This window comes from Chionomys nivalis, chromosome 6 (genome assembly GCF_950005125.1).
Source record: "Chionomys nivalis chromosome 6, mChiNiv1.1, whole genome shotgun sequence".
In the NCBI taxonomy this organism is placed as follows: domain Eukaryota; kingdom Metazoa; phylum Chordata; class Mammalia; order Rodentia; family Cricetidae; genus Chionomys; species Chionomys nivalis.
This window is the reverse complement of record NC_080091.1, coordinates 78,159,348-78,303,526: the sequence shown is the minus strand read 5'-3', so window position 1 is coordinate 78,303,526 and position 144,179 is coordinate 78,159,348.

Genomic DNA, 144,179 nt, shown 5'->3' with positions numbered 1-144,179 from the left:
AAAGTTTAGAATCCCCTGCTCCGAAATCATGCTTTTAAAAATAGCAATAAGACAGCAAATAAAATATTTCTAATATCTGAAGCTGAGCCGGCTAATGTCCCTTTACTGTGTACACTTAGTAGCTAGATCTTTAATCAGAAACAGGCAAGTCCAGGTGTGTGTGTGTGTGTGTCTGTGTGTGTGTGGCTGTGTGTGTGTGGCTGTGTGTGTGTGTGTCTGTGTGTGTGTGTGGCTGTGTGTGTGTCCGTGTGTCTATATCTGTGTGTGTGTGTGGCTGTGTGTGTGTGTGGCTGTGTGTGTGGCTGTGTGTGGCTGTGTGTGGCTGTATGTGTGTCTGTGTGTATATGTGGCTGTGTGTGGCTGTGTGTGTGTCTGTGTGTGTATGTGGCTGTGTGTGTGTCTGTGTGTGTGTCCGTGTGTCTATATCTGTGTGTGTGTGGCTGTGTGTGTGTGTGTGTGGCTGTGTGTGGCTGTGTGTGTGTCTGTGTGTCTATATCTGTGTCTGTGTGTGGCTGTGTGTGTGTGGCTGTGTGTGTCTATGTGTGTCTGTGTGTGTTTGTGGCTGTGTGTGTGGCTATGTGTGGCTGTGTGTGTGTGTGTGTATCTGTGTCTGTGTGGCTGTGTCTGTGTGTGTGTGTGTGTGTGTGCAGGCTCTCAGTAAGATGAAAAGAAATGGGAAGAAAGGCAAACACCCACATGATTCAGAGTGGGTTTTTCCATTAAGGGCCTGGTGGCTGTGACTGCACGATAATACTTGTGAGTGTGATACTAATGATGTGGTTGCCTAATGGGCTCGACACAAATAATGCAGAAAATTACAAATAATGCAGACTCAATTACTAGTGGATGCAGGCAAAAGGCAATCAAAGATATAACAGATTTCTTTCTATATTATCCTCATCCCCCTATTTGGTTACGATAGGCCCAGGGCTAGGGAAATTCCCTTTTCCAATTATTTTCTGTGTCCTCTCAAAGGCATTTTCCTCCCCTCCCCCAGGTCTCTTATTCATTCTAATATTCAGGCCAGTGACTATTTATGATATCTATACAGCCCAATTCATATCATAAAAGAAGCCAAGGCAGCCAGACTGCTTTGAGGGAAGAAATTAACCTGCCCTGCATACTCACCTGAGGTGAGACTAGGCCATAACAGCTTTGAATGTGTTCAGCTATTCAGTGTGATTAAAGTGTTATTGTCTCCACTTACAGATAAGAAAGGTAGGAAAGTCAGAGTCCAATAAATTTTTCTTTATGATGATAAATGGTACTGTAGGTGTCAAACCAGTCATGTCTGATTTTGAAAAGCCATACTTTTTTTTTTTTTGAGTACCAGGAATTATGCTAGACCTAATGAAAAAGCAAGTGACTCTAGTTCCAAACAACTGAAACAAGATTTGGCCATCAGAGGACAAAATTAATTGACTAAAAGACTTCTGAGCCTTTTCCAGAATCATGGGGAAGGCAGAAGCAGCCACAGGCATTCCCTACATAGGAGGATGTCTCTCAGACACAAGAATCCATCCAGTGTGGGTGGAATGGGCTCAGGAGTTGAAGCAGAATTCTACAGCTCATGATTGTCTTCATTGCCACAAGGTCTGAGAGTTTCTCCCTAGGAGTGTTCCCTGCTACCTCTGTCCCGCTGCACAACTAAGCTCCCAATCCCTTCATTCTCGTTATACACATTGTTTCATGGATCTGTCTTGTGTGCACTATCTCGATTATTTCACAGGACGGCATTTAGAAGAATATACTACCATTATCACTCAATTTGTAGACAGAGAGCTGAGGTTCAGGAAGGTTAAACAATGGGCCCAGAATTACATAGCCTCTTAGGAAAGGGACTTGGCTCCTATTTATTATTGGAATGAATTAGCAAACTGAAGCTCAAGGTCTTGCCTCTCTGATGAAGCTGGTGGGCAATATATTCACCCTCATCTCATTGGGAAAGAAAACGCAATGGGCCAGTGCCTTGGGTTTAAAGGGTTGTGAAAGATCATGTCTGGCGCTTTTCAAATTTTTGGTAGGATACAACAAGTTTTACTTCTTAACTACATCATAGAAATCACAAACAAAAAATGAACAGACTAAAAAGAATGTGAACAACCGAAAACTGTGTCTACTATCATCTCCCTTTCACGCACAATTAACTAAGATAAAATCACAAAATGTGTCCACTGGCTGTTTCAACGAACATAGTCAGTCACTGCATCCAAACCAAATCCAGACTCTCTGAGACGTTCTCTTCTCATCCAGGTTATTTAGCCCAATTTTATTACTTTGTAACTTGCTGTTTGGTTGTACAGTTAACCCACTGCCAACACATGTTTTAAATAGTTTGGGGAGAGCTGGAAAATGGAAGTATGTACATGTTGCCTCAGCTATTCCAGAGGCTGAAACAGGAGAATCAACTGAATCCAGAATTTCTGTGCCATCTTGGGTGATATAATGATGCCCTGCTCATAAAATGTGAAGTTAATAGAATGCTTTGTTAAGACGTGCTGTATAAATCAGAACAGACTACATTTGCCACAGTTATACCACATTGACCAACAATGCCAAAACTCATGGACATCCAACATAGAAGGCCCATTCCTCTCGTGCATTGATCATTATTGTGGGGTAACTGAAATGCCTCAGACCACATTTGCTTTGAAACCCACATTGGTGAAGAAGCAGTCCTGCTTAGAATATTGCTGATCTCACAGCATAAGTGCAAAGGAAACAGAAAGCCACTTGGTGACTTAAATTTTTGCTAGTTGATTCTGCTATTTCTGTTCACTAGCTAGGTATTAAGACAGTTACATCTGAGGCTAATGAAGTAGAAAACCACATTTATCTCTATTCTAACAAATGGGTAAGAATAATAATACAGTATACTATAGATAAGGTTTAAAACTCTGAATATAGGAAGGAGAATGAGATGGACGCCTCTCTAGATATGTAAGGACATGGCTGGGTGTATTACTTTGTGTTTGTTTGCTTGTTTTATTTAAATTTATGCATTTTATTTTATGTGTATGTGCATGTATGTATGTGCACCATATGCATTCCTGGTGCTCACAGAGGTCAGAAGAGGAATTAAGATCCCCTGGTACTAGATTACTACAAATGATTGTGAGCAACTATATAGGTGTGTTAGGACCAAACACAGGTCCTCCACAAGAGCAGTAGTGTTCTAAGTCATTGGTCCATCTTTCCAGTTCCTGGTACATTAGTTTATAAACCCACCCCCTTGCCCCATTCCAGCACTGACTCAAATGATCAGGGTGCTATCAGTGACAGGCTTAACACGGCAATTATGAAAGATATCATGAAGGAAATTCTAGGTTCCTTCTTATCTTCAGCAATTCTGAGTTGCTGAAATAAAATACCTAAGAATGGTGATATTTTTAAAGCATAAATTTTCCTCTATTTCTGAAAGGTGAGAAATGCAAGCACAAGATGCTAGCATGTCCAGTGTCGTGATGGATGTGGTATGCTTCAGAAACCATTGGTTGAGTGCTATCATTTCAGAAAGGTGAAATCCTGTGTCTTCATATGACATGTGCAAAAGAAGAGAAAGTACCGAACTTCTTCAATTAATCTTTTAATAAAAGCAATAATTCATTTGTGAAGGACAAACTCTTATGACTTAAACACTTCCCACAAGGTTCCACTCCTTAATGCTACTGAATTAAACATCATGCCTCAGGCACATAAGTTTGGGAGGACACATGAGTCTGTAACCTCGACTCTTTCCTCCTTTACACCATAATGTAGCAACTACCATATTACAACTTAAATAATCAGGATCAATTACTATGTCTCTTTTTTATCTCTTAACAAGTGTTGCAAGGAACTCAGATAGTCTTGTCATTCAAATTTTTGGAACCATGGTAGTGAAACCATGTATTAAAATTACTTATTCGGGAGGAAAATTTTCCAACAAAATTTAGAGACATATAACATGCTGTTAATATAGAAGGGTCACCTGGAATGTGGTATCTTACCATGGCCTCCGAATTGGACTCTAACACGAGTAGTCAAATCAGATTTGTTGATGGTAAATAAATTTTAGTTCATGAACATTCACTATCATGATCATTCTTGGTTAAAGAGTCCTCTGAAGAAAATACATCAAAGTGGTTAGGAAAAAAGCTGCCCATGGGTGTAATGCAAAACATCTAGTCTATTTTAAAGAGTCCTTTCTGCAGAGAAAGTCAATAAATGTTCATATGGGAACTAGACTTAGATGAAGATATCAATACAGAGAGGTTAAAAACAAGTTCCCGGGGTCTATCTGCCTACTTCTTCCTCAGTCCTCCTTGTCACCAGTGATCTGGCATCATTCCTCAGAACTCTCTGAACATCTGGCCGCAGCAAACAGCATGCTTATGAAGAGATAAATACTCAATATCAGACCATGTTCCCTTTCAGATAAACTACAGAGCAGTTTGCACTATTCAAACTGTATTCCTTGAGAAACTTTCTTCCATTGTTGTCTGTTTTTGAGGTGAGGGTTGACAGATACATATAATAAAATTCTAGTCCTATCCACTCCATGATTGTGTCTTATCATCCCTCCTGAAGTATGACTAATAAAAACTCAGGGGTCAGAAATTGGGGTTCAACCTGAAGATCTGAAAAGCAAAACAGCCAGCCCCTGGCTCTTACCTCGACCTCAGTCTAAAATGGCGATGCTTTCCTCCTAGAATCTCAGAAGGAGACTGAGCTGAAAGCTGTCTTCCACATCTTATATTCCTCTCTAGGGCTAGGATTAAAGGTGTGCACCACTGTCATTAAAAGCATGCACTGCCCAGTTTCTATGGCAACTAGGGTGGCTACTGAGATTAAAGGTGTGTGTTAGCACAATCAGGTCCGTGAGGCTAACCAGTGGGACTGTTTTGCTCTCAAATCTTCAGGCAGTCTTTATTTATTAAAATATATTTGAAATGCCACTGCACTCTCCTCCCTCTGAAACCCATCTTCTTTCCAATAAGTCCTCCTCCATGTTAATCTTCAGTAGCATAACCACTCCTAAATTACCCATGATCCTACTCATACTCACTCAGGCCACCCTGAGGTGATCGTTGTCTTTAGAAATCATTAACTCCTGGGAAAATCACAGCAGTACACATAATTAGTGCTATGATATTATATACAGTCATCTATAATATAAGATCAGATGTTTTCTTCCTCAACCAATGATATTAAGGAGCTCAATATAATGTTATTACTATTGATTTAAAGAGGGCTGATGAGCTAAACAAGCACACTGGAACCATAATCCATATGGACCTACATCTTAGTTTGTCTTCACCCTCTCTCTTCTCAGGCCTAGTTTTAGATATCTCATTTAAGTTAGCGAAAGAATATTTCTGGATATTCCGAATTTACATCTTGAGGTTCAGGTAATTTATAATGCACATGGAGCAGCCTGGAGAGGGGGGAAAGACTGACCACCTCAAACCTTTTTCAGATTTACTCTCTATCAGAGTCTATTAACAAGGCAGGATCTAATTTTCAGAGAGAGAATAATTACTTACTGAAAAGTGCATGGTTTCTCTCCAAAACCCTAGATATTTCCACTCTGATTGTCCTATTTCCAGGGAACATCTCAATTTGTTCCAGACACTATGACCACAGCTTATTGGATCCACTACCTCATAGGAGCTGGAAGAATTCTTAATATTTATACAGTATCTTGAACCAAATGGGCAATCTTCTCTTGTTCTAGATACTACACAACATTTGAAAATGACCCATATATTCTAGACAATGGTTCCAAACTCCAAATAAGTCTAAGGAACATGACCCCTCACTAAACCTATGGAAAAAAATCCAATTCATCAATTCATTGTTTGTTACAATTGGAAAATATTCCAGATAATTCTGAGAACCAAAATATAAATTAATATATTTTGAAGAAATATGTAGCAATTCTTTGATCATTTCATAGTGGATTTTGATAATATTCACTCCAACTCCCAGCTATTCCCCTTAACTTCTACCAGATCCACTCCTACTTCCATATTCCCCAACTTGATATCCTCTCATTTCTACTTATCCCCTTTTTTTTTAATTTAATGACCCATCTACTCCAGTTCATGCTGTGTGTATGTGTGTGTGAGTATATATATATATATATATATATATATATATATATATATATATATTTGTTTGTTTGTTTGTTTGTTTGTTTATTTCTGGGTATGAGGCTCTCTACTGGAGCATGATCTACCCAGAAGGTTAAGATGCTAAAAAAAAAAAAAAATACACAATTCTCTCTAACTCAGAATCCATCAACCATCAATAGGAGGGAGGCACATTAAGTCCTTCCCACTCAACACCATAACGTTGACTGGCTTGCTCTCCTGCAGGTCTCATGCAGGCAAAGACAGCTGCTATGAGTTCGTGAGGGGCAGTGGACCTGTCATGTCTAGAAGACAGTTTCACTTCAGTCCTCCCTGACCTCTGGCTCTTATAGTCTTTCCTCCTCCTTTTCTATAATGCTCTCTGAGCCTTGGGGAAGACGTGTGATCATACATTTTAAAGGGGTATCCCCCACCCCAGCAGGCATGCATCTTCCAATGCATTGTCTACACATCCTCTCAGTGTCATGCCATCAGACTGATACACCAACATGGTTTTATGTGGACTGATAAAACAATAAGGGTACTTGGGAAATGAGTTACAGCACACAGCTAAAGAAAAAAAAAAAAACCAAAACCTCCAAAGTTGTGAGGAAGTCACATAATTATGCCCACTTATTCATGTAATAGCAACCCTTTTCTGGGTACTGGGTAGGCACTGAGATATAGGGTGGGGGTGGGGTGAAGGTACAGTTAAAAACTTCCAGCTCTCACCAACTTCTGAGGAATAACCCAAGATTTAAATAGGACACCTGAATCAGGGAAGGGAATAGATGCTCCCTCACTTAAAAAGCTCTAGAACATCTTTGAGAACAGAAGGATATATGATAGTGTAGGAGGAAGGCTGCTAGTTTGTTCCCAGCTGCTTAGCCCCGAAATAATCACACAGAAACCATATTATTTAAATCACTGTTTGGCCCATTAATTCTAATTTCTTATTGGCTAAGTCTTACATCTTAATTTAACCCATTTACACTAATCTGTGTATTGCCATGTAGCAGTGGCTTACCGAGTAAAGTTCCCAGAGTCTGTCTCTGGTGGCAGCTCCATGGCTTCTCCCTGACTCTGCCTCCTATCTGCCAGCATTCGGTTTAGTTTTCCCCACCTACCTCTATTCCCTGTGCAGGCCCAAGACATTCCTTTATTAGCCAATGGTATTCACAGCATACAGAGGGGAATCCCACATCATGATAGCTTCTAAAATTTCTCCTCCCTCTACTGCAAGATCTAACCTCTCACATGACTGAATACAGCACTCAACAGCCTTCAGTAGAAGTTTGCTTTTATTCTATTGCTACCAAGGTCTTCACGTGGTAGCATCCATGTCTTGGCTCAGTGTGGGTCACATATACACTTTTCAGTGGGAAAGACATAGCTACTACATGGCATAAGACACTTGTATAAAACACTAAGGTTCAGTTCAACTGCTTCTCTCAACTTCAGCACCCTCCAGTTGTGGAACATCTAGCCTTATCTTCTGTTAGATGTCCTACCACATTATTCAAATACTTTAGGCCCAGCTGTCTCCCATGTTATTGACATGGCACATGGAAAATTAGATTATCATCGCATCAACAAATTTGGAGACCAAGTTCTCCCCAGAGGATCTTTGAGAATACTGCTGAGTCCTTTTATGAAAGTGTCCTCCATCCCTGTGACCATTGTTCTTAAAGAGTCACCTCACTTAACTATGGTAGGGTTAAGTACCCCATCTTGCTCCCTCAGCACAAATATTGTTCCAAAACTAACTTGGAGGGTCTTTCTCCTCTCTTTATTTTTGATATAGGTTAAGGAAGGCACTATCTAAAAGTAATTGTAGTACTTCCAAACTCCTTTAGCTTCTGTAAACATATCTAGCCCAAATATTTTAACTTTTGTATTTATGACTTCTTTCACTACTGTGACCAAATATCTGACAAAAAGCGGCTTTAAGAAACAATTCGTGCTGACTCCCACTTTGGGGCTACAGTTCCTCCTGGTGGAGAAGCCATAGCATAGGGAGCAACTCTCAGCTCCTCCTGGTGGAGAAGCCACAGCATCGGGAGCAACTCTCAGCTACTCATGGTGGAGAGGCCACGGCATCAGGAACAACTCTCAACTCCCCATAGTAGAGCAGCCATAACATCAGGAGCAACTCTCAGCTCCTCATGGTGGAGAAGCCACAGCACCAGGAGCAACTTTCAGTTCCTCCTGGTGGAGAAGCCATAGCATCAGGAGCAACTCTCAGCTCCTCATGGTGGAGAAGCCACAACATCAGGAGCAACTCTCAGCCCTGCACAAGAACTGTGCAGCTAGCTACCAGCTCACTCATGGATAGATCATAGAGCAAGTAGGTTAAAAACTGCAAGGCTCATCTTCTAGTGACCCTCATCCTAGCCAAATCCTACCTCTTTTTTGTTTATTTGTTTTGTTTATTTGTTTTAGAGACAGGATTTCTCTGTGTAACAGCCTTCGCTGTCCTGGAACTCACTCTGTAGACCAGGCTGGCCTCAAACTCACAGAGATCTGCCTGCCTCTGCCTCCCACGTGCCTCTGCCTACCACTTAAAGCTTCCACACCTCTTCCCAAATAGCGTCACCACCTGAGAACCAAATTTCAAACACACAAACTTGCGGGGATTTTTTCACATTCAAACCATAATAATCTTTTAATACAGTGTATTTAATACTTTGTATATTTAATACTTTGTTTTCATTTTGAATCCTAATGAAAATTCTGGTCACTAGAAAACACCCTTCTTTAGAGAGAGAGGGAAAAGATAACATAAGAGATATTGAAAAATAATGGAAAACTGCATCAAAATATCTATGTCAAACCTTTAACCACTTGAAGTTTTGGTATAACATCTCTTCAGTGACCAGTATTTAATGTATCTTAGACTGCACACTAAACATTTGGGCATCATTTTACTGATTAATTAAAAGCAATTAATTTTATTGCCTTCATTTTACAGATGAAATGATTTTCCAAAGTCACTAAGATACTTCCAACAACATCACTATGTTGGCATTCATCTTTTTTTCTAACATTTCTTCTGTTTGATGTATAAAACTTCAATAGATTTTTGTTGTTGTTGTTTTTACTCTAAAATACAACAGGAAAGCTAGGGGCCAGACCAGAGATCCTACTGATGCCTAAATATTTTGTATATCACATTAATCTACAGTTCCCTATTCTTAAAAGAAAGCATGCATAAACAATGAGAACACTAAGAAAGACTTACATAGATCTAATCTACATGGGAAGCAGAAAAAGACAAGATCTCCTGAGTAAATTGGGAGCACGGGGACCTTGGGAGAGGGTTGAAGGGGAGGAGAGAGGCAAGTAGGGGAGCAGAGAAAAATGTAGAGCTCAATAAAAATCAATTATGAAATATGTGAAAGAACGTGTTACAGGGTTTGATTGGCATGCAGACTACAGACATAGCTGTTCCTCTTTAGCTTCAAGTTAGTAAGTCTCACCACACTGACTCAGTTGCCCCTCTCATCCAAATGGAGCGGAGCGAAAGAAGAGGAAGCAGCCAAGAGTGTCTATACCCAGAACTCCCGCTGTCTCCCTAGCCAGCAGCCTAAGACTGAACGCTGAATGAACTTGACTTGATTTCCCTGGGGCAGTCGCCTTCCCCCACAGCCTTCCAGGGTGAAGAAGATGACGGTAGAGACAGGCTCCCACATGACACTTGGCACACATGCCAGGACTCAGAGATTGCCCAGGGGCATACAGTATAGCCTTGAATAAATGCAGGCTGAGCTAAGGACTGTGCTTCCTGAGTGGCTTGCCAACAATCCACTGTCTTTTGAAAAGGACTAGTCTCTGCCATTAGAACTATCATTAGAAACTTCGCAAAAAACACCTTTAACTGGAAGGCTTGCTAGGGGTTTTATTTCTTCATATTCTGGTTGTTAATGTTGAAAAGAGGGAGAGGAAAAGGAAGACTAAGGACTGACGAAGGCTTTCTGATTGGGGAGAGGGGGATAGAGAGAGTCTCAAGTGATGGCATAATTCATACCCTTTTTGCAATGTTCATCTTTGGATGTAATTTTAATTAAACAGCCTTATTTATAATTATTTTAAGGGCTACAATGAGCATCATTCGCCCTCCCCCCAAATTCACACAGTGCAGGCAGCTGGCTATGACTTTTAAAATCATCAAAAAAAAATGTGTAGGAAAAAAATACTTTAAAACCATCTATTTTGTTGATTCAAGCTTATTCAACCTTTTGCTAGTGGGAGCTTTTACTGTACACTTGAGTTGCTTGCTTGATAGTATTTGCCTCCAGTGAAATCCTGTTTGGGAACTCATATTCTTTTATATGCTGAGATTCAAACTGTTTTGAACAGGGCTGGCTTCATTAAAATGATTTCCTACCGTCACACAGTGACCTAAATGACAATTGACTTTTGCCTTCCATTAGCTGAATGCATTCACATTGCATTTTCATGTATGAATGCAATTCATGCTTCACAACACGTTATTTTAAACAATGCCACGATGTGAGTGCATGAGTAGCGCTTGAAAAATCTATCCCAATGTTGGTGTCTCTTAAAGGATAAACTGTTAGAAGTGCTGCGCCCCCTCTGCCTTCTAACTCCCCAGGAATGCAGAGCAGCTTTTAAAGGTGATTAGCCTTGTAACTCTTGGGGAACCATAAGCATCTATTGCAATGTGTTTTATAATCAGAAACAAAGGCTTTCTCCCTCCCTCTTCCTGTCAGGCATCATACACCACAGAGAAGCAAATACTTGAACTGGCATAAAAATGTCTTTCAAACACTGATTAAATAGTAGTAAATCCTTACAATGCTTCCCCAGCATTGCCGCGCGTTTTGGCTTATCCTCTCTCCTATACTAATTAATAACAACAAACAGGATCAGCCAGATGGATGACTCAAAGATTAGTCTGTAGTTTTATCTCAAATTATAGAAATACAAGATGGGTTGGAGGGGAATAAATGAAAAAAAATATCTTTTATTTTTCTCTTACGGTCTCCATCTCACTTTTCGATTCAGATTTTATTTTCCCAGTTTTGGAACTGAACGGGTTACTGAGCCTGAACTCTTGATGAATATAAAAAGCCCCCAATGGGGATTTATTTGATCTAACACATGATTAATGTGACGAAATGCATGTAGTCCCAATCTTTTAAGTCTCTCTGAAGAATTACATTTCTGTCCACAGGCATGTCACTGTTAAAAAATGAGCCGCCTAATAAAGGAACACACAGTATATTAATATGTAATTTCTTCCCACTATGAATGCTAATTGCTGACAGAGAAGACCTTATGCTTGGTGCTTGATACAGATAGACTTTCCCAGCATTTTCTTGGGTATCTTCCTTTTCATAATCCAGTTCACCTGGATTCATTTTAAATGTCTCAGAGTGTTGGCAGGGGGCTACTGCATTCTTCTAGATCTAGCATAGGTCAGTCCTGTAAAGAGGGAATGTGGTCATATTGTAAGTTGCTTATAGAAACTGTGTTTGTGTGAAAAGAAACGCCATTTGCACTGTAGTCTACAGCAGCCGGTCTTCTACTTCCATTCATAGAGGTCACCTGAAAGACGCTTCCTTAAAACACAGGATCCCTAAACAATACATGTAGAGAAGCCTTCTTTACTGCAAATTCTGAAATGCTAAAACCATCAGGTGGTGTTTTCTATCAGCCGCCAGTGTTCTGCCTCCCTTTTTACATCCTGAACATCTTTTGATAAACATTGTCAACCGAAAGAATCTTATTCCTAAATATCAATACTTTATCAGGTAGCAAGCAGCGACTGTACATCCACTCGAGAGCACTGTCAAATTCCAACGACAGAATAAAATCCTCCTCCAAAAACATATGCTTGATGTAATACTCTAATAATTAATCCATAAACTCCCCCTGAACACGTTTCAAAAATCTTAAGCGCCCTGCTCCATGTTAAGCTAGCCTGACTTGGCACGCAACCGCTCCTGTTTCTTTGCTCCACACAATGAAGGAATGTGGTATGAAGCAGCATTTATTGATCTCTAACTCTGATGCCTGAAATAAAGAGAAAGTGGGAGTAACGGGGACAGCTCGGGGAAGGAACTGAAAGGAAAGAAGCATTTGAACCGGAGGTGGGTGACTTCTAACAACTGTTTTCATTTCGCCATTTTGTCGTTTTCTCTTCTCTCGGTCTCAGGCTTCCCACATTTTCTTATGCTTTTTACAAGGCACGCATGGTTGCCTCTACATTCATAAAGGAAACATTCTACCTGCGAGTGTGGCCAAGTCATCTCAAAGAACTAAAAACGTTTGTTTGGGTTGATTCTTCCAGCAGTAAAAGAGATAATAGAGAAATTCAATGGTCCATCGGTCTCTGAACACATCTGTGTTTTTTTCTCCTTTTGCGCCTGAAATATTTGCTTTCACAACTGCCTGAGCACAGAGTTACGGTTTGTGTCTCCTACTACAACATCCTAATTCCTTATTTTATTTACTCTTTGGTTGCTGAACGTGTAACTAACCAGCTGTGACCTGAAACTGCTTCCCACATTCCTTCGCTGTTTACATTGCTTAGTCTGCAACAATTTTTTTTTTTTTTTTTTTTTGGTTTTTCGAAACAGGGTTTCTCTGTGGCTTTGGAGCCTGTCCTGGAACTAGCTCTTGTAGACCAGGCTGGTCTCGAACTCACAGAGATTCACCTGCCTCTGCCTCCCAAGTACTGGGATTAAAGGCGTGCGCCACCACCGCCCGGCTGAAACTCAAACAATTTTTAAGGATTTTACAACTGCACGTTTTATGGGCCTATCAATGTCATATCAGGTCAACCAGTGAATCAGAGTTTGTGCCTGTTTCTGAGACCTTGGTGCCTAGTGTCCCTGAGTAGCTAGTCATCAAGTCTCAGCTGTCTGGAAAGAGCTTTGACCTGTCAGTTGGTGATGATGCTTCCCAGATAAAAATGGTCCTCCAACAAAGATGGAGATGAACTGACAAAATGTGACAGTCAGCAGCAGCAGCTCACAGCATCCCAGGAGGTGACTCAATGACAGAATCTACATTTCCCTTACTTTACGTTTCTAAGACTTATTTTATTTTATGTGTATGAGTCTTTTGCCTTCATGGATATTAAGTACAGCAGACACATGTTCTACCCCGAGAGGCCAGAAGAGAGCACTGGATCCCCTTGTACTGGAATTGCAGATGGCTATGAGTGGCCATGTGGGTGCTTGGGTCATCTGCTAGAGCAGCAAGTGCTCTTAACTGCTGACCCATCTTCTCAGCACCTACACTGCTAAATGTTCTGGACATACATAGCCAGGCTCTTGATGCAGAGGGCCCTCGGGCAGTCACATGATCAGCCACCCTCCCATCTCCAAACTCCACCTGGAGCAGTTGTTTCCTATCTTTTGCTCCTGCTAGTGACTGAATGGCCGCAGCACTGCCAGCGGTGACTCTTGTTCACATGGCCATCTTTGGGAGGTTGGAGAAGACTCAGACGATTAGATGCTGTTAGACTCTCCTAACTTTATCCCTTTTGCTCTCCGACTCATCTTAATTGTCTAAAAGTAAAATCACCAGACTATTTTTATGCCGTTTATTCTTTCTAAAAATACTGATGTCAAGTTCTGCTTTTAGTGACTTTCCTTCATTTTTCAGAGCCCAAACGTCCATATCCAGTTAAGAGCAATTCAACATTGCAAGGAGCGGAATCACTTTGGATCAGTTTGCCATTCGTCTGGTGTTTACAGTGTGAGCCACCCACTCTCAGTACTTTATGCACCTACATCCCGTCTCCTAGCACAGAAAGTCTGTGAACTGGGGCTGACCAGCACAGAGAGAAGTCATTTCCCTACTTCATCTCAAGACAGCGCTCCGTGCTTCTTTCCAGCAACTGCTTTGTTTCCTTCCTCTCCATAGACCAGACAATAATATCAAATGTCTCCTCTCTATGGCAACTGAAACCTTGGAGTCAAATTTGCAGACCACCTACAGGGAACGAGTCCTTGTTCAGAGCACTACTGTCTGCACTAACCTTTTCTGGAACTTTCCTTCATTTTCCTGCCATGGTGTTTCCTTCACTGTGATTTCATCTTTATTCATTCTTCAATGGGGGTTTTGTTGGCGATGGTGGTCACAGAGTGGGTTGGTTGTGCATATAGATTTGTAACATACACACATGTGTACACACCATGAGAAAAATGTGCACAGTGAGATAAAACTCTCCTGATATGGTCTATTCAAGGATGAGATGGTGTACTCACGTCCTCTGTGGTGTTATCACGTGACACATTTCTGCTCTCCCCCACAGCTGAGTCTGATCCACAAGGACAACTAACACTGCCTGTTAGCTAACCTCGGCTTGTTTGTCAGTACAACCCTAAGCGGTTACAGCTGCCCCCAAACAATCAGGACTTCTGGGATGGGGGAAAGGCTGAAAAAGACAGAGAGATGTGGAGAAAGGGGGGCTTTAAAACTAATAAAAACAAAGCAGCAGTTGCCCCCAAGTTGACTTCCCTTTGAGAAGCACAATGAGTGACTTTCACCTCTCTGATATTTGCACATTAGGGCCCCTGAAGGTGTATTCTGGCTAACCCCCTCTTTTTAAAAGACTAAAAGACCATTTTGTTCCTGTGGCTTTCAGCTTAATTTTTTTTTCTTCCTGTTGGTATAATATGGTGATGCTTTTGAATAGACTCCCCCTGCCCGCCCCACTGATAGTGACTAATTCACAGCGCTCTCAAACCATTACTACATCCCATCACCTACAGGTCCCAGTTCAGGAAACAAATCCTGGCCACCCTCTCAAGGGGTTAATTCAGCTGCAAATGGACCACTAAATGCAGGTGATTGTCTACAGGGCTTCCACAGAGTGGCCATCAGTAGCATTACTCTGACAGTAGTAATTTGACTTTTATTCTGCGTGTTAGCTATGGTGTCAGTGGCCACATGACAGTGAAATAATGACATGACAATTGTTCCTCTGCTCAAGCCATGGCTGAAACCTGGACTCTGGGAACCTGGCCAGTGACCTTCCCTGGACAGCTGTCTGCTTCACTCCAAGGAAGAATGTAAAGGACTTTCCATCTCCCTCCAAGATTCATAGTCTTGTCTTTGTATCCCAAGTTGGGAAAAAGGCCTTGCTGAGAATGATATCATTTGCTACAGACCTTGCCCAGGGACTAGGGGACACTTCAGAGAGTCCTTACGAACACTCCGTGTAGTAAAAGGAATAACATTTTATTTTATGTCTTTATTTTATATTAAATGTCTTAACACTGGTCTGTTCAATCTGCGTCCTGGAGGGAGGAAGATAAAAGACAGAAAATTACATTAAATCAGTAACTCAGGGAAGTCTCTATAGATGCAAAGGCTCATTCTCCCTAATTTTAACAAAATCTTGACATATAACCTTGTGCAAATACTGAGCAACATTTTCTTTCTTTCTACTCAAAATTATACCACTATCCCTATTTGTGTTGCTGTGTCCAAATACCTGGCCAGAAACAATGTAAGGGAGAAAGAGTTTGCCTGGACTCACAGTGTGAAGGCAGCCCACAAATCATGGGCTAGAAGGCTGGGCAGGAGAAGCCACTCCTAGCCCTGTGGTGTCAGCAGCTTAAGACTGGCTGCTCTCAAATCCTGGTGAATCGGAGAGCAGAGACAGCACAGAAAGAGGGACCGCTATATGAATTTCAAGGCCTACACTTACACACATTGGCCCACTTCCTTCAGCTATCCACCCACCCTGAGACTTTCTAAAGTTTTCATAAGCTTAATAAACTGTGCCACTCTTTGGAGACCAAGTGTTCAAATCCACAAGCCCATAGGACAATCCCTTTAGGTAAAGCATGTTGAGATTCAGAGCACAGCGTAATAGAAAAAGTAACTTTTCCAGGACATTGGTCACCCTTCCATGAAGGGAACAAAGGGAGAATAAGCATGCACAATAAAGAGCGAGCTGGAAAGGGGAAGAACAGAGCTATCTATGGATAACTATTAGCTTCCGACTCTAAGTACAGAAGAGCCTGTCTTCTTGGAGCACTGTAACTCCTTAACTATAATTTCTTAGTGATTATGACCAGCCTTGTACCTTACCTTACTTGGCTATTCTCTTTTGATGGTCTCTTCCTTAGATGCTCATAAATGCCAATACCCATGTCTTCTGTCTCAGTGGCAAACTGAAGTGGTGAGTTCACACACTTCTGGTCAACAAACCAAGCAAAACAGAAAACAAAAGAAGACCTTGCAATGTACGTAGCCAAGAGAAGAGAGGAGGCTTTCTTTCACTACAACAAAACATTGGAGACAATCAGCTTGAAGAGAAGAAAGAGCTGTTGTGGCGTACGTGATTTTAGGGGTCAGAATCCGGTAGCCTGTTGTTTGGCCTATTGTCAGGTTTAATGTCATGGTAGACAGTCCATGGGGAAGGAGCTGTCTCGCTCACAGAGCCACAAAGGGAAAGAAGGATGGAGAGGAACCAGGAAAACAAATCCCCTACAAGGAAAAGCACCAGGGTCCACAGTCCTTGCTACTGAACCTTTTAAGGATTCCACCACTTCCCAAGAGTCACATTGAAAGGAGCTTTAGCATGTAGGCAATTGGAATGATTTCCTTACTGTATGAAAAGGAGAGGAGTCTTTCATCAAGGAAGATGGGAGATGTTCATAGCCTGCTCCAGTCTCCCCAGTTTTCTTTTCTTCTTGAATCAAATGTAGTCTCAGTGAATGAAGCTGAAACCATGAAGCAGGAAACATGGGGCGGGGTATAGCAAGCACATTAAGGGTGTGTGCAAAGAAATGGGAAAAAGTGGATTTTCCATGCCATCACTGAACAGCTGAGCTAATGCCAGAAACTGTACGATTATAGACTTTTTTAATAGAATAAACACAAATTCCTGACTTGCTAAAAGATACTCTTCTTTGTAATTCCAAGCATTGCTGTGTACACCTTTAATGCCAGCATTCAGGGCACAGTGGCAGATGGATTTCTGTAAGTTGGAGGCTAACCTAGACTACATAATGAGACCTTGCCTTAAAAAAAAAGAAGAAAGGAAGGAATAAAGGAAGGAAGGAAGGAAGGAAGGAAGGAAGGAAGGAAGGAAGGAAGGAAAATAAAGAAAGGAAAGGAAAGGGAAGGGAAGGGAAGGGAAGGGAAGGGAAGGAAAGGAAAGGAAAGGAAAGGAAAGGAAAGGAAAGGAAAGGAAAGGAAAGGAAAGGAAAGGAAAGGAAAGGAAAGGACACTCTTACACTCTTATTTGGACATATTCTTGTTTGCACCCAAAACATATACTTGATTGACCCAAAGGTTTAGAGATTTGCAAAAACCAACTGTGGATGAAATAGAAGTAGATAATTATAAAATTCTAGAGTGTGGAAATGGAGGGATAAAGTAGCACCTGTTTTGTTCAGCTCTCACCAGTTGGGATACCTCAAGTCAGAAGGGAATGACAGGCTGTGAACAGTTAGCGTCTTCCTTCATTTACATGTTCTTGACAGATAAAGTCTCACTGCCAGTGGCAAATAGGGCAAAAAGCCAAAAAATTGCCAGAGAACAGCACTCTCACTCATAAGTTCTCTACTCCTGCATCTAGGAGAAGGCTGGAATATTTCTTGCTTAACCTTGAGGTTTAGTGATATACCTAATGTTGCTGATAGCATACACATAGACACAGAGAGACACACACAGATGCACAGATGCACACACACACACACAAGCACACATACATACAAACCTTCTTAAAGAGACTGCACATGGTGGGAGCTAGTACTGGGTCATTAGAGACAAGCTCTTTGCCATGAAACTATGTAAAACACCTTGATTGTCTACTTGATCAATGGAAAATAGTACAACAAAGGAGAGGGAACCTAGCACTTAGCAGAAAGATTCACTGCTGACATTTTCATTTGGTTGTTATGAGAAGAAAATTCACAGCCAGTGGCTGTCAAGTCCCAACACACAGGAGTTAACATGCTCCAGTGGTTGACAGATGCACTCATTTTTACCTTCATAAAAGAGAACAAAACAGGGGACAGGGCACAAGGAGTACAGAAATGACCACATCTAACTCTTTCTGACACTCACAGTTACAAAGTTTGGTGCAAATGCACACATTAACCCCTGAAGAAACACAGAGCTCAAGGAATGGAAGAACGCCAGAGTGCAGCCTTCTCTTCACTCCACTTCAGCTTCTGCCTTGCACTTTTGCCAAGTCTTATCAGATGAGTGCTATAAGCAACGTAATTTATGTAAATAGAATCCATTATGCAAATACTTCCAACTTGCTTGCTACTTAGAAATTTTGTTCTTTTATGTTTAAGAAACATAGCCTTTATCCCCTGGAATAGACAGATTGGTTGTGTTTATGTTCCTAAAGCCTTCTGCTACTGTTCTGGGCTTTGAGGAAAAGTCATCTTTTATTTTTAAAAATGCTTTGCCTTGCCTCTCATCCCATACTGTAAAAATAGCCTCTTTGTTTAGCTGGTTGGTTTGCACACTGGCTTAATGACTGCGGTGTTTTCTCAGAACCTTGGTGGGCAGGGTGGTACACAGAGATGAATGCATAGATTATAGCCTCTCCTCCACAGGGAATCTGTTGTTTTGTTGGGTTGGCATGAAACTGAATAATTCGATTAATTCAGAGATCTCTGTGAGCTTTATCCTCTGCTCTGTTTTAGTCCTATTTCCAAATATGAACTTGATAAAATGCTTGTCTGAAGCCATAAAGAAAGAAACAGGTATGTGTTCTTTGTGTTAATATTCTCTCCATATCTTAAAGTTGCAAGCCAAATTATAGTGAGATATAAGATAGCATTAACCTCAGCACACATGGACATATTAAAATGTTCTTTCTACTCACACAAGCTGCATCTCCTATGTTCTTATTGATCATGTTTGCACATCTATGCATATAGCAAGCTAAAAGGAGAGGGGAAGGCATCCTGTCACAACATGAGAAGGCTGGAAGACATGCCTGTGCTTTAATAAATGAACATTGCAACAAATAAATTATGAATTTCAAACTCGCCTCCCACCCTGCAGAAACACATTTTTCACACTGATGAGTCACTGTAACAGAACTGCAAGCTCCAAGTCATTTTAACATGGTGCTGTTTTCATAAAAGAAACAAAACATCCTAACACTTCCACTTTGACTGATCTTTGTTTTGCCACTTCATAAGCAACACAATCCAACAAACTGTGACTTAAGTACATTAAGTTTTGGTCAGTCCAGTATAAATCCCTCTTATTTCATGTCGGGTTAAGTATTTTTTCGAGCGTCTTACTTGAAGAACTGCCCTGTGCTTTGCCAGTTGCTTAGGGATGAACAACATTGGATGACTTTCTTGCAATGCTTTATTTGTGTTCAAATTAAGTGGGCCTATTTTCAGGTCAATTCTTAAATTTTTCAGAAAAAAAAAATATTTACTGAGCACCAAGTAAGTGGCAAGGCATTGTTTGGTCTCTGGGATCATAGCAATGACCAAGAAAGACAAGGTCCCTGCCCTTGTGATACTTATATTCTAGTGGAAGGGGACAAACAATACATGTGCACATAAACAAGAGGACAGCATGACTTCACACAGCAATTGCGCTATGAAAAATTGGATGGACAGTAGATAGATTGAGGAGTGGTTACAGAGTATATTAAGTAATAAGAAATCTTCTGGGCAGGGGCAGTGCCCTGAAACAGAAATACTTAGAAGGAGACCCTCACAAGAAGATATACAGGGTTCATACATAATCTCCGCAGAGCAGATGGCTGAGACTAAGGTCCAGAGTTAGGGGTAAACTTGTCCTGTTTCAGAATTGGTGGACAAATAATTGCATCTGGGACTGAAAGGATGAAGGGGATGAAGAAAATCAAGGTCTTCTGAGTTAAAAAAAAAAAAAAGGATTTGGCATTTTGTATTCCTTGAGTCAAGAAGGCTTTTTTTTTTAACTAAAAATAAAAGGCTTTGTTTCTTTTTATTTAACATGTATGCATGTTTTGTTTGCATGTATATAAGTGCACTATGACCATGCCTGGTGCCCTTGCAAGCCAGAAATAGGCACTGGATCATCTGTAACTGAAGTGACAGATGTTTGTGAGTCCTGTGTGAAACCTGGGTCTTCTGCAGGAGCCGCACTGCTGTTAACCATTGAGCCCTGCTGGGAAGGCCGTAAGAGAGAAGTGATCGGCTATGAATTACCTTCAAGATCCTTACTGTGTAAAGAGTGGATGGGCAGGAAATGGTGGGCAAATGTGGAAACAGAAAATAATTAGCAGATCTCTGTACTGTTCACGTGAGAAAGTTTGTTATCATGAAAGTGAGATGTGGATTTAGTGAGAGGGGAAAGACACCGGACAAGTTTTTTTGTTTTTGTTTTTGTTTTTTTTGTTGTTGTTGTTTTGGTTTGGTTTTTTTTTGTTTTTTTTTGTTTTGTTTTTTTGCAGAAACCAAGTAGTTGATGGTTAGCTGAATGTAGGTTGCAAAAGGAAGAAATAGAGAAGCATGCTCCATTGGACAGTTTTCTCCCCAGAGACATTTCCTGTGGGAGCCCTTGTGTGACTCAGTTTCCATCCGGAGTCATTTCTGACTTAAAGAAGTCATTTGAGTTCAAGCTTGCCTGCTCTGCCGATGTTGCTGATGAAAATCCAGAAAGGCCAGATTGAGGCCGATTGGGCCTATGTTCCTGATCCACCTATTTTACATCGTACTGTTTAGAAAGGAAAGGAGATCGTAGTCACAATCAACAATACACATCTTTTAAATCGACCTGCCACAAAAAAGTTTCCAATTGCTCGAAAATCTTCTTATCTTGAGTACGGTAAAGGAATTCCTGTATGTTTTGCAAAGAATATTGCATTGGAGGGGTGTCTTGGAGTGTTTCTGACATTAATTATAGGACATGATAAACACTGTACTTATTTTACAAAGTTATTGCTTCCTCAAAGTTATTGGGTAAATGATACTTCATCCCTTCCAAGATTTCCCCCATACACGAAGGAACCCAGAGAGTCTAATAGACGATGAACTGGGATTATTCCATTAAAGCACAATATCACAGCGACATCACAGTACATTCTTGACTGGTCTGGAAAATAAGAAGAATGTAGTGACTCTTATCCTTTGTCTACAGCAGAATCTTGGGACCAAGGACCGTCAGCTGGAATTTGGCACTCCAGTACAAAATCTTCACATTTGTATTTGGAAACTTGCTGCTGCCATGGGAAAAGTAGCAGGACAATCCAGTTCTTCAATACCTGTTTGCCCCTAAGAGGAACTGTTTTTTGGCTTCTGTCAAATGCTTTATGTTCTTTGGGTGGAAGAAACAAAAATCTCCATGAATGGTATTGTGTTTAATGTATCATGCCCTAATTGTATTTTGACTAATTGGGTTTCTCAGGTAGAAGATTATACCCATGTATTAGTGTAGAAACAACCGTCTTTTGTAATGTTGCTTGTGCATGTAAATGATCCATGGTTTGATGGCAAAGAGTTACAAATAATTGAAGTAATTAAGGACGTTGTAAGTGGACAGATCACGTTGCTGGGTTCGTTATAGCAAGGATTTCAACTCTTGCTGTTATGCTTATGAATACTGCAGTGGCTTCAGTGGCTTTGTCCCAGTCTATTGAAAATGCAGGATTTGCTAATCAAATACCTAAATGTTTCTCTGACATTGGAGACACAAGAAGATATAGACGTAAAAATGGGAGGTAAGCAAATGCTTTATATGATGTGGCACAATTTTTGGGAGATAGGCTCCAGTGCCTAAAAACAAGAGTACAGTTGAAATGTCAGGCTAATTATGAATGGACCTGTGTACATCTTCTGTGTACAATGAAAGTGCTACCGGAAGAAGAGTTAAATCACATCTTAGGAAATTTGGAGTGAATCCAATGAATCCTTAGATTTGACTAATTATATGAAGAAATATTGGATTTGAAAAGGGCTAAAATGTATTTCGATGCAGCCAAAGCAGTTAAAGATATTTTGGAACAATTTAAAAAGGCTGTTCCATCATGGTCAGCACTTACTTCACTTCTAAGTAGTACTGCAGTTGTTGGAGCTTGTGTTCTTCTGAAACCTCTAGATTTCAAGCTGATTATGAACTCACTGTGGAAAATGGGCTCGGAACTTCACAGAGCAAAACTCTACACACTTCCCTAAAAACTTGACACCAGAGACTGCCAGTCAGAGATGGGCGAGTTTTTTGGGGGTTTTGTTTGGTTTGGTTTGGTTTTTTGCCTCTTTTTGACCTAAGACAGTAGATGAGTCTCTAGGATCCATTTTCCAATGACAGGTAAGACTAGAGTGTGGTAGGGAACCCCCAAGGCAGATGCAGTCTTCTGAGGAGCTCTGAGAGGTCCTTAAAATATAATAAAAAGGGGGAAGTGCGGGAGCCCACGTGTGACTCAGTTTTCATCAGTAGTCACTTTTTACTTAAAGAAGTCATTTGAGCTCAAGTTTGCCTGCTCTGCTTTTTCCTATAACCTTGAGGGCTGTGAGAGACTTCTGATTTAGCCCATGAGGAAAGAACACTCTATCTAGTAAAAAGTATGCTGCTGGAGAAAAACTTCAGGAACATCAAGATAGAAAGTAAGGCTGCTTCTGAGCAGCAAGCACACGATGGAGAGGAGGCTGCTCACTCAAGGACAGGAATGGTCTTGTGGTTAGATACTGACTGACCATCTGTACAGTGCTTTGTTCTGCTTTGTATATATTCAAGCCATGCAAAAAACTCTGGGCTGTTTGGCTGCTCCAGCATGACCAGGCAGACCTCCCGATTCTATCCTGTCTTCTGTTTCTTTCATCTGACATTTCTTTGGCCTCGAGGATTCCCTATCCAGGAACCCTAGATGACTTTGTAAAAGCAGGTTCCTAAAATTTCCTCTCATGCAGCCATATTGGTTCTGACTAGCAGTCTGAGACAGATTCCAAGAAACCTAGCTGGCCCTTTGCACTTATTTTTCTACCACAAACCCATGTTTGCAAAACATTTATTATCATGACTTGGATTTCAAATTTCCTTAAGGGCATGCTAAAAGTTTGTTCATGAGCCTTTGACATATTTGGAAGTGATGGAACCTTTAAGAGGCAGAGTTCAGTGAAAACAAGTTTGATGATTAGGGGATGGAATACTGGAATTCTGGGCTGGCTCCTTCTCACTCTTTCTCCTTTCCAGCTCCCAGCAGCTGAGAAGTTCTGTTCCACAATGCCCTCCTCACCATGAACTCCTGTTTCTCCAGAGTCTAAACTAAATAACAAGGCTAAAATAACTACCACACACCAAAACCTCTGATTCCAGGAGCCAGAACAAAACAGCACTCATTTAAGTTGATTTATGACAAACTCAGGTTATCATGGAACCTGTGTTTCTTTATTTTTAAGTACAACTATATCAGTGGAGAAAAATTCAATACATTTATTTTTACAGACATGGTATTCATATATATGTGTGTATATACATACAAACATATGTATATATGGGTATTTGACCTATATATATGTGTGTATATGTGTGTATATGTATATATATATTTATTTATTAAATATTTATAAATAAGGAAATATATATATATTAACAGTGGTGAATTGGTGGGTAGTTTCATAGTCACAGGACAAACATTACCTCAAATTTCAAAGCTACTCCCACCTACCCTGTTTTTAACCCAACTGAGAAACCTCACCAGGAAGACAGGTCACAGTTCAAACAGTGGAGCAATTTAGATTAGACTTGGTGAGTGGATCAGTTCCTTTTCTACAGAAATATTTTACAAAAAGAGAAAGAAGGGAGAGAAGAATGGGAGCTGAGCTTCGGGCTGTAGGAAAGCCCTGCTCTGAGACTAAGGGCAAAACGGCAAAGCCTCCAATGCCAGGTGAGAAACTCCACCTCTCCACACAAGCAGGAGGAAGCAGGTGTAAGCAGAACTCAGCTTTCTTCTACCTCCTGGAGCCCAAAGATGAGAAGCTGAAGGAGCAACATTGCCCATCTGGTCCAGACTCTTGAGGAAGGAGCTGAAGCTCTGTAATGGCTAGATATGTGTCAACTTGACATAAGCTGGAGTCATCTGAGAGGAGGGAACCTCACCTGAGAAAATGCCTTCATAAGATTGGGCTATCAGCAAGCCTGTCGAGCATTTTCATAATTTAGTGATTGATGAGGGTGGGCTTGCCCATTGTGGGTGACGCCACCCCTAGGATGGGGTCTTGGGCTCTATAAGAAAGCCAGCTGTGAGAGTCATGAAGAACAAATCCATCAGCAGCAATCCCCTATGGCCTCTGCATCGCCACCTGCTTCCAGGTTCCTGCCCTGTTTGAGTTCCCACCTTGGTTTCCATCGTGGACTGTAACACAGGCTGCCCTCCCTCATGTTGCCTTTGTTCAGGGTATTTCATCACAGCAATAGGAACAGTAATAGTCACTGAAGCAGGCTCCTGTCACTACTGTGTACATTCAAAGTAAACTTCAGAGGCCAAACCTCAGACTGGGTCTCCAGCACCTAGTTAACTGCCTGCTCCCATCGCATCAGTGGTAGAGGAAAAACTGATCTCAAGCCCTCTGGTTGTGTGGAAACTCCAGGGCCTGCTGTAGACCTGAGCTCAAAGTAATCAGGAGAGAAGTCACTGCAACACTACAATCCTCCTCTTTAACTTCTTGTTGCTACATTGTTTCTTGCCCTAAGTCTACTTATTATACAGTTAAAAGTAATTGTTTCCACATTCCTCTTCAGAGAGCACTCTCCATTACTATTTGTGTGACATGCTTGTTTGTGCATTGGGTCATTCTCCAACTCTGTGTTCTGCTAATTTGGCGCTCCTCTCACCCTTCCTATTTTTCTCAGATAAAAGGTTATATTCGCCCCTTTTACGGTAATTTTCAACTGTAATATTGTTCTTCCTTTATGTTGAATTATTAAAACCCTGGCTAGAATTTTCATGCAGCGTGAGAAATACAAACTCCCAAACACAAATGCAGCTCACAAATCTGGAGCAGTTTTTCCAACACCAACCAGGAACCTGAAAAAAGGCTTTAGGGACTGATCCAGTCTGCAGCTATTATTTTTAAAGCAAACAACCACTGATTGTTTCATTTCTGAATCTTTGTATCTGAATTTTAAATATAAAAGGAGTCTAAGCATATGGAAATCATTTGGAGGAGGAAAAGGAGAGACTTGAGCTTAATTTCATAAACTAAAATAACTACTACTGGTTGTGAATATTTTACTCCTCTTCTTATTTAGGCTCATGTTCTTGTTATTTTGAAAATAACATGGGTAGAAACGCAGTTAGCCATCTGGATTTTTTTCAAACCAGTTTGTGTGTGACATCTAAGAAAATATGCCCTGTAATGGTGGTAAATTATTTAACTATTATTAGATGCCAAAGCATGGTAGAGATGACACAAAGAGCATTAAGGTAGATGGGATTATCTTTACCAGCTCATAATTTGGTTTAAATTAAGCCAACAAATCAGAAAGGGGAAATTATAAGGAAAGAAAGCTCTCCACTCAATGAATACAGAGAGTATGTCATAGTCAGCCATTTCAAGAGGGCCCAAAGCAATACAGAATGAATTTTCTAGTAAAGGATGGTTTGAAAATAAACACCACAGCAGACAGGAACAAGAAGACTTGACAAGCTCACCCAGGAGATGTGCGCATGGATATATTATTCATGCATAATCTAAATACATCATTTTTTCAATGCTCACACAGTTGTATGCTTGTCTTTGTTTCTAATGTAACTGTCGGTGTCACATGTCATCTATCCTAGCTGGTTAGTCCTTAAAGCAGTGATCCCCAACCTTCTGAGAGTTGAAAAAAATCCCCACTGTTTGTTCTGTGACAACTTCCCTACCCCAGCCTCTGCCCCCCTTCTCCAAAAATAGCAGAGGAGATCAGAGAGCTTGGAATTGTGTGAACTTTCATTTTACATAAATGGGAACTATTCTAGTTTAGAAGCATTCTGTAGCTCCAACTGGGAGAGCCAAGTATGTCCACAGCCTTCTTTCTACCCTGGTTTATAAAATTGAGTTTGCAAGCCATTGTCTTTAGGGAAAAGTTGTGCCTGACAAAACTTTTTTTCTTCTGAATTTTAAATGTGCAAAGAGTCTAACTATATTACAGCAAGGACGGAAAGAAAAGAATCGGAGGAAAATCATCCCAAATCATGTGACCTAAAAGAAGAATCATTTTTATTCATTTGCTCTTTAGCTTCTTTGGGCTTCAGTATTAGTTTTTCTATTATTTTAATATCATCCAAGAAATGCATTATTCAAACACTTGAAAACTCAGCCACACAGAAGCGCCTATAGAGTAACAACTGAAATTTTCCATTGTTCCCTGTTCTCATATGTGGCCCTTCCCAAAGGTCCAATCTGTTAAAATCTTGAATTTATTGTATGGTTTTGTTTATAGCTCCATGTTTGAGCTATATTCATACATGATTTAGGTCATATTCCACACCTACTTACTAACTTGGCTTTCTTTTAAGGATACGGCATCTCAGGCTGGAGGAATGGCACAGTCTATAAATTGTTTACCTTGCAAACATAAAGATCTGAATTTTATTCCCGGAACCTACCCGCTAATAAAGAAGATGGGCATGGTGGTAACCATAGCCCTGGAGGGAGGCAGCAGATAAGAGACACTGAGCAAGCAGCCTGGAGCTAGTTGGCCAGCCAACCTAACATAATGAGTCCTAGTCATTTAGAAACCCTGTCTCAAAAATACACACACACACACATACACAGTCCTTGAAGAAGACCAAGGTTGTCTCTGGTCTCAAGTCTGGTCTCTCTGTGTGTGTGTGTATGTATGTGTGTGTGTTTGCGTGTGTGTGTGTGTGTGTGTGAGAGAGAGAGAGAGAGAGAGACAGAGACAGAGACAGAGACAGAGACAGAGACAGAGACAGAGACAGAGAAACAAAATGGCATGTCTGACACATGCTGGCCTAAAACCCAGGTATCCCTGCTTCACCCTCTGACATGAACTTCATTCATACCTCATCATTGCATTGGTCTTGTTTGGGTTTTTGTTGTTGATGTTGTTGTTGTTATTTTGGTTTGGTTTGGTTTTCACCAAATAATATATCTTAGAAATTTCTACAAGCTACCAGATCAAAAATATCAGTTCAAATTTTTGTGACAGGATCTTGCTGTCTCACAGCAAGCATCCTGGTCATTCAGCTCATATGATCTTCCCAATTCCTCTTCCATTAAGTTCTCTAAGTCTTAGGTGTAGGGTTGCATCACAGATATCCCTACCATGGGGCTAGACATCTGCAGTTGCTTAACTCTCTGCATTTTGACAAGTTGTTGATCTCTTCAGTAGCCTCCAAATTTGTATTTCTCTCTACTTCTAAATAGTTTCTTTTTAACATTTTTCTTGCACTTATTTATTTAGTGTGTGTGTGCACGCACACACACACACGTGCGCATGTGTAATATGCACACGTACCACAGCATGGAGGGGTCAGTTAGAGGACAATCTGCAAGAATCTGTTTTCTTCTTCCACTGTGTGGGACCTAGAGACCAAATTCAGGTTGTCAGGCATTAGCAGTAAGCACCTTTGTCCCGTAAGTCATCTCTCCACCCTATGGTTAACTTTTTAAACCTTCAATGTTTATATTGATCTAAATCATCAAGCATGAACATGAATATTCCCCCAAAACTGTAATAATGCATTTTTTTAAATCCTCCAACAAAAGAAAAGTATACAATAATATAAGTGCAAAGATGAGATGAATGGAGAGAGAGAGAGAGAGAGAGAGAGAGAGAGAGAGAGAGAGAATCATAGATGTGTTCTTCATACGTCCAAAGAAAAGAAAAGAATACAAGAAACGTGCAAAATACATAAAAATTGGTCTACAGATCTGATAGAAATTGTTCTCTCAATTATTACACTCATACTTTGTAACATCAATGTTCTTCTAGTATTCCGGAAGATCAAAGAATGTGATATTTAAAAGAAATACAAACAGCGATGTACTTTTGCAAAGCATGAGGTTACATTTTTTTTTTAATGAACTAACTTTTTCCAAACAGTTGTGACCTATTGGGCTACATGACCTATGTTCCTGACTCTTTGAATCATGCACATTCTCTAAGCTCAGGACAGGGCTTGGAGGTCAGTATGCATAAAACAACATCTAATTAATGGCTTTAAAAATGGCTAGAATCCACACAGTAAGACTGCTGGATGTTATTTTATCATCTCCAAGCAGGAGCTGCCTATGCCTCCAAGGAACCTGCACCATGAGATACGGGTTGTGTTTCTCTAATAACTCATGCTTGCAAACACAACTCTGAAAAGACAAAACACAGAGTCCTGTAGAAGAGGAGTGGAAGAAGGAAGAATTTACTCAAAACTTGAATTTGAGCTAACAGGTGAAGAGGGGGAAGCCAATGTACACACAGAGAGCGAGCAGGTCCTGTGATTTTCCTTGTGACTAAAAGCTTATCATTCAGATGGCTATCACAACGCCTGTCAGAGAAAATCAGGAAATTGCAGTGGAGAAAGAGGGGCACCTGGAACACAAATAGTATCAAACTGCATACTGATAAAAATTACATGGCAAAGAAATTAGGATGAAGTCTAATTTATCGCCCACTTCCTAAGCAACTGACTTCAAGCCTTACTTGTGATCTTGCCTTCAAGAGAGGTATCCATACATGTCAGAGACCCCACAAGCCTCATGGCCCGTGGACAGACAATCAGCACAAGGTGAGGAATGAAGTCAGTGCCACCGATTTTTCTGGTGGTGGGTCAAAACTTCTAGAGTATAACCTCGGGGTTTATCTTTCTGACACATTTAAACACAGTAAAACATTGGGGAAACTTTCCATGAGTCAATTATCACAATGATGCTTTAGGCGTCACTACATAGACACTCCCTAGAAAAGTAGCAAAGCACCTGTGACTTTTACAATAAGCATGCATTCTATTGGCTGAGCCTAACAAGGAAGGATTTGTAATAAATGTAAGGATAGATTCTATTGGTTGAGGATGCAGAGGGTGCAGAGTACATGGGACCTCTTTCATAATGATGGGATCTATTCACTAAGAGACAAAGTTCAGGATTAGGCCCTAAACAATGCCCAGGATTTTAAGAGTTTCAGGATGGCGAACTCCATAAAATAGCAACAAAAAAAAAAAAGATAACCAGGTTATCAGACACTCCCTCCAGTCTTCCTGGCAACTAGGAAACCTTCATTTCCTTCCGTTGAAGAAAATAAACCTGTATGACTGACAAGCCTGGTTCCTCCAATGTTTTCTTTAAGATGGGTCTTTTACATATCCATTCTCTGTGGTACCTTGGACCACTCTGGAATTATGGGACACCTGTGTGACTTGCCACTAGTTACCATGTCTTATTCCCTCCAAGATATGCCTGTCGGAAACACAGGCATGTATAAGACAGCGTCCGAAGTTCAGCATAAATGAAGGCTCTCTGAGGCAGGTATATAAAGAGAAAACCCTTCACCATATTTTCTCAAGCCAAGCTCATCCTCTCGAGGTTGATGCCTGTCACCATGACAACACACGTTCAAAACAAATTGTAAAAGTGCGTTTGCTTTTTACACAGGACAGGGGAACAGAAAGGGTCTTAAAAAAATAAAAATCACCTCCACCCATAGGAAGGAATTTTGTCTCCAGAGGTGATGTGTGTTCTTGTCACTGTTTCATGGACTCTAGACTTGATATGACGTTTGCCCAGTAGCGTCACATACGTCTCAGGCAGATCAGAAACAGAGCTCCTAGAATACTCCAGCATATTTGCTAGTCTCCAGTGTGGAGCACAAATGCATGCATTTGGCCACAGGGTAGCTCTTTAGCGACCTAACCATGTTCCATGTGATAAAAGACAGAAGGAGAATGAAACAGAGCCCAGAGAGGGCTGGAGTTACATGTCCACTCCATTTTAGACCTACCTTCCTCAATAGTGCCGGAGTGAGGGGTGGTTGTCTCTTTGTCTTAAATGGCTTTGGTTTGTCAAAGTCCAAAGTGAAATAAGGTTTTAAAGCACTTTTTTTTTAATCTACATAACACACAGGGTCTGTCCCTTGTTGTGGTGATCAAGGCAGTTTCCTATGCCCTCTGTAAGGCAGCAGCGAAAGCCCCCCTTCTGTCTCAGGAGAAGATGGGTGAAAACTCCTCCTCCCTGACGCTTTGCCCCCCCCCCCAGTCAGGAAACAGGCTCTCATTGGAGTGGCAGCTTCAGTCCCCAGCGGGGTGTTCAGGGTCAGAGGCTCCCAGCTTGAGCAGCCTCCTACACATTTTCTTGACAGATGGGTATCTTTGGCATCTCAGCCAGTAAACAACATTGCCAATGACCATGATTACTTACCCATCTCTCCTACAGGGCTGTAAAAGACTTCTCTTGCCTTAAAAAAAATAAGTTAACGTTGTTCTCTTTGTAATCTTGTTGTTCTGAAACAAAGCCTTAGGAGCAAAGGCAAGTTTCATTCTTTAAGGCATGTGCTTTGGGAAGCTTTGTGAGGATGCATCCAGGAAAGTCTCTATTAAGAGTGCTTTTATTAAGGGTTATTTCAGGTTTCCAAGCCGTTCTGTTGCTCAGTAACAGAGGTGATGCCCTTCCCCTGCCCAAGCTGAGAAGGGCAGAGACTTGAGGAGGTCTCCTTTCCAGAGAACAGTCTGCTAGCATCACTGAGGGGGAGAGTTTCTCAGACCATTCTTAGGCTTCTGTAGATTGTCCAGTTGTCCTGCCCTTAACAGGGCAAGATCCAAGGAGGCAAAGATGCAATGCATTAGGATGGCTGATGAGCTGTAGTGAACAACCAATACCAATGTATTACCAGTGAGCCATTAGAGAAGGCCTATTCTTGCCTCAGTTCAGCATAAGGGTATTGTTACATAGCTATTATGAGATTTCGGTTAGAGATACAGACGGGGCTTTGTATGTGGTACGTCATGCACAAATGCCACATGTCTCTCCATCTATTCCAGGAAATAAGAAAGCTCTTGTGTCAGGAAAAAAAAAAGCTGTCTCCCTGTTTTTTGGTAGTACTCACAGTTATACTAGCTTATGAATTGAGTCACATTTGACACCACGAATATGCCCACTACATGTGTAAGTCAGATGTGTCTGATTTGTTTTTACAAAGACATGGGGGTGGTAGTGGTGATAAAGATAAGAGGGTGGATCTGGAGAAAAAAAGAACAGCAGGAAGACAAGGCGATTTAAACTCTCCCCAGCTGAGCTGAGGTGTGTGCTGCCTGGGTAGATGCAGCTACTTGACTCTTTGCATTTCCAGGTAAGGTAAGGACTGTGACCCAGTGTAGTGATGAAGATGCTGAGGCTCAGAGCTAGAACGCCAGCCTCGGTCTTCTCCACTGCAGGAGCATTGGTATTTTCATTACATGGATCCCTCCTCACTTAACTCTTGCTTGCTTGGCTAGCTAGCTGGCTGGCTGGTTAAATTGGTTGGTTGTTGAGGTTGGTCGGTGAGTCGATTGGTTGGTTTCCTCCCTGAAATTCAATTAGTATCAACAATCTAACTCCCAAATTAGTAGGAAAATATTTGCATTATAAAAGGAGAAAGCCATGTAAGCCAAAAGCAAGGCTTCGCCAGTGCTCAATAAAAAAATTAATATTGCAATTCTGTTATTACAAATACTGTCACTAACACAGGGTCCTGAGGGCACTGAAAATTAGAGAAAACAGATCGGTGGCATGCCTAAGTGCATTGCATCTTAGCAGTTGCTAGGGCAAATGGAAACTCATTCTGATAGAGTGCTTTTCCTTGAGCAGATTATTGATGTGATCCAAATATTGAAAATCAATATTACATGTGTCCATACTTTGAAAATACCTGAGCCACTGGTCCTTTAGCATGCTGGGAACAAGATGTTTGAAAGTATGATTGATCACTCTAAATTACAGCCTAAAAATATGAACTGACTGATAAATTTGCTTGTGGGGTTCTCTAAAAGAAGCATCCAAGAAACAAAACTCTAGTCTTTGATATGTAACCATCTTTTTGTTATATAATTCTAGCAACTTTATAAAACTTAAATAATTGTCTAGAATAAGTCTGTGGCATCAGAGAAAAGACAAACAAAAAGGGCATCAAAGACAAAGGATTTCATGAACAGGATCCAGAAGCCACCAAAGCAACCAGAAAATCCTGTGACATTTTGTCTTGCTCTCTTTACACAACTCTTTGTCGACATGTTATACGAAGCAGTTGTTACCTCTGAAAAGTACCCACCCTGTGCCTCTTAAGTATATTGAACAATCAGGGCAGAGCAAACTAAGGGGATACTAGGAAAATTCAAGCCCAGCGCCAAAAAGTTGTTGGCCTCCAACATTAGGCAGTTCCAAGAACTTGTCTTGTTGACAGGCAGTAATGCAAATTAGCTGTTCAATATTAGTCTCCTAATTAAGAAAGTGGGTTAGAAAGCTATATCAAGACTGTCAGGCGTGACCCCAGCTCCAGGAGAATCACATGTTCATTGTTAAATGAGTTAAATTCCTAGAGAAGGACATCTAAGCTGTGAGGACACAGGACATTGAACCTTGGGACTAGAACATTCCAAAACCAGATTCAGATAAAACTGTGATATGAAAATGGAATTGTCCAGTCTTTAATTTGTTTGTTTTTATTTTTGAGACTCATCTCACATTATTCCCGTCTCTGCCTCCCGAGTGCTGGGATTGTCGGCTTGAGACACCCTGCCCTGCCGCAGGTTTTTGTTTACTAAGAGAGATGTCAAGTGCACATCTGTACCAGTGAGGGTGTTGGACAAGGCCTTTATATTTTAAGTCAATGGGAAACTAAACTGTACACGTGGTGGGGGTTTTGCCACTGCTTCAAGTTCACTTCAATTACAGGTCTCCCCATGTCACGGCTGCTCAGACTTTTGCCACCGCCCTAATACACCTTTGTCAACTGATTTTCCTAGTCACTCACCCAAATGAAAGCTTGATACCTTATTAATACTATTCATTTGTTGCATGGACAGGAATTCTTTATTGTTATCAGTCTGTGTAATCTCGACCTCCCCTAGTGTTCACTCAGAATGCTTTCTATGGGCTTCCTGTGTGTAGACATCCCACCCAATCACATCGGTCTCCAGCTTAAAATGTCACTTTGCATATAAAGTCTCTCGTTACCATGTGACACAATGTCTTTCCCTTTTAATGACTCTTACAGGTTCCAGGTTACTACTGATTAATTCAACACACTTTTAATTCCAACTATCACATGTAGCCACTATGCTAAATGTGGGACAGAAGAAAACAAATTATGTCAGTCATAACATCAAAGTTTCCAGCTTTAAGAGGCTCAGGCAAGAGTCTTAATCCTTAATTATATTACAGTGAGCCAAATAATCTAAAGAACTATGGGTCTGAAGAACATGCCATAGACTTCACAGTGGGGCGTTAGCTTGGCCTCAGAGGCTCTAATTTATGGTTGTCTTGATTCTCATTCACTCAGAAACTTGTTTTCCATGTACACAGTAACCTAGTTTCTTATATGTGCTTTTATATCACCCAAAAAGACTGCAGGTGTATTGTGAACCAACACATGCCTTTAAGATCTATCTGTTCCTCTAAATACTTCAGACATACCCCAAATTACTGATGCTTCATTGAGAATTGTTTCGTGTGTTTCTGTTGATGAGAATTTCTGAAATAAAATTTTAGAACCAGAAGTCACAGTCAGGAGTCAGGTTGACTCTGCAAGAACTCTTTGCTTATTTATATATTTGCCTGAAACAAAATATCCTTTTTTTAAGCAACATCTGTTCTTTCAGATTTGAGATATGTAACATAAAAATCCAGATATCTGTCCTTTCTTGGAAAACTTAAACACCCCGGCAGGGTTCAAACCAGTTTTCTAATGGCCATGGCTGATTGGGTCTAGGAAGGAATTGGGAGACTTCCCTGTTTCACTCATTCATCTTCATTCTCCTCTCGGATTGGACCATGGGGTCAATTTACAGCCTGTTTTAAGCATGGAGATCTTAGCAGGTTTGTTACTGACAAGTGTCTATGTGGTAGAGATAACAGGCAACTATAGTCTGTATGACCTTCATCCTTTACCCAGCATTTGAAAACACCAATGGGTCTAACTATTTCTTTGAGGTGAATAGTGATGGCCAATAAAGACATAGGTTGTATATAGTGTCACCCATGGCTTAGAAATGACAAATTGCTGCTAATCGTATCCTCCAGTTGAGAATGATCTATGCTGTTTTCAGAGAAGAGAACAAAAGGAAAGGGAAAAGAGGACACAGTGTCTATGCTGGTTGTGCCTATCAAGGATGTTACCGCACTGGCTGCAGCTCAGAGCCCAGGCATTCTGTAGAATTTCTGAGGCTTTCTCGCAGGAGGAAGACAGAGTACACTCACTTGGCCCTTTGTTATTAACGACAGGGTATTAATGCACAAGTCTCATCCCTTAATCCTCCAAGAATCATGTCGCCCATTAAACTACAATAGCAGGCGGATGTTTTTCTAATAAAGTCGTGGGTATCTCATTCATCATCATCAAGTACCAAAATAATCCCCTTGTTGAGTAACTGAAAGGATAACAAACTAGCAGCTGGGGGGACTAGCAACGGACTCATTTCTCTGGGCTTCAAGTTCTTCATCCATCAAATAAGAGGACTGAGTGGGTTCCAAGTTCCCTCGCAGCTGTAAGACTCAATGATTTGTTCAAGGGACCGTCTGAGATGCTAAAGAGTTCAAGAAATGCAGCCATTTCCCTGTCCTCAATAAAGGAAGGAATGACCACAGGGGGAGCATTCCAAGCCAGTTACACACCATACCTGGACATGAAGGATAGAAGTATAAAAGACAAGCCAGGCCCTATAAGAGAAACAGATCATTTCTAAGAGTGGGGATGCTAGGAGACCCACAGAGGAGTTGAGAGTCAGGCTAGAAATTGGAAGATGTTTGGATGCTAACCTTCAAATGAAGTAGGCTCGCAGGCAGCCTTCCATCAGCAAGCGTTACATGTGTCTTGGTTCCTGAATGATGTTTAGGAAGGTCTTCCCTCCCTCCACCATTCCCTCGCACACATTTCCACACAGATGATCCTGCTAAAAGACAATAATGCCATCTACGGACACTGTTTAAAGCCTTCCTGACTTATTATACAGGATGTAGTCCAAATTCCCCCAAACCACAGGTACCGCCTCCAGCCCTGTAAACCCCCTGGCCTGTCCTCACGCTATAAGGACACAAATACGAGCGCCCCTGAAAGGATCACAAGTGTATTCGGCAAATGCACCCAAGGTGAGTTCAATTGGCGAAGCTTCTCCCATCCTTTCAAATGTTTCCTCTTACCCCATCACCATATGAATTTCCACCCCTCGGTGAATGCTCAGCTCACTCTCTCTGGCTTTGTGACCCTTCATTTGTTATATTATATAGATATAGAAATATGTATGTATATATATATATAAAACAATACATGCTATATATAATACTATGTATACTAATTACGCATGCAGTATAACTTTCCCCACAAGGTAGTAAGTACAGGGCTTAAATCCATCCTGTTTGCCCCTCTCTCTCAAGTACCTATTAAACTGTCTAGCTTACTGTCTCAAGTATTCACTGAATGAGTAAGTTATGGAAAAGAGCAAAAGGGAGAAAGGAATTGCAGTGAAGCACACGTGGTACCCAGCTCAGCACTCAGGATACACGTGAGCATCCAACACCGGCCTTACTTAACTCTCAAAAGCACACTGACATGAGGCAGCTATAAATATCTGCTCCACTGATAGTCCAAGACCCAGAAGTCAGGCAGGATCAAATGCTGCCCAGTGTCCCACAGCGTGTTCACTCTTCCATGGTATTAGAGCCGCAGTGTTGGAGCGTTTCAACATGAATGCCTTTAGGTTCAGGCTTCTCTCTGAAACTCAACCATGTTGCTATAGAAAAACAACATTCACTTTTTTGCTCCTACCATGTGAAATCTGAATCTCCTCTTACAATATTTTTTAGCTATAATGGAAACACAGGCTGAGGCAAATAACTCATAATTACGGCAGGGGCACTGAAGATGAGCTAAGAATTTGGTGTTTTGAATGCCAATGCATCTTGTTTCCTCCCGTAAATCACTGTCAGGCCTGCTTTTAAGGGAGAAAGAGAGCACGTTCCAGGTGAGGGCCACTTACGGGGAGAAGGCAGACGGCCGTGAGTGGTTTAGGCTGGCTGCCTTAAAACGCTTCTGACTTTTGTTTGCTCCCTACCTTGGTGAACTGGAACGCGGGCTTAAAACTTCTTTTAATGCCAAACAGCTGCTGCTTTGCTGTGTTTCAATTAGAACTGAATGTTGCTACCCCAGACGCCCTGCCCGCATGGAGTTGCAGAAGAGTCACTGAGCATCACCACCAGTCCTGGGACAAAGATGGCGTTACAGATGCACAGTAATGAGCCATGGAGCATCTGGGAGGTCAGAGCAATTCCAACATTTATTATATTATAGCACTATGGATAACTATCAGCATACTAAATTTGTATTCATGTGACTCAGAATCAGATATTTAGAATTAAGCTTCTTAGAAATCACTGGTCAGATCCCCCTTCATGGTTACAGAACTGAACCCAAAGGATTTTAATAATTTTCCAGCATAGATTGAATCATCTCCCTAGCCAACACACCCACACTAATTCCCATGAATGCGCTTTCTTAATACCTAGACTTGTATTTAGGTCCGCCTTAGTGGGCCACCAACAGCTAATGAACTCCCACCCGCACATTCGCTCCTGTTCTCCGAATCACTTTTCCACCTTAGCCTGAACTCCTGTTTTGATTTTGGTAACTTGTCTTTACACCATCCTGATAATCAGACAGAAGTAACCACAATGATAATTTTCCTCCAAATGATTCACTTGGTCATTTCCACACTGGCACGGAGGGGGAAATCTTGGTGAACTTGAAAGGAAGCTTTAGCATTATGGAGTATCCACTACGGTTACAGAATGCGTAAAATTCCTTACCGCAGCTTCCTGCCTTTCTTTGGTGTTTGGGTGCTTCATGGAAGCTAGCAGACATCATGTTACTGACCAACACATAAGATTTAGGGAATTTCCCTCACGCCCTGGCAATAGAGCATGCCTAGTAGGTTAAGCTAACTATAGCAATAAACCCCAACATAATGGTTTACTATGTCAAATGTTTGTTTCTTACTACCATAACAGTATTAGACAAGTAATGAATTGGCCCACTTTGAAATGATGCCTCAGAGACCAGGTTAATGATGAGACAGTCTTTCTGTCTTCCCCAGATAGTTTCCTCGATGTCCCTGGTCACATGCGTTCCTGCTGGCTGGGGAAACAGAAGGATCATCAGAAAGCAAATGAGAGGTTTGATGAACCAGGCAAGAAGTGGAATGCAGCACCGTGATTATCCACAATCTCCTAATGACAGCTCAATCCCATGGCGTCTCCCAGTTGCAAAGGACACTGGGAAGTAATATCCAGCTGGGTTTCCACAAGGAAGGGAACATAATACTCCAGTGATGTGGAATCTGCTTTAACCACTATGAACTGGGAAGTGTCTGCATTTCAGGCAATATCCTAGCGTTGTGTAAATGAGAGACATCTATTTATATGCCCAAATCCTTCCATAGTTGTGAGGCTAGAAAATGGGAGATATATTGCCTCTCTCGAGTGAACTAATGACCTCTAAGAGTAAAGGTTACTTGCTGTCCTAAGCTAATAAACGAGAATGTGGACAATAAGCCAAGTATTTATGGTGGATCTTACGTACAGCCTGTCATAGCAAATAATTGGTTTGACTGATTTTGTTTCGCTAAAACTTCATAACCCAACATCTATAATCAGGTTTTGAATTAAGTTTTTTCCTTAGTTCAATTTTAAAGAGAAACCTATTCGATTTGGTATGAAAACAGCATTTACTGGAATCTGCATTTCCTCAGGAGCTTCACTTTCTGAGCACTGCCTCTCATCCAACACCCACAGAGGGGAATAACATGCTGAATTCATGTCACCCATTTTACATATGGAAAAACAGAGGCTGGGAGATAAAACTTTCTGGAGGTGCAGAGATCCTATCTCCAGGCTCCTGACAAAGCCACATTCTGTGACCGTGTTTCCTGTCAACTTTTCACAGTGTGCAAGAACAGCATGTAGATTCTGCCTGGGTTATCTGGTCTATTCTAGAGAGTTTCAGAGACTTAGACTAGACTAGCATCATGCCTTCCCTGGGCACTTCACCCCCTTCCACAAACAACTATTCACCCACAAGAAGCACCAAGTACAGAAATAACTGTGAGGCTTTGCTCCTGAGTCCACCCTTTCATCCAGATGTATGCCTTCCCAGCCTCCACTTTGGGAAATGCAGCATGGGAAGGCAGGATCAAGACTACTCAGAAATACAAGCCGAGGTATTATCCTAGCAACTCCCCAAAGCAATTGTACAACATTGTTTGCCTAAGCCTTAAGTGCTCATGCCTGGCAGTGTACAAACCAAAGTTCAAAGGGCTCCTCATTACCATAATGGGATGTAAGCCTTTGCTGTTGGCTGTGGAATAATGAAGATAATGCTTGTGGGTTGTTCCTTCAATCTGTGTTTGTTTAGGTTAAAGAAGTCTGTGGCATAGCTGGGTATTTTTGCCTTTCTCTCTCTCTCTCTTTCTCTCTCTCTCTCTCTCTCCTGTTAAATTTTTTCTGGAAAAGCTCTCATTTCTACGGTCAGTTCAGAAACAGCATTCAAAAAGATCTTTTATAAGGGTCAGAAAATTGTAAATTGGGTTTTTATCTCATAAAACATCTTATCCTTTTATTTCCCATGGCCAATAAATAGCACATTAGATTAGTATTTCCGTATTTGCCAACAGAAAGAGACTCGTTAGCCTGACAAAGCCAGATTTAATTAAAACACCACACACCCCAAATATCTCACAATACAACAAAACATTGGCAGTAAACAGATGAGACCAGACTGAAAAATTCAAACATCTCTTTCCCCTTCATGGTAAGTTCATCTGAAGCAATGAGACAGCTCCTACAGAACAATACAAAATAAAAGTTTTCATCAGCATATTCTTAGGATTGATTAACTTTTGAAAATTAGTTTACTTCTCTTTGATGGGGCCCTTATGCTCTCAGAGTCAAAGTCAACAACCTACGAAGCATTTATTTTCAACTACATAAGCTTCATGTTTGTTCTATAGGTGGGCATTCCAAATGTGCTAAGGTCTCAACATGGCAACCCAAATCTAAGGGAGAAATAAGGAAATTTTTATCACTCTGAACCTCGTGTCGTGGAATGTGTATGGCACCCTCAGCTCACAGTTTCCTCCTGTGTAAACGGCAGAGCACTGTGCCAGGAACTGTATACAAACCACAAGTCCACAGTGGAATAAAGATCTAGAGTGTTTACTAGAAGGAACATCCAATATGGGTAGAGGAGGGGTGGAGGAAGAAGGGAAGAGAGTACGTCCAAATGGTCCTTCTGCTCAGTGCCTTCCTACTTACTCCATCATCCCTTGTGAGTATCTTCTGCCGTACCTGTGATGCAGAAACAGAGAACCCTTGCTTGGTAGGAAGGACAGCAGAAGAAGAACGGTCTTAGTTTTGACTGTCACCTGCTTCATTCTCCCTTTGCTTCTCTAGGAAGGGGGCTTATGGCAGTTAACTGCCCTCCAAGGACTGATTGCTTGTCCCAGGCTGCTTTTCTGTGGCTGTGACAAACTCTCTGACCAAAAGCAACTTGGGGAGCAAAGAGTTTCTTTCAGTTACTAGTCATTCCATTGTGGAGGGAAATCAGGGCAGAAACCTGGAGGCAGGGACTGAAACAGAGGCCTGCTATGGAATATTCCTTTACACTGTGTAAAGATGTGTCACTGAGATTGGTTTAATAAAAAGCTGTACAAACAGCCAATTGCTGGGCAGGATTTCCAGGCACAGAGGACACTGGGAAGAAGGAAGGGTGGAAATGCCAAGAGACAGAAGAAGCCAGACATGCAGGAGTAGAGGTAAAAGCCATGAACCATGAATCAGCATGCAGATGAACAGAAATAGGTTAATTTAAGATCTAAGAGCTCGTGGGTAAGCCTAAGCTATAGGATACATATGAAAGCTTTTACAATTAATAATAAGTCTCCATGTCATTATTTGGGAGCTGGCTGGTAGGACAGAGAAAGACTCTTTACAGTGGCAACAGAGAAGAGCTGCTTATGTGCTTGTCCCTCTGCCCCCTCCATTTGCTTTCTTTTACACTCCTGGATCACCTGCACCACCCACAAGGACAGCACCACCCACAAGGGACTGAGCCCTCCCACATCAATCACTAATCAGGAAAATGGTCCACAGGCCTGCATACAGATCCACCTTACAGAGGCATTTTCTCAGATGAGGTTTCCTCTTCCCAGATGGTTCTCTAGCTGTTGCCAAGTTGACAAAAGCTAGCCAGAACAGTGTTACAAGCTTGTCTCAAGCTTGTGGCAATATTGAGACATGCCAGAGCCTTTAGGAAGTTGGCTTTGGTGGAAGAAGCGTAGATAATTGGAGAACACCTTGAATAAGGGTTACTGGTCCACCCCCTTGCTTCCCTGATGTTGTGAGCTGATCAGAACTCCTTTGCCACATGTCCCCATCATGAGGAGCTGCCTTACCACAGATCCCACAGGACCAGGCCGCTGGGTGTCTGAAATCTATGAAACAATGAGTTACAAAGCATTCCTCCTTTTCAGCTGATTTTCTCAAGTATTTTTGTCACAGTAATGGGGATTTGACTAACACAGTTGCTGAACTGTGAGAAAAGACTCTACTTTAGGGACACCCACCATATTTCAGCCCATTCTTCCTCTCAAGTCATTTTTCCTTACAGGGAGAGAACCTGGCGATCTCCCTTGATTCTGAGGGCCAAATGATTTTGTCCCCAAAAACGTGGAATTTCAATCCTCAACACAACACTGTTAGGAAGCAGAGCCTTACTGGAAGTGACTCAGTTGTGAGAGCTCTCTAGGTTGTGCAGATGGATGTCTCCACAAAAAAGGCAAATGAGGATTGGGTTTTCTCGCTCTCTCCACTCTTCTGCTATGTGATGAACAGTATTCCCCAAAGAGAATACTGCATCCAAAGAGTCTTATTGGAAGCAATTTATCATATATCGTCTATATACACCATGTTCTTGGACTTCAAAATGATGAAAAATACACTTCTATGACTTGCAAATTACCCAGTCAGTAGCATGACTATAATAGTCAAAACAGAGCTGAGACACTGGGGAAACTGCACTGCTCTTGGATAGAGAAGGGTTCTTGATAGTTTCCCATGTGGTTTAAACAGTAGCTTTCTCAAGCTCTATGAAGGAGAGGGAACCTGAAATGACCCTATCCTATACTGATGAATATCTTGCATATCACCTTAGAACCTTCATCTGGCGATGGATCGAGGTAGAGACAGAGTCTCAATTTGGAGCAACGGTCTGAGCTCTTAAGGTCCAAATGAGGAGCAGGAGGGAGAACATGAGCAAAAATTCAGGACCACGAGGGATGCACCCACCCACTGTGACAGTGGAACTGATTTATTGGGAGCCCACCAAGGCCAGCTGGTCTGGGACTGAATAAGCATGGGTTGATTCCGGACTCTCTGAGCATGGCGGACAATGAAGGCAAATGAGAAGCCAAGGACAATCGCACTAGGTTTCGATCCTAATACATGAACCGGCTTTGTGGGAGCTTAGCCTGTTTAGACGCTCACCTTCCTGGAAGTAGATAGAAGACCTTCGTCTTCCCGCAGGGCAGAGAATTTGGACTGCTCTTCAGTATCAAGAGGGAGGGGGAATGGTGTGGGGGGAGGAGAAGAGGAGTGGGGATGGGGGAGGGAAGTGGGGGGAGGGGGCAATATTTGGGAGGAGGGGAGGGAAATGGGAAACGGGGAGCAGGTGGAAATTTTAATTAAAAAAGAATGAAAAAAAAAAGAACTTAAAAAAAAAAAAAAGAAAATGCTAATTGAGATTCCCAACTGTAGCCACAAGAAGGGAAGGGGGAAGAGAAACATGAAGTCTCATCCAGAAGTGAAAACAAGAACCATTGCTCCCATTCTGCTTCCTTTACCTCCTCAAGAATAATTACAAGTGACTTCCTCAAAGATATATAAAGAAATAAGTACATGCCAAAGCCAGCAAGTATTCCTTGGAGACAATGGAATCCTATCATTTATGAAAAAGACATTCTTTCCACCAATGGCTTAGGAACAAGACTCCTAGTATTCTGAACTAGACATTGCTGACTCTTTTCTGAGCCGTGTCCCTTTATAAGAGCCTTCAATAAATTAGAACAAACACTCTCTTTCTATGCAATAGGGATAATATCTGTTCTCCTTTTATTCTAAATCCCCAAATCAGTAACGTTAATGTGCAGGACAATGCTTATTCCTTCCACTCTTTCAAAAAGTCCTAGATGATGACACAGATGAATAACAAGAGAAGAAAGAGAGTCTACATACAAGCAAGTAACCAATTAATGGTCTGGCGGACTCATACTGGCTACCTATTGATGCATAATAGATTGTTCCAAAGCATAATGGTAGGAAAAATAGTGCTGTAACCATGATATCTATAGTATCACTATACCAAAGACAATAATGCACATTGAACGGAGACTTATTTGGTTCACAGTTCTATAAGTTAAGAAGTTCAAAATCTAACGACCATACCTCCTAAGGGCTTCCTGCTGCTCTCCCGGGAGGAAAGATCAATGACAGAGCAAAGAAAGAATGGGGCTGAACTTACTCACTTCCAAGATGACAAACCTACTCCCTAGATAACATCTAAACCCACTTATGAGAGCTGAGCCCCCCAGCACAATCACCTGTTGAGGGTTCCACCTCTAAACAGTGTTGCACAAAGGACTGCGTCTCTACTACAGGAACTCAGAGGATGTATACACTCAGCAGCTGCCAACCCTGTGGCCAGAACTGGGTTGAGGTTGGCCAGGTGTGGCTGGTCCAAGGGTTCTCATGAGCTGACAGTCAAGACTGCAGCTGTAAAAGCCCCAACAAAGCATCCACACCCAACTACACTCACTTGGCCTTGACCCCTTGCCATAGGTGTCCTGCATTGTGGTTTGCTTCCTCCAGATTCCAAAAGAGAAAGTTATTTAATCAGCTGATGTCGGCATTGACATCCCACCACTTGGGGGTAGTAGAGTTAATTTGTTCTTGTATTTCTACAGATAGAAAATTAGCCCCTTGAAACTAAATGTCCAAATGGTATGGATGAAAGATAGATGTGCCCACCGACATCTGAGTCCAAGTCCCAGTCCTCTCATTCGCAAAACCTCTTTAGGCACGTTATACCGAGTCTCAGATCTCCCTTGCCAAGGAATCTATGAGACTTCTACTTCTCAGGGTAACCGTGAGAATTAAATGTATAAAACATATCCAGTCTTTGACACATGATGAAAAGTACATTGTCTCATGACTCTAAAAGAATTTCCTATTATTCTTTGTTTCTATCATGCAATACAGTCTTATTAAATGATGATTAAATGATCCATGCAATATAGTTATTAATAACCATACCAATTTATCCAATTAAAAGTTTTAAGTCCTTTTTTATTGATAGCCAGAAAAGAGTAGGTTTGTGCCTCTGGAAATTGGCCTTGAAACATTTATTCCTGGCAGAGCACAGTAGTTGTTTTAAATATAACATGCTAATTAATTTACTTATATCTTTTCTAGTTATTTTGGTGATTATTTTGGTAATACATCTAGACCATGGCCAAGTTCATGGAAATCTCAAGACTACTGTGGGAAATGCCTAAGCAAACTGCCTAAGCAAATGCAAAATGGAGTCAGAACAAGCTGACATTGCCTTATATTTCACTGATAGATTAGGTGGATAGATAGACAGACAGACAGACAGACAGACAGACAGACAGACATAGTAGAGAGATAATGGATGATTGATAGATGATAGATAGAGTAGATAAATAATGGATGATAGATAGATAGATAGATAGATAGATAGATAGATAGATAGATAGATAGATGATAGATAGATACATAGATACATAGATAGATACATAGATAGATAGATACATAGATACATACATAGATACATAGATGACATATAGATGAGGAGGCTGGCATGGAGAGAGATAAAGTAAGCACATAATATATAGAAATAGATAGACAATAAGGGGATGAAAGCTATAAAAAGCACTTTAATCCAAAGGAAGACATTATCAGAGTCAGCAAAGTGAGCACACGGGCTTATGCACACTGCACGACTGAGCATGCAGAAAGCATGCAGAAGTAAACAGCTCTGTCTCTCGGCCAAATGGTGAGTTCCATCTTTAGCATACAGGTGCTTGAAAACACATTTCTTGCTCAAATAATGGTCCTCAGTTTGTCCACCTGGCCAAGAAAGAGTGGAGATTAACTAGGCACATGAATCTGATTCTAACACTGTACAGACTAGTATTATTTCTTCAGAGCTCCTGTGCTGAAAACGGGAAGTAGTAATGAACCGGGTTCCTAGGATAAGCGCAAGTATTTTATTTATACATTAAAGCCTCACTTCAGACTTCAGGTAGATTACAAAAATAAAAGCAATGCTATCGTGTCTACTTTCAAGATAAACAACTCAGGGTTAACCACAAAAGAATTCAATACCAGCAAAGAGATCCGGTAGTCAGAAATACAAATAAATAAAATCATGTGTGTATGCATGTATGTATGTATGAATGTGTGACCGTGTTGTGTGTGTGTGTGTGTGTGTGTGAAATGAACATAGATTCAAACTTCCCAGAAGAACTAAGAGGCATAGTGGGAAGGGGAGGTGAGAATAGAGAACAATGGGACACAACAGGAGGCATTGTTAAAGTGTATTAACTACTACATGGAAACATCTTTATCTGCTATGTGCAATGGATCACGCCCATAAAAGGGAGAGAGGAAGAGAGAGAGACGACAGGACACAGCATTGTCAGGAGCATCCTGTCGCAGGGACATGTCTTGGATGATCAACCTGCTTTACCATTCCTCTTCGTTTCTCATCCTTTGTTCTGCCATTTTCTCACTTCCTTTCCTCCTCTACTTCTGGTCTACCTATTATTTTCTTCTTCCTCAGAGCTCCTCCCAATTTTATCCCCTCCCTAGCAGGAGGTAAGAACAGCCATTCTCTCCTCAGACTGACGAAGACAGTCCAGATCAAGTGTCTATTGCACAGTCCTCCAAGACAGGGATGTTCCTGCCTGGAATCAATTCATTGTCTCCCAAGAAGACACAAAGTGTACCAAAGCCCAAGCTCTGGGCTCCTCCTAAAATACCCTCCAACTTTCTGGTTCCCAGCCCTATACATAAGAAAATGTGTGACTTTGTCTTGTCCCTGGGAAAAAATCCATTCTGTCCAAGTCGACAGGAATCCTGTAAAACTCATCAGAGACGGTGCCAGTTATTTGAAGCAGAAGACATCAATATCCATAGTTATCAACGTTTTTTTAAGCGGTCTTGAGTCTCAGGAAAGGGAGAGAATCAAATCGTCAATCCTGAGAAGTTCGCAGGCACCATTACTCATGCTAAAGAAAATGTATCCGGTTACAGCAGAGGAGAAGTGAGGACTCCAGCTGATCACCAACGCCTCTTCTACAAGAACATAGCCAGATGACATTTCTCAGCTTCCTCGGCAGATATTGCTTCTCCAAAAACAACTTGTAATTGCAGATTACTTATCTAGCACGCATGTGGCCCTGAATCCAATCCCCAACACCACAAAAGATAAAATAAAATCAGCTTTTTCTGAATACACAGAAACTTCTCATATTGAATGTATATAATTTCTCAGACTGAATGTGTATAATTTGATAAGCTAGGGAACATGCATACACCCACGATGCTACTACCACACTCAAAGTGATAGAGATTTCCATCATTCTGAAGAATATGGTCCTGTTTCCTTTGTGAGGTTTGGTTTCTCTCTGGTTTGGAGTTTAGGTTTAGGTTGGTTGATTTCTGTGTGTGTGTGTGTGTGTGTGTGTGTGTGTGTGTATGCGCGCGCACGCATATGCATGCGTGTGTGTGCATGTGTGTGCATGCAAGCATGCCTCTGTGTGTATGTGTGTGCATGTATGCATGCCTCTGTGTGTGTATGTGTGCGCATATATGCATGCCTCTGCGTGTGTGTGTGTGTGTGTGTGTGTGTGTGTGTGTCGTGTGATTTAATAGCAAGGCCATTTAACATGAGATATATCCTTGACAAACATCCATCAACAGATATTAGAAAAAGAAAATGGAGATAAATAGATACAAATATTGATAATACATGTGTGATTAACAGATTTCACAAAGAGAGATATGCATACAGTATAAATCAACCTTTGACAAGAAAGTCATCCTGCCATTTGTGACAATGGAGAATATTTATGCTAAGTGAAATATGTCGATCACGTGTGGACAAACTGTATAGGATTCCACTTACAAAAGGGACGCAGAGTAACCAGACATGTGGAAGGAGAGAATGTAATGGTGGCTATGGGACAGAGGAGATGGGCAGTTGTTTGGCTGGCATGATGGCATGACGTCATCACGCAGAACCAGGCAGCTGTAAAGAGCGGCTGTCCAGCATGTTGTGGAGAGTGAGCAATGCTGCAGCAGTTCACTGAAACATCCTTTCAATGAACCACAATCTGGCCAGTGCCGTGAGGAAGATAGAACCGGCTCTCGTAACTGCGGAAAGAGAGATGTCCCACAGGCTGCTGCCTGCAAGCTGAAGTGCCGGGGAAGCTGGCAATGTAGTTCGACATAAGCCTGAAGGTCTGAGAACTGGGGGAAATGGTAAGTCTATATACAGGTCCAGCTATGATGAATAGAGGAGAAGGGGGAATAGCTCCTCCCTCCTCCGCTTTCCCTATTACCCAATCACTTATTAGCTTAGACAATAACCACACGCGTGGGGAAGGCAACGACCTTTACTGAACCTGCTGTCAGTCTCATGCAGAAACAGTACTTAACCTCCAGTCCCCGTGGCCTCATCCGGGTGACGCTTGTCACTAACTCACCAGCAAGTCTTCCCTCGCGGAGCTCAGTCTGCTACCTGCAGACAATGACATATCTGTCCTCCTCCCAAGTTCCCTTTCTTTTTTCAATGTTTCAATTACTCGGTTCGTAACATGCTGAATGTTATTTCCTAAAGTTAAATCTGAATTAACCTGGGGAATTCTGTAGTCTCATTGATGATTTTTTCCTCTTTTTTTAAAATGTATTTCAAATTGAAATGGAGTTCCATAATCTCCTCTTTTCCTCTCTCCAGGCCCTCGCAGGTATCCTTCTTCCATCACGTCCCAGGCCCCTCTCTAGTTGACACCGTCTTTTTCTTAGATTATTATCATTGTTGCATATGAACATATATGTATGTATGTTTCTATGAAAATACATAAATAACTGCTGAACCCATTTTTTTTATTTATGTGTATATGGTTATATGATTTCAGGGCTGACCACTCTGCATTGGACAGCCAAGAAGGGGGCTCATTCCTAGGACAGGCTAATAAAAAAATTGCATCAAGATAACACACATTTTTTGTTGTTGTTTCCATAAGACGCAGCTTTTCCTTCCTGGTCCCCATTTCTTCTTTGCATCTAGTACACAAGTGATGGGGTTCATTCCCCTCACCCGTGCTTTCTTTCAGTTGGCCCTTCTCCCTCAGTCCCTTACCCCATTCCCGTGTCCCGTTCACTTTGATCTCTTAAAAACTACAGCGTTTAGCTGAAAATCCCCCCCCCCAAAACTTACTACCTTCCAAAATCACTACCAGGATACCTTGCTTGCATGAATCTGCTCTCACCGCCTTATCTTTCTATGGAATTGCTGTCCTGGAAACTGTTTACAATAGACCTTGTGAAGCTGGACCTCTGCTGCCCCCTGGTGGTGATGCTCAGCAGCTGTCCGAATCTGGCTAACCCTGAAACGCTGTAGCTTTCCAAAACAAAACTGGAGGGAACACCATTTTTATTTATCTATTCATTTACTTATTTTACATCCCGACGACAGTTTCCCCTCCCTCCTCTCCCCTGACTCCCTCCTTCAACCTCCCCTCCGCCATCCCATCATTCACTCCTACCTTTATTTAGGAAAGGGAAGGCCGTCCACGGATATCAACAAAGCATGGAATATCCAAGTTGCCGCAAGACTAAGCACCTCCCCTTGTATTATGACTGGGCAAGGCGATCCACCTTGAGAAACATGTTCCCAAGAAGCAGCCAAAGCATTAGGGCAGCCCCACAGGTAGGCGAAGTTACACAACTATCACACACATAGAGAGAGTGCCTGGGTCAGTCATGTGCAGGCTCCACGGCTGTTGGTTCAGATTCTGTGAGTTCCTATAAGCCAAGTTACTTGTTTCTGTGGGTTTGCTTGTGATGTCCTTGACCCCTTTGGCTCCTTACAATCCTCCCTCCCTCTCTTCAGCAGGATTCTCTGAGGTTGGCCCAGTGTTTGCATCTGTTTCCATCAGATGAAGCCTCTCTGATGACAATTGGGATAGTCACCAACCTGAAGACGAGATGGCCAGTTCAGGCTATGTATCCATTGATGTTAGGAGTCATAGCTGAGCTCATCCTTGTACATTCATAAGAGTTTCCCTTTTATCGGGTTTCTAATTGACCCCAATGTGCCCCCTTTCCAGTCATCTCTTTCAGTACTCTCCCTCTCCATCTCCCCCCAACCTGATCCCTCAATTTCCCATCCTCACCTGCCCCCAGTCCACCCAAGAGATCCCTTCTATGTCCTCTTCCCAGGGAGATCCGCGTGTCCTTGGGCCCTTCTTGTTACCTGGCCTCTCTGGGTCTGTGAATTGTAGGTAGCATGGCTGTTCAATGCTTTACAGCTAATATCCACTTATGAGTGAAAGAAAGAGAATTATATACCATTTTCCCTCATGAACATTAGTGCAACACACTCATGAAATCCTGACAAACTGGATTCAAGAACACATCAAAAAGATCATCCACCATGATCTTTCCAGGTTTCATTCCAGAGACGCAGGGATAGTTCAACATGCAAAAAATCTGTCAATGTAATCTACCATCTAAACAATCTGAAAGAAAAGATCACATGATCATCTCATTGGATGCTGAAAAAGCCTTTGACAAAATCCAAAACCCCTTTATGATAAAAGTCCTGGAGGGATCAGGGATATAAGAAACCTAAATATAATAAAAGCTGTCTACAGTCAAAATCAAATTAAATGGAGAGAAAATGAAATCAATTCCATTAAAATCAGGAACAAGACAAGGCTATCCACTCTCTCCATGTCTATTCAATATAGTGCTCGAAATCTTAGCCAAAGCAATAAGACAACAAATGGAGATCAAGGGGATACAAATTGGAAAGGAAGAAGTCAAACTTTCACTATTTGCAGATGATATGATAGTTTACATAAGTGACTTCAAAAATTCTACCAGGGAACTCCTACAGCCGATAAACACCTCCAGTAACATGGCAAGATACAAAATTAACTAAAAATAATTAGTAGCCTTTCTATATACAAATGATAAAAAAGGTCTGATAAAGAAAGCAAGAAAACAGCACTCTTTGCAATAGCCACAAATGCTATGAAATATCTTAGTATCACCATTTTAAAAAGAGAGTCAGACCAGACTCTGGCTCTCTAATTCTCCATAGCCTTTCCCACACAGTCCCTGTTGCCTCTTTCTTCTTCCGTCTTTAATTTCTTCAGCCTTTTAATTCCCTTGTTGAGGTTTTGTACTCACATACACACACACACACACACACACACACATGTATGCACGCATTCATGCACACACACACTGAAGTTTCTATCCTCACTGCTCAAAGCCATCAATTCAGTCTTGTTGCTAAACAGGGTGAGCCACTGCCCGAAGCCTGTGATTTTACAGTATTCAGGAAACGACATACCCGAATCCCATGCTGCTCTAGCCCCAAAGGACTCTTCCATGGTGCTTGGCATTACTTACTTTATTAAATAAAGATGAACTGAGCCTGTTTGGCGTAACAAACACAGTCCCAGGCACCAAGATGCATCAGTTAAACAAAACACAGGGCAAATATTTTTATTCCGCAATTAGGGCTTCCTTTACATGCACATGTGTGCACATTTACATAAACACTGAATTATTTGTGTGTGCTTTCAGACTCTCTGTGTAGGTCTGACATCGGCGGGCAAAAAGGAGGAACTACTTAAGAAGCGGGACTAGTCCCTTTCTGGCTCTCCTATGATCAAAACAGAAAAGCCCTCAAGATAGCATAATTTGAGAGAGAATGCACACGCTTTGAAGTCACATAGACATGGGTTTAAATGTTGGCTCTGTTACTCACAAGCTCTGTGACCTTGAGCCGGATCGTTAACCTCTCTGAATTTCTTTGCTTTTATCTGCAGAAACAGAGAAATCGATATCAATTTATCTGGACTGCAGAGCGAGATCACATGTGCCGAGTGTCTGGCACAGAAAGAGTCTTCGCCTCCTTGCCATGCCCCAAGTGTCCAGGTCTGTGGCCAGAGACCAACCAGGGAGCTAGCATGATGCTAATTACACAGGCACTGAATGGCTGGGGTTGTTGCAACAAGGGGATCGAGATTTTTGATTTCGCAATTAGAGTTGTTTCCATGATTAGCAAAATTGCCAGACCTCATTTGCCGGCTGATCATACCTACTCCTTTAGCGAGCACAGCCTGCTTTGGCTACTCAGGGTGCCAAGCACAGCAGCTCAATTCTCCCCGGGCCCTGGAACTTGCCAGGGCACTGAGTTTTCACACATGGGCTTGAACAAAGACCTGGCTATGGAGAGCTTATGGGCTGTCATACTCTGGGGAGTCAGAGGGAGAGAAAGCGGGCACAGAGAGGAAGAAAAAAAAAAAAACCACTACCTACCCTGTGTCATTTTCCACATCTGATGTCATTCTGTGTCATTTTATTTACTGCCTCTAGGAAATCAATTAAAACAGCGCTAATTTATGGACCTTAATGAACAAGGTATTATGCAAACTGTTTGTAAGCATGGCAGGCTTCTGGAACTGGAGAACACTCAAAAGCACAGTCATCTGATGTGACATTCATTCCCGGCTGCCTTCCCCCTCCACACTCCAAAATGGCATGAGGAATGAGCAGGGTATGCTCACACCAGTTCCACAGCATAGGATGGAGTCTGTGTAACCGCTGGGATTCCAAAGAGATGTGGGCAGACAGTGAAGAGGTACCATCTCCTAACCGGGACTAGTCTAAGACATGATGTAGGAAGTAAACGTTATTGTCGATTATAAAGATAGTCGTGTATTATTTTAGAGAGGAGGAGGATACTACATGCAGGGTGTGTCTCACACACAGAGAGAGATACACACATAACACACACAGATAGACAGACACACACAGAGACACCAACCAAATGTCTAACCAAAACTTCACTCAAGAGTTTTGGGTTGGCAGCTGAGACACAGACTGAAGGCACCACTTGCTTCTCTGTTGCTCCTGTAGATAATGATGTACCAGACGGCTTTGGTACCTTTCCTTAAAAATTGCCTTATCCCCAACTTGAAGCCTAAGGCTTGCTGGCTTGTAGGAGACACACCAGAAGCGCTTGTTTTTACAAATCATTTTAAAGGTGGGGACACTGTCTCAGTACTCCTTGGGCACAAATGAGAATACACGTTTTGGTTTCTAATCATAAATTATGACTGTGTGCGTGGTGTCCAATGGCATACAAAAGATGGCTAGAGAGAGTGGTCCTGCTGGAAGAGACGCCAGTGACTCTGGTGCTCCCTGCCGTCTGTAAGATTTAATCCATTTGTACTCCCAGGAGAAACTGGAACATCATGGAAAAAACTGAGGCAGTACTGCGATCCCGTACTTACTTTGGCTTTGGAGGCAGAGTCTCACTCTATAACCTAGGGTGGCCTAGAACTGCATGTAGCCCAGATGACCACAAACACGTGGCAATCCTCCTGCCTCTGCCTCAGCTTTCTGAGTGCCTCCAAACCAGCCAGGTACCTCCCATGATTTCTTAAGGGTAAACATCGTCTTTGCTCGTAGTGAGCCTTGTGCTCTAGAAATAACGGGATAGAATGCTGAGAGGCAAAGAAAGGAGCCACTGCCGGTTCCCTGCCCGGCTTAGCTGAGCCATCCATGGGAAACGGCGCCGAGCGCAATGATTAAGCCCCACGTCTCAGTTCCCCGACATGAAAAGTGAGGCATACGCTAAGACCTCCCTCGAAGGATGTAAACAGGGTAATATGTACGTCAGTGCTTTCCCTGTATTTTGGAACGGCATTATCCCAGCATTGGGATGACTTAAAGTACCGTGTGATGAGAAGACAAAATGCCAAGATGAAAAAGCAGCTCGTGAAGAATGTTCCCTATCTCTAGCCACCTCAGGCCAGGCCTGGCGGCCAGTGGTAATTACCGTAATTAAAAGCAAGTTTCAGTGTCTCTGCGAAGCAGGCAGGACAGAGCCACTGTCAGAATTTCAGTCTTGTGAGAAAGTGGTGCTGTAATAGGCCATAAAATTGTTCTAACCTTCCTTCCCTAAGCTGTCACATGTGGACAGATCGATGGCTCCCTGGCACCTGCCTTGGTAGTAATTCCGGTTTGCTTTCAGCAACCCTTCTGGGCCGCTGCACCTTGCCAAGAACAGCTCATGGGACTGATAAAGAGTTGTGTGCTAGGAGCACACAACTAAGGACGCAATGAGGGCAGGGGAAAGGGGGCGGGGCCGCGAGCTGGGGCAAGGGGAAGGAGGGAGGTGATAAAGAAAGCCAGGGTGGCCAGGATAGAGCTGCTCTGGCTTCACTGTTTCTCCGACCCGGGGAAGAAAAATAACAATAGAAAGCATGCTAATAGCAGCGAGACACAAAGGCAATCCTTTCTCTCCTCCACTTTGCACGGGGCCTGGGTGACACCGTAACCTGATTTGTGTTCTCTGTACTTCTTGGTATTTGGTGAACAGGTCTCTTCTTTTTTTTTTTTTTCTCCAACCTTTTAAAGCATAATAACCGCCTGCACCTTTCTGAAGCATGTGTTGAAGACAAAGAACACAGGAATATGTCATTTCCTATAAAGGCCAGAAAGGGTGTCGTGACCAGCGAAGTGCTAAAATGACATTTGCACTTAGGTGACAAACCAGCCCATTCTATTCCAGGTAAAGGCCAGGGCTTTTTCCAGTTCCTATAAAACGCCAGAAAGTCAAGGCTGCCCTCCTCAGGCCACTTTGGGGATGACAGCTGTTGCTTCAGATGGAGGCTGGGGAGGGGAAGCCTCGGATGCAGCCAGGTAGATGCCCAGGGTCTTGACCATGAATAAGACTCCCCAGGACAGCAGCACATTAAGAAACAACCAACCAAGAAAGAACCTGCTTTATTCTGATCAACCCAGCTGCCTTCCTACATAAAGCAAAGCCTTTGAAGCCTGGTTTCAAACAAACCAAATCTGAAGGACGGTATTTTTGACACTAAAAGAATTTACAATAGAGACATTGGACTGACACACAGTCTGTGACCAGGCACAATGCGCTGGGAGACTTGAGAGGCAGGGGGCCATTTTTCACCTGGCAAAAGAAGGAAAATATGAGCATAACAGTCGAGACGCCAAGGTCACTGCCAGTTTCATGACCAGATGAGCAACCTGGAAGAAGGCTAAGCACATCCCTGCCACTGGACTCTTTCTTCATGCATAAAATGAGGTTCATGGACTACAGGATGTCCAGATTCTTTCCATCCAAGAAGCGCTATGATCCACAACCTTTATTTTGTACTCTCACCTTTATTTTGTGATCACCCTGAAAGAAACAAATGAACGAACAAAGTAAAATAAGATGTCACACAGCCCCTGGTTCACTCTAACCGAGCATCCTCCAAGTTAGGGGGAAAGGGTCTCTCTCCACTCGTGCCAAGAAGCAATGACACACTGAAGGCATTTAAAGCACAGGTACAATTTTTAAAAGGCATTTACCAGCACACGAAAGTCTGATATATTTATGCATCTCTTGAATTAACAGATACCAGAAGTGTGAGTGTTAGCACATCAATGCAAACTTCAGGTATTTTAGAAAGAGGTTCTCAAGCAAAAGAGCTTAGAATCTACACTGTGTAGTTCAAGGGTGGATCCCCAAACTTCCTAACAACAATGCATCACATATACATGCACACACATCACACGTCACACACACTACACACGCCACACATACATACTACATACACACATGCCACACACACACTAATTCACTCTCACACACAATACACACACAACACATCCACACACTCATTCACACACACCACTGACATTACACTCACTTTCACACACAACACATCCACACCACACATCCACTACACACACACTCAATCACATACTCTCTCTCTCCCTCTCTCTCTCTCTCTCTCACACACACACACACACACACGCAGACAACTTCTCTCTGTAACTCACTACTGAAAGCAAACAAGAATTAAATATAGAACAAAAAGAAACTCTACTGCAGACTGCAGTAACAAGCTAGTGAATCCTGGGGACAAGTCTAATTTCTAAGGAGAAAACTCTGCAGCCACTCTCGGTGGACAAGCAAGTGGGCTGCTGGGCGAACTTTGAAGCCAGTGCTGGGGAGTCTGTGTCCTTATTTGAGCCCACACCATGATCTTCTCATGTGCTCACACACCTTTAACCTATGCCAAGTGGGTGATTTTTAAAGGTTCAGGACTCTCTATTTACCCAGCAAGCCCACACATATTACAGTCAACTCTGAGGCTCTTTTCTTGGCTCTTGTTCTGAGGCACGGTGAAAAGACAGCCCCAGCTAGTTCTGCATTAAAAGGTTGAGCCAAAGACCCTGATTCTGAGCGAATAATCTTAGGAATTCCTTTTGTCAAGTGTATGGAGCCACCGCTGTCTTGCAAAACCACCATAGAAAGGAGCACAGCAAACAGGTAGACTCCAGGACAGCTCGCCCAGCTCTCCTGCACCTTCCTTCTGTCTCCCTGTCCAGGTCTGTTACAGAAGAAGAAGGACTACTACTGATCTAGTCCAGCTCAGATTTACAAGGTGTGTCCAAAGGAGGAACACACTGCATTCTTGGGGGCACAGCCCCACTCAGCCAATCAGCGTTTACAATGAGAAACTCATCACCTGGGTCACTGCTGCCCTCCTCTCTCGGTGCTGGCCCAAGCAGCTCTGACTGCAAGACATACTGTATTCTGTCTTCAGATACCACCCTTGGACCACAAAGCACATCCCTCCTCCTTTCTCTGACCGCATCAATCTCTTTATCGCCTTTCCTGGTATCACTCTGTCTCTATCTTCTTCCCTGCTTCCTTCTCCCTACCTCCTTCCTCATTTTCTCTCTCCTAACAGAAACAGCACCCCATTTGGGTTCTTATGGCTTTCTGTCGTACCGCTAAATGGAATCTTCACATCCGCAAGTATTAGGCCCTTTGCCAACTCTTCCCCGTTCCATTCTCTGGGACACATGGGTGAGTGTGAAGCCTCCATAAGCACCCAAAACACCAGTTGTTAGAGTCCTGTCTAAACAAATTTGTTCTGCATCTACTCAGCCCTCAGGCATTTTAGGAGCACCTTATCTTGTCATACAGTGTGTTGCACTCAGCCCCCGCACCCCACAAAATAAAGCTTTCTCCTGTCTATACCAAAGCCTTTGCAATATAAGAGCCCTTTATTTGTATGACACATAGGCATTAGGAACAAAGCTGGTGGGAAAATATGGATATATTTTCCATATATATCCTTCTGCTAGAGGGAAAATATGGATGAATAAAAGATAAAACGAGAGAAGAGAGAGACCAATGTGTGCAAGGAAAGAGAAGTCCAGGAAAGGTAAATTCAGAGGCACAGAGACCGTGGGGATGTCTTATAACCCAGAGGGGCCACCAACACCCAAGCAGGTGGGCAGTGATAACTCAGGGGTCTTTACAGATCTTGGAGAACAATGTCATATTGTTACAAGTTGTATGCTGTTCAACATTATTAGCCACAACACTGAAGAACCCCCAGAGGAAACATGTGGTAAGTCCATGAGGCTGAGAGGTGGAGTTAGCTCAAATCTGTCACTCATTTTACCAGGCTATTCTCTTTTAAACTTAGTTGATGCCATGCTTCATATATTCTAGACATAAGTCTTTCAGCACGTAAGTACTTTGCAAATATCTATATATACATGTGGCCCATAATTTGTTTTTACATGATCTTCAAACACTATTAATAGTGTCTTTTTGGTCAAGGCTTAGGAGATGGCTCAGTCAGGAACGTTGCTGCTGTTCAAAGCATGAGGACTTGAGTTTGGATCCCCAGTATCAGAAAAAGCTAAGTGCAGAAATGCACACGTAATCCCAACACTGGGGAAATGGAGATAGGAAAATAACTGGGGCTTACTGCTGGTCAGTTGAGCCAAGTGAGTTCCAGGTGCAGGGAGAGATCCTGAAACAGAGGATGATAGATGACCTTATCTGGCCTCAATCTCTGGTCTCCACATGCACTAGACAATTGTGAAAATGTCCATGAAAGTGGACACAGCACACACACAAGGATAGATGGATGGGTAGGTAGATAGATGATAGATAGATAGATAGATGATAGATAGATAGATAGATAGATAGATAGATAGATAGATAGATAGATAGACAGACAGACAGATAGATAGATATAGATAGATGATATATTGATAGATGATAGATAGATAGATAGATAGATGATAGATAGATAGATAGATAGATAGATAGATAGATAGATAGATAGATAGATAGAGATAGATGATATATTGATAGATGATAGATAGATAGATAGATAGATAGATAGATAGATAGATAGATAGATAGATAGAGATAGACAGACAGAAAGGATTGTAATTAACCCAGTGTTGACACGTGGCCCCCACATGCACACAGGTGAACACATATGCATGTGTACACACACAAAAATAGTGCTTTTCAAAAAACAGACATTTCTAAGCTTTTACAAGTGCAGTTGAGCAATTTTTCCACAACGATCTGTGGTTTTTCTATTATATAAGAATATTTTGTTTAATTCTATACCACAAAGATCTGTGTGTTTGCTTCTTGGGTTTGTAGAGCTCTGGGTTACACATTTGGGCCACTCTGGGCTAATTATTTTTGTTATGTATGGATCTGACCTAGGGCTTGCTTTGTTTTTAGTACATCAATGTCCAAGCACTTCTGTCCAATTTGGGAAAAACTATCCCTTTGTCACCCAGTTACGACATTATTGTGGACAGTCATTTGCTCACATGTGTAGGGGCTGTTCCCAGATTCTCTCCTGTCCCCTTACTCTGCATGCCTACATCATAGACACTTCCCAAAGAAAAATGCAGGAAGCAAAGAAATGCACGAAAATAAGCATTTTAATCCATTTGCAAAACACACCTATGAAAGTAGATAGTGTGTTATATATTAATTCGAACTGCTAGTGAAAATTTGGATTCACTCTTGCCCATTGCTGGTAGATGGCAAAGAGCTTGGGAGTTTTTCCATATAGGCCACATACAGCCGACGGCTATGTGACCCAGGCATCCCGCTTACAGATTACCAAGCACAAGTATTTGTTGTAGGTGAACCTGGCCATCATTACCAAATGCTGGGAGCAACTCACATATGTTTATCAACTAGGGAGTGGATAAACCAATGCAAGCACGCCTACACAATGGAAGCTACAGCAATAAAATGAGAAGGCAATAACTTGGGTGAATCTGGAAAGTAGGCAAAACTGGGTGGAAGAGGCCATACTCAGCAGGCTACATGCTGTCTGACTTTCTTGGTGTGATATTTTTTAAATGGCCAACCATTGGTGACAAAAATCAGTGGTTGTTGGGAGCAGAAGGTGGGAAAGGACATAGACTACAAAAGAGTACAAGAGAACCTTCTAGATATCAGACACCTCTATGTGGATTGCTGATTATTATGCAACTGGATCCATTTATCCAAGATCACAGAACTGCGCGTCTTAAAGGGGGAATTTCACTTATGTGGAGAACACTGTAATCAATCTGGCTTGAAAGAACACAGAGGCTTGCTGGCAGGTACCAGAGCAGCAACGGGGTAGTGTTAGACAAGAGAGAGCTCGCCAGCCCAGGTGCCAGCAGCTGAATTAGTGTTGTTTTATGTTAATTAAATTTATTAATATAACTCTGCGATAAGAGTACCTGTTTTCTAGTTCTGATATTCCCAAGAGCAAAGGGATCAGGGGAAATATGCCAACGTGGCAAAATTCTATGAAACTAATTACCACAGGAATTTGTGTAAGAATGAACCAACACAGGTGTTACACTCACATAACAAATTAAAAATACCGGTCTACAGAGAGCTTTGCAATGTACCCAGGAGAGCTTGAACCTCCCAGACAAAGCAGGGATGGTGGTTATTTCGAGCTTTTGACACGGCTCACCTCCTCTCAGCTGCAGGCGGGCAGTAGAGGGCTTCATGGCACCTGTGCTTCATTTTCCGTGATTCTCCCTGTGCTTGCTTTGGGCCTCTGCTCAGCAACAGTTGTTCGTGATCTCTGTATGATGACTGGCAAAAGACAGGGCATGCACAAAGCCCTCCAAGCCACAGAGCCCTGGGGCTCTCAATTCCACATAGCAAGTCCCTAGGAAAACCTGGTAAGTATTCTACCATCATGTTTGACCTCAATCATAAAGAGGCCTGTATCTCCCAAGCTCCCAGTTAGACCAGGAGGTTTGTGCTGACCTTAAACCTCCCAAGACATAGATATTCTTCAATCACACGGCATCACAGTGTCCACTCTTTGACTCCAACCTTCATTGTTAACAGAGTTCCCTAGCCTTCCCATCTCAAACCAACTCCACTATCCTTATGCTCCCCAATACAACAGTATTACTGTTTGCCATGTACCTGCTGGTCTTTAGTGCCCATTCTGTGACCCTACCCATAATGGAGGCACCCTCAATATCTGCTCAATGGTACTATACTTAGATCTAGCCCAAGACATCCCTTGCCTAAACATTACCCTGAATCTTTCCAAATAAAACAATGTCTTAACTACAATTCCTTAGGAGACAATAAATGGCCTCTGAGAGAAAATTTTCACTCACATCAACACTGTAAATACAGACTCTAATATAAAGACCAAAGAAAATACAATCAATCCAAATATTACGGTTTATTGAGCAATAAAACAATTGCCTTGCTGAATGCAATTGCTTTTTTTCTTTATTGCATTGTGTGTGAGTGTGTGTGTGTGTGTGTGTGTGTGTGTGTTTGGTATTTCGAGACAGAGTTTCTCTGTAGCTTTGGAGCCTGTCCTGGAACTAGCTCTTGTAGACCAGGCTGGCCTCAAACTCACAGAGATCCACCTGCCTCCCCAGTGCTGGGATTAAAGGCGTGCGCCACCACCGCCCGGCTCCATTGTGTTTTTATTTATTTATTTATTAAAGATTTCTGCCTTCTCCCCGCCACCACCTCCCATTTCCCTCCCCCTTCCCCATCAAGTCCCCCTCCCTCATCATCCCTAAGAGTAATCCGGGTTCCCTGCCCTGTGGGAAGTCCAAGGACCACCCAGCTCCATCCAGGTCTAGTAAGGTGAGCATCCAAACTGCCTAGGCTCCCACAAAGCCAGTACGTGCAGTAGGATCAAAAACCCATTGCCATTGTTCTTGAGTTCTCAGTAGTCCTCATTGTCTATTATGTTCAGCAAGTCCGGTTTTATCCCATGCTTTTTCAGACCCAGGCCAGCTGGCCTTGGTGAGTTCCTGATAGAATATCTCCATTGTGTTTTTAAAGAAACTGCATTCGGTCATGTTGATCTGTGTATGTAGACTTAACACCAAAGTGTTCCAGCACAGGTTGCCCATCTTGAATCCATGACTGTGACTCAGAATCTATTCTTGGGGATCCTTTCTATATACCCTGGGAATACCAGCAGGGTGTGAACATGCCGAGAGACTTTTTATCCAAGAAAATGCAGTACCTTTATTTTGTCTATAATCTTGTGTTAGCCGAACTCCTACCTGTTGGTTAGAGAAAAATAAATTAACTAAACGTCTAACCTGCTTTAAATTTAGTTTGATCCAATAATTTAAACAGTCGCTTTAGGGAACACCCAGTCTCTCCTGAGTAAATCGTTCTGCCTTTCAAATAACGTTCCTCACTGTCTGCTTCACCGCCACGATGGATCTCAGTGCAGCATGGGATGGTCCCGGAGGGAGCAGACTACAGGATCTGCTGGCTTTAGACTCATTCCCCTTGTTAACAGAAACTCAAAGCCTGGACATCAGAGTCCTTCCAGAGAGCTGGCTAGACCGTCTCCTATCAACACAGCTGTTTCCCTTTGTAACTCTGTAGCCACCCATGCTGGTGAGGCCCGAGACCTCCCAGAGTCTCAAAGCAGAAACTGATGCTCCTTACCGGGTGTCTTATATGCATTAATATTCCCACAAAAAAAAATTGATTGATTGATTGATTGATTGATTGATTGATTGATTGATTGATTAAAATAAAAGAAGGGACACACACGATCAACAACTTCACTTCTATCTCTAATACCTTAGCCCTTCCTATGCTCTTGGAAACATAAAATCAGCCTGAACCACAGAATATATCCCTATCTGCTGCTCCGCCACCCCAGCCCACCTTCACTCCTCCTCCTACCCCTATGGAAACCGTACTGGAATCCTGTAAAAATATAGGCCTTCAAGAGCCTAGGGACCTGTGTCCATCCCAAGGTTGAATTCTATGATTAAAAGTAGCTCTTCCTTGAAATAAGCCATGCCTGCCTTGTTTTATTTGCCTTGGTGGAGGCAGATGGTGGGCAAACACCTCAGCCATGCCAGATGCATATGAATGTGTCCTGCCTCAACAGAACCGCAGTGACTACTGACAAGCTGTCAATTTTCCTGGAAGAGGCAGCAGAGTTATGCAGACGCTCTGTGAAAATGCATTTCAGTCAAATGCACATCTGACCTTTTGCCTCCTGTCTAGCGTAAATCCTGCCATGTCTGAACATAGTCGGAGCTTTCTCCCGTTGCCTGGCTTCACCTTGAAAGCGTTCATCTCTGCTTCACTTTCGCCTCAGTGCTGCAATGCTCCCAGCACTAGCTTTTTTCTTTTTAATTCTCTCATTCTTTCTCCTGCACAGGTAGGAATGCTCCTGCAGTTTTGACTGTCTCTGCCAACAACGCATACGTATATTCCAAACTCATCTCATTCAGATCTCTGACTTCTGCCTTCCTAGGTTCCCTCTCTCCTCAGATCAACCTTCAGGATCATCCACTGGCCTGACACCTGAAGACCCATGCAGACTACACTTGGCTCGTGACATTTGATGCTTGCAACCCCTTCAGGAAAGGCCTCATTGTTCTTTGATCTCAGTACGGGAACCTGGGCACTGTAATCTCTCCTCAACCACAAGCCATCAAATAGATCCACATCTTTTCCTCCCGTCTTCAAACTTTTTATTTTGCTTTTTCTACACAGAGAAAAGGGGGAGAGAAGGGAAAGGGAGCCTATTCCCTGGTCAGGTCAAAAGATCTAGAACTATCTTGGTCTCCAGCCTGAAAAGAGCAAAATGACCTTCAGTGAGTCTTCTCCTTTCTGCTTTGACAGATTATTCTGTAAATTAAGGGGACTGGATCACCATGGCTTGTTCTAGTCAATGACGCCAGTTTCCACCGATTTCCATCCTCTCAAACATGAGCCTTTTATTCACTTGAGGCTAATAGTAATGAGATTATTTTTATCTTTTCCCCTTTGCATACCTGCATGCCACCTCTGGACTGGATGAATCAAAAGAAAAAGCACTCTACAATATTATAGCTCACTTGCTTTCCTTTCCAAATGTTTTTATATGCTTCAAGGGGTGTCAGGCAGCCTGGCCCTCACCCATGGGATTTCTCAGATTGTGTTGTCCAGTTAGCCAGTCTGCTAGCGTGTTTCAGACTGAAGCCATCAAAGCTAACAGAGACAAACACAAAGGCCAGGCTTAATTCAGAATGTTTCCTTGCATTGGGGAAGTTGTACATGAAAGCCAGCCAAGAGCACGTTTTTCTTTTTCCTTGAGCTAATCCCGCCCTGCCCACCCCAACTCTGAGAGCACACTTCCAAGCTCCCAATTCGATGACAGGCTCACTGTCTTCTGTAGCTTTCACTCTTTGTGAGAGTTGGCTTGTTGGCTTTGGTTATCACCAGCGCTCCTTTCTTCCTGTCTTCTCTGTAATGTGTCTATTCTGTGATCGTGTTATCCTGGTTGATTTCAAAGCTTTGATCTCTAACTTTTTCCCCAATAAATTAATATATTAGATATATATGTATATTTTGCACCACTTACAATTTTAAAGGAACTGAGTATACATTGATATTAAAATTAAATATATGGCTTGGGCATAGTGACACACCCTGGAACCCCAGCACTCAGAAGCCAGAGATAGGAAGATTACCATGAGTTCAAGGCCAGCCTGGACTACGCAAGATCACATCAGTCAGAGCTGCATAACAACACTCAAAAGAATAATTGTAATTAAAACATGAGATTAAATACTTTATCCAAGAAAACCAAAGTAAGGAATAGCTCACATGGCCAATGTTGAATCTCTGCGGGCATGTATTTTTAGAGATAGAGAAAAGGTTAGCATAGAAATACTTCAGTCAGCTATAAATACATTTTTTCAAAAAAGAAATGTTTTACAACATTCACAAAAGGAGTCCGACTACACTCTAGTTGTATCAAACAATTGATTAATTCAATAAAGTTGCCAAAAAAAATAGCAATCAATTCAACTAAAAGAAAATCAATCATGGAGGGTTGTTTGGTTGTTTTGTAGACAAAACAGTCAGTGGAGTGATTGAATTTTTCACTTCTCAATGAGTTGTTTTGGCCTTGTGTGGATGCAGCCATTAACTCATTAATCACCCAGAACTCCTTGGCGGCCGAGTGAAGGAAATCATTACTTTGCAAGTATAGATCGCATATTAACAATATGCAAAAGGCCTGCCAGGGTGAATGTGCTCCGTGACCCCATTTGAGAAAAATGAGCTTCCCAAATATTTTATAGCATATGGAGGTAAACGCTACCTGATCTATCACTTCCCTTTCCACTTGTAAGCCTGTGGTCTTTGGGGTACAGTTTCCAAGGATATAATGCATAGGAAATGCACATAGGTAATCCCTAAACTGGAAGGAAGTTTAATTCTTGGTGAGCTAAAAACTAGTCCTTGCAGTATATCACATCTCCCTATCTTGGTTTTTATGCAATTTCAAAATGGAGGAACATCACACACATCACAATTAGCTCCCGCCCATGTAGCATACATATATGCCATTCTGATAAATATGTATATCTTCCCATATGGTGTTGAATGTTAGCTTCTAATTTACCTCTTAATTTTTAATTAATTTTAAATTACATTCTAAATGAAGCCGACAGGAGTCTAATTTGCATGCTTATTTGCATATCTGTAAACACACTGCTTGCATTGTTTATCTAGTCCCTGTCCCTCCTGACACACAGAGGTTTCCCCTCACCCCATGAGATGATTTGGGGACCACCAGCATATCAAGGTGCCCTCTAAGCCTTGCCAAGACCCCTCTAGTCCAGAACAAATGGTGTTGGCTCTCTTTTCTCCACAGTGACCAAAGAGGATTCAGAGAGGCCAAGGTCAATGATGGTAGTTAAGCTGTGTGCTTTCTCAGGGGGATAGCAGTATCCGTGCTGCGTCTTTAGGGAAAAAAAAAAAAAAAAAAAAGTAGACTTTTTTTTGCACGCTGTAGAGTTTTCAGATACCCCATAGCCTGACCTCTTGAATTATTAATGCCAAATCAGAAAAAGCGACACGTCCTATCCATTCCCTGGATTGATGTGTTCCTAACCCAGTCAGAAGGCGACCCAGAGTGAGGGCCATTTTTTCCGTGATAAACGATCGACGAGTCTATTTTTTGTTTGAGCGTACCGTCCTCTGACCAGACCAACGGCAGCTGTGATCCGTTGGTGCCTTGTCTTTTCATCACAACACACCACCGCACAACACACCACACGTGCGCCTGCAGTTCATCGGTATGTAAGCCGCCTCAAAGACCCTTTGAGGCTGACAGTGAGTCCAGGATTCAAAGAGATTTGTCGCCTTCTGGTATAACTCGCACCAAGGGACAGGGCTGCACTTGCAGCTCCTCCAGCCCAGAGCGACTGGCTTTCCTGGCTCCCAAAGTTAAGGTGGAAGCTTACCATCTCGTCCCTCTATTGGAGTATGTACTTCTTGTTCGTGGGGAGCTTAGTGACTACATTCAGGGTAACCCCCACCTGATTTTGCACCCTGGCCCCTCTGTGACCTAAGCCGAGTCTTTACCCGTCCAGCATTTTATTATCTGCATATTCTGAAGAAGCATGTCAGACAGGATCATCTTCTCAGGTTGGAATGAAGACTAAAGAGGATGGTAATCTCCTGGAGCCATCTTCTATGTGTTCCTTTCCTCTCCAGGGAGCAATGGATGCTGAGTCCCTCACCCCTCACCTACCAGATGTTGAATGTGGTACCTCTTGACACTGAAAGGGAACAGACATGACCTGGGGGACTAGACACAGGTGGCCTGATCTTTACCTGCTTTCTTGGGAACATACTTCCGTGTCCGCCCTACCGAGAGAGAAGCTCTTCCTTTCTGCCAAGTGTTTATCAAACTCCAGCCTGCCCCCAAGGGACCAAATTCAATATTAAATGTGCCAGGATGATGGTCTCTATGGCTGCACTGTCATCGTTCAATCAATCCATCGCCCACAAGAACAGCAACACTTCTCCTATAAAATATTCTCCTTTCCAACTAGCCAGTTCACATTTGCATCAAACACTGACTGTGCACAGTCTGTTATCATTTTGCAGGATGAACCAGGATTGCACAGGGGCCCCCTTGATACTCCTCTAAGGGAATGTAGCTTCAGGCTCACTATGTGCACCACCGAGGATTTGAGTCCACCAGCATATATGTGTGCAGATGGATAGAAACATGCAAACATGCCAGAGAAATAAGTATGGCAAGGATTTCAAACCCTGAGACCGGGAGAAAAATCATCTCTCAAAAAGATTGCGTCCAATTATAAAACCAAGAGCCTTAAAACTGCTCTTAGCTCTTCAGTATTTGATGCAAGATAAAATAAAATAAAAACACTTGGTTTATTTTCAGAAATGCACTCTCCATAAAATAAGGCAATACCCTCTTGCCCAAAAAAGCAATGTTTTCAGGCACTCAGCTCTTTGAAAACAGTCTCCTACTGGCCCCCTTACAGGGAAATCTTTGAGTTTGAAACTACCTACAAATGTATCCCATAACTGTGCCTTTTAGATAAATAATAGGCTCAAAAATGAGTCTCCCAGCCCTTTCTGTACTCTAGCCTTTCTAGTTAGGGTACTTTCATGGACTGCCTTGTTTGAGAAAAAAAGGCTCTCATCGTGGAAGAATCTAGGATGGCTTTGTTTGGCTGGCAGGTATTGCATGGCAAGATCCTAGGCTAAGGTGACCAGTGTGCCCCCAGGACTTAGTTGCTCATCCTCCCTGGAAAAAAAAAACACCAAGTCAATATTTGTTTTATTACCTGAACATCCTAGAAGTAGAGAAATGTCAGGTGCAAAGATTATGCATGTGGCCCTGTTAAATATGAATTCTAGTTGTCACTTGCTATGCGACCTTGCAGAGTTACCTAGCCTTTTAGCTCCACTTTCCCTCACATAAAATCTAGATAGTAAAATGACACACTTAACAGGATTAAAGACTTTGTGCATACAGAGGACACAAACATTTAGCATAAGTACTATAGACTCTTCCAATGCAGAAAATACCCTGGTGGATTTGCAATTCAGTGTTCCTGATGGGATAGACACGTGGTTGCGCCCTTCCTGAGATGTGTGTTTTATATTAGACACTGCAGTAGTTTGTGCTTTTCCACAGTCTCTATCACAGGGAGGAAGGAAGGGAGAAAAAGACAGACGCAGCTGATCACTACTGCCAGCTATAAGCCCAGCCCTGGGAAGGTTTTCCACACACATACACAATCTCATTCAACCCTCCCAGATATCTAGTGAAGCAGAAATAGATAAACCATGTCCAAAAGCAAGCTAAGTTCAGACACGAGTAAAAATTACATCACATGCCCACTTTGCTAGAACCCACCCTACAAAAGCCCTCCCTACAGCCCCCTGAGTCTCCAGACATGACTCTTTTTAGGTGACTCCTGTGTCTACTAGATGTCACCGCTTCTTCTGTTAGGCACAGAACTCTAAGGGACCACTACCAATTCTGCTGGTGGCATCTATGTCTGTCCAAAGCCACCACTTGTCTGGGCACTAGTCTTTCTTCTGCGTGCCACCATCACTGTGGGGGAGCTCCAGGCACCTCCTGCTGGTACCAGATGCTCACTGACAATCATTAGTGTGGCTGTTCCATGCTTTTGCCGTGTTTAAATGCTCGTGACGTGTGTGGGAAGCCCCGTTCTTCATCCAGGCTACTGCAGCTCTCTAGATGTTTGTCATGACAGGACTGCCCGTGCCTTGATGACTTCCACTGCTTAAGAAAAGACAATTTAGTGGAGAGGGTGGCTGAACTGACCATCTGTTGTAATCAGATTGACGACTACCTTGTCATCGGAGAACCCTCACCCAGAAACTGATGGAAGCAGATGCAGAGATCCACAGCAAAGCCCTGGGCCGAGCCCCCAGAGTCCAGTCAAAGGGAGGGAGGAGTGATAACAGGAGCAAAAGGGCTCAAAACCGTGATGGGGAAACCCTCAGAAACAGCTGACCCAAGCTAGTAGGAGCTCACTGACTCCAGACGGACAACTGGGGAGCATGGATAGAACCCAACTAAGCTCTCTGGATGTGGGTGACCATTGTGTGGCTTGGGCAGTTTGTGGGGCCGCTGGCAGTGGAATCAGGATTTATCTCTAGGGCATGGATCTGGTTTTTTGGAGCCCTGTGGAGGAATACCTTGTTCAGCACAGATACAAGGGCAAGGATTTTGGTACTGTCTCAAGAGATGTGACAGACTTTGTTGACTCTCCATGGGAGGCCTTATTCTCTCTGAGGAGTGGATGCTGGTGAGGTGAGGAGAAGTGGGGGGTCCTGGAAGATGAGGGGGAGGGGGAACTGGGATTGGTATGTAAAATTAAAAAATAAAAATAAAAAAAGAAGAAGAAGGAAGAGGAGGAAAGGAAAGGAAAGGAAAGGAAAGGAAAGGAAAGGAAAGGAAAGGAAAGGAAATTCAGCTATTCTCTGTCTCAAGAACCCAGGACTGGGTTAAAGGTGTGTCTGACCCCTGGACCATTGAGGCAATTGCTCATGTTCCTGAATCCTGGGAATCACCACTGGATCGGCCTACAAGTTATTTTACAATTTGAAAATTATTTGAGGATGCCATAATCACTTTATTAATTTATTTTAAAAGATTTTTTTTCTCCCTCGGGATAGAAACAAGTAAATGCTACATTTGTCTAAGTGTCATCGTGCCTGTGTTGTGAACATTAATAATATCCTCAGAGAAAAATATGGGTATAGGGTGATAAAACCATATCCGGAAATGATCAAATAAATGGCAGCTCTGAGGCAAACAGAGGCTGTGGCAACGTTACTGTACCTCAGGGTCAGTGACTTAGCCTTGCCTCTCTCATCCACAAAATTAAAGACTAAGATCATCCTGTCTAAAATGAAGAAACAGAGTTACTGTGTCTTGAGGCCTGGTACATAGTAGGAGCTCAACAAATAGTATCAATTTTCTTTCTATTATCACCTGTTTGTAATTTTACCTTGGATATGGACTTTGGGGCTCAGAGTCACCATCATTCTGTAATCACTTGGTGGGGGTGGGACGAGGCTCCCCAATATATAGCCTTTGTGTTCGATCACTGGCCAATTATGGGAAATAAAGTTACTAGACTCCTGTTCACAGTGCCCACATTTGAGGTGGGGCGATATAAAGGAATCAAGAAAATCTCTGAAGTTCTACATCAGGGAAGAGTATAACCCACTGTAACCGGGGGTCTCACAGAAGCATATGAACCATGTTAGGAAAGGGATGGAGACTGAGAAATCTAGGTAAAACTCCAGCAGAGGAGTACAGTCACCTAATTTCCAACAAGTCTCTGTGATGCTAAGACCCAAGACCCGGATGGAGGGCTGCTCGTACGAACATAAAGAAGGAGTGACCGTTCACTGTTGGGGCGAAGGCAGGGGGAGCAAAACAAGCTAATCTCAACCTACCCCCTCCCAATCTTCAAAGTGAGAAATTAGCTGTTTCCGTGAGTCACGGGTTTATCGTAAAAATCCTCTGTGGGTAAAAAGAGTCTGGGGTTTTATTATTAATTATTATGGTAACTGATGAACTAGCAAAACAGGTACCAATTCCAAGTTGGGTCCTAGGGTAATAGAGTGTTACAGAACACTCTACAGACACAGAAAGCAGACAATTGGCCAAATGTGCAATAAAACAGTTTAGAGATGCACCAGTAGGCTAGCAGCAGAATGGTGGAACCAGAGGGTGCACAGGAGAGGGACAAGAACCAGAGCTTCTACCATGAAGAAACCATACCGACTTGTACCAGAAAGTCCAAATCTGCCATTCTGTTTCATCAGCTCTTTACTAGTGCCTCCACCTAAAGACAATGTCACAGAAGGACAAGAACCTGCCCAACCGCATCACTGAAGAGAGGTGGAGAGCCACGTGCCTTACTATGATGAGCAGAGAAAAAGCCCCATCAGACCTGGGAACAAATTGATGAGGTCGACCCATGGGTACAAACGTACACATGAACACCTTAATTGAATTCACTATATTTTTTTTTTTTTTTTTTTTGGTTTTTCGAGACAGGGTTTCTCTGTGGTTTTGGAGCCTGTCCTGGAACTAGCTCTTGTAGACCAGGCTGGTCTCGAACTCACAGAGATCCACATGCCTCTGCCTCCCGAGTGCTGGGATTAAAGGCGTGCGCCACCACCACCCGGCCTGAATTCACTATTCTTATAAATTATTTTTCCATAATAAAAATTTTCTGCAAAAGAAAAATTATTCTAGGCCATTAGAAAAGTTAACAGATAAAAGTCTTTTGCAAAAAGGCCTATCCCTCAGTCTGAGATCTGTACTTGGAATAAATGTGCTGCTTTGTCAGGATAATACTCCCTCAAAATGATGTGTTGGAAGACTATACCTCCAGATGAAAATCACTACTAATAAAGGGTATCCCAGGGACAAGCAGGTAAGACTGTGGCAGGTCTTACAGAGGTCGTTGGTACCTGGAAAAAACAGGGTGGGCACAAAGCACACAGAAACCCCTCCTGGATATGTTGCTCCAATGCAGTCTGGTCCAAGCTGCCTCTGAGAGATGGAAGACGCTAGTGTTTTCTGTGCATTTCCAAAAGGGCTGCCTATCTAAGGAGTCGCTAGACTGTTCCATTTCTCACTTAGACCTTCAGGTCTAAGAAGAAATAAACAAAATATGTCCTTGAAAGGTCAACTTTAGAATGGGGTAAAATACCAGAGGGGTAATTAAAAGCAACAGTGTCTTTAGCTCGTGTGCACTTTCTACAAAACCACAAGCAGAAACTGAAGACATGACCTTGACTGCAGAGAAGTATTGGTCTTGGCACTCTCTGCAGAGAGATGAGATGATTGGATGTTGGTCAAAATCCCTGCTTCTCTCAGGGTCACTGAACATCGCCACCCGCTACAGGAGCACTGCGCCATCTAGTGGGCAGAAGATGGCATCAGAAAAAGAGGTTTCAGTTCTTTGCAAATTTCATGTATTTGTTTAATACGATTTTGAACATATCCACCCATCACAGCCTCCCTCTAACTCCCCTAGTGCCCCTCACCCTTTCTCCCTCAAAATCATATACTGTTTTTATGTATTATTCTTTGTAACCCTCTGAGTCTAAATAATGCTGCACATATGAACATATATGCAGAGCCATGCAGTGGGGTATGTTGGATCTACCAATGTACACATCCCCAAAAGAGAGTGACGCTCCCTCCCTCAGCAGCCATTTACCCCCAAGAGAACCTCAGCTAGAGATGAGGCCTGGGTGTCCCTTCTCATCCACACTGGAATCGTGGCTTGCTTGGTGCTGTCCAGACCACGTGTAGTAACTCCAGCTGCAGTGCGCAACAGCCATCCGTTCAGAAGTCAGCACTTCACAGCTCTCTCCCCATCCACTGGGTCTTACACTCTTTCTTCCTCCTCTTTCATCATGATTCCAGAGACTTTCATGGGAGAAGATTCATCTACACCTAAGCACTGGGTCACTTGTTCTCAGCACTTTGATCAGTTGTGAACATCTATTAAACACAGGAACAATCACACACTTTTGAAGGAAAACTTAAACACAAAACCCAAAGCTGATCTGGCGGTTATGGAATTATCAATCAAGATAGTTGTAGTAACTTTCCTAGCAAATCAATTTATAAGTGAGAAAGGTTAAGATGAGCTACCACCCTAAATCCTCAATTTTCAGTTAACATACACACTTCTATGCAATCGTTACTGATTCTGTGCCCTGTGCCAAGCTGGCCTCGGTCTAGGTACTTCACATGCACTGTCATGTGTCATCCTCATTGCACAGACGAGAAACTAAAACACAGAGAGGGCTGTTGACTCTCCGAAGGCCGAACAGCTAATAGGAGGAAAAGGCGGAAAATCCTGAGCTTGAGCCTTAAGTACTATCCAAGGCTGCCTCTGTGATGGCTGCAATGCAGAGAAATGAGACTGACTTCTTCAGGAACGAAGCCAGATGTACACAGAGACACAGTCCTACAGACAAATTCCTACTGTCTCTGCTTTCAGATTGCTTCACACAACACTGAGCTTCCCGGAAGTTGTGCCAATCACTTTTATACTGTAGCATCCTTTCTAGAACCACAGAATTTGCAAATAAGGGATTATGATCCTTTATGAATCATGAATTTTATGATTACTTTTGTGTCTTGACAGGGTTGTGCTTTGAAGGGCCCAGGTGTTTGACAAAATGTCGTTCTGGGTGTATTTATAAGGGTATCTCGAGGGGAGATTAATATTGGAAATTCCCATCCTTGATGTGGGACTGTGCGAACTGTTGAAAGTCTGACCGGAACAAAATGATTGGGCCTCCTTCATGTCACAGCATCTCTTGCTAGACCAGTTCAAGTTGAACTAAAATATTAGCTTTAGCCTCCTTCCAAGCTCAAGCAAAAACTCCAGCTTATCTTGGCTCTCCCACTGGATACTGCTAGACTTAGGAAACTCGCTTGATCAGATGGTGGTGGCACATCACCAACAACACCACCAACATCAACAAGACAGCACCAATCATATCCATAACACACCACCACCACTAATACCAACAGCAACAGCAACATCACCAACAATACCCATAACAACTACAACCTCAGCACTGTCACCATCCTCGCTGTCATTTCCTGAATGTTCATGCTTTGCTGGCCACTGTTCTTCAACACCTGAAGATTATGGGGGTCATTTTAGAAATGAACCAACTGAGGCCCAGTAAACTGCCCAGGACTCGTAATTGATGGCTTGGCTGAGACTGCGGCCGTGTCCCATCCAGCTCACTCCCTTCTGTACAAACTGTGTCTCCGTGGATAACGCAATCTCCCACAACTAACACTAAAAAGAGTAGCAGTGTGTATGTCGTCTCTAGGTATCTCATTAATGCTAATTTTCTCCAAAATTACTTTCCATTTCTTTGAAAACCATTATCTTCCTTCTCTCCCGGCATCACAGGTTGTCACTTCAGCTGTTACTTTTGAGGCCATTTAGTCTGATTTTGCTAGGAATCAGTTCTTTGTATCTCTGTCTAATCATTCAGCAACTAATAGGTATTTTTCCGCAACTGCTGATATGAAAGAGATAGAAAAAAAATGCCCCTCACCTTATAATCCCCAATTCATCTGATCTGAGCACGACTCATATGCAGAGAATTGGGAAAGGGCAAACATCTCTAGACTCTTTCCTCTCTCCAAACAAGAAAGAGGATGTAGAGCCAGGTACCCAAAAGATGAACTTTGCAACTCATGAGAGCATGTGCCAGTAGACCCAGTTGTTAAGGACAGAGACTACAACTTCCAGAGGTAAAGGAGATGCTTCTCAGAAAGCCTGGGTCCCTGTTAACACACATGGCTGCATAAAAGGTAAAACTGAAGGCATGGTTTCCCTTAGCTAATATTTTCTAATGCAGAGAGGAATTTTTAAACCTACCAAGGTTTAACAAAGTGATCCTTCAACTTCCTGAGTCCTAGTGTACCAATCACTCTTTCAGGGCCAGAACTCGAACTTGGTGGCCCCAGACTCCATTGCAGAGATAAGCTATCAGGGACAGGAAGAAAGTTTGCCAGAAATAAACAGATAAATAAAAGTAGATCAGAGCCTATCTGCCAGGAGGCACACTTTCTGCCCAGCCATTTGCAAGAAGAGCTAGAGGGATCGGTTGCTATGCAATTACAAAGCGTTTCCTCTCCTGAGCTATGCCACCCCACACTCCTTTTTCATCCCAATTGCTGCATTTCTAGGGTACCATACTGCCGTTTTTCTCCTTGCTGTCGAACAGCAATTGCACTTCTGGGCTGCTGTCCCCGCCGTTGATGGTGTTAATCTCCATGGGAACCAATGTGACTCAGAGGGTCAATGTGTGCTTGGCAAGTCTCGCTACAATCACTGCCAGCATGTTACCATCAAGGGCGGCAGAATCCTCCGTGATCACATTTCTGTCTTGTAAATGTTGCCATGGAAGTCACACAGCTTACAGACGGTCCCTCCAAGGGAAACTCAGCTGTGCACTTCGGAGAAATGCTGTGACTGCAGCCTTCTAAGCAAACTGCATTTTTGTGTGCCTCATCCCAGAAGTCACTAAGTCCAATATTTGCTAAAGACTTAGGTTCTCTTGGACTTTGCTCTGTGTCCATTATCCTGAGTTGAGGTCACACATTCTATCATAGATAATAAGAGTTGTTTAATGGGATTAGCAACCATCATAAAAATGATTGCTCTTCTTTCACTGAAACATTCCTTTTTTTTTTCAAGACAAGGTTTCTCTGTAGCTTTGGAGCCTGCCCTGGAACTTACTTTGTTGACCAGGTTGGGTCAAACTCACAGAGATCTCCCTGTCTTTGCCCCCCCGCCCCCTGCCGAGTGCCAGGATTAAAGGCGTGTGCCACCACCACCCAACCTCATTAAAACATTCTTATACTTCTGTTGGTGTAGGAATTGGGGGAGTGGGTTACTGAAAGATATGCTTGGTGGTGTTCTACAGGATAAAGATAGTAGAAGCAAGCTAATGGGTCAGTTGGAAGGGCTCTCACAGTTTACATGGCTAAAGGCAAGCCAGAGATCACCTTCCACCAATACAGATTCCAACATACATTCTGACATATGTGTTAATATTTATCTCCTTCCTAGGAATCACCTTCTAGTGATGCATCACTCAAGTTAATAGTAAAGTCTGCCCATATAACTTTCATCCATGGATTAGGGCTCTGCTCTCTGGTGAAACAATGCTTTCCCCTCCCTACTCCCATTGGATGTCTATTAGATTTGGTCAATACTCAACTCTTCCTACATCCGTATCAAGACCCCTCATGTTTTTTGGTTTTTTGGTTTGTTTGTTTGTTTGTTTTGGTGTGTCTGTATCTTCTGACTACAGTCTCTTACAGACAGAAAGCACATGTCCTCCTGTATGCAGAGGATCTGTGTTTGATGGTGCACCTTCATAGGCTCCATGATGGATTTTACTTCTTTCTCGGTCATGCTAGCCCATGCTATCAGACTTTCTCTTGGGGATTGACAGTTCCCAAGTAATGACATGAAGACCCTTTTTTTTTTTTTTTTTTTTTGGTTTTTCGAGACAGGGTTTCTCTGTGGTTTTGGAGCCTGTCCTGGAACTAGCTCTTGTAGACCAGGCTGGTCTCGAACTCACAGAGATCCGCCTGCCTCTGCCTCCCAAGTGTTGGGATTAAAGGCGTGTGCCACCACCGCCCGGCATGAAGACTCTTTATTAATTGTGAAAGCTTGGCCTTAGCTTGGGCTTCTTCACAGCTAGTTCTCATAACTTAAATTAGTCCATTTATATTCATCTAAATTCTGCCACACGGCTCATCTTTCCTCCATAATGTATGTCTGCCTCCTACATCTCACTAATGAAATCTACCTCTCTTTTTTCTAGAATTCTTATATCTGTCCAGAAGTCCCACCTAACCCCTCTGTCTATTCAGTTCCTTATTAAACCAGCCAAGTGCCTTAGGCAGGCAAAGTTTTGGTTTTTTTTTTTTTTTTTTAAAAAAAAGTGACACATCTTCACGCAGTTGGCTCAAATATTCTGCAACAAGCCTGTGCTAAACACTCCTGATTCTTCTGTTTTTCAAATCAGTAAGTAAATCATGGCCTCTTCTTGCCTCTGTCCTCCAACAGGAACACTAATGAGGTGAAAGAAGGCAGACTGGATCATATAATGTTTCCACTACAAACCTACCCTTCAAATATCATGCTGTGTGGTGAGGGTAATGAAGTATCTCAGAAAGTCTATAAAAGGTGCAGGGAGTCCTTCAAACAGCCTTGAAATTCATAGCAAATGTGTATTTTACAACAACCAGAAGCAGTAGGCATCACCTCACCCCAGTAGCACCCAGGAGGGTATGGGACTAGAAAATCAGAGAGCCTGTATTGCACAGCTGAGAATGATGGCCAGATCCATGTCTTCTCTCCATCACGTTCTTTACAACATACGGCTCGAATGCAAAGGGAAGGCTATGTCCAAGCATTTTATATGCTCCAAATGGTTATGAGAATTTTAAATGTGGAAAGAGCATTCATAAATATTGGAACCCGAACTTCAATCATTTTCTTCTCTGATGTGACCATGTGTGAGCTGGTACATACACAGATGGAATTTTAAGGCTTAAAACCACCATCCTATGCAATCTTGGTTTTGTGCTCAGAGAAGAAAGATACCAATAGAAAAATGTGTAGAAGGTGATGGTATCTCTCTTATTTGTGCTTATCATATCCCAGGAGGTGGCAAAGGTCTGGCATGTGACAATTTATCATAATAGGTGCTAATTGATGAATAAAATTTAAATTATTCAGTGATGAGTTATCCATTATAAAATTTCAAACTCAAGTTAAATTATCCTATCACTTGGCCTATTTCCTTACAACGTGGCTCATTTTCCAAATCTAGGTTACATCCCCCAATAATAAATTGATTTGCATTCAGAGAACTTACATCAACATTCGTTTGTGTACGTGATAAATACTTTGAAACCCAAATATAGTAGAAATAGACATACAGACTACTCCAACATAGATCTGGGTAGCATTTTGACTAGAGATTAGAATTTGAACTTGAAGCATATGCTCAAGAAGAAGTAATAGAAGAAGGAGGAGGAGAGAAAACAAGGAACAGGGCTGGGGTGTAACTCAGAGGTAGAGTACTTGGATAGAGAACACAAAGCCTTGGGGAAAGAGAGAGACAGAGACAGAGAAGGAAACAGAAGAGAGGAGAAGAGAGACGGGGGATGGAGGGAGGGAGAATAGCAATTTCTACCACTGCTGCTCACATCTGGTTTCTCCATCTCCGTGAAGAGCTCTGTGAAGACGGTGATATGGGGATGGAGAAGATTCTTTCCCATGCTCCATTCCTGACTCTGCCATTAGCAACCTCTGTAATCTGAGTCAGATAGAAAGCCTTGGAAATAACGTATCATTTATGACACTCTTTATAAAGAAAGCATGATTCCACTCCAGAATTCAGGGCATTGGGAGCTGAAAGTCCATGTCTGAAACCAAACAGTCACGTGTCAAGTGAGAAGGAAATTTGATCCTTAGAATCATATTTGGAATAAAGACCCCATGGACCCCGAGGAGGAATTGGTTTGCAGTCCTACCTAGCTTCATTTTACCAATCTTCACTAGAAAGGCTCTCATCCAATGTCAACAGGATAAAAATGAGTACAAAAGGTGATTCAAGCAGAAAACTATAAAAGTACATATCACAAAGTTTATTTAAATGTCAAACAAAGACTCATGTGTTCATCTCTGATATATAAGCCAGCAGCAATTGCCTAAATGTCCTCCAAGCTCCTTTTTATAAAGTACTCCTAGAATACCTCCTTACAATGAATGGTTTCAATTTTCTTAACATGTCTAAAACATTATGACACTTGAGCACTCTAACTACAAAGCTTCCTTTATTTTTATAGATTTTAACCATCTTCCAGTCTTTCTAAGAGCATTTTGTTACTTTGAGAGCAATAGCTCCTTCTGTGCTTATAATTTATTCATTAAATATGAATTACAATCATATCGCAAAATTCCAAGTACATTAGACAGAATGGATTCAGAAGCAAACACAACTGGTCATTGGTGCTTATACAACTCAGTTCCAAAAGTAGGTAGGTTCAGGATAATAGCAAATGTGATATACCATCAAGAAATATTAAGTAGAGCATGGGTGTCCACCAGCAGCTCATATAGAATCTTGGAGAAGTCTACTTCATCCAGTGAACCAGTTAAAGACCCAAGCTTAAGTGGACAGATCCTGTTCTGCCATCCTCAAATAAACAAACTGAGGCTTCATATTATTTCAAACACTCGGTCAATAGCTCAGGCTTATTACTGGTTAACTCTTAACATTTACATTAACCCATAATTCTTATCTATGTTTAGCCACATGACTTGGTACCTTTTCTCCATACCGCATTCTCATCTTGCTTCTCTGTGTTTGCCAGTGACTTTCTGACTCCACCCTTCTCCTTCCCATCATCCTTACTTCCTGCCTGGCTACTTGCCAATTAGCATTTTAATTAAACCAATTCGAGTGACAAATCTTTACAGTGTACAAGAAGATTATTCCACAACACAAACAATTCTTACGACGTTTACCTATTAACCCCCCTACAAGAACATACACAGTTGAATAAGATCTCAAGCATCAGATTTGAAAGGCTTCTCCAACACATATCCACAAAATGGATCTCTTAGAACAATACAATATTCCCTCCTACAGTCCTGGGGACCAGATGTCTAAAATCAAGGTATCTGTGGCTATGATCTCTCCAAAGGGCCTAAGAGAATATCTTTCCTCGGTTCTTCAACTTCCTCAAACACTCTGCCTCCAAATAAGGTGGCCTCCTTAGGCTCCAGGTAAATATAGGTATTTGGTAGCCAGTATCCAACTATTGTGTCACAGTTTGACAGGCCCTCATCAACATATCTCAAAGCTGCTGCTTTTTCATCTAGAAATCCTCTCCCTCTACACTGATAAGTAAATTCTTGACCACAAAGTCACCTCGTCTTCACTGTCACCCTCAGCTCTGTTGGATAACCCTCCTGGCTGTTCTCTGAGCCCACTGATTGCCTATTTAATATAGTTCATTTGTCTTCTTTGATGGTGTTAGTTTTCCTTACCTACTTCCACCTTTTCAACAACTACTGAGTATCCACTAAATGCCCACAGTGTCTAGGCAGAGGCTAGAACACAATAAAAGAGAAGAGGAGCCTCTCTGCTTTTTGAAGGAATATGTATATTTAATTATTTTCTTCATATATATGTTTATATATAGATATAAAACAGGATCTCATTTAGCTGAGGTTGGCTTCAAACTGACTGTAGGCAAGAATGATCTTGAGCCCCTAATTCCCTCTACCTCTACTTCCCAGATGAGGAATTACGAGTGGGTGGCATGATAATTGACATACATTTGATTTTAAATTCCAAAGGCAAACATGTTAAATATATTGATAAGAACAAAATTTTAAAGAGAAAAGCAGTTAATAAGAAGGGTGAATGGTTGTAGTTCTGGAGTTACAAATATTTGCCTGGAATAGAAGCTTTTGAGAGACTTAGGACATTATAAGGAAACATACTACCTCTCCTTTACTGAAAGTGCACCAGAAGAAATTCATGATGGAGATGCTTACAGGGCTTATAATGCAGCTTTGAAATCAAAATCTAAGACTCTCTTGTTCTCTCGTATATTAAGTGATAACGAGCTGGCATCTGTCTTGTCATTTTGGAACATAGATCAATCATGACACATCATGTTCAGTCCTTACGAATTAGTGCACATAACACTAAATACTTAACCTCTACAAAAGGTTAATCAAGTCCACACAAGCATCCATACAGAGTTAGTGAACCAATAAAAGAAACACTTATAATTTATAAAAGGACTAGTCTTTTTCTTTCCCAGGATATCCAACTAATGACATTTCTCATTGTTCCGGAGTTAGTGGTGATCATGTGACCAAATTCTGAACCAAGATAGCAGTGTCTTGCACCACTTATGATTCTGAACCATCAGAACTTCCCAAGTCTGTTCTTCCCTTCTCCTTTCCTTTTCTTGCATGCTAAGTAAAGGGAACCTCCTGCAAGGGGGGGTCTCTGAAGAAAGGTAACAAGACTCCCAACAGGTGGACATTGTTGTTTCTGAAAGTAAAAACCAATCCTGTGCTCTTATAATGGCTTAGGCCCTTCCCAAACTAACAAAATTTCACTTCTTAGATTTTAATGTCTCTTATGGTAGAGAAGTTAAATTTAACTAAATTAATTTAAACTCATTGCATTTACTTAATTTAGCTTTTATCCTGGGGGTAGGGAAAAATAATGAAAAAATATTGGTGAACACTGCTCTCTGAGCAATACATATTGAAGAAGGTGGGACCTCTGCTAGCCTGGCCCTCTGAAGCACTGAGAGAGAGAGAAAGAAAAAGAGAGAGAGAGAATCATGAACCCTACCAAATATCATGAGGGGAAGAAAGAAATGGAATTCCTTTTGTGTGTGTAAACCATTAGATAGCTGGGCTAATAGGAGTCTATCTTATGTAGCAGTTAGTCCACCCAAAGCATTGTATCTTTTATGATATCCATTTCACACATGGAACATCCATCTGAAGGGCATATGCTCAAAACTGCCAGTAAATGTTAGAGCAAAGATCTGAAATCTGTAGGATTCCTAAGTCCAATTCTGTGCTATTTCTTGGCCAGCTGTTGCATGCTACATGGCCTCCTACTGGAGACGCTGCAGTCTGGCTTACTGGACAATGCAGAATACAGTCTCTAGTTTGGAGATCACAGTTACCTTGTATATATATATATATATATATATATATATATATATATATATACTTTTCATGCATTTGAAGTTGATAAATGCCTTCAGAGATTGTAACTTTAACACGGGCTTAGCAAAGCTGAACTGCAAAAAAGCCCTCGTCATCAAATGCACACATTAATGAGAAGCAAAAGGCAGCATGTAGAGCGAAAAACAGTATTTCCTTTGATAGGTACAGAAAAAAAGATGTATGTGGCAGTGAGAAAATCAAGCGCAGATGAGCTGCCGTCAAAGGGCTGTGGAACATGCCTTCATGCCCACCAGAGAACATCCAGGGTCTCCCCGCCGAAAATGCGAACCAAGTCAGGCCGAGGATTTCGGAGGAGATCTCATCAGAAACTACTGCTGAGCTTTTGCTGTTCTAACTTCCTGACCATGTGAGGTCACACACCGGACAGTGACCAGCCTTGTCCTTCAGCTGAGAGTCTGTGTATTCCTGTGGCCACTGCACAGCCTTCAGTGGGACCTTACACTGTCTTCACGAGGGTCTGGCTAACCCCTACAGAGGTCTTGGGAAGTGTGCTCTTCTTTTGCTATTCTCTGTGTAGGTGTACACACCCTTAAAGTACTATAAGCTGTAAAATCACTGACTAGAATGGCATAATAATTTTCAAAATGTTGCCTGAGTCCGGTGTGATGACAGAGAGAAGGAATGTGTTCAAACCTTTTAAATTCTCTATACAAGTCTTCTTGTGTGCCCTTTTCTGTGGTCTTTGGGTATACAATTGAACAATACTTTCCCAACAGTGTTGCTCTCTGGGGCTTCATTTTATTCCAGTACTATTTAAATAAGTTAATTTTCTTCTCTGGAACTTAAATGCATCATATTCTAACCTGAAAACAGTACGTGTGGGGGTGCAGGAAGGCTATTGGTCACTGGATGGAGATTATAAACTGTTCTAGGATTAAAGTTGGGGAGGGAAATGTCATTTGTCCTTTATTCTGATATATGTTTAAAAGTATTGCAGCTTTGAAACGCATTTCTAGATGCAAAATTAACATCACAGAGAATCGCCAGATTCGGTGTTATATTCAGTGTCAACCCTTCTGTAGCTGTGAGTAGCCCCACCTTTTAGCGTGTAGGAGATAAGTCTCTGCTTTGAATTTTCCAATTATTACCTGTCTGCTGTGGTTGCAACGGGACCATAGCAAGCATTTGAGTTTTACTCGGGAAACGTAATTACAGTTTGAAAAATAGTAGAAAATGCATTCCTATCACAGCCTTAGTGGCAGTTTATATGCTAAAAAGAAAACGCTTAGGGCCTAATTCATAAGCGCTTTGTGCTTCATTTACATTTTCCTATGCAGTTTACTTGGGAAAGAGCATAATGCATGTTTTTCAAGTAAAATATGCCATTCTGGGATTCATTCAACTTGCTTTCCATTGTTCTCATTGAGGGCCAACTGTTCTTTTCCACAATCCTAAAGGGCACCAGTAAATGGGGTGGGTGGAAAGCCCTTAATATTAACTAGGAGAAAGGCTTAAAACGCTTGTAAAGAGTGTTTAGAGAATTTACAACCATCTCTAGCAGTGCAATCTGGGAAAGCCTATTGTGTGTTTACTACGCAGTCTGTTCCTCCAAGTCCCTTATAAAGGATATTGAACAAATTACAAATCAATGAGGATATTTTTTAGGGCTGCTCAGAATTCACAAGAAGATTCTGACCACTCCACTCCCAGTCAATGGTCTTTTGCTCAGTTCAGTGCAGGCTACCAGCTCATAAGCATCAGAACAAACTGAAATTCTTCGTAAAACATCTTATTTCTTGGGCTGCATGACACTGGCTTAAGTTTGGGCATCTGGAATCCGACTGTCGGAGTTATTCTGGGATTCTCGTGTCTATCTCATGGAGAGCAGTAGGCCGGACACAGTGGGCAAAGCCACGGGGAGGGAGGCTCACTAGCTAGCGGATCTAACAGATTCTTCTTCAGCTAAGCAAGCGATTGTGAAGAAGGTCAAAATCACAGCCATAGGAGATGGGAGTTGTGTTCCAGACATGAAGCCATAAACCAGCAGGTCCGCAAACGGCTCTTCATCCTTCCGTCTTCTTCTTCATAGTAGTTGTCATTTTCTAGGCTCCACAGGAAAAGGTCATGACCACTAAGCATTGTTCAAAATGTTCACTGGTAGAAAATGAATACTGCAGATAATCAAACAGTTATTCATTCTACATACAACGAAGCCTGCCGGCCAATTCTCTCACCTGTTGACTGTATACACTGGGTGCTTTTGAATATTGTAGAGATCACTATCACCTGATCCCAAAAGACTGAGGATTTAGCATCATTGCGCTACAAAGGAGTGGCTTCTGTCTTTACAGAGCAAACACTGGACTGCCTTTAGTGGAAGAAGACCTTGACTGGTTTGCTCATGTCTGGGCCAGGTTAATGCTCTAAACGGAATGCTCATGTGGTGATTGATAAAGAATTTGCGGAGCAGAAATCCCTGTGTCATCTCTCACTTTCTTCTTCCTGGTGCATAAAGAGATTATACTTCAGGGAAGTGAAAGTGATGCCTGTCATTGCCAGGACAAAGTATTTCATTAAAGCTATGAACTTCTTCAACACAGACCCTTCTCAGTGTGACTAAAGAAGTGTACGCAAGGAATCAGCACTGCGAGGGATTGGTCCGCCTGCTGAGGCAGAGTGCCTGTTCTCATGGGAGTTCACCAAATCCAACTGGACCAGGACTGAACGAGCATGTAATCAAACCGGACTCTCTGAATGAGGCTGACAATGGGGGCTGACTGAGAAGTCATTGATAAAGGCACTGGGACTTGTTTCTACTGCAGGTACTGGCTTTTGGGGACCTTAGTCTATTTAGATGCACAGCTTCCTAGGCCTGGATGTAGGGGGGGAGGGCCTTGGACTTCCCACAGGGCAGGGTTCCCTGTCCTCTCTTAAGGAGGGAGGAGGAAGGAGGAGAGTGAGTGGGGGAGCAGGAGGGGAATGGGAGGAGGGGAGGAAGTGTAAATTTTTGAATGGAAAAATTAAAAAGAGAAAGAAAGAAAGAAAGAAAGAAAGAAAGAAAGAAAGAAAGAAAGAAAGAAAGAAAGAAAGAAAAAGAAAACCCCCCAAAAAGAAAGAAGTGTGCTTCCAGTAGCCAGCATTGATTACCTGACACAATGGAAGTACCCCCAGCAAGGCCCCTAGATTTGAGGTCACCTTTCTAAACAAGAAATAGACCTCTCTCCTGCCACGCCATTGAGATACGAAAGCTGTTGCTCACTACAGCATACTGTTTCCTAGTCTGATTGCTCTAGTGTAGTGCAGTACTCACTTCAGCCAATCAACACCAAGAAATGGATCTTAGCAAGCCAGGGGTCCCACACCAACACCTGGCAGAAAGACTGGATGACCAAAACCCACAGACCAACACCATCAGAAAGGTTACAACGGCCAAAGAGCCAAATAACATTTCATCCCCACTCTCTGGAACAGCGCCGAGCTCCAGGCAACAGTGCAGGATTTTGAAACATTTTCTGGGTCTGAGGAAGGCTCAGAGCTTCAGTTCAGAAGGAATTATTTTGAGGATCAAATGAGATAATGCATGTCGAAGTGTTCCATTTACCACATGGAGCTGCACAAGCAGAAATTAGGCTCAACAAAGAACCCATTTAGATTGTTCTTGAGTTCACACAGATTCTCAAGGAAGCACTCCATCTTCTTGCTTTCTGGCTGAGAGCTTTTGTTTTTATATTAAAAATAGAATGAACTATGTTGGATGGGGAGGGCGCCCCATCTTACAAACTCATGGCTATTTTTCCCATTTGCCATTAAGGTCTGAATCTATTGGTGTCGTTTTATTTCAACTCGTATCTATTAAGCTCTAGCTGGAAGGACTGGAAATGCCTGCGAGAGGTAAGAAGCGAAAAGTACTCACCAGGGCCTCCGATTTTATACTCTATGCAGAACAATTAGTGACTGCTAATGTCCCTCATGTTTCCACCAAGAAATTTGAATAAAAGTGCTATAATTTCTATTAACTGCTGTCTTTGGGAAAATGTCTCAGTGACAATGAGTTTTGGTTGCTATCTTTAGGATTTGATTTTTGTCCTTGTTAAGTTCTTTGGATAAGGTTGTTTCTCTCATGAGAAGCACTGGGGCTTCATTAAGCAATCTGGTTAAGGAAAGGTTACCCTAAATATTAAAATGCTTAAACTCACTATTATGTATTTTTTAAAAGAGACCAAGAAAGACTTATTTGAGGCTTTTCTAAAAGAGAAAAGCCATTACACTGTCTTCCTCTGCGTCAGTTTGCCCTAAAGCTCGCTGCTTCCTGAGCTTAATGGGCTCCTATTTCTTCTCACCCCTTTCACTCTATTAATTACTGTGGCGGGTGCTTAGAGACACCGAAGCAATCATTTGTAAGCTGATAGGAGCCCTCCTGCTTCTGGGAGGTAGGTTTTAGCCATCTAAAATTACCCAGATGAAACAGATGTTGCAAACGAAAGTCCTTATCAGAGGTTTTCTTCTCTTTACCCAGCAGAGAGGTGTGGGACACGGGCACATAAAAGGGGGACTGGCCTTGTCGCCTGTCTCTCTAGTCACAGAACTGTGGGTTCCCAAGGAGTTCTGACTTGGGTCTCTGATACAATAAAAAATAAATAAATAAAGCCAGACCTGAAGCAATAGACTTCCAAATAAATGGAAACTGCCAATTAAGCTTGATCCCCAGCCCCTCCTACAAGCCATTCTGAACAATTCCAAACCTCCAGGTCCTGTTCTGAAGCTAATGAAACACAAGGCTCCAAAAGAAGGAATTTGGATGAATTGGCCCACAAAGCATGTTTTTAGTGTTGCTGCTGTTTTGGTTTTTGTCCTTTGGACTTTTTTAATGGAATTTTCTTCTTTTTACGCTGAGTAAATTGATCCCTTTGTAATATGAAAGTGAGAAGAAGAATAGAGCCACTTGGTGACACATTCTGATAAATAGTAAATGCCTTTATCCTCGCTGCTGCCTCTACTCCTCTGGTACAGGAACTTCATATTCCAGAATTAATTCACTCAAGAGGTTTGCTATAAGTCCAGCATCTCTCTGTTTACTGAGGAAACAACAAGAAACTAGACAAGATCCCAGTTCCTGTGGAACTAACATTCTGTTGACAGGAAGATGGTTGTAACCAAGAGGGTTCTCTAGTAAGGAGTGGAGGCCTTCTCACTAAGTCTGTCTGGTCAGCCACAAGGAGAAACTTAAGATTTTGTCCTACACAAAACTATGAGAAAGATGTGCAAGCAGGTTAGGGTAAGCATGTAGACAATCTGGTTTGGCTAAGGTCAACCTGACCAAGAGCTTTACCACACATTCTGGGGACAGGTGTACTACCTGGGGATGGGAAAGAAAGTCCAACTTCTATTCCAGACAGCATATGGAACTATACACCTGTGTGCTAATGAATATCCTATCCTCACCTGTTTCTTTCTGGAGGCTGGTACCCATCATGCTTGGGTGTAGAACAATTCCCAGATGCTTGTGTTCATGGATTTTATCCCCAGCTGGTAGTACTATCATGAGGTGTCAGAAACATTGAGAAATGGGACCTAGTTAGAGGAAGTTCATCACTGAGGGTTTGCCGCGAAAGGCTATATCTTATGTCTATTCCTACTTGCTCTCTCTCTCTCTCTCTCTCTCTCTCTCTCTCTCTCTCCCCTTCCAGATTACTACTACTATAAGATGATCAGCTCTGTTCTACCATGCCCTTCCTGTCACGATACATTCTCACTACAGGCCTGAAGAGGAGATCTCTTCATCATGGACTGAAACCTATGAAGCCAAAACAAATCTTTCCTTTTGTTTACGTGGTTTTCTCAGGTACCTTCTTACATCGATGGAAACACAGCTAGTGTCATACTCACCTGAGCCAGGTAGCTCCTCTGCTGAAGAATGTTGATAAAATTCCACACATTATTATTAGAACCTGTTATCCCAAATGACATGAGTAAAGCCATCATTGGCAATCTAGAAGTACTGAGGATGTTCTACATGTTGTAACCAGTGAGAAATGTTAGATGGGAGGGAAATAGGCAAATGAAATCTCCTGTCTTTCACTCATTGTTTCTTTCTTTCTCTTGCAGAACTAGTCTAAAGAGTAGATCTTCCACATGCCTCACTAAGAAACTCTTCACGCTAGGTAAACGAATTGTGGAGTAACATACATTACACAGTGAAATACCAGAGGCGGGATAACTTTGTAAAGAAAGGAAAGATTTTTAAGCTCACAGTTTTGAGGGCTCAGTCTAAACATAATGGTGCAGACTCTAGTGAGGGTCTCAAGAAAGAAGACAGGAAGCATACAGGGAAAAATATCTCTTCTCTCTAAAAAGAAATCAAAGAAGGTTGGGATCCCACAATCCCTCCTAAGGGTGCATATCTATGATTATTAGTTTTGAGTGTCAACAAAACCTCTTTGCTTGCCTAGGAAAGAGCCTCAATTGAGGACTTATCTGAACATGGTTGACCTATGGGCATATCTAGAGGTCATTGTCTCGACGGTTAGTTGATGTAGAAGAGCCTACTGTAAGAGTATCATTCCTTGGTTCTGGGTCCTAAATTCTACAATTGAGTAAAGAAAACTAGCTAAGCAAAAACAGCAAACACAAAAGAACGTTCATTGCCTCTTTGTCCTTGACTGTGGATGTGATGTGACTAGCTGTTAAATTCCTGCCTAGATTCCCCTGAAATAATGAAATGTAACTCGGAATTCTAAGCCTACTAAATCCTCTCTTTTCCAAGTTGCTTCTGGTCAGTGTGTTTGTAACAGAAATAGAACTAGAACAGATACCCGCAATGAAGACACTCCCACTAGGTTCTGTCTCTTAAGAGTTATCACCTCCCAGGAGCTGGATCCAAAGAGTGAGCTAGGTGCCCCATTCACTCTTTTCCAGATACTTTCTGTATTGGCAAGTGTCTTCATGTTGAGTGGCAGGAGACATTAGCCCACACATCTAGGAGAAACTGGGAAGAGGTGCGCTGACACTGTTTAGATTCCTGTGAGAGTCAGATGCATGGACTAGAGGTGTGAAGGTTTCACACCAAGCTTTGATATGTTTCTTAGCCTCTACAGAGAAACTGAGGCCTGGCCACTGGAGAGAATAACTGTGCTAACCCAGGGAAGAAAAGGAAACAATCATTTCAAGTGGAGAAATAGGTTGTACTTTTGTTATGCACCTGAAGTGGGTCAGAAAGTAGGATTTCAGCAAAGGAAATGAAAAGTGGTGGTTTCAAGGCTGAAAAAATATCCACAAAGATGAAAGAAAGGCTCCAAGAGAGGAACGCCGATGATCACTAAGCCAATACCAAACGCTCCCTTGAGCTGGGAAAGGATGCGCTAAGAAGAAGCAGGGGTCAGGTTACAAGAGAGATTCAACCTGTTCCGAATAACAGTAACCCATTGTAGGCACTGAGTAGGAAAAATAAGATTGTAACATCAATAGATACTTCACAAAGTCATAAATCTCAATTCCAACAAACATTTCAATTTTGGAAGACCATGGAAAGACTCACCATGATAATTTTCCACAAAAACACATCTTGCCTTATGGTTTTACTAATTCAGCATGTGGGAAAATTTCCTAACGCCTCTTCACTTCGCATCATTTTCCTCAGATAATTAATTGAATCGGAAAATAAACGATGTCAATGGCTCTACACAGAAAGTGTTCTAGATACTGCAGGCTTGATTAAGTGATGGCGTGCATGACTCTGACTTGTCTATGCAAGCTCAGTGTAGGTCATTGAGGAACGAAGTCTGAAACATCCTAATATTAAGATATATCTGTAGGTTGATTGACTGATTTCCAGATCCTCATATACTTTTCAGTGACATTGAAGAGCAATCATGCTTCTGGTAATCCAAACCCCAGAAAATGTACAATTTATGCACATACATTTAGGAAAGATTTTCAGTCTGCACAGGGAGTTTATCTCTCTGTTTATAGTTTTTCTTGCATTAATATTAAGCTCACTTTACAATTCCCTTGAATATAAATACCATAACAGTCAGGGGAAGACTCCAAAAGAACCCCTATAATGAGACGAGTGGAGGGCAATGCTCCCTTTCCTATTTGCCCTAGTGAATACTTCACAAAATGATTACAAGACAAGCAGATAAAATAGAAGTTAGTTATATGGAATTCACAGAGAAAACCACACTGTATCTCTGATCCAAAAGAAGAACAAAAAGAAAGGGCTCTCTCTTCTTTGCAAGAGAGAGAGTTGAGAGAACCAGTAGAGTTGTGTGTTTGTTTGTTTGTTTGTTTGTTTGTGGCTGTTTGAAGTGGAGTGTGTGTGTGCGTGCGCGCGCGCAAGAGCGCACACGCATGCACACGCACACACATACACCATAGGACACTTTACCATTTCACATCGGAGTTCTGGGTGCCATGAAGGAGAGTTTCACACATACACCATAGGGCACTTTACCATTTCACACCAGAGTTCTGGGTACCATGAAGGAGAGTTTCACTCTCAACTCACTAATCTGCCAACTGAAAGGAACTAAGACTCCAACTCATGAAATAGGCCTGTTGTTTAGTGGCCACTTGGTGGTGCCTCTGAAAAGCATTATCATCACTTTCCTTGTGGGTGTTTTTAGTATTATTCATTAAACAAAAAAATATTGAAAGTAAGGCAAAGGCCTGTTTCCACAATGGACCGGCTATCTATGTAAGCCAGCGCTTTGCAGAGAATGAATGGGCATGTACTCAGCAGAGGCACTAGGCACACAGGACTAGGTAGACAATGAATGAAAGAATGGCTTCTCCATCCCTGCTTTACTGCTGTCTTCTGAGGTTTCAGGCTGACCCTGCCTTGCATTGACAGAGCTCTCTTTCCTTCATCCCCTGTGCTCTGTATCCTCCCCAGCTCGAATCTAATATGCTTTATATAGGCCAGGACACGGAGTATAGCTAATTCTGCCTCTCTGTCTACCCAGGATGGCTCTGAGGAAGGCATCAAAATCCCCAAACAAGGAAAATCAAAGAGATTGGTCCTTCTTCCTCTTTCATTAGCCTTCCTACTGATACCAGTACCCTGCAGTGTATGGAGCTCTGCCTGGTTCTATCTGGTATTCTCTGTGGCTTCCCTTTCTCAGTCCTCTGCTTCCTATTTTCTACCATTGTCGTCTCCCAAGGAAAGATGGATATTAAACAAGCTTCTTTCCCTTTTCACTACCTCTTTTTTGGTTGTTTGTTTTGGTTTTTGTACATAAGAAGCTGGACCAAAACTCCTGAGAAAGGGAGAGTAAGTCTTCCCCAGGGACAAGTTGCCTAACTGGTTATCCAAAACCAGTGATCTACCCTAAATTTGTATATATATAAGAAACACCAAATAAACTCAGTACATTGCATTTCTCTTCATGGTTTGTGCATGCATGTGTGTGCAGAAGTGTGTATATACCGATCAAAATTAATAATAAGAGCTCAAGAATTTGAGGAGAGGAGGGATGATGTGGGAGGTGATGTTTGCTGTGAATATGTTTTATTGCCATTGGTTAGGAACATACAAGCAGCCTGCCCCAACAGAGAGATACAGGATGAGTTGAAATCAAGAGAGGGAAAGGGAGAAATGATGTAAATACAGTGGGCGTATCTGAAATCCTAAAACAAAAAAAAAATTAAAATGAACTCAATCAATGCACTATAATCTCCAACAGCCTGGAGAGTAGCATATAAAGCAACTGATTAATTCTTTTTATTTACTACATGTATGTGTGTGTGATACGCATGTAGATGTGGGTATTCTATGGGGATTGCATAGAAATTAACAGCCCTTTCATTGTTCCTAGTCTATGGACAATGGTCTATTAGTCAATCTAAGTCTTCTGGAACACAGGAGGGGGAAGGTGGTGGAGACATTGGTAAGACATACATGATGTACACTGAGGTTTTCACACACAGCACTCAGGAGACCTAAAAGAATATAATGGCCTACCAAAGAGCTCATCCAATGAGTCCCAAAGGGTGCTGCAGTGCCCTGGGGTTTATTTTTGAGGTATCCTACAATTCAGAGCCTTACCACATGGGCTCCTAGGAATCTATGGATGTGATTTTGGTCATGTTCAGCTTTTACAGTTATTTAACATACATTTTCATTTCAGTGATCTTCCTAAAATAATAAAAAGCACATTGAAGCCAACTAAGTGTCCCCTTAACACCAAGCACTGCCAAACAGAGGCAGCCGAGAACAGAAGCAGCTGACTCTTAATATAGTGCTTCTCGGACTGGACACGACCGTGTGCACGGAGAGAGCACGTGCTCTCAAATTATCAAGGCTTCTAGTAAAGATGTGGTTGCAAGCTGATGAGTTTCAGGAAAGTGGTTGGATCCTGAGAGTTCTACTTAATAAATCAGTCCTTTGGTTGATTCATAACAGAATGGCACACGTGGGAGGTGACGAAAAGTAGGAACTAGAGTCTCATTGAAGGAAGTAGCTCACTGAGGACACGAGCTTGAAAGCATATTCTGTCCTGACCCCTTCCTATGTCCCTCCTCCAGTCCTCAGTGGGATGAGGACCTCGTCCATCACAGGCTCCCACCACGTGATCTTCCCAAGAGAGTGGAGCCAACCAACCACACACTGAGCCGCCTGAAACCACAATCTAAAATAAAGCCTTCTTCTGCTAAATTGTTAAAGAGAGATACCCTGTCATAGCAATTAGAAGGCTAACTCGTACACAGGTGTAAGTATCCAAGGCTGAGAAAAGCCTACCACTGGTTCTTTTCCTCTCCAACTTGGCATGTTACAAACTAATGTGTTTCCTCTCTGCTGTAGGTTGAACCTAAACTGTTCCCCATGGGCTTGTGTGTTTGAACATCGAGTCCCATCTGGTGGTGCTGTTTGAGAAGGTTACAGGAATGTTAGAAGGGGAGACTTGTTAGCAGTGTGTCAGTCGGGGTAGGCTTTGAGATTTTATACCCTGGCCCCACTCCTGGGTCTCTCTACTTTCTGTGTGTGGGTGCTGTGATCAGCGGCTGTCTGTGTGTGGGCCATGTGATCAGTGGCTGTCTGTGGGGGGGGTGCATGTGATCAGCGGCCCTTCTGCTCCTGTTGCCATTCTTTTCCTGCCTGTTGCCATTTCCTCTGCCATGGTGGACCCTCTCCATCTGGTGCTGTAAGTCTAAATAAACTGTCATCATATTTTTACCACAGCAGCATGGAGGAAACTAATATACAGTTTGAACCATTCTTTTACAGTCAGTGACATTTCTTATACCCCATAATCGAAATGCCAATCTAAGTATGACTTAACTTGCCTCCATTTGAGTACTTCACCCAGAGTCAACCCTGGATGCTGGGTTTCAAGTGTGCTCAGTCCCAGCATTGACTAGATCATGTCAGACTGTCATGGCCACATACCTACTGTGTCTCAGAAACTATAGAGAAACCCTTGATAGTTATGGGAACAATCCAGAAAGCCCAGGCTATTGGTTGATGTTCCAGGTTCCCTATGAAGCTTATCAGTCATTACTATTCAGACTATCGAATTAAATTCTTGTCAGAACAAATTCTTTCTGATTTATGAATTTGGGGCCCTTTTAGGATGAACCAAATTGAGAAGAAATGAATGGAGAACCCCCCCTACATATATATACATGCCAGCTGAAAACAGGGAGTTGATTTCCCAGGTGATCCCTGGGATGGATTTAGACGTAGCCATCCCAAAGCTCGTACTGCTCTGATTAATCTCCACTTTATCTCCCTTGGCTGCTCACTTTCACACAGATGAATTAAGTAATGCCTACCTGTGTCACTCTATGTCCTGCTGGAGCACAACCTGATTGCTTAGAAGGACTCTATCATGGTGGACATCAAAAGCAATCATAATAAATTACCACTTTTCACGCCATCCCACTACAAGCCTACGTACACACATACAGCTATTACATCCTCACCTGTCCCCGGGCTGCCTCTCAGTTGCCCTGGTTTCATATTGGACCAACTAAGGTAACATGTTAGGATGACAGGTTAAAAACTGAGCATCTGTTCCTCAGAGCTAACTGCAATAAAACAAAACTTTGTTTCCTTTGCGGATTAAAGGTGGACCTTCAGTTCTGCTGGCACCTCAGCTACTTCCTGACCCTTCTCGTCCCTTCTCTCTTCTCCTAACCAACCTCGTACTGATTGACATACATTCCTGCTAGCTATTCTCTTTAACCTGACCAAGTCTGTGATGCATGTCGCCTCTCTCTTTCTCTCTGTCTCTGACTTTCGTGAACCACTCAGAGGAAGCAAAGCTGAGACAAAGCCAAGAAAGAGAGAAAGAGCTGGGTGAGGCTGCATTGTCTTCTAATCACCAGCTCCATCAGGAATTTGGCAGCCTGGAAATGCCAGGCATAATCTATGGAACAAGCACTTTTCAAAGAGGAATTTTTTTTTTCTGATATAAAGCCAGGCAATTTTTCACTTGTGCAGTTAAATGAAATCATCGTTTCTATAGTCCTTCTCTGAGGGCGATTTACATATTATATTATGTAATGCGTTGTTTTTCTTTGTCATGGCTCCCTTCCCTCCATAGTTACACAACAGACACACATCCTCAAGGTTTTCCTTGCAATTTTGTGATACATCGTCCTTCCATGTTCATGAATCTGCTGAGTTCTCATCCTTTTCTTCCAGCAACTTTTACTGCATAGACTAAGAACGTCACTATTAGAATGCCCCAGAATCAGAAATCAATAAATAAAGATACATACACTAAGCCTCATATCCTGCAGGAGTAAAGTGCTCCTGCAGCTGTGAAAACACTGAGTGTTGTTGTACTGCAGGCAGCACAGGGATTTCTCCAGCACTGTGCTGGAGGAAAGGACCTTAGATCCCTACTCTCCTGATGTAAATCTGCTGGGCTTCAAGATCACCTTTACGGAGTTCTTAGGTGGAAGCTGAGCTGGCTTGTAGCACACAGTGATTCCACCAGCAAGGCCCCTCACCACCACCTTCCTAATATAATCCCAGCCCAGATAACCCTTGGCCGATCCATTGTCACCTGCGTCATCCTTGACACCACCGCGTCTTACCTGGATGCTGACAGCAACTGTCTAATCAGCCTTGGGGCTTCCACATTTGCTCCCAGGTGACGGTTCTCCACAAAGTTCCCAAAGTGATCTTTTAAAACATGATTCCAATCGTATTGCTTCCTTTACAAAAACCCACCAGTGCGTTCTCTACCTGCCCCAGATGGCTTCTCTGACATCATAACCTTTCTGTCCCCATCTGGGCACTTTGCTCTAACCATCCTATTCTACAACAGGATCCACATTTTAACTCATGCAGTTCTCACTTAGGAGATTCTTTGTCTCATCTCATTACTTCTGTCCTTACGTCATGCAATTGCCTGTCCAATGTCACCTGCCCTAAGTAGCCTTTCTCTACATCTTTTTCCAAAAATCTCCAAGTTTGTCACAGATTGGTACCCACTACTTTGCTATACATTTACGTCGAGCTTTGACTACCTGGTTATAGAGTAGGGTTTTCCCTCCTCTCGTTCACTGCCATGCTCCAAAGGGAACTGGGTCAAACTGGAGATCCAAGCCTGGAGATCTCTGTATGTGAGGCAGTAGTTTGTGTACAAGGGTTCAGGAATGGAAAATAAAGAACATTTCTTTTCTCTTCCAGTTTATTAAATACCAGATTTAGAATATGTGAGCTTCAATAGGAGGCAACCAAATATCTGACTAGAAGCACTTTGAAATATTAAAGAAAAAAGGAGATTTGGATTTTGGGGGATGTGGGTACCTTCTCTGTGTAGGCCTGGTTATCCTGAAACTCATTCTGTAGACCATGCTGGCCTTGAACTCAGAGGCTCACCTACCTCTACCTCCTTAGTGCTGGGTTTAAAGGTGTGTACCACCAGTGCCCGACTGGAGGTTTAGATGACCTTCACGGTCAACTTCACTGAATCTAGAATCATCTAGAAAATTGCAGCATGTTTCTGGTGTATATGTAAGGCCATTTCTAGAAAGGGTTCCCTGATGGGGAAAGATTCACCCTAAATGTGGGTAGCACCATCCCATGGGTTAGTGCCCAGGTGGAATAAAAGGGAAAAGCCACAAAAGAAAGCCAGGGAGCACCAACCTTGCCCTTTTCTCTGTTCTGTGACCCACTGTGATGTAAAGAAAGAGGCAGCACCATACCTTGCTCTCCCACAGCCAACTAAGCCTTCTGAAACCACAAGGAGTCAAAATACATCTTCATCCTTCAAGTTGTTTTGTTGAGTATTTAATTATAGTGATACAAAAAAAATAGCACATAACAAACTTTGTTGATGGAGGTTTCTTTCCCGCCCAGTCCCACAGCCATTCAGTCCCAAAGAAACACACAGAGACCTACATTAATTATAAACTGGTTGGTTTATTAGCTTAGGCTTCTTATTAACTAATTCTTACATCTTAAATTAGCCCATAATTCTTGCCTATGTTGGCTTGGTACCTTTTATCAGTGAGGCATTCTCATCTTGCTTCCTCTTGGTCTGGGTGATGACTACAGATTGAGCCTTTCCTCTTCCCAGAATTCTCCTGTTCTGGTCGTCCTGCCTATACTTCCTGCCTGACTACTGGCCAATCAGCATTTTATTAAACTAGTACAAGTGACAAATCTTTACAGAATAAGAGAGCATTACACCACAGCAAAACTGTCTTTGTAGGGTTTCTTTACTTTTTATGAGAAAATGGTCGCAATTGTCCTTTGAAAATTAGAAGTCATGTGTGGTTATATACTACTGAAATCCTGCATTTGAGGGGTGACTCTGAAGAGTGGCCAACAGTTATGGGCCAGGCCAGCCTAACTGCAGAGTAAGACACCATGGGAAAAGAAGAAAAAAGTGAAGAAGGGGAGGAAGCAGGGAGGGAGGGAGGGAGGCAGGGAGGCAGGAAGGGAAGCAGGGAGAGAGGAAGTAAAATCCTTACCTGAGCAAACACATCAGATGACATAACAGGCTACAAACTTTAGATCCTAGCTGCTTAGACCCAGCTTCTGGCTTGCATGTGCTGTTATATATCACTTTGAGTGGGACAGTAGGTGCCCCTTCATAGGGGTTTGGGTTTGCACATAAGACCAACACTTACATCAATAAACTAAAAAATGTCCTTCCTAGTGAGGGGCAATTTAAGCCTTGAACAGAACAGAAGGTCTGACCCTACTACGAGAGGGAATTCTTCCTGTCTGACTACCTTCCAGCTGGGACATGGGTTTTCTTTTTCACCTTCAGACTAGAACTCTATGAGAAAGCTGACTATGCTGCCAGTCTGCCAACTGCGGCTCTTTTCACTTGCTTTGCTCTAGAATTATTTGAGCCCATCCTTGTTTGATCTACATATCTATGCATACATCTATCTACTTATCCTATTGCTTCCACTTCTCACATTGTTGTGAGAACATGTTTTGGCAGCCCTTAGTACATAATAAGTATGTTCGTGTCAGACAGAACAATGATGGAAGCCAGGGACTTTTAAGAATATTCCCCCCCTTTGCATGGGCAGTCCACAAGAAGTAAAGTTAAAGAGGGTTGGAGCAACATCTGTGCTCATGCCTCTTAACTCACATTGTTCCAGGAGTCCCAGAGGTATGATGGGATGTGGGATGCCCATTCATAAAATAATCCCCAATGCTTTCACCTGAATATCTGCAACAATATGCTAGTGTAGTAACACTGGAGTTCTCGTCCCAATGGGTTACTAAAGTAACTTTGGAGTTTATGGTAGCCATTCAAGTTCACCCTAAAAATAAGAAATCCGGGAGAGGGGACATTGCCAGAGTCAAGGTCATGGTATTTAATCCACTAAGTTCATACAACCAAGAACAAGCCAAACCTGACTGCTAATGCACTCGGTCTCTGACACCTTGAAGCCACTAGAATCCCATGATCATACTAAACAAAGATTCATCTCGCAGTACTTTAGCTCCCCAGGCCAGTCTGCAACTTACAGTCTAATTAAATCCTGTGGAGCTGCATTTTTGAAGACGCTATTATCTTTAAGTGGTTCTGGTTTATGAGTGTCTGAGAAAAAAAAAAGATGAGAGGGGGTGAAAAAAAAAGAAAAGACAGAACAAGAGGTGACAGAGATGAGGAAGAGTGAGAACAAATCAAGCAACTTTGATCTGAGTTGATTAGTTATGCATCTTGCCGGTGGTAACTGAAAGACACTAGGAGAATGCAAATAGCCCGCAGGAGCTCCAGTGCTGAGGGATGCCCTCTCTCCATCACCTGCGTCCGTGGAGAACGGTGGTGCTGACACGGCATCATGGTTTTCAGAAGGCAATTTTGGACAGAGCATAAAACAGTTCTTTGCCCTCACAATTTACATTTAGATGCTGCAAAAATAAGTTAGGGAAGCACATCTAAGTTGAGTTTACAGTTTCAATCAAAATTCCTCCTTTCTCATGTTGCTTGTTATTCATCGTATAAAATACCACTGCACAGTGAGGAAATTTCAAAGAATAATATCTTTGCACTGTCCAGTTTGCCTAGAGTTTCGGGAGAGGTACAGCTTTGGTTACTGTGTTGTTTCGTTTTATTTTTCTGTAGTTATCGTGGTTGCAAAACAAAAATTAACAATTCTTTAAATTTCAGAGAGCAAATTGTGGGTGAACAAACACTGGGGAGGGAGGTTCAGGAAATGGTCAAGCCTGTAAATGGTGCTCCTTGCCAGACACTTTTATTCTGTGGCACAGAAAACAGGGGAAATAGCACCTTTTCATGCAAATAGAATGGCCCCAGGCTTTTCTTTGCAATATTTATGACTGAATTATATTTTTAATGTCTTTGGAACTCCAGAAACAATTGCAAGTACATGATTAGCTGACAGTGCTGTGTTTTTAGTACACATAATAAATCTAGATGTAAATTTCATTTCGCCGCTCTACCCTCTAAGGATGTTAGCTTCTTGATCTTTAAATCCCTGCATTTGGTGCAATCTAATTCCACAAATGGTAATGGCTGCCATGGAATGGACACTGTATTAGGCACGGAGGGGCTGAACATCATCGGGAGATAGTCCCTGAATATAATGAGCTCACAACTCAGCAAAGACCTTGAGATTGTCAAAGGAACAGAGCAAGGGCATCGACCAAATCAAAGTGGAGCACAGGATGGTGTCGTGGTGATACGGGAGGACATTGTGTGCTGTTCATATGTCCCCGGTCCTCCAGAAAGCCACAGTGTCAGCAACCTCATTCTGCTCATTCTCCCAATGGGCCGACTCGTTCCTTCTTACCTCTGAATATGCACCATGCGACTCACTGCCATTGACTCCACCACTATACACAGTGACTCCGGTATCTTCTTTGAACTCCTCCTACCAGCTTTGTCTTTGGGTTTCATTGTCTTGAGAAATGTGATGAACTGACTGTCCCCACCATCAGTATCCCTTCTTGTTGTGCATACCGCCATTAGAAAAAGGACTATGCCACTTCCGATGGCAATCTGTTTTCCATATTCCCTCAGTTAAGTTTCTAACTCGCTTTTCCACAGCTTCTTCCACCTATTGAGCCCATTCATAATTACACACCCTTCCTTACCCTTCCATAGATTCCACAACCTACTGTTATCACCCACTGCACTAGACATAGCCTAACCTGCCTTGATTAATTAACAAACTCTACTCTGAACCTGCACCTGGATTGCAGGCACCCAACCCACCACATAGATGAACATGTGATCGTGCTGATTGGCTTCTCTTCACATTAATGATCCCTAACTCGCAGTGCAACTACCTGTCCTGCTCTCCGGGATGCAAGTTATACTTCCCTAGTCATTGCAAGTCTTCTGCTCTCCAGAGGAATGCTCCATGTCTTATTTGTCTCCTAAAGCTCTAGCATTTCTCTCAACCATGGCCTGTTAAGTAAACAGAAGCAGTCAGCAGAGATGCCACTTGGACCAGCAGTCAGAAGTCACCTATGGATGCCCATGTCCAAAAGCTGTCCTCCTCTCCGGCTAAAAGGGTGAATGTTTGCATATCTGTCTAAAGCCAGCCCTCTACTGTTCAATGGATCTGATCTGTATTCATTCTCTCTCTCTCTCTCTCTCTCTCTCTCTCTCTCTCTCTCTCTCTCTCACACACACACACACACACACACACATCTTGAACCACTTCCATAAATATAAAGAGCATTCACATGATAAATAATGATGATAAGACAGACTGCATATTTCCTGCCACAACCATTCCTATGCTACCCTTTGTAGCCAATCCAGATTTGTAAAAAGTTATTTATACTTGCAAGGTCATGTTCCTCTTCACCAAATCTTTGATGGAGATTTTCGTCCCCACCACTTTATTTCACTCTCCATCATGACGACTTCTCAGTTCCCACGCCCTTCTACATTGGCAGTGTACTGTAAAGCTTATCATTCCTTCCTCCTCGAAGTCCTGTCCCCACTTGACCTCCAGAGCAAGGGTCCCGATGAAAACAGAGCTGACCAGAGTTACAGCCATGAGCACTTCTCAGGCACTGGTTTGATGTCTCCATGGCCAAGAGTTGCTGCCACTTAGCTAGCAGTCATCGCAAACTCAATATACAGAGAGCAAAAGTAATGCTGAATTCCTGAATTTTCTCTTCCGGTCTTCAAAACCTATCAATTGTGTCTGGAAAGCTGCTTCTGCCCCAAATGTTGAAATTACCTTTCAACTCCTTGCTCTCTCTCTCCTCCTCTAATCCAACAGCAAACCTTGTTGGATTGCCTTTGAAATCTAGTCACTTCCTCTTGTTTCCACTTCTGTTGTCTGAATTAACATCCTCCCATCTGGGTTTTTGCAATATCTTTGATGGTATTCTCTGTTTCTATCTTTAGTCCCTCTATCGTTACTGAAAAAAAATAGAGTAATTTTTAACATGTTACATTGTGTTGCTCTGGTATGAATATATGCATCCTCCCCCAAAAAATAAGTTGAATATTATCACCTATGCCAAATTATTAAAAGATGTAGGACTGAGGAACTGGTTCAGAGGATGCACGGATTGTCATGAGAGAATGAGGACAGGTGATTGAGTCCCTGTAATCCACGTGTCTAGTCTCCTTTCTGTCTGATAAAAATACCCAGATGAAAATCAGCTTAGGGGGGAAATGGTTTATTTTAGTGCACAACTCCAGGTTACTACCCATTATTACAGAAAAGTCAAGGTGGCAGGGGCTGGAAGCAGCTGGTCATATCACATTCTCAGTGAAGACAAGAGAAATTGATTGGGTTCAGTTTTATTTCTCTCCTTCAACAGTTGAAGACGCACTGCCTAGGGAACGGACGTGCCTCCCACAGTGGGCTTAGTCTTCCTACATCAGCTAATTTAAGACACTTCCTCCATAGTCATGCCTGTAGTCCAACATAATGTAGACAATTCCTCATTGATATTCTTCCCAGGTTATTCAAGGGTATGTCAGACTGAGAGTTAAAGCCACACATCACACCATATATAACTTGATGTGGTAGTGCTTATCAATAAATCAATGCCTACAGTGACATAGGAGGAAAGACAGGATAATTCCCTAATCTCACGGAGCCCATTGTTCAGTGTGTGTGTTTACGGACTAAAGCTATTTTTATCATGAAGTTAAAGTCATCTTTTTAAAAACAAATTTGACCATGCCATTACTCAACTGAACACGTCGTAAGACTCGCGATTGTTTTCTCCAGATAAATTTTTCACTCCATGGCAAATGTCTGCAACTTGCCCTGAGCTGCCTTCTTGTCTCCCCTAATAGATTTTATGTCTGATTTTTCCCTTTTGCTTAAGGCGTTTTTCTAAGTGACCTCTCCCTATGCCTACTTAACTCCAATTTGTTCCTCAGGGTTGGGGTCACAGAGCTGCTCTACAAATTAGATACTGCTCCTTACATATAGGGCACTATATAGTCATTGGGTGAGAACTGGGGACTCTGTTATATACCTTACAACTGGATAGCAGTTTACAAGGTGAATGACTTACTCCTGTAGAGGTGACACAACATCTGAGTCCCACACTTAGCAGAAGATGCTCCTGTCTTATCATTGCTCCTATTTTGCTTATTGTTGCTGCTACGCAGTTATACGTCTCTTATCTGATGGCTCTCATTTTCCATAATTGCCTGGAAACTCAGAGATCCGCAAGCCAGGCAACTGCAGAGCCAAGCTGGGGTCACAAAGCTGATGTCCTTTAGTGATAACCTGGTGCCCTAGGCCCTCTCCCAAAACCCAGCTAAGAGAAGGAGGTGCTCTCATTTTAAATGCTTACAACAACCTGGTGACATGGCTCCTCAACCCAAAAGATGACCCAACCAATGACCACTATCTGTTTTAGTAAGTGCTCACAAAACGCAAGATACTGTGCAGAACTGTAGAAAATGTATTTAAAAAGTTTCTATTTCTGTAATCGCTGCTATCCACTTTTTAAAGGTGCCCCCTTGTTATCTAGACCCTCTGGAGCTGTGGGTTGACTGTCCTATACTTTACTCCTAATAACCTGTTCACCATTCTGGACTGTTTGGCCGTGCCTTGATGAAGGGGAGGAGCTGGATCCTGCCTCAACTTGTGATGGGCCATGCTTTGTATAAGCCCATGGGAGGCCTGTCTCTTTCTGAATGGAGATGGAGGAGGAGCAGAGGGGGAGGCAGGTAGATAAGAAAAGGGAGGAGATGGGAAAATAGGAAGGGAGGGGAAACTTGTTGGTATGAAAAAAAAGGTGTTTAAATAAATAAAAAAAAAAAAAACAACTTGTCCCCAATAAGACCTGATACCTCGAGGGGCAAACACATTCTGAAAACTTGACTGGCAACTAAGGGAAACGAAGAAAATACAGCTGGTGACTTTCCCACTGGAGTTTTGTCTACCCAACCATGCAGCCTTCAGAATGCCTTGCTAGCTCTCTTATCTTCTTCCAGTCCTCTGAGGAATTTGACCAGAAGGGCCTTAGCAAAGCCCTTCACAGCTAAAATCCATTATCCTATGTTCAAGGATCTGAATAAAGTATAGTTGTTGGGAGCAGTGAGACCCCAGATCCTGAATTTCTTGTAATTCCCTGCTCTGAGCACGAGACCTTCAGGAGTTCCTGATGGCAGGAGAGTGGTTTCTGGTGGCTGTGGCTGGGGCGTGGCTATCTCTATATAATCTGCCCCTGAACACAATAAAGGGAGCATTCTTGGGGAATTCAAGGATGACCTGTGTCGCTGTCTCTCTGTCTGTGTGTGTTTGTGTATTTTAACCTCCAGCCTCCTTGCCCGAAGCTCGCAAACTGGGTAATAGCGCACAGAGCACAGACACGGGGGCCGGTGTGCGCGGCATATAGTCACTATTGTTAGTTTCCAGGCACACTTTGACCCTGCCCCTTGGGTATGATCGCGCCTCAGCTTAAGACAAGCAGGGGCAAAGGCCCCTTTAAGAGACAAGCTCTGCCTACTGATGATCTCTCTCTTCTCTTCTCCTCTCTCTCTCTCTCTCTCTCTCTCTCTCTCTTTCTTTCTCTCTCTCTTTCTCTCTATCTCTCCTTTCTTGGGGAAGGAGCCAATACCCTCTTAAACCTCTTCTTAAATAAATTCCACACTCAAGCTCTCTCTGCACGGCGTATTCTGTCACCCACAAAGGTCTTTCTTGTGCCAGATCTTACAACTATACTCTGATTTAAAAGGCAAATGAGTGTTGGGCATTGTTGTATTTTAAAAGGCTTTATGAAATAAAAGAAGTATTTTTTAAGTGTTAATTTAACAGAATGTTTCAATTATCTGTAAAAATTCACTTATATGGAATGCCCCCCCATCTCTGTTAGTGTTAAAATAAGAAAGATTTTTAGTGTTTTATTTAAATAAACCAGCAGGGATGATCTAAAATAGTGTAAGTTCAAAAAACAGAGAGAAGCCTCCTGCGGGTTCTTCTTCGCCTTCAGTCCCTATAGAAGGACTGGGCGATGAGAGTAAGCACCTAATACTTGAAGACAGCCTATTTCCCCCATTGGGAAAGTATCACGGGGATAAAGCATTCAGTTCTCAGAAATGACGGACAAGTCCCATTGCCCTCTATCCAGCTGCATCCCACACTCCTCACTGCATGCCGAGAAAGGAACAGACATGCTCTGAGGAAAGCTGGGACCACACGATCTTACAGAGTCCCCTTCCAAAATGGCCAGGCAGCTGGTGAAGGTTTTCAGGTGTGTTGAATGTTTGGATGTTTAACCTGTTGCTCTAATGTTTTAAACTGTGTCTCTTCATAGAGAAACACCATAGAAGAAGACAACTCCACATGTTCCAGGGAATGAGGTGCCCCTGTAGGGGCTCCTTCTGGATAGATAAAGGCTATAAAACAGGAGAGGCTGCTCAGTATGCCCAGTGCAATCAAGAAGGACCACCCCCTATGCAAATCCATGTTTCTCATAGCTTCAGGCCAGAACCTGTGTTAAAGCCAGGAATTTAACAATGGGAAACTAACCAGACATGACCTCTACCTTCAAGTCACCTACTTCTGCAAGGCCGCAACAACTTTATGAACTACTGATAGTTAGTCATATCTACAAATACCAGTGCGTCTAGAGCAGGGGTGGAAAGAGTGACCTAGTTATAGCGCTGGGGAGGCAAAGAAGCCTTTCTGTAAGGAATGACACTTGGATTAAGAAGCCAAGATTAAACAATGGCATGAACCTTCAGCGCTTGATTTAGGGCAGACAATCAATTACTTGCCGGCATGTATCAACACTTTCAACTCTGTGAGCACAAACTATACACCTGAATTTACTAGGAAAATACAAAGTCACTGGGTTCCTTGGCACAATGTCCCTGCTGTCAATTTTACTCAAAACTATTAAGGAATGTTTTCTAGTCTATTAAAACCAACATAGGATTTTATAGCAGAAAAATCAATATTTGAGGTGTTCTTTGTTGTTGTGTTTATTCTTTTAAGAAGAAAAATGCTACCTTCTAAACAAGTCTAGATTCTTGAGAACACTGGTTCTTAACCTGTGGGTGGTGATCCCTTTGGAGGCTGAACAATCCTTTCATGGGAATCACCTAAGACCATTGGGAAACACAGATATTTATATTAAGATTCATAACAGCAGCAAAATTGCAGTTATGAAATGGCAATGAAAATAATGTTATGGCTTGGGGGGGGTCACCACAACATGAGGAACTATATTAAAGGACCGCAGCCTTAGAGACGTTGAGACCCAAGGTTTTAGACCATGCTCTATTCACTCCCATCTGTCATTAAGGCTATAGCAATAGAAAAGTGTCAGCTAAGATCTGCGAGAGTATTCTTTTTATCATCGAGCTGTAGATAGCTTGACAGACATGTGTCCAGCAGCAGCAGCCGCAGCAGTGAAACTAGACTGCAGTACTGGCAGTTATTGTGGTCCCACCAATAGTAGCCATGGCTAGAACTGTTGGCACAGCCATTACAATAACAGCGACTGTGACTGCTGTACCCTTTTCAGTGGAAGATGCTGCTATTACAGTGTGCAGTTAGGAGGGATGATGCGGTAGTCATAGCCACAGCAGCCACAGAAAGTATAGCTGCAGCAATAGTCAGGAGCTGTGATGGATCTGAACCTTACTATAGAGGAATGAGATTGGATGACTTATTCAAGTTCCTCCCAACATTAGAATGAGGTTAAAGGCATTTAATTCTAAAGACCACCTTTAGAAAAATGAGTAAAGTATGCATAAAGGAAGACCCTGGCACAAAACAAACTCTGAGCTGTTTTAAGTAACTGTCCACATCATTATTATTAACATTATTATATCTGTCTATCTGACAAGAAGTTGAAATAAAAAAAAAAAAAAACAAGCCAAAGGAAGTTTGGGACAGAAGAGCAGTAAGAAACAAAAGATCCATTTTCAATCGTAATCAAATTCACAATTATCAATTATGTCTGTAAAAAAACATCCTGTGTGCATAATTGCCACCAAAATCTCCTTTTAAACTGGTGTAACGACTAGAATCTGTAATCCCCATACTTGAGAGGTAGACAGTAAAATCATAATTCAAGGTCACCCTCAGCCACAGAGTAAATGCAAGGATAGTTTGGGATATTTGAGACATAATCTCAAAGAACAAAAATCCTTTCAATATACTGTATAACCCTTCTTTATGTTCTACAAAAGTCTACCTCACAGATATTACATATATTCAAACCCAAACCCGGGAATGGGTAATCTGGTATTTACTTTCATGGAGCTAGATACTATGTGGTTTCTCTGTTCATAGCCACCTACTACTGATTTCCTTGCTTCTCTGGAATTGATTGCCAAAAAGGTAATTTCTCCCTGGTTGTCTGAAATCTTTTAGAGAAAAGAGTATCATTCTTAGTTGTTTAATTCTCTAAATAGAACCCAGAGATCCAATACAAGCCTCAATGCACTTGACAGTGGTCAATATTCTAACTGTAAGAACCCTTTCCTCGGGGGCTGGAGAGATGGTTCAGTGGTTAAGAGCACTGCCTGCTCTTCCAAAGGTCCTGAGTTCAATTCCCATCAACCACATGGTGGCTCACAACCATCTGTAATGGTGTCTGGTGTCCTCTTCTGGCCTGCAGGCATACACGCAGACAGAATATTGTATACATAATAAAGAAATATTTGGAAAAAAAAAAAGAACCCTTTCCTCTTCAAAGACTAGTTGGGACATTGTGTTCTGAAGACCTAGGTGTCTGGGTATTTAATCTTCTTAGCCAGGAGCACTATAACTTGTTTGTAGACCTAGCTGGGAGTGATATAAACATTTTGCCTAAAGGCAAACTTCTCATTTAGTTCTTCTGCATGCAAATGATTTAATACTTTCTTTTCTTTTTTCTTAGCTGCTCAAAAGCAGATACATTCTCTTTAGAGATTAGGCAGAATGTGATGACTTAATTCACATTTACTTACACGCCTGGTTTAGCATTCTTGCAACTGTGCTTTTTGAACATTCTTCCTAAAAGCAGCCACTGTCATTTTTGCTGACGAAAATACCTATGAATCTATCCGTTATAGCAGGGGCACAAAACACAGAGAAGTGTGCAGGTGAGTGGCTGGGTTTACTGGTTCAAACCCCAATCAACAAGGCAGGCACAAGAGGTTATTCCTGGCTCCAGCTCTTGATGGACAATGTGAATCACGGCCCAGTGACTTGTCAACATTCTCTTGATTGATGGTGATAAGCATTTGTAGTGGGTCCAGGATCAGAAGAGGTCCAGCATTTGGCGGCACCGGGGTCAATTTATCTCAGAGTGGATGGAGATTATTAGTTCTGTTACTGACCAGTTACCATCGTCTATACACCCTGAAAACTTTGAGTGCAGTAATTTGTCTTCCTTTCCTCCTTCTTCATTAAATCTGTAAATTCATATCTACTGAGCATTTGCATACAATAATAATACCCAACACTTACTAAGTACAACTGTGCCACACACTATTCTAAATTATCTAAATGGCATCTCACAAAGTCCAGTGCAGTGAGAATTGTTATTATCCTTATTTACCAATGGATTTTGAGCCCAAAGGGGTTGAAGTTACTTGTACAAGGTCACACTGCTAGGAAGTGCAATCAGCACATTTCAGGAAAATGCAACCTAAGATTCTCCATGAGACTTGTTTAAAAACCATTAGTGGACAGAAGGGGTCATCAAGAGCAACTAAGTCATTACCATCTCCTTTGAGACTCTAAAGTCTTGCAGGAACAGGAGCTATGGACTTCACCAGCATCGTTCAAAAGTTAATGGTGAAGTAAGAGCTACCATTATCAAAAGAGTAGAGATAACGTGCTATTTGGAGATTACTGAACCTGGAATCCTAGCTCATAGATGCTCACAAATATGTGAGGCCAATTCTTTGATGTTCAAAGGACCCAGTTTCCATATTTGGATGCAGAATCTTGGATAAGACTCTACCTCCATTTTCCCCGCATACTAGCAGAACAGTCACACTAACAACCAACAGTGGACCTACCTCTGGGTTTACTGCCCGTCTTTGAAGAGAAACACTTTGAGAAGATGTTTTCTAGATTGAAGAGAGTCATGCAAATGTACTGTCAGTCAATGAAGCACTGAAATGTGCTCATTCTCTGAGAATATTTTCTTCATAACCATGAGACATCTCAAGCACTTTTCTAAGTAGAAAACTCTAGATGGTCTTGTTGGTGAGTCCTTAAGCAAGATACTATAGCTTGATTTCAGTAGGAGCTACTTAGTTTGGTCCATGGCCAAAAAGCAGTCTTTCATTTCTCATATTGCAAAAGTATCTTTGTTGTGATCATCTAAAAAAGACCCTGGTCACCTCCACAACAAGGTGGTTGAAAACAGCCTACCCATAGCAGAAAAGCAAGCAGGCCCCCAGATTCAAGGAAGCAAGCTGAAAAAGCCAAGGAGGAAGAAAGACAAGGTCAGCCTTTTCCCCTAAATGTCTCAGTGTTCAAAATTATATAGGTATTCAAAATTAAATGGGGAATGGGGAGAATAAATGTAAGCTTTGAGACAAAGCCTATGGTCTTATATTGTAAAGAGGCACCCCAAAAGCATTTCACACAGGGTGAAACACAGCTGAATTTTCTCTGGGGATCATCAGAAAGCAAATTAACTCTTTAAGACAAACATGTCTTTTCCTCAGGTCAAAACTTGTCTACATCTATAGATTAGAATGCCAAGGTCAGAAGTATAAAGCTTTGAAAGTCTCTGGAGAATAACGGGCAAGTAGAACAAGATACAAGCACTTGCTCAAACCTTCTGGTTCCGTTTCTCGACTATTTGAACATATTTCCCTCCCTTGAGTGGGTGATCTAGGGAAGCTGTTTGATATCAGGAAATAAATGCGGTTTGAGGTCAGCCTTCAAAGGAGAAAATCATAGTTCTGTGCTAAGCACAAGCCTTTCCCACCCGTGTTTCCTAACCTGGAAACTGGTGGTCCTCCAAGTTTTGTTGAAAAAACAGAATGAAGTAGCCTAAGTAAACAGAATTCCCTGGAATTGTCAGCCCATGGTCTTCTCTTTAATCCATTCCCAGTCCTGACTACGATTCAGAACATCCATTAGGAGTTTGTAGAACACTGTTCCACTGGCGTTTTTGTCATTTGAAGAACAATTTAGCTAATACAAAACACCTCACAATCATATAACAATGCCTTTAACATGATACATATAAAAAACATATATAAAAACATACTCCCAGGTTGGCTTTGGAGGATTTAAGGTGTTAGTAACCTAGAATGTCTGGTCCTTGCTCCCATCAGCAATATTTTAAGATCAACTGCATTTGAATTCATTTCAGAAACCACTTATAGATCTGAGTTTCATAAATTTTGTTAAGAAACTTCATTTGTAATTCCCAATAGTATAGTACTTTTGAAGTGTCACTTATAGGAATTTCTAGAATAATAATAAATATAACCAACTTATGCTACTTCAGAAGACTTTGCTTCAAACATAACTCCTTTGAGTTATTTTGTTGTTATTTACTTCTTTTTTAAAATTGTTTTTATTGAGTTATATATTTTTCTCTTCTTCCTTCCCTTTCTCCCCCCTCCCCTTCTACAGTTTCCCATGATCCACACACTCCCAATTTACTCAGGAGGTCTTGTCTTTTTCTACTTCCCATGTAGATTAGATTCATGTATGTCTCTCTTAGGGTCCTCTTTGTTGTCTAGGTTCTCTGGGATTTTGAATTGTAGGCTGGTTTTTCTTTGCTTTATGTCTAAAAGCCACTTATGAGTAAGCACATATTATATTTGTCTTTCTGGGTCTGGGTTACCTCACTCAATATGTTGTTTTCTAGATCCATCCATTTGCCCACAAATTTCAAGATGTCATTATCTTTTTTATTTACTTCCATTTTCTGTAAATTACTACTAAGAGCCACAAGGATCCAAAAATGAATATAATATCCACACATTGGAAAAATGGAGAATAACAAGGAAAAAATGATAAAGAAGAGAAATAAGTGCTAACACCATCACCTATCCTAAAAAGCCATAGACAGAAAATTGAAAATCTCCTTATATCTCTCTTTAGCCCAACCTTCTCCTATGAAGAAAATGAGAGCCCAACAGATATGCTTCTCCAGTGTTATGACACATAAGTGATAAACTGAAGTATATATGTCTGCAGTGTGCAGTGTGATGCTTCAGTATATGTGACCATTGCAAAATGGTCAGGTCAAGCAGATTAACCTTACATAACCATCACCTACATTATACCTGTGGTGAGAACTCTGAAAATTGATTTCCTTAGAATTTTCAAACACACATTGTTGCTAACTGTCGTTACCACAAGGACAAGAAGTCTCTAGAATCTGTCTGTTGTACAGAATCTTTGTAGTTCTGGCCAACATCTTCCCATGCTTCTCTCGGTCTGTCCCCTGGGCAGTCACCCACTTCCGTGAGTTCTACTCTCTTAGATTTCATACACAAAGGAGATGATGCTTTCTGGGTTTGCCTTATCTCACATAGTGTGTCTGCTGCCTCACTACAGGCCCAATAATAAAAGGTTAAGTTACCTTGGACTAAAACCTCCCAAACTGTGATGCAAAAACAAAACAAAACACTTTTCATCTTTTTAAATTGAGCGTCTCAGGTAGTTTGTTATCATGATAGAAAGATTACTAATATAGTAATAAGATAGAGCAGTAAGCTTGTTAGTCATAGCAAGAATAATAAATAATGACCCAGATATAAAAGAAATTGCCTCATTTAATAGCTCATTACTTTTGTTACCAACGATGCCCCCTTATAAGTTCAACTTCTAAAGTTGAAAGTTCCTTCCAAATACATACAATATTTGTATGCCATAGTCTACTTGTGTCTGTTGTTCTACGATGTCAGTAAGTGTAACCTATCCTCAGATCTAAACAAATCCTAAACAGACCTATTAAATACATTCCTTGTCTTTAGTTTTAGATTAAAATATTTTCAACTCAGATATACTTTTCCAAGTAATTTGTTCATGTGTTTGATTAGCTGTCTCTTACATCCACCACGTAACACCTGATATAACAAAAACAGATATAAAAGTCTTTTATTTACGTAAATATTTTGCAATAATTTCAGTATAATTTTCAACAAGAAAAACTTCCAAAAGACTCTTGCTTTATCATCTTAGCACTCATTACATTAGTTATCATTACTGTGTCAAAAAACAACATGAAAAAGATTGAGTTTGGGTATCTGGTTTGAAGGGGTTACAGTTCATGTTGGAGGGAAAGCAGGGCTCTGAGGGGTCATGCAGCATCCATAGCCAGGAAGCACAGGAGATAAATTCCAAGGCTCCTCTACTTCTCCATTTTTTTTTCTTTTTATTCAGTTTAGAATCTTAGCCCAGGGAATGGTGTTACCGACATTCAGAATGCGTCTTCCCTCCTCAGTTAAAATACACTTAAGGAAATGTTCAACATCCTTAGTCATCAGAGAAATGCAAATCAAAACAACTCTGAGATTCCATCTTACACCTGTAAGAATGGCCAAGATCAAAAACACTGATGACAACTTATGCTGGAGAGCTTGTTGGGTAAAGAGAACATTCCTGCATTGCTGGTGGGAGTACAAGCTGGTACAACCCCTTTGGATGTCAGTGTGGCAATTTCTCTGAAAATCAGAAAACAACCTTTCTCAAGACCTATCAATACCACTTTTGGGTATATATTCAAAGGATGATCAACCATGCCACAAGGACATGTGCTCAACTATGTTCATAGCAGCATTGTTTTTCATAGCCAAAAACTGGAAACAACCTAAATGCCCTTCGACTGAAGAATGGATAAGGTAAATGTGGTACATTTGCACAATGGAGTACTCCACAGCAAATAATAATAATGATGATGAAATCTTGAAATTTGCAGGCAAATGGATGGAGCTAGAAAACATCATTTTGAGTGAGGTAACCCAGATACAGAAAGACAATTATCACATGTACTCACTCATAAGTGGTTTTTAAACATAAAGCAAAGAAAACCAGCCCACAAATCACAATCCCAGAGAACCTAGACAACAATGAGGACCCTAAGAGAGACATACATGGATCTAATCTACATGGAAAGTAGAAAAAGACAAGATCTCCTGAGTAAATTGGGAGCATGGTAACCTTGGGAGAGGGTTGAAGGGGAGAGGAGAGGTTGGGAAACGAGCAAAGAAAAATGTAGAGCTCAATAAAAATAAAAACTAAAAAAGTCTTTAGAAACACCCTCATATATGCCCAAATATGTATCTCCAAGGTCACTCTGAATCCAGACAAGCTGGCAACAGACATGGCCCGTCGCACTCATATTTGTTATTACTGTCATTATATTTAGTTCTTAAAAAGTTTTACATGGACACACCAGGCAAAAGTAATACTCAACTACTTTTCTGTAACTCCTCAAAGTTCTCTTAAGCATCCCTTGTAATTATAACTAGAACAACTGGCTGGGCAGGTCCCTATGCCCAAGTTCTCCTCTGTGTGCTTCTATCTATGAGCAAACAGTATTTCCTAATCCTCTCCTCCCTCACTTCCTCTAAGGAAGTAGAAAACAGTTTTCCTTTTTAATAACAGGATTTTTTTTTTTTGCTTCAACTTGTATATTGAAAAGTGTTAAGAAACTTTTCTTTTTCCCCACATTTTGCAGTTTTAATTAAAATGTCTCAGCTGATCTGTCTGCTAATGATTATTTGGACAATGATGCAGAGAATCCTTTTTCTCAAAGGAATGAACACCTTCTAAGCCAAGAACAGCTTTGGGCCCAGATGTTACTGTTGTTCATTCTCGCCATTAATCAGCAAACATTGCAGTAGGCCCACCATGGATATTATTCAAACAGAGACTCAATTAAATTCAGAGGCAGTCCATTTAATCTTCATCAGCTCAAACAATGGCAACTTCATTTTTCTCAACCAAATGTTGAGACAGAGGAGAAACTTCAGAGATTTTCATTTCATTCAATATTGTTATAAAGTAACTGGATTTACAGTTTGACTTTGGACAAAGGAGAGACACAGCGTTCTGCTACAAGTGATGCCACAGGCAAGATGAAGCATCCTGCACCGTTAAGCAGGAGCTGCAGAAATTTGGTGATAAAAGAAAGAAATAGATTCATTTGCTTTCCTAAATGCTGTAATAACTTAAGAAAGAAATAAGATGTTCTGTTCAGAGCGCGCAGCGTGAAGATGGATGTGGGCTGGGAAAGGAGTTGGTAGAACAAGAAGAGAGTGTGGCGGGATTAGAAGCGTCTCTAACTCCTATGTATTCATTTCTTCTAAACCAAAGAGGGCATGACTCCTCGGATGAGTCCTGCTAGAGAGGCATGGTGGATATGATGAATGGGGAGTCTGAAATCAAGGACAGCATCAACCAGCTAGACATCTTTCTTTCCAAGGTTGTGACCTTGGCATACTTTCAAAGGTAGGGAAATGCAGACAGAGTCCTAACTAGATGCCTTTGCCTGAAGCTAGCTACTTCAAGGATCTCGGGATAATCAAATCTTGTTTTGGAACCTTGACATCTGTGCACTAGTCAGCACTCTCCAGAGAAACAGATGATGATTGACAGACAGACAGACAAACATTCAAATAGACAGATAGGTATAATTTTTCTACTTTGGAGACAATTAATCAAAAGTAAAAGTGCTTCTTGGAAGCTGTGATGGGCATGTGAAGTCAAGACAGTCCTGTAGGGCTATGTTTTTAACCTGTGGGATCTGTGTTAACTCTAGGATTTGTAGCAGAAGCAAATAGAATGGTTAGGGACTAGCTAATGTCTGGGCATTTCACTCACCTTAGGGGGATTTCTGGCACACAGCGGGCAGTGTGGTCACCGTCTGGATCAATACTACAGGGAGAAAATCACTGAGGCAAGAAAGAGCATTGCATAGAAAAGAAAGGGCAAGTAGCCCAAGACAAGAGAACTAGAAACAGAACCATGCAGAGATAGGGCTGAAAACACTGACGAGGCCTGGGAAGACGGTTCAGTGGGATAAAGTGCTTGCCTGAAAAACATGAGGGACCAAAGTTCAGATCCCCTGAACCCATGTAAAGACCAAATGGGTTTTATGCCGCCCCACCTGTGATTTTAGCCTCAGAAGGCAGAGACAACACGGCCAAAGTGTGCTGGTTGGCTAGATTAGTAATACCATCAAGCTCTGAGTTTGACTGAGAGACCCTGTCTAATGAACAAGGTAGAAAACTAATAAAGAATAATTCTAGACATCAACTACCTTCCTCCAAATGCATGCTCACATACATGTACCTGTACCCACATCCACACATTTGCTCACATATATGCAAGCATCCATATACACACATACATGTACAAACACACACACACACCATATACTCAAAAAAAAAAAACCAGAAAAAGATGTATTGATGAAGATCACATCATAAAGGATGTCCATCCAAGTTAAAGATATTGGGTTTCAATTTTATATACAATCAGAAGGCACCAACAAGTTTTTGCCCAAAAGAAATTAAATATGTTATTTAGAATAGTGATTTCAGACAGAGCAAGACATTGGGTTCGTTTGGAGAGTTTACGAAAAATGCCAATGCCAGGGTCCAAACCCGAGAGATCCTAGTTTAACTAGCATGAGATAGATCCAGATAACACGGGTTTTAAAAGCTCTTGATAGGTATTGTTTTGCCTGCTCTAGGGACCCTTTTGCCCCTGCTGGGTTGCCTTGCTCCACTCTGATACAAGGGTTTGTACCTAGTAGTATTGTATCGCCTATGCTGTATTTGGTTGATATTCCCGGGAGCCCTGGGGGAGAGGAGATGTGATGGGTGGGAGGACCAGGAAGAGTGGAGGGAGGGAAAACTAAGGCTGGAATGTGTTATATGAGAGAGTAACTTTTTAAAAAGCTCATTGGGAGCCTCATCTGCAATGCAGGGGCTGGTGGGCCTGCTCCAGCAGCCGGAGCCGCACCAGCAGGCGGTCCTGCCCCCTCCACCGCTGCTGCCCCAGCTGAGGAGAAGAAAGTGGAAGCAAAGAAGGAAGAATCTGAGGAGTCTGATGATGACATGGGCTTTGGTCTTTTTGACTAGGCGTTTTGATACCATGGCTAATAAAAGGATGAATCTGTAAAAAAATAAAAAAAATAAAAATAAATAAATTTTAAAAAAAAAGCTCAGATAGGCAACAGTTTGAGAATCATCGCTCTAGAAGGGTCACTCTGGAATCTGTATTTTTATTGAATTGGTGATAGAGTATCACCTGGGGAAGACCTTGGTCCTGGAAGAGAGGAGCTCTTCTGAAAACAAGTTTGCTGGGGTCAAATGTCAGACTGAAACGGCTAATTGGCCATAGGAAGTAAGGGGAAAGAACTAGGAAGTGATTCCTGAGCGCCCAGAGGAAGCATCAGCCCAGAATGCTGCAGAATGGGGTAGGAGGGATGGAAAAGAAGAAGTTAGGCCTGTCCCCCGCCTACGCCCCCCCCCCCCCCCCCGTCAATGCGGCCTTCACCTTATCCCTTAGCTCTTGATCTACACCGTGAAATTAACCAGCATCAGTGTCAATGACTTCGCTAAAGGGCTGTGAAATGCAGCAGATGCGGATTGCTCAGAATAAGGGACATCTGTCCTACCACAGGTGGCCCTCTCCTAAGACTTCCCTGCCTGAAAAGAATCCATAACAGCCTCCTTCCTGTGAGGATTTCAGCTCATTTCAGATGTCACCGGCCCCAGCTGAGCAAGAGAGGGGCACAGTTAGGGAACGGGGATCCAATCACCATGAGCCCCATTGATCACAGTCTCCACCTTGATTCCTTGAACTATACCAAAGCAGATGGGAGCCAGCAAGGGCTCGCACTGGGCGCAAATGAACTGTGAGTTCCTTCTTTTTAATCCCTCCTTGGATAACAAGCTTCCAGTCCCTCGATCAATATTGCCAGCGCACCGCTGTGCATCCTACTAGGAATACCTTGCTGACGATTACTCTTTTTAGGGAAATAATTACCCATGCACACACCCGTGTGAAATTATTTATAGTTTATTCTTCATCTCCCAAACTAGAACAATTAAAGGCATGCTATTTTTTTTAAGAAGGCATGTTTCTGCCCTTTCCGGCAAAAAGCCTGTTGAGAAAAGCCGCTGTTCTATAAAATTGGGATTCGGTTCCCCTGGATTTACAAACCAAAAGAGAAAGTATTGTGGCAGAGACCCCAGACCATAGAGATGTAACTCAGCATAGAGGCTGACAGACTTGTCTTTCGGCTGTGTGTAGTGACGCTGGTGCATGATGGTGCATACTTGTACCGGACACAAGGGAGGCCTAGACAAGAGGTTTGCAAACTCAGAGCCAGTCTGAACTACACACCCTCTCTCAAATACCCCTAAAAAACCTGCAAATCTTTCTGTAAGTGACTTATCTCACAGATATTCAATTTTGTAAAAGATGAGCTGGAGTGGTTTGAAATGAGAAAGGAAACTCGAATGACGCTCCTAAGGGAACACCCCTGACCTAGCCCAAAAGCCAGGCCACTGCCAACTTACCAACAGCAGATGAAGCGCAAAGAGAAATCAACCAGGGGCAGAGGCAGCTGAGCTCAAGAGGTAGGGTGTGCCCATCCTCATGATGTCAATCAAGGTGCAAAGTCATCACTCACAAGCAGAACACATTCTCACCAACACTGCCCTCGACATAGGACAGAGCTAACAGTGAGGCTAGGCGGAAGGCTGAGCGGTTCTTATCTCTTCCAAGGCTGAAATGAGAGTATGAAGCAAAAACATCCCCCTTCTTTGGGAGTAAGGAGATTTTATGGAATAGTTAGAAGCCGCTTATACTATACAATAATTTATTTTTATTGAAAATTTAAAAGTAATTGGAAACCTTGGGTTTTTATTTGTTTAATCTGTCAACCTTCATCGTTACTTCTTTGTACGACAACGTGAAGTACATGTCCTCACTATTGGGATCCTTGACTGCTGTTTTCCTCAGAACGGGCATCTCTCCTTAAAATGAACCAGCCTTACTTGAATCATTATCCTTCTTGCTGTACAATTTTCTATTCAATATTTTACTATTTTTGATATTATAATTTACTTACATTATTTCTCCCTTCTCTTTCAGTGTATCTCTTTGCTCTCTTTCAAATTCAAATTCATGGCTTTTTTCTTTAATTGTTGATATGTAGATGGAGATATAGATATATGTTTGTTTATGCACATATATACACAAGTACAACTGATAAGTCTGTATCCTACTTGAATGTGTGTTTTCAAGGCTAGCCATGTGGTACTGGATAAGCAGTTGGCACACCCTTCCCTAGGGAAGACTATTTCTCCTGCTCTCAGCATGCCTTAGTTGCCTATAGCTTTGTCTAGGGTTAAGGACTCATGAGCTTGCACCCCTCACAAGAACATGCCAACTTGTGTCCCACTTGTTCACCTCATATTTAGGAAGTCATGAAACTTTATGGGTGTAGCTTCTGACATTTCAAGGAGGCTTAATTTCACAGCAAACTCCCTGATTCTCCAGCCATTGCAGTCTTTCCACCCCCTCTTCCACAATGATCCTGAGTGTTAAGAACAGGAGATGTATTGTAGATGTATCCTTGGGAACTGGGCTCCACAATTCTGTATTTTTATTGGTTGTAGTTTCCTGTAATGGTCTCCATCTATTACAATGAAAAGTTTTCTTGATGAGAGGTGAGGAACACACTTATCTGTAGTGTATGGATAAATATTTATAATGTACGTAGGGATTATAATGGGTTAGTCAAGTGGTGGTTGCAGGTTCTCTTCCAAGATTTATGACTTCATTAGCCCTGGATAGTTTCCAGTACTAGGCATGATCTCTCTTGTTGAACAGGTCTTAAGTTCAATTAGAGAGTTATTACCACCAAGGTATGCACGCCACTATCACACCCTTAGGTACTGTACCATGTTGGTTATTGTTGTGGTTCATAGACATTACTTATGGTTAGGACTGTTGGTTGCTTCCCCCATTGGGAATCTTAAATGGTACCTTCTGGTAGCATGAAAGTTAGTGCTCAGGGAGGAAGCCTCTGGGGCCTTATCTGAAGGGCATAGTGTCTTCATTGCTCTATACTTTTAAAGTACCATTTCAAAGGGTCACTTCTATGCTAACTGATAGAGCTAACATGTGAAGTTCTTTCCTTTGAGATGATATGGTACAAGGCATTTCTGATACTAACCGCTAGAAGTTGTTGCAGATGAACAGTGTAGTGAAGGCATCCTCAAGAATGCTCTCGTTTCAGATGCCAACAGAAACTCTAAGGTCGCCAGACTACCCACACTTCTGGACCAAGGGTTGCCATTACTTTCCCAGGTTCGGTAACTTGCTAGACTAACTCAGAGAACTTGGGAAAGAACAATTGTTGGTTTATTAGTCAGAGTTCTCCAGAAGACAGACTAATAAAGTGGTTATTTATGGATGATAGGTAGCTTAGATAGGTAGGTAGACAGACAGACTGATGGTCAAAAAGATGGGAAGATAGATAGATAGATGATAGATAGATAGATAGATAGATAGATAGATAGATAGATAGATAGATAGATGGATGGATGGATGATGGATGGGGTCTGGATGGATGGGTGGGCAGGTGGATGTATGAATGGACAGACAGACAGATAGAAAGAAAGACAGATAGATAAATTCTAAAATGTCAGTAGATAGCTCAGTCCAAACCTGGAAGCCTACACACAAAGAAGGCAGTGGGTGTAAGTCTCAGTCTGAAGTAAAAAGCCTAAGAAAATTGAAACCATTTGTTTAAGTTTTGGAGTGCAAAGGCCAGAAATGCTATAGTTCTGATGTCCAAGATAAGAAAGTGTCCCGGCTCTCTGAGGGAAAAAAAATTGCTTTTCCTCCTTGCTTTGTCTTTTTTAACACCTACTTCCCCACCCCATCCTTCACTGATAAGACATTGCGCGTTCACATAGAGTGGAGCCTTTTCTTTCAATCTACTGATTCATACGTTGATCTTCCCTGGAAACGCCCTCACAGGCATGCCCAAAAATGGCTGACCAGCTCTCTAGGCATTCCAACACACAGCTAAATTTAACCATCACACTTAAAATTACAGTTCTATTACAAAAGATTCAAGTCCTGACCAGCCAAACGAAAGGGTGACAGGGCAAGTTCTGGGGTTCTGGAGCTTCCACAGGCAGCACCTGTGTCCTCAGAGTGCGTCTCTCCTGTGCATCCGTTCTTATTATTATCAACCCAGAATCACTGGCCTCCGGATCGTATTTAACATCCAGACTTTTCCTTCCTTCACGCTCATGTAGCTGTAATGATACAACTTAGCCCAGCACCCCAATCCTCAATCATAGAGTTGGTCTTTCCAGAATAAACAAGCACCCAACTCTGGCCACCAGTGAGCATACGGCCCCACAGTGAGCTCATTAACATGAACTTAGGTCTGCACCCACCACAAGTAACAAATGCATTTTCATCTCTTAGGAAAGGCCAGAGATTTAAAAGCCTCCTTACCAAATGCCTGCTGTGCAGGCATGAATGCCTGAGTTCTGATTCCCAGGCATAGTGGGAAACAGGGGAGAAGGGGTTAGAGACCAGGCAGAACCCTAAAACTTATCAGCCGGGCATTCTAAGCAAATTGGTGAGCTTTCGGCTCACTGAAATACTCTGTCTCAAACAGAAGAGGTGAAAAGCAATTGAGAAAAGCAGTAAGTATCAACCGCTGGTCTCCACACACACGTGGACACTTACACTCACATGTACATGTGCACAGACCTGTATTAACAAGTCTCTGCATCATACACATAACATTGGCATGCCACACACATACACACTCAAAGATATCCAGGAGAAATACAAGACAAATTATTTTTCTGTATAGGAAATGAAATGCTTAAAAGTGTCATTTTTAAATTGAATTTCATTCAACTGCCAGGGATAGGACAAGCTCAAAAGAGAAACTGAACTGATCTTTTTCTTAACTATAATCATATTAAACTAAAAATACAGACTGTTTCAACATATGGGTCTCCATTTTGAATGCTAACAAAACAATATAGGAGCAATAACAATTTACTGATTATTCAGCATACATCAAACACTATCTTCTTGAACCACCTAACAACCCAATTCACAAAAAAGAAATGAGAGCTAGGAAGATGAATCACAACCCAAGAGAGGACTCATGAATTGTTGTTCTGACCCCAAAACTAAGAACTTCTCAAAAATTTCTACAGGACTGAAACAAAGTATAATAATATGTTGTGACACATTAAAAAAATAGCAAACTTAAAATTCAAGTTTACAAATGAGGTATTACAGTCTGAAGACTTCATAAACCCTGAATCACGTATTGAAACTCAGTCGCCTAAGTGGGAGCATTAGACAAGACATTTAGTGACATAGACACGAAGCCTTGGTGAATGGTATCACTGTCCTCGTAGAAGAGACTCCAGAGACCTAGCTAGAACCTTTTTACCATGTGAGGCACAGCTAGAGGGTGCCATCTAGGAACTATGACAAACGTTTTCACAAAATACTGAATCTTGCCAGCACCTTGATTTTAGACTTCCCAGCCTCCAGGACAACAAGAAATCAGTTTCTTTTGCTTAGAAGCCATCTATTTTTACAGTATTTTATTACAGCAGCCCCAATAGATGAAAACACACGTGTTTACCAGAACCTAGTCACATCTGCAGGTTGGCATACCATCTGTACCTGCTTTCACACTGTGGTGGTAGAGTCGGAGTGTTGTAAAGCGGTCCGCGAAGCCTATAATTTACTACTTGGCCTTGCACAGGAAGGCCTGCTGGCCAGGCGGTAGGTCACATGGCTAGTGAGTGGCCGAAGTGCTAAAGCGAGGTTTCTATGACTCAGAGCACAATCACAGTAGCAATTCCCTTCTTTGTGATCAAATATTTATGTTTTTCATTAAAAAAAAATCAGCACTTTCTAGATAAGAGGCCTGAACTCAGAGACCTCCTGAACAGAACAGACTGATTCCTAAACTTTATGCCCAAAAAGGAGGCAAGGCAGATGACCACTTGTGCTTGCAGTACCTGAGTTCCTATCCCCAACAATGTGTGAACAGACTGGCGTGGTATTGTTATGTACTGCAATTTCAGTGCTAGGAATGCCGACAGCATCCCTAGGGTTTGGGCTAGCCAGTCTAGCCAAATCAGTGAGCTGCGTAGGTGCAGCCAAAGACCCTGACTCAACTGAAATGTGAGAGAGCAAACAAAGAAGATACACTTAATAACTCTGGTCTCTACACATATATACATTTGCACACACACACACACACACACACACCTTAAATAAATAACTGTCCCCAAAGGGCCACAGTTTTTATTTTCCTAGAGCAGAATGAACAGAAAAAAACTAAACTGGAGTTCAGAGTGAGAGAAATAACCCAAGGTTAAGTTCAATCACAACAGCACCATCGCGGCCTACATCTGCATATCCCAAGGCCTTCTAGAAGATGTTTTTGCTTTCTTATTCCACTCTGAGAGCCATGCTCTAGAGGGCTCCATTTGTCATGCATTTGGCAAGAACTCAGAATTTTAAAAACTGGTGTGATTGAAGGACTGGAGTATTTATAAATACCCCGTGTTCACAACAACAAAAAGGGGCAAGGAAAACATTTATGAATATTTGAGAGATCATACATCAAAGGAGGATGGAAATGAGAAATTGCTTGCTGTTCTCCATGGAAAATTGTAAGCTGATAAAACAGAGCATCACCGTGTATAACCTGTTTAGAAGCCTGGCTGGGAACACACTTTATCAGCCCCCTCCAGAGGGATGGGGGCTTGCTAAACGGGTGGACTGCTCCAGGAAGCAGAATGGTCATAGCTAGTTGGAATTTACTTCATTTGCTCTTTTACAGTGCAGCTCTTATCTTGGAAATTTTAATAAAGGCAGTGAAGAGGGTGGCCCACGAGAAACTACTTCTTAAGCTGTATAGAGAATGAGACCCTTCCTAAGGGAGAATTCGGCAGATTAAACTCTGTGGTAGCAGCATCTGGCCTGTAGACCACACTCTCTCGGACATGCCAAGTCTTTGCACTTCTATAGGCCCATTTGGGGATGAGAAATGAGAAGAGAAAAAGATATACGGGACAAAGTGGAATTGGTCAGGCAGTTCCTTGGTTAATTTTTGAGGCCCACAGAGATGATGAAGATAGCTGCAAGTGAACCAGTTCAGCCTTGGAAAAGACAAGGAGGAAGCTCTTTGCCCACACTTTATCAGAACACAGTTTCCAATTCCTTGCCAGCATATCCTTGCAATGGAAGTATTCCCCTTCTGCATGTGCTCTGCACAGGATAGGCATGTAACTCAGAAACACGCCTGCTTTTCTTTTCGCCCAATGCCTCTTCTTGCTTCCTGACTAGTGTGCCTCACTCTGTTCTGCACAGACTTTATGCTCCGGGTTACAAGATTCAGTATAGATTTTTTTGATGAAAAAGAAATGGCTCTAGTTGTGTCTTTTATCTGGAAAGAAAAGTCTCCCATTATTGAGAAGTTAGTGACATTGAAAGTCACACTGTTGAATGCCCCATGCGACCATGGGCTGGCTCAAGGCCAGCATTCACATCTGGGTGGGCAACCTTTAACACTACAACAAACACATTTTCGAATTTTGTGTTCTAAGTTATAGAAAATAGTCTGCAACAATATAATAGCTGCTATGTGTCAAAAACTACTTCTTTCATTTTTATCTTTAAACTCTTAACTGAGAAGTCATTACACATATTTGTGGGATACTGTGTGGCATCACTGTATGTGTATACAATGATCAGATCAGAGTAGCAGACTTGTCCATCACCCAGAGCTGTGTTTTTTCTTTTGTATTGAAAACATTTAGAATTCAGTCATTCTAAAATATAAAATTAATTGTTGCTAACCATAGTTATCCTACTATGATACAATAGAACACTGGAAATTATTCCTCCTACCTAGCTGCTCTCCTGTGTTCTCTATATCCAATCCCCAGGCTATTTATCTATTCTCTACTTCTATACAATAAGCCTTATTAGGCAGCTATTTTTCTCTAGAAGAATTTTTATTTAGCTGTTCTCATCATTGTGACTCAAATACCTGATAGAAAACAGCTGAAGGGGGGAAGGATTTATTTAGGCTTCTGGTTAGAGAGGGTGGAATCCATCATGGCAGGGAAGGTGCCGCAGCATTCATGCCAATGGCAGTACACGACCGGGACTCCACCTCTCAGCCCATCAGGAATCAGGAAAAGATAGATGCCAATGACCCACTCACTTTCTCCTTTACCTTTTTATTCGGTCCAGGACCCCAGCCCATAAGAAGTTATCACTCACCATCAAGGTACATCTTATCTCCTCAATTAATCCTCTCGAAAGGTCTTCATACACACCCAAAGATGTGTGCAACTCATGTCCTAGGTATATCTTAGTTTTCTAGAGTTGACAGTTAGAATTAACTGTCACACACTGCATCCTTTCAAGAAATACAAGCTGAGCGATACCCTTTTAGAAGAGGAACCAGAAGCTTAGAAGCCCCAAGGACTATCAGGCTGGCTACGATCAATCCACAAGTAGAAAGATTGACAGTATTGACTGAAATGCCTCATCCAGACTCTGGTCTCCAACCCCACATCGTATCACCCAGAGTGGAAGTGATTGCATCACTCACCTTCTGAAATCTATACAGCCCAAGGAGATTTTTTAGATTATATTATCCCAGAGCCATCCTATATTAATTTGCATAATAATTTGTATGAAATGAATTGTTAAATATTAACTTCTATACTTGTTAATCCTTGTACTGTGATAAAGAGGAGTGGTGTTTGATTTAACTTGTATTTCTATGGTAAGTAATGAAATTTACTTTTTTCCATTAATACCCATTAATTTTATGCTTTAGTAAATTACATATTCATGTCCTTTGTTCTTTTTTCTATTGCAAGTTAAGGCTTTTATGATAAATGTTAAAGACTCTTATAAGTGAGTCCTTTAACCATTTAACCAGCATCTAATTTAAGCACTTGATCCCAATCTAACCTCCACCTGTCCACTTGGGTTATGGGGACCATTTGTATACAGAGTTTAAGTTGACGTCGAATTCCACATTCCTTCAGCTTTCACTCAATTTTCTCAAGAGTTATGAGATCCGAACATAATTACATTGCTTTAATTAAATTTCCTTAGATGGTCTTTTAAACTGAAATACACATAGACAATTCAAGAAGTACCAGCCACCTCACCGTAGTGTGTTATGTATTGGTGCCCATGTTAGAACTGGGCCTATAGATGTATCCGAATAGCCAGGAAGGTGCCCACAAGTCCTTTCTTTGCTGCACTTGTTTTAAGGAACAATCTGCTAAGCCTACATTGGATGAGATCATGACTCTCAATTGTACCGAGTATGCAAACACAATACAAATATTTTACTTTGCCAAATACATAGATTTAAATGTTTTAAAAGAGAGAGAGAGGAAAAAAAGATGTAAAACCATCTAGGAAAATGGAAAACTTTATGATATGTCTGGCATCTTCACCCTCCTTGCCTTACCGTAATATGTAGTATGTCCTATAACAGCTCATAAAAAGCACCACAGCCACCAAATCACCAGCTTTTATGGAGACAGTAATGCACATGAGATACCTTAGTCAGAGTTATAAAAATATAGACACTTCTAATACCAAAAAAAAAATGTGGAAGTATTTTGTAAACCAAAAATATTCAAATGCCATGAGAAATGGCTGTGCTTGGAACCAAAATCACAGCATAAATAGCAGTTTTACCAACATGTTATTTCTTTGGGATTTATTGCTTCTCTCCATGTTTAACACTGTAGCACTTTCAAACTTGCAACTGTTTGGGAGGGAATTCCAGCTGAATTTAAAGAGAGTTGTTGGAGGCAATGAAGGAGAATCCGTGCAGCTGAATGGGCAACGCCCCCCCCCCAGATGGCAAGTGTCTGCAGCTCTTTCCTCTTCCTGCTCTACTCCCTGTGCCCTTGGAGACGCAAGTTGTGCTCACGTGAAAATGTCCTCTCCCACCTTTCCACATTTCAAGGATTAAGACATTTTACTCTCACCGAGTTCCCAGGCTGCAAAGCCCCTTGGCGTCTCAAATATTAATATGACTCTCCCTGGTATGACTTAAATAGCCTTTTCAAAATCTAATCTATAACACCGTGCTTATTTACTGCTCCTTGACAGCTACCAGACCTAATTGAAAAAGAATTTCTCCAAATATTAAGTATTCTGAACAGTCAAGCAAAGATAAGAAGAATGTATTAAAGGATTCAGGGCAAACAGAAAATGAAGATGAGGGCAGGACAGAGAAAATTAAAATAGCAAGAAGTGAGATTTGGGAAAAAATGGCTTTTGTGAGGGGTCAATGAAATTATTGAGCTTTAACTCATCTATCACACAACACAGTTGCTGCGTGTTCAAATCTGCCCTTCTCCTACTTTTTGGTGACAGGGGTTACCCAACTCTCTCTCATTCTGAACACTGTTGGGTTGACAATTATTCTTTCTTGCCAGTCACCAGTATTCTCCGCTGCTGCCTAAGATGGTTATGCAAACTGTAAATGTGTCATTCTCCTAAGGAAAGAGCATGAGAGGTGACTCCATTCCATAGCTAACTGGGAGTCGGGGAGGGGGAGAGAAAGAAAAATACCAGAAACCAAACCACAAATGTTACTTATTTCAATCTCTCAGTCCCTGCTCACCACTGATGCAAACATCTTCAAGGGGTACTTATTTCCAAAAGGCTCTTTCCTGCTTATACAAAAGAAAACATATTTTTAAATTCCTGGAAAAGCTTTAAAAGGAATCCCATGACATCCTCAATTAAAGAATTCATTCAGTCCAAATGGCAGCCTTTGCCAGGCACTGGGCGTAAGACAGCAAAGCTCTGCTGTACTTTGAGATTAGAAGGGAACTGGCAAGCTTATTGTCAGATGGAATATCACACATTTGACCAAAAGGCGAGTTAAGGGCTGTGGAGCTGCAGCATGCTGCATCCGAAATCATGATATTCCATCCTGGTAAGAAGGATTCTCTCTCTCTCTCTCTCTCTCTCTCTCTCTCTCTCTCTCTCTCTCTCTCTCTCTCTCTCCTTCCCTCCCTCCCTTCCTCCCTCCCTCCCTCTTTCTCTCTCTCCTTCTCTCTCTCCCTCCCTCCTCCCTCCCTTATTCTCTTTCTCTTTCTCTGCGTGTATCTATCTCCCATCCCCTCCACACATACATTTACCTCTATATTTCTTCCCACTCTCCAAAGACGCTCAGTGAGAGGAGGGGTCATGAGAAACACAGCTAGAAGGTACAGTCTGCAAGACAGAAACCCCAGTGTCCTAGCTTCTTGGCCATAGATGTCTAGGCTCCAAAACCATGATAAAATAAACTAGTGCTGTATGAGGTACCTGGCCTTTGGACACACAGTCCTCTGTGACTCTGAAAAGATACCTCAGGTGGGTCAACGTAAAGGAAAGACTGTGTGGTTTTTGGCTCATGGTTTCAGAGATTTCAAGCATTGGTTGATCTGGGCCTGTGGCACTACAGTGGGTACAGGCAGAGCACACAGCTGAAAAGTCTTTCTCATAGGAGCCAGGAAGGCAAATAGAGTAAGAGACCTTCCTCGCAGTATCCCCTTCAGAACACACCCAGGGACCTAATTCCTTCTGCTAACACCTCCATTCCCACACCCTATACATTCCATGACATTCCAATCACCAGCAAAACCTTCTGGGGCACTTACAATCCACAGCAGTGGTTTTTATCACGAAGCCAGAAAGTTCCTCAAAATGCAAAGAAACATGACTTGCTTTTCAACAGAGAAATCTGAGATAGAAATGGCTATAATCTAGGACCCTCACCCGCTTCCTGAGAACCAACAACCTACTTCCTAGATATGCACACCATCAACTTCTCAAAGATCAGGGCCCCAGCAGCAGCACCAGGAACATCAGGGGACTGGTTCAAAGTTCACCCTAGACCTGCTGAGTCGAAGCCCTGGATAACGGGTCAACAACTATCTTCAGTCCTTCTGGTGGTTCTCCTAGTGGTCCTCCTGCTCGCTGGAGCTTGAGAGCCACCCCTTTATATGAAACTCTAGACCTCGGTTGGGTGTAGAAAAATACTATTATTATTTAGATCTAGCACATGTAGCCATTAGCAAAGAATTCCAACCATCTCACCAACATCACTGCTTCGCGTCTGTGCCACCAGGAATGTTTTGAGGATCTGATGTCCACCCTTTGAGAACCATGCAAAATTGAACAAATACAAATACTGCCTTCGGGAGATCCCTGAACACGCCTGAAGCCTGTCCGGATGTCCCAGCCACAAAGCACTTGCTCTGTCTTTCTCGGGCATTTGCACTTGCTCTTGATAGTGTTGTGCAAAGTCAACGAGACAATTATTATAGTTTGCAGGAGAGAACTTTGAAGGTCTTGCCCCAAATCTTGTAGCTAGTATAGCCAGAGCCAGCTCACATCTGGGTCTCTGCCCCATCTTCAAACCGCGTTAAAGCCACCATTCCCTGACTTAGAGAGTTATTGGCAGAAATGAGAGCAATTGGCCTGGTTTGCTAAAACAAAATAGAAACGGTCTGTCACTTAGGAGCAAGAAGCACACGGCTTCTCTGAAACAGGAATAAGCAAGTAAGAAACCCTCAGACGCTCCTGGGTAGATGGCCAGGTGACCTGGAAAAGGTCATTCAGCACACAATTGTCCATAAAGCCTTGTGTCTGTCTCTAGATAAGTAAACCAGAGTGAAGCCTAATTTAGTTCATTACAGAGAAATCACTCCTACGGGCTGCCGGTGAGTGAGACAATCCCTCGTCTGCCCTTCAGTCTGTTACTTTGGCACAATATAGACCCACTTTATTAGTGCGGAGAAGCATCTTCAATTTAATTTTACCAACATTTATTTGGCAGTCAACAGTGCAGAAATTGCTATAGGAGCTAGAGAAGACTACAAGGAAATACTCTTAGAAACTCCTGAATGTGTAGTGGTAAGAGGGTAGGGGCAGTGCCAGGCCAAGAAAGTGCTCATTCACATATTATTGGGTTGGTAGTAGATCCAGAAAGTATCCGACTTCCTGCCTGTGATTCCTGACTGTAATCAAATATTCTACCTTGTCTTGTTCCCTAGCCCTCCTGGTTTGTTATATTGCAGGGTTAGACTTCTGGCCTCTGCAGGGAGGAGGAAAAGCCTTCACATCAAAGGCAGACAGCTGCCCCAGTTATTTTTGCAAATCTGGTTCTATAATTACATTCCACAACTTTAATAGAGCCTCTGCTTTCTGCAATCTCCTTAGTTTTCCATACTCTCTGTCAGTCTCTGACTGTCTACCCAAACCGCTAAGGTTCATGCTGTGACTGTGTGTGTGTTTCTATCTGTGTGTCTGTGTGTGTGTCTATGTGTGTGTGTCTGTGTCTCTGCGTGTGTTTTTGTCTTTGTCTATGTGTGTGCCTGCATGCAGCTGTATGTGTGTCTTTCTGTGTGTGTGCATGTGTGTGTGTTTCTTTGTGTAACCTGAAACATTAATTTGTCATGCTCAATTCCATCACTCTCATAACACACAAGGGATTGGATTGTCCCCCACTTTTGGAAGTCCCCCACTTTTGACCTTTTTTTCTTTTTTCTTTTTTGGTTTTTGGTTTTTCGAGACAGGCTTTCTCTGTATATAACTTTGGATCCTGTCCTAAACTAGCTCTTGTAGATCAGGCTGGGCTCAAGCTCACAGAGACCCACCTGCCTCTGCCTCCTGAGTGCTGGTATTAAAGGTTTGTACCACCACCGCTGGCTCCTACATTGACCTCCTATGTCCTCGGCAACTAACTTCCCATTCTATTTCCTTCCCCAAGAAATCTCAGAATATTCTAAACATTCTGTCTTATCACACTTTTAAACCTGCCCTTGTTGAAATTTAAACCTCAGTTGTCAACTGCAGCCTCCTTATCAAAGCTCCCAACCATTCCCATGTTGTAAAATCCAGTGGCCATTTCCAAATTCCCCTTTCTTTTCTACACCTCATCTCCACCACTCCTTTCTCTAGCTGCAAGTCAGCCTCCCTCAGTTCTCCCTCTTCTGGTTGCTCCTCACCAGTCTCCTGCTTCTTCTTATCTTCCTAACAGGAGCACACCCAGCGTTTGGTCCTCAGACGTCTTTTCCAGCAAAGCTCCCTCCCAGTTGCACTCATGCATCCCACACCTCTAAATACCACACACTCACTGTATCTCGCTATGTTCTTCTCTATCTCTGTACACCCTTCCTTCCTATCTTCTTGGACTCCACCACACCTCTTACTCTGTACTTCTATTTTGACAGTATATTCATTTCAGCACAAGGTTCAAAATGAATTGCTGATTCTTAGTTCACCAAATGTATCTTTCTCAGCAAATCTTCTTCAGCAGTATATCCTCAGTAGATGTCAACCCCTTCTTCTTCCAAAACACAGACAGATAAATAGATAATGGATGGATGGATGGATGGATGGATGGATGGATGGATGGATGGATGGAGAAAGGGAGGGAGGGTTGGAGATATAAATGGATGGAGGGATGGATGAATGGATGGAGGGATGGATGGATGAATGGATGGTTGGATAGATGGATGAATGAATGGATGGTTAGATATATGGATGGGTGGATGGACAGCCAGGCATATGGACAGACAAAGATAGGTGGATGATAGATAGACAGATGATAGATAGATAGATAGATAGATAGATAGATAGATAGATAGATAGATAGATGATAGATAGATAGATGATAGATAGATAGATGATAGATAGATAGATAGATACTGACAAAAACATTTACACATATACATATATAGTTACATTTATATATGTGTGTGTGTGTGTTATATAGAGAGAAATCCTTAATCTCTCTCGTACTACTCTTAATTTATCAGCAAATTCCTTCAGCTTGGCGTTGGAGTTTACATATTAGCTAGGAGTGTCTTCCTTCTTCCTCCACTACCACTTTGTTAAAGTTACAATTAAACTGTTACATTTAAACATGGATTATTAAAACATTATTGTAAAGTTATAGCATTTACTCTAATAGCCTGCTAATATATCTCCTTGCTTCCCTTCTTGCAATTTATTCCCAACACTGCTCCCCAAGTAAAATATGGGTCAGTTTATGTCAAGACTCTGCTTAAATCTTCTTAACAGCTTGCCGTTTCCTTCAGAGGAAAGGCCGGAAGACTCCCAACAGCCGCGCAGCCCACTATGGTGGCTCATGCAACCGTTTCAGCCCATCTCGGAGAGCTCCCTGCGTTCTTTCTACTCCGGGTGCATTGTGCCCCTGCTCTCCTCAAAGCAGTCAGGACATTCCCACCTCTCACCGTGGGCACATTCTGTCTCCTTTGGTTGGAATGTTCTCCCTCTGATGCCAGTGCCATTGCTCTGCCATTCGCCTTATCTCTCGTTCTCAGTGCCATCCAGTGAGAGGTCACCCTCACATGGAGCCTGCCTCCTCTCCTCTCACAGGGCTTTGTTGGATGACATTGCCATGCCCACACTGATTACTATAATTGCTATTTATTTCTGTCGTGCACACCAAAATGTTGTTCTGTGACCACAAGCGCGTCAGTACTGTTTGTTTTAATCTCATGGTCTCAAATAACAATGGCCCAAAAATAGGTATTCAGTTAATATTTGTTGGATAGTGTTATATTCAGCTAATTATTGTCCATCAATAATGCCTAGTATTTTGAGTGTTAACAAAATATCACCTATTTTTTAAATAGATTTTAGAGGGGTATAATGAAAATGCTCTGTTTTCTGTCACTGATATTGTGGGTTCTGATAAAGATGATGATGGCTGTGTGGAAATCAAGCATAAGCTTACATGGATGTCGTTCCTCATACTTTGTTCGTCCTTTGCTGAAACAGAGTCTCCCACTGCCCTGGAGCTCATCATGTAAGCTAGACTGGCTGAGCGGCCAGCCCCAGTGACCTTCTTAGCTCTGGGTCACCAATGCCAGAATCACAAGTACAAGCTACCACACCTAACTGTGTATGTGGCTTCCGAATTCAGGTCCCCATGATTGCAAGACAAACACTTTACTGACTGAGCTATCTCCCAGTTATAATGATATTGATAATAAGATTTATTAAATATCAATGGTGACTTGAAATTTTATAATATTATCTTTGGTTTTGACCAAAAATTGTACAAATTATTTATCATCATTATGGTTTTCAGGTCCGGGAGTCAGAGCTCAGACTTTCACATCAACTTTGCCCTTTGTCAATTGTCTACTGAATGTCAGAGGTGGGGTTGGCAATCAGATGCCTTGGGCTACAAAGACTGCGCCTTTCAAACTTCTTATCCTTCCATTCACTACAGCATGTGCGGCTTCCTCAATTCCTTTTTGTTTCTTATGAAGAATGGCTACTGAAAACAAAATATAAAATGACCTTATATAAACAGATTTTCAGACGTAGCTAGCTATGTCTCTTAGGAAGATGAGTTAGACAATTTGGAGGCAATTTATCTCAACTTCTGCATTTTGTGTAAAACTGATATCAAAAGAAGTCAATTTTCCCAAAGTTGGCTTTTCAAAAGGGAGGGCCTGGAGACCTATCCCAGAAAAAGTGTCTCAGAAGACAAATAGCTTTATTCAAAGCCAGGTCCTACCTCTCCCAGGTGACCTGGAGATCTTGACTTTTCCCCTTAGCTTCCGCACTGTGGGGTAGGGATGCTGTATATAGTTATTTTATAAACTAGGATTATATATATTTATGGATATTATCATGCCCAGTAGATAGGGTTTTATTATTCCATGAAGCCAGTACAGTAGATTTCAAGTTCATATTCATTCCTGTACAACTCACAAATCCTTCTTTCCATCTAGCAAAAAAAAAATATATATATATACATATATTTCTTCAATGATAGTCATTTTATTTCAATTTACTTATAAAGATTATGTCTCGTTTTACAACTCATTCATTAAAAATTTTGCCTTGTTCACTAGTCGAATGGTCTTTTTCTATTGTTTATTAATAAAATCTTCACTACACTGTCTCCTGTATTGTATTTTATCTTATTATACAGAACAAAATATTAATTTCCACTGTAGTAGAGTCCATGTCCAATCCTGAAATCTATTTTTCTGACTTTCATATCTACAGCTAAAAGCAGTGTGACTTCTCACGTGGCAATACTAGGGTTTCCTTTGTTGATTCCCAACCTCCTCTCAGCACTGACTGCATTTGCTGGGTTTCAGAAGATGTGAAGATTAAAAACAGGCCTTTGAAAATGACGGACTAAATATCCTCAAGCACATGAACATGGTTCTATGAAACGCTAACATATTTGAAAGTATGAACATATGTTCTCAGTGCCTACAAGATCCCCCCACAAGCTTTTCAAATGAAAGTGAAGAATTACTTTGCCTGTATGCATTAATATACTTCAGGACTTGAACATAAAATATTTAGCAAACATAACTAGTTTTTCACAAAATGAGTAGGATAAGAAATTAAAGAAGACAGTGGCACCTTCACACCCGTGTAAGGAATTGAGTGAATTTGTCAATGTTCTCCTCGAAGCTATCTCGGGACCACACATCCTAAGGATGGAGACCCTTGTGTTCTCAAAAGTCTCCTTAGGACGCCTCTCTCAAGACGCTGCGCAATGCTCACTGTCATGGCTGCAGTACTTTACTTTCTAAGTGTCAGCCGTCAAGTCTTCGTGCATGCTGCTCCCTTGCCTGGACATGTCTTCCTTTTGATAGAGAAGTAACCTCGAAAAAACCAAATAAGAAGAAGCAATTTCTTGAAGTGTCAGCAGAAGCCCGAATGAGCTTTTCAAGGAGATTGTTTTAATAAGTGCAGATGGTGCTTATCTACAAAAGTAGAAATTGATTGCCATTGCACAAAATGCAGTCATTTAAAAATATTTGAATAGTTGTAAAAATCATATGGCTCAATATGTCTGATTACAGAAACATTTCGTTTGCAATTAGATTCCTTTTTCTCACACCACAAGGAAATAAGACAATAAGGAGGTCATTTAACCTTCCACCCATGATAGGCTGGGGCAGGTTTGAAAAAAACTAGACTCTAGGTTTAAACACATGTGCCTTGTTCCCAGAACTTGAGAGGCAGAGACAGGCAGATCTCTGTGAGTTCAAAGCTACTTTGGTCAATATAATATAATATAATATATAATATATATGCCTTGTGATGTAAGGATCATATCTTAAATATTAGTAAATTATATAAATGACTGTTTGAAAAGTTTTTATGCAAAGTAATTTTGACAAAATGTTAATATACACCCTTGGTACTGAATTTAAAATATATCTGTATATTTATTTATGTATATTTATTTTATGTGTATGGGTGTTTTGTCTGCATATATGTTTGTGCTTATGTGTCTGGTGTCTACAGAGACTGGAAGAGAGCATCAGATCCCTGGAAGTGCAGTTGAATATGGGTGTGAGCCACCATGTATGTATTGTGAGTCAAATCCAGGTCCTCTTCAAGGGCAACAAGCGTGTTTAAGCATTGAAACCATCTCTCCAGTCACTTGAATGACAAACTTTTTAAGAGCTTTATTTATTTTAATCTATACTCAGTCACACATGTGTGCACTGACAAAAAGGTACCACTAAAATAGTACTTTGTGATAATAATGTTTTAAGTTTTATTCCAATTAATGTTTTAAGTTTTATTCCAGTTATCTAACTTTCTTTGTTATAGTAAAATTAGGTTTGTAACCAAAGCCAAGGCCCTCAGTCCTCCCACACTCTGGGTGTCTAATTTGGGACAAGCCACGTAAGCTTTCTCAGCTTCATTTAGAAAATTGAGGTCATAATTCTGATCTCATAAGATTGATATGGGGAACTAAATGATATATTTTTGAAGGCACTCAGTCTGTAAAATGTGACACAAAAATAAATTCTTATTATACTATTAATATGCTAGCATCCTCTCTGATTCTCCTTATAGGGGAACCTTCCCATTTCATTGCCAGCCCCTTTTAACACCTGTCAGTCTCCGAAATTAGCACCGGACATTATTTTGGCATTTGTTGCTGTTTTACTAGTAGAATGTAAATCCATGAGAACAGGAACTTTGTCGACCAATTGATGAAACTCCATCTCTAAGAAAGTACCCGGCACTAAAGAGACACTCAGAATGAATCCACAGAAGACAAGAAGGGGACAGTGACCGCACAGATGAACATCCCTCTGCTCATCAAGCTCTCCACAGCAACTGACAGAGATGAGCAGGTGAAGTAGGACGAGTCATGGGGCAGCTTGGATGAGTGATGTCATTTACCCACAGTCCTCGGAACTCAGAGCCGAATCGGAGAGAAAATAATACAGTCTATTTAATGGAAATAATTCATTTATCTTATCTCCTAAGTGCAAACACCCTCACTGAAACTGGTTGAGCAGTGAGCACTACTCTTAAGTCGCTGCTCCGCACAACCCTCCCATCCTGGCTCTCTCCTCCTACCGGTCTAAGTGTTTGTGTTTGCTCATTCCTCTCTAGCGGATTCTAAAATCCAAATCGCTGCAGTAATTCATTTTTTATTGTTCTCTTGCTCAGCTCCAACACATGTACAGTAGTGGTGCTCACTCTTCAGGGGGATAATGGCATTTTTGGAGATTTTACTGTAGTCATTACTCTTGCTTTTTTATTAAGAGACTTGACTTTAATCTTCTGCTTTAGCTATGTGGTTTATCTTATGAATATTAATATACAACCCAAAGGGATCTTATCCCGTGAATATGAATTAGAGAGAGTTTTTCATATTGAAGAAAGAGAAAGCCATTTTCTGGGATGTGCATCTTTCTGGGGTGTGCGAGCTCTAATTTAATCAGCATGGAGTCATCATGTACAGCACCAGCACTCCAGGCCACGGAGTAATTGAAATGATTCAAGCTTGTTTAATAAAGTAATTTCAATTATAGCAAGAGTTGAGTCAGAAAATGTCAGCTGTGCAAAGTTTATGTTTCCTGGAATCAGCAATAGGGCACCAAATGCGCATATAGGAAGCGCCATTGTGGGAATGAGTTGTATGTTTTGAAGCTTTTGAAATATCTTTGCTCACACGAGATGAGTTTCTCTTGAGTGATTTGTTAGTCAAGGAAGCCAATTTTAATTTTATCCTAAAAATGGTGTGAAGAAACTCACTCAAAGCCAAGGACTTGGAACTGGAGGGATCAGAAAGTCTGTGTCAATCCTCTTCCTCTAACCATAACCAGACACTTCGCCATGGTCTGTACCACACCTCGATGCCTCATGGCAAGTCATCACTAATATTTGGAGCTACTTACTAACTAGGAAGATGGCACCGTGTCTTTTCCTTCACACTGGAAAGGAAGTTTCACAAGTTTTCGCTTTAAAAATATGAATACATAATATACATAAACTGACTTTTCTCATCCCTAAAGAATATAGCCCAATTCCAGCAGGTTTCTGCATGGTTCTGTCAGCCTTCCTAAATCCATGGATTCTCAGATGTTCTGCATTCACTCCCTTTCTCTTTCCAGAGCTGGCTCACCATTCTAGCCCACATCGCGGGGGGGAGGGGGGGCAATTTACACAGTTAAAGCGCTGAGTACTTCCATTGCTTTAAAAACCTCTAGTCACCAAGTTACCCTTCTATCAGTCTTCTTATGTTTGCCTTTTTCTTTAGTTAACAGGCTTGTTTTCTACGTGCAGGCAGTATGCTAACCGCCACCCTAGTATCTAACACAATTCCTGGCTGTGGTTGTTGAGACGAGACACAATAGGAGCTTCTATTTTATGTATAACCAGAGACCTCATTACATTCTTTAAGTTCACATGCTCACCTCCAAACAGCAATTCAATGTTTCTTTTGACTGCATTTAATTTAATCATGACAACACAAACAGTAGTTTATTTTATATATGAAATAACGGAAGTTATGAATCCAGCTCTTTAGACAGGGAACTCAAGGCTCAGAGAGGGTAAGTGGAATAGCCAAAATCAGGTAGTTGTAGAGTTTGAAAGAACCCAGGACTCTCAAATTTCCCCTTGCCATATTCCCCCACAAGATCGGGCAACTCCACCAGCAAGGAAGATTGTCTTCTGTAAGTATTGACACCAAACCTTGCCCACTTAGCATTTCAGGAAGATGAGAAGTGGGAAATTAAAGGGTCAAATTCTTTTCGGGATGAAATACTTATGACAATGGTATTCTTTGCTTAAATACTCTAATTTTTCTATCATTTCCAAAGAAATCCCTCTGTATCAAGAGGATTTCCGATGTGCTGCGATAATGATACCGACTCCTCGCTGAATAGCAGTGGCAATTTCTATTCTTTTATGGTTGTGGAAAGGAGAAGAGAGCTTTTTTTAAAACATGACATGAAAAGCTTCTAAAGGGTAATGGTTGATTCAGAATAGAAATGCAGACAAGTCGTTGAAACTGTGAACAGATAAAGCTACACATGAAAGTCCTTTCATGGAAAATCTTTCCAAGAGATAAATCGCAACAAAATTAAAGTGGGAAAAAAAAGTTTAAATTCTGATTCAGTCATCCTCACGGTCTATGACATATAAAGAATGACACTTTGCCAATCCTCCTGAGACAGCTGGAGCAACCGGGAAAAAAAAAAAAAAAAAAAAGACGAGCCGGCTTCTATGAGGCTCCATGAGAGGCCTTAGCCTCCCAGTCTTCTACCTTGCATCTCAGAGTCAGAGAGAATTTCCTAGAGTCCTGGGCAGGTTGTCCTCCTGTTTTCCCACTGCAGTTAATATGGGGCCCATGAAGCCTCATACTACGGAATGGCTGGCTTTCTTTCACAGTGGCTTCTCAGTATGAGCCAGTGTTCTGCCTATTCTGCGTTATGCACATTGTGAGTTAAAGTCACAGACCCAGAGAATCTACCATCCTTAAGAGTGGCGGGGAGTTTCTCACCATGCTAGGGAAGGGGTGTAAAACTAGGTTCTCTAATCTATAGGATCGCCATCTGAAGCCACAGTTGATAATCCGCATTCTCCTCGGAGGAGGGGCAATCACACTTTTCCAACCCTCAACTTCATTCTCAGTAGAAAACTTCTGCTTCTGCTTTGAAAGGGATAATATCAATGATGTTCAGATAGTTTGCTCTCTGCTCACTATCCTCCCACACACGGAACACACACACACACACACACACACACACACACACAGCTCTGAAAACTTTGCCTAAATCCCCACCAGGCTACTATACCTATGGCTCTCTGCTTTGGGGGACATTTTTTCCTTGCTCTGCTCAGAGAAAAATAATGTTTATCAACACCTGTTTCTCTCAGAGAAGCACGTAGCATGGATGGCCATCAAGTTGTCCCTGTCTCAGTTTTAGGCTGAACTTCAGTGATTTAGATTTCATTAAATTTTTTCACCATCAGTATCTCTAAGTTGCTCTCAGCAATTTTCACCATTATTTTGACTATTTTGCTCACAGAATGGAAACTCCCTGTTTCTGGATGGCGGTTGTGTTGACTCCCGTCCTAGAATGAAAGCTGGGTCACTTTCTCAGTGTTGGGATGTTTATAAGACTGGGACAACATAGATCTTTGGGAAGTCATGGTAACTGTCTTAGGGATGGACGGTTGACTGTTTTCTTGAGACTAGATATTTGAAATACACAGAGGGACTGTATTGTGTCACCAAGTCCAGTAATTTTTCCTCCTTTTGTCTCCCATGGTCCCTATCCAACTGCTCCCAAATGAGTGTCTTACCTTAGCCAGCCCACAGTTACTTAACATGGAAGACTTTGTTTCTGCTGGTTTTGTCTAACAATGCCTTACCTAAGGCCATGCAATTTCACACAACAAAAGAATGAAGCCTCTTGTCCTCATCCGGCTGACAGAGGGCCTGGCTGCAGATGGCAAGGCTCACTGGAGGCCTTCTACTGGCATGACACCCTGCGGATCTACTGCCTGGTACTGAAAAACAGGGATGCTTCAGAGGATTTCCAACTGGCAAATGAGACTGGCACATTTATTAGACGGGGTGTAATTATGAGGCCCATGGAGGTGTTACTAAAGGCTTTCTCCCAGCACTTGTCACTTAAAGAAAAGGGACCATTTTAGAAATCATTCCTCCTTATACAACCCACTCCAAAATCCACTAATTTCCTCTTGCCATTCATCTTCCAGAAATCCTGTATCCAAGACAAATGGGACTTAGTGCAGCAGGCTTTCAGTGGCACCACAATGAACAGGACTATTTTAAGAATTCTATTCATCAATTCTCAATAAATATTATGATACCAGCACTTAGGCGTTCTAAAGTGACTTTCCTAAGCAGATCCCAAGCTCTTTAGCAACACAAATGCATTAAACCCCCTAATTCCCTTGCAAAACAAGCTAAGAAGCAGGAACCAAAGCACGTGTTCTTTAATGCAACTGCATGATAAGTCACTGAGAATTGGCCCATCCCTCAAAGAGAAGGAAGGTGCTGGAGAGAAAGTAAGGTAGTGGTAAATGGACTGGGGTACTAGACGCGTGGGGAGCACTGAGGGATTCACTTGCTTCTCTCAGTGCTTGTGGGTTTTGGCTTCTGGATTAAACTTTGGGGATAAAATAAAGAAAACCCTTTGTGTGAGTGTGGAGCATACAGCCCAGTAGATCAAGGAGATCTGTTTTTAAAACAATAATGAATCCTGTGTAAATCAAGTAATCAAAGTGTGCCTGGACTATGGAGACCACATGTATGGAGGCGGTAGTGGGTGGGGTTGTATTGTCGGCACAAAATCATAGAGCTACCACCTCACAGGGGATAAGAGAGTTTATTCTGTGGCCAACTTTAAGTGGCCATGGCCTGAGAAACATAGAACATTCCCATGTGGCAGCAATTTCACGGAGTTTTACAGTAACTGAGCAAAGGGAGTCATAAATCAAGGCAATTTTAAAATACATTGGTGGCTACATCAGAGAGGCAGTTAAGAAAGACGGAGGAATCTGTCCTATAAACCTTGGATGCTCTCTGATGACGTTCTTAGCTTTGAGGTTGGTGGGAGTTAATGGTCTACTCAGTTAATAGATTCCCAAAGGCTTTTATTAGTCAGTCACAGGATGTTAATTCCAATATAGAGGTGGGCAAGGAATGGCTATAGGAGGCTAAAGCTAGCCCAAGATAAGGTTTCTAGCCCTTGGACCTTCAGAGGCTAAGGTCTCCACATCACCGCACCTCTAGCAGTCCATCAGTCTGTATGGACACAGCTTCTTTCCAGGAATTCTGATTTACAGCCGCCGCACTTAGAAGGATATTTGAGAAAAGGCTGCCCTAAGATGCAATGCCTGGCATGAAAGGTGGGGTAGATTTTGACAGCACAGAGAGCATCCTCTTTCGGAGAAAACTGTACCCTGGCTGCCGCTAATGAGTGTGTTGCAGCACTCACTCAGGGCCTCCCTGCAGACAGACTGAGAGATGTGTGTGCATGCCAGAAGACAGCGGCCCTTTCTGCATCCTCTGCTCCTTCAAAGTGTAGTGCTGCAGCGGGTCACCCCGTTAATCACAGAAAGGTACCTGCACCTTCAACATAGAGCAGGAAAATGAGCCAGCCCTGCCTGGAAAGACAGATACCACATCCCAAGCCTCACAGATAACAAAAGCCAACTCCAAACCCCAGATACTAAGCAGATTGAAGTCTTTCTACTGAGAACCCCCAGGTCCACAGGACAATCTGTACCCAGCTATGTACTAGTAACTACCTTGGCAGGAATGAAGATTTCTAAAGAGACACATGTGCCCCTCCCTTTAGCTATCTGACGGCTAAAGCAATGGAAGTCAAGAAAACTGGACTGATTTTTCAGGATCTCATGTTGAGAGAAAGAAAAGCATGGGGCCCTGGTCCTAGAGAGGGACTCCTAAAAAGAGATTTCACCAACGCTGACAACTTGTCAAGACACCTTAGTGGAGAAATGAACAGTGACCATAGGCAGACCCCACAATGGCCATGCCTGCCTACTTACACATGCTTCTACATACATACAAACATACATAAATACAGACCTCTCAATTGAAACCTAGACCTCATATCATGGCCCTAGATACACATGCTCATACATATATACATACATACATACATACATACATACATACATACCTATATACCTCTCAACTGAAACCTGAACCTCATATCATGTCCCTAGAGAATGAACTTGGGATCACTGTACCTCTTCACTACTCTTTCCAAAAGTGACCACAACAAAATAAATCTCTTTTCTCTGCTTTTCATGATTGCATTGTCTCTTTAATTGGACTATTAAGGACATCTAACTAAACCTGACTTCTTAGGGACTACCAGGGTATCAGGCTCTAATCCTATCAACTGCGTAACTGTGTAACAGCCATACGTGTAACTGACTTCATCCTTTCAATGTCAGCATCTCAAAATAGAATGTATACAAGGGGAAAATACTCCCCTCAAAAGCACATTGGTTTAAAGGAATAAAAGTTTATCTTTTCAATCCTTCAAAGGCTGATGTGGAAGACAGGACTCTGGGCTATCCTCTGTTCAGGGACTCAACACCTCAGACTAATGTTGGGACATTATCATTTCACTGTGCAGTTTCTGAGACTGCCAGGTCCAAGGAAGAGCTAGGGAGTGGGAGCCTCCGAGATATCTCAGCCAATTGCACGCCCTCAGTTCATTGCCCAGAACAACCAGCTGCAGGGGAGGCTGGAAAAGACAGGGCACTGTGTGTGCAGTGGATGGTCTAAGACACTGTATTTCTTTCTTTCTTTCTTCCTTTCTTTTCCAGAACTATTAATGTGTATGGCACAAGATATTTAGTCAGCAAAGAAGTATTGAACAAGCTAATGAAAGAAGAATCTGGTTTGTTCAAGATACTCCTTCCAGGAGATATAAAGATACAAGGAACCTGTGCTGGGCTACACCTGTGATCACTTGAGAGGCTAAGGCAGGACATTTGCAAGCTGCCCAGACTGAGCTACATATGAGACCTTTGCCACATATATTTAAGTGTGTGAGAAAGAGGTGGGGGAACAGAGAGACAGAGACAGAGACAGAGACAGAGATACAGAGAGAGTAATCCCTGTGTTCAAGGAACCAGGGGCCTAATTCACCAATGAAATGCCATATGAACTAAATAAATAAAAGCAAAAAAAAAAGTTAATCAGACATAGCAATATAGATGGAATGCTAAGTCTATGATTGATGAGATAAAGGAAAGAAAAGTCATGCAATCAGATGATTCAGGACTTCAGTTCTCTGTCTAAGTCCTGAAGACAGATCTCTGCAAGGATTCCAGAGCTATTTGCCCAAGGGCTAGTTTCAGTCTCAAGACAAGAGAAAGCATGCACAGGCAAAGAATGGAAGCATCATTTTAGAAGTCTGGGGACTTAGGCCGTAAACACAAACATGTTGTGCAGGGAGTATTCTGATGGTTTCTCTTCTATAGAGCAGCAAGATCTTCCTTCCGAGAGTTGAGCACTTGGTGTTCATGCAGGTGCAATACGTTCATCTGAAGGCACTGACCTGCCTGACACTGTGTATATGGAGGCTCCTGTATGTGACAGCCATACGAAGCCACTGCCAAGGGACAGCAGAGGGCATTTCTTGTAGACAGTCCATGGAGCTATAATATATGAACCAGTAAAAACGTATTCAATTTCTGGCCAAATGCTGGCCTTTCCCTTTTACTTTTACAAGATATTATTAACCGTAAGTACAGGAAATTAAGAAGCAGCCATAATGTTTTATAGCTACATTTTAACCTGATCTCAAGTTCAAAGGTTTTCAGATACCAGATGTGTAAATGACTGCATTTCTGAAAATCAATTTAAACAATGCAAACGCAGGTTATTTAAGATGCTCCTATATGCAACAACTGACTGCCTTTGTAGAAATCAGTCTTAGGTTAGGGCCAACAAAGATCCCATTGTTAGGATATTTATGTAGCCCTGCTTATTGGGAAGAGAGACTGACAACCTAAATCTCCAATTCTAGAGAAATGACCAAGCAATTTAAATTGTATCTATATGTGGGGACATTATGCACCTACCAAAACACATAACTACAAAGGTGACTGGTATTATCTATTTAAAACAATAACTAATTAGTTCTCTTTCTCTAACTATAAGAAAAATTTAAAACAATATATAAATAAAAATTTGTCACATTCAATGAAATTGTTACAGCCCTCTAACAACAAATATTGGTAAACCTGGATAAAGATTTATCAAACAAAGCCTGGCGGTGGTGGCGCACGCCTTTAATCCCAGCACTTGGGAGGCAGAGGCAGGTGGATCTCTGTGAGTTCGAGACCAGCCTGGTCTACAAGAGCTAGTTCCGGGACAGGCTCCAAAACCACAGAGAAACCCTGTCTCGAAAAACCAAAAAAAAAAAAGATTTATCAAACAAAGAAAATGATAAAATGCTAAAAAGAAATTCCAAATTTTACTAAACTATATCTTTCAAAATGTTAATTATTTAACAAGTTGTAAAGGAACAATTTGGGTTTGATCGGAAAAGTGGGTTTCTTTGTTGGTGTTAAACACCTATGTATTTTAATCTTTTATCATGAGCATGGCAATTCAACTTAAATTTTAAGTTTTAATTTAAAAATAAACAGTAGAAAGATTAAAAAGGGAATAGATAACTTGTAATTTTTTCTGAGAAAATAATCACAAGAAAATGATAAAATGGAAGGATTTACAATGTAATATAATGTACACAGTGTTCCAGAATTGGTGGGAACCCTATCAGAGGGGAAAGACTGGAGCGATAAATATTTCCAACATCTAGGGGTGTTCCTCCTTTCAGTACCAGAACCACTAGTGGGAGATTTATGGAGGCCCACCTCTGCTTCCTTTTATGTTACATTTTTTTTTTATTTTCTTCAAGACAAGTATTACATGTACAATTAAGGAATGGGAGAAAGCTTTAAAACTTAGAAATAAGCCTTTAAACAAGAAAAGCATAGCTGAGCAAGTGCCAGTGCTGTGCTGTGGGTGGTCCCTCAAAGATCCGTGTGACTGAGGCTCTGTCTCAGAACACAGTGCTGTCATGAGGTCGCAGATTCCTTAAGGCAGACTCTTCCATGATGCAGGAAATTTGAAGATCTGTTTTGCCTTGTAATGGCAAAGTTCATCGGTTGCTTTCTTCTGTGTCCTGCAGAATGTTTGGCAGACTCTTTCATGAAGCAGGAACTCCAAAGGATGGTCTCACCCTTAGGCAAGTGCAGCAGTCATTTTTCTGTGGGTCCTGCACATCCAGTTCACACAGCATAATATCAAACAGTTCAGGCAAGAGCAGTTTCTTGCCCAGATGGCTAACAAGCTCCATAAGGAGCCTCTTTGATATCCATCATCCTCTTGAAGTAGATTGATGCTGCCAGGAGCAGATGTGTCTCATTGTCATGAAAAGTCCTAAGTTTCTTAAAACATTTTAAATGCCATATTCCATTAGTCTTTGAAAGATTTGAAGATTATCTATCTAACTGAAATATATCTCTGTATATCTAGAAAATCTAACATGACTACAAACTTGACTCTTTTAGATGACTATCTATTAACCTGTATTTCTTAATTATACATTACATTTTTAAATGAGCTGCACAAATAAACGCAATACCTTAATCAAGAGCAGAAATATACATATAATAAAATTAACCTTAAATTTGTAATAATAGACCAAGATCCATACCAATGCAAATTATTCATATCTATAGCATATCCCCCTTTAAACATAAACAAACATTTATAAACAATTATTCAGGTAATTTGGGCATAGTTCTCTCCAAAATGCTTCCTGCTTTTTGTTGGATGAAGTAATTTTTTGGGGGGTGTCCACGGCAACCTTTCATGGGGTTTTGTTCCATCAAACCACATTAGTCTGGAATTAATCCACAGGTCCTCATCTTCTGTGGAAATAAAAGTAGAACCTCTTTTCCAAAGCAACAAATCCTTAGACCCAAATTTGGGAATCAAAATACTTTTAAAATATAGAGGTTGTTTTAGCTTAGTAGCCCATACAATAAAATGTCTTTCTGTACTTAACTCCTTCACAGTCAAAAAATTCAAAGAAAACACAATAATATACATAACCAGACTCTCTGTGCATATTCCATCTTTATGTGTCTTATTGATTCTACTCTATTACTTTTTAATATTTATTTTATTATATTTTCTCCTTTAATCTATGACTATCTGTACTCTGTCTCTTTAAAGACTTTGCTTTATTTTTTTAAACCATTTGCCTCCTTTTATAACTCTCTATACTTTTTCTTCTCTCTCCCAAGCCTACATACATTTTTTAAACACACTGTGTCTCCTTTAGAATTATTTTATGTCTGAATCTGTCCTATTGTGTATCTGAAATCCTTTTGTTTCCAAGAGTGCTTCTTAAAATGCTAAGTAGGAACTAAGACTACATTGTCTTTTGACTCTGCCCAGTCCAACATGGTAGAGGCATGTTCATTGTCTCTGAGAGCCATGCACATTGCCCCATTTTCAGACACAGAGCAGGTCTACATTGCCATTAAGCAAGTTGTAGCACCCTGCTCACAGACCCCATTGTAATGTTCTGTAGCCAAACCTCTGAAAGAGTCAGAGCCATTCATGCTGGTGAGCCAGGAAGCCTTCTTAAAGAAGTTGTGCAGTTTTTGCTCCTACCACTGAATCAGGAAGCCTTCTCTTAAAAGAATCATGCCTCTGCTTGCTTCCAGCAAATAGAGCCCTCCTAAGAAAATGCCCCATGTTGTCCACGTTGGGTACCATTTGTTGACAGAGGTTTCTGTCCTGCCCAGTTCCACTGTTGTTCAGTCCCAAAGAAATACACAGAGGCTTGCACTAATCATAAACTGGTTGGTCTTTTATCTCAGATTTCTAATTAACTCTTACATTCTATATTAACCCATAATTCTTGTCTGTGTCAGTCATGTTGTTTGGTACCTTTTATCAGAGAGACATTATCATCTTGCTTCCTCTTTGTCTGGGTGACAACCTCTTCCCAGAATTCTTCTGTTCTGGGCACCCCGTCTATACTTCCTGTCTGGCTTCTGGCCAATCAGTATTTTATTAAACTAATACATGACACATCTTTACAGGGTACAAGATCATTGTCCCACAGCACATATGCACATGCATACATAATATATTTTGATTTTTTAAAAAAAGAAAAAGGAAATACTTTATGTTTTTTTACATTTCTTTCACTACACACACTGATTTTTTTTGTTGTTGTTGTTTTTGTTTTTTAAGACGGTTTCTCTGTAGTTTTGCAACCTGTCCTGGAACTAGCTCTTGTAGACCAGGCTGGCCTCAAACTCACAGAGATCCGCCTGCCTCCGCCTTCCAAGTGCTGGGATTAAAGGCATGTGCCACCACCACCTGGCCTGATTATTTTCCCCATGGAAATAACTAGATTACTTGCTTCTTGCAGTGAATTGCGTCACTATAACATGAAATTCATTTTTGTTCTCGGGCTCCTTTTAGTGGTTTGAAACACAGTTGTGTATTCTCTCTTTGCAGGTTTTTTTTATATTGTCACCTCTTGGGTCAGGGTCATGCAGATGGAGTGGAACTTGGCAGAAGTGGTCCTGTGCAATGTCAGAGACTGGATCATAAAGAATCACATAGCTTCTTCCTTGTTTCCTAGATCACAGACTCTATTGCCTTGAGCTGTAAAGTAAGAAGTCTGGTTAGCCTGAAGTGGCCATCTTGGGATAGGGGCCAAGTCTTTTGGAAAGGACACAAGTAGACATGTCAATCAGCAGTCCCCTCTGAGCCAAGGCTTCCATTCCTTCCAGCCTAGTTTATTTATCCATTGCCAAACATGTGAGTGAAGATGTTCCTGATGACTCTAGTCCTCTCATTTGAGTCTTTCTGGTGAGACCCAGACATTGAGGAACAAGACATCCTCCATGTAGTCTGTCCAAATTCCTGTCTTAGACTCTATGCACTAATAAACTAAATGTTGTTTTAGAATAATTGTTATGTAGTAAAACAATGCTTCTCCTGGAATATATACATCTCCATAATCTTCAAGGAACAGTCATTTTTGTTATCCAGTACATTATTCATTGTTTGAGTTATTGGATCATTATAATATTTATTTCCAACAAGCATTTTGTTAAAAGAAAAGCTGTCAATCATCCTTTTCTCACTATTTAGATGTAATTTTCACTTAATATTAACAGTTAGCATGGTACTTTAGTTTGAACCTTGAATGTTTTCCAAAGATGTGTGTGGAAGGCTTGGCCCTTAGCAGTACTGGGAAGTCACAGAACGTTGTAGAAACAAAGCCCAGTGCAAAGAGATTGGGCCATTGGAGCCATTCCTAAGAGAACTTTCTCTTCTTCCAGCCCCTCCTCCTTTTCCTGTGTTTCAGACATCATGATATGTCTACATGTGCTCCTCCTAAAACATGTTACCTCACCATAGGCCCAAAGGGAGCAGGCCCAAAAGGATATTTCATAGACTGAAATATCCAAAACCGGGCCAAAATAAATCTTCCTTCTTCTTAATGGAATTGCTTTGGGGGATTGCAGTTTTAATACAAAGCTGACCTTAAACATCTCAGTATTTCAATCCATTAGTTATTAATAGCATCCTCTCATTTTAAACTGAACAAGTTGAACCCAGAGAAGTTAAGTAGCTTATCTCAGGGCACATACTGGTTAAACTCAGTTAAAGTTCTGCAGCCTAGGACTAGAACCACTGCATTAACCCAGTCACTGAGTTCTTTCTTCCTCTCCATTCCCTATGCAGAAAACCTAAGCTGCTATATGCCATTCAGGGCTGATTATAGACACAAGATAGTTCTCTCTTCACCCTTCTCCTAGTCCACTATTTCTATTATACTGCTATTTCTTGTGGCAAAGAGCATCCAACCCCCATCCAGAGAGAGTGGGGAGAGCTATATAAATTAAAGGAGGGGGGAAAGGTGCAAAAACCAAAAGACAGAAATAGAGCCTTTGTGTAGTCGACCAACTATTTCCAGAATGAGGGCAGATAACTGTACATCAGTTCCAAGGCTTTTATTCACATCTATAAATGAAAGAAGAAAGGAGGGAGTGCAAGAACGGCAAAAAGGAGGAAGAAAAGGAAGGAAAGCAGGGAAGGAAGAAAGAAAAGGCAAGAAGGGCAACAATAGATACTATGATAATGGAGTGGCTGAAGGCTCAAGACTGATGCATGTGAGCAAGATGGGAATACAGAAAAAGGAAAGGCTAAAGATAGAAAAGCCAA